The 144,179-nt window shown below is 36.1% G+C and overlaps 1 protein-coding gene across 1 annotated transcript; it reads right to left on the minus strand.

Moving 5' to 3' along the window:
* Positions 1-53,342: 53,342 nt before the first annotated feature.
* On the minus strand, positions 53,343-55,456 carry odd (odd skipped). The gene is made up of 2 exons (XM_073971234.1): positions 55,095-55,456; positions 53,343-54,959 (listed from the first exon to the last, which is right to left on the minus strand). The coding sequence occupies exons 1-2, from the start codon at positions 55,159-55,161 to the stop codon at positions 53,752-53,754; spliced, it is 1,275 nt and encodes a 424-aa protein (XP_073827335.1). The 5' UTR covers positions 55,162-55,456; the 3' UTR covers positions 53,343-53,751.
* Positions 55,457-144,179: the final 88,723 nt, after the last annotated feature.

A 144,179-nucleotide genomic window follows, 5' to 3' on the forward strand; every position in this document is an offset into this window, starting at 1 on the left:
TTGTAGTGTAATCATAAACCCGATAGAGGTCGCAATTATAGCTCAATAGTCACGAAATTTTGCACGAGGTAAGAGTATAGGTTGAAGAAAATGCCTATAATTTTGCATGATGATCTGATATTATTTAGCGGTTGACATACACCATTACTTTTGTATGAAAAATATAGATATTTTATTTTTGGTCCATATTTTCATTCCTGGAGGGCATATACCGGCAAAGTAGCCTACATATGGAATAATAACTACTGACCTTTCCCCTGATGCAAATTGCAATAATGTGTCTGCTAGATAACGCACCTACTGCCTGATATATAATGTGTTTTGTGTGGAGAACCACAATTTCCTCCCATGCTACATATTGTCTCTATCATGACAGAGAAGTTTTCAGTTCAGTTGTCAAATTGGATTTTTATACAAATATTGCAACATGGGGTCGCCTCGCCACCTATTTTATACCTCAGGATTTAGGGTAAAGGGGATACAAACAAAATACGACCAAAGATGTGTCTCATCAAAATATTGGTTTTAGACGAAATTCGTTTCAGACAATTTGGAGTCTACTTAGCGCTGTCCGTTCATCTGTCTCTCTTAATGTCTAACTGGCTGGTGCGCACAATAACTCTCGAACGGATCTACCGATTAGAACCAAATTTAATACAACGTAATATTTTGGTCAAACTTTGTTTAAGTTCGAATGTAGGCTATGTCGGTTCACACCTCCCCCAAAAAAGTTCAAAATTGTTTTCGAAAAATTGTGTGAACGATAAATGGCGAAGTGAGCAATCGATTTGCTCCAAACTTTCCCTATATTATTCCTTCCAGATATAGATCGGATAAGACTATATCGGTCCACACCTTAGGGTACCTCCCACGCAAAATGCGGAAAAGGGAAATTTAAGAGTCTTCTCGAATCGTTTTGAATTTTTTTCAGCAGATTGTACTTGCGCCGCAAATCCGCAAGTTAACTCTTAAGGGGATTTTCTGATTGGTCGTAACTTTACACATCGTATTATTTCATCCAGTCATGTATCAGGTTGGAATATTGACTATATCGGTCCGCTCTTCGAGTATCCCCTCACAAATTTTGGAAAAAGTGCAGTTTGAGGACCCGTAACGGATCTATTTGATTATTTTTTTTTTTTTAAGAAGGTTCTTTTCACGGTCCCTATTCTGGTCCCTTTCCGGTGTAAGTCATACTTCCTGAGATAATAGTCCAGAAGTTCCAAAAACCCCAAATCTGAAAAAAAATAATTGTCAAACTTTTCCAAAACAAAGAAGTTACCTTACTAAAATTGATTTGGTATAGCCCCATATTACGATACCTACAGATTCCACGTATTTTGAAGCAAACTCGTGTTACAAAATAAATATATTTTATACGGCAGAGGCTGAGCGTATATCACCGTTGGTGTGTAATTGAATATGAATAATTTTGGGATTTATAAATTTGTTTGCATGCAATATTTTTGAATTTCTATTCATTATTAGTTATTTCTACCGGTATAAAATATATTTTTGATATCACAATATATGCCTACAATGAACTATTTTCAAAGCGTAGGCGAGGTACAAGTGCACAATTTTTGGACGATAGATCTTCAATAAACTCGCAATTTTCCCAATTATCAAATATACCAGATTGCATGGTATATATATTTATTTATTTTAGGTGCATTCCAAAAAGACAAAGAAGAAGACAATTTGAAGATGTAGCAGGAGGGGCTAATCAATGTGAATTGTCCAATTTTCGAATATTTTTTAGAAACGTCTGATTTATATATTTTTCCACAAACATCCCAGTAAAGACAAGGGAGGCTTCTCTTATATCAATGGATTCATATTAAGTTATTGATATGTGACCCAGTTTTTAAGCCGAGTCCGAACGGCGTGTCCTAAGTTGCCACTTGTAGAGAGGTTTTTCATGTCTGAAATACTCAGGAAATATTGCCAACATTACTAAGGGATATTTTGCCACCGTTGACAATTTGATGGGAATCGAACCCGGACATTCAGCGTACAAGGCGGTTGCACATAGCTAATTCCTACAGGTTGTGGTGTAGGGTATCACATGGTCGGCCCCGTCCGACTATAGCCTTTGCTTACTTGTTTATTTTATTCTTCATCGTAGAAAAATGGTAATTCTAGTTCATCAACGGACTTGTTACACTTGGAACTTTAAATTAACAGCCAAATCTATCGATCACAAAATATTCCTCAAAATATTCAATCCATTGGATATTTACAACAAATCTACCATAGTCATTTCATACGCTCCCCAAACACCCCACCCTGATCCGAAGGACCTTCACAGTGATTCAGGATCGTCGATCAGATTGATCCCTAACAAACATCAAGCACAAAGTCTTTCCTAGCCAAATGTCCTTCATACAACCACATCCTCCTCAAGACAAAGATCCTTCAAAAACATCCGTGAACATGATTGTTGCTCCTTAGATCGTCTTTGTAAGATAGGGATAAAATATTTTTAAAAATCCACGATCATTGTAAGATAGGGATAAAATATTTTTAAAAATCCACGATCATTGTAAGATAGGGATAAAATATTTTTAAAAATCCACGATCATTGTAAGATAGGGATAAAATATTTTTAAAAATCCACGATCATTGTAAGATAGGGATAAAATATTTTTAAAAATCCACGATCATTGTAAGATAGGGATAAAATATTTTTAAAAATCCACGATCATTGTAAGATAGGGATAAAATATTTTTAAAAATCCACGATCATTGTAAGATACTGAAAAAATATTTTTAAAAATCCACGATCATTGTAAGATACTGAAAAAATATTTTTAAAAATCCACGATCATTGTAAGATACTGAAAAAATATTTTTAAAAATCCACGATCATTGTAAGATAGGGAAAAAATATTTTTAAAAATCCACGATCATTGTAAGATAGGGAAAAAATATTTTTAAAAATCCACGATCATTGTAAGATAGGGAAAAAATATTTTTAAAAATCCACGATCATTGTAAGATAGGGAAAAAATATTTTTAAAAATCCACGATCATTGTAAGATAGGGAAAAAATATTTTTAAAAATCCACGATCATTGTAAGACAGGGAAAAAATATTTTTAAAAATCCACGATCATTGTAAGATTGGGAAAAACTATTTTTAAAAATCCACGATCATTGTAAGATAGGGAAAAAATATTTTTAAAAATCCACGATCATTGTAAGATAGGGAAAAAATATTTTTAAAAATCCACGATCATTGTAAGATGGTCAAAAAATATTTTTAAAAATCCACGATCATTGTAAGATGGTCAAAAAATATTTTTAAAAATCCACGATCATTGTAAGATGGTCAAAAAATATTTTTAAAAATCCACGATCATTGTAAGATGGTCAAAAAATATTTTTAAAAATCCACGATCATTGTAAGATGGTCAAAAAATATTTTTAAAAATCCACGATCATTGTAAGATGGTCAAAAAATATTTTTAAAAATCCACGATCATTGTAAGATGGTCAAAAAATATTTTTAAAAATCCACGATCATTGTAAGATGGTCAAAAAATATTTTTAAAAATCCACGATCATTGTAAGATGGTCAAAAAATATTTTTAAAAATCCACGATCATTGTAAGATGGTCAAAAAATATTTTTAAAAATCCACGATCATTGTAAGATGGTCAAAAAATATTTTTAAAAATCCACGATCATTGTAAGATGGTCAAAAAATATTTTTAAAAATCCACGATCATTGTAAGATGGTCAAAAAATATTTTTAAAAATCCACGATCATTGTAAGATGGTCAAAAATATTTTTAAAAATCCACGATCATTGTAAGATGGTCAAAAAATATTTTTAAAAATCCACGATCATTGCAAGATGGTCAAAAAATATTTTTAAAAATCCACGATCATTGTAAGATGGTCAAAAAATATTTTTAAAAATCCACGATCATTGTAAGATGATCAAAAAATATTTTTAAAAATCCACGATCATTGTAAGATGGTCAAAAAATATTTTTAAAAATCCACGATCATTGTAAGATGGTCAAAAAATATTTTTAAAAATCCACGATCATTGTAAGATGGTCAAAAAATATTTTTAAAAATCCACGATCATTGTAAGATGGTCAAAAAATATTTTTAAAAATCCACGATCATTGTAAGATGGTCAAAAAATATTTTTAAAAATCCACGATCATTGTAAGATGGTCAAAAAATATTTTTAAAAATCCACGATCATTGTAAGATGGTCAAAAAATATTTTTAAAAATCCACGATCATTGTAAGATGGTCAAAAAATATTTTTAAAAATCCACGATCATTGTAAGATGGTCAAAAAATATTTTTAAAAATCCACGATCATTGTAAGATGGTCAAAAAATATTTTTAAAAATCCACGATCATTGTAAGATGGTCAAAAAATATTTTTAAAAATCCACGATCATTGTAAGATGGTCAAAAAATATTTTTAAAAATCCACGATCATTGTAAGATGGTCAAAAAATATTTTTAAAAATCCACGATCATTGTAAGATGGTCAAAAAATATTTTTAAAAATCCACGATCATTGTAAGATGGTCAAAAAATATTTTTAAAAATCCACGATCATTGTAAGATGGTCAAAAAATATTTTTAAAAATCCACGATCATTGTAAGATGGTCAAAAATATTTTTAAAAATCCACGATCATTGTAAGATGGTCAAAAAATATTTTTAAAAATCCACGATCATTGTAAGATGGTCAAAAAATATTTTTAAAAATCCACGATCATTGTAAGATGGCCAAAAATTTTTTAAAAATCCACGATCATTATAAGATGGTCAAATAATATTTTTAAAAATCCACGATCATTGTAAGATGGTCAAAAAATATTTTTAAAAATCCACGATCATTGTAAGATGGTCAAAAATATTTTTAAAAATCCACGACCAGTGTAAGATGGTCAAAAATATTTTTAAAAATCCACGATCAGTGTAAGATGGTCAAAAAATATTTTTAAAAATCCACGATCATTGTGAGATGGTCAAAAAATATTTTTAAAAATCCACGATCATTGTAAGATGGTCAAAAAATATTTTTAAAAATCCACGGTCATTGTAAGATGGTCAAAAAATATTTTTAAAAATCCACGATCATTGTAAGATGGTCAAAAAATATTTTTAAAAATCCACGATCATTGTAAGATAGGGAAAAAATGGTCAAAAAATATTTTTAAAAATCCACGATCATTGTAAGATGGTCAAAAAATATTTTTAAAAATCCACGATCATTGTAAGATGGTCAAAAAATATTTTTAAAAATCCACGATCATTGTAAGATAGGGAAAAAATGGTCAAAAAATATTTTTAAAAATCCACGATCAGTGTAAGATGGTCAAAAAATATTTTTAAAAATCCACGATCATTGTGAGATGGTCAAAAAATATTTTTAAAAATCCACGATCATTGTAAGATGGTCAAAAAATATTTTTAAAAATCCACGATCATTGTAAGATGGTCAAAAAATATTTTTAAAAATCCACGATCATTGTAAGATGGTCAAAAAATATTTTTAAAAATCCACGATCATTGTAAGATGGTCAAAAAATATTTTTAAAAATCCACGATCATTGTAAGAAAGGGAAAAGATGGTCAAAAAATATTTTTAAAAATCCACGATCATTGTAAGATGGTCAAAAAATATTTTTAAAAATCCACGATCATTGTAAGATGGTCAAAAAATATTTTTAAAAATCCACGATCATTGCAAAATAGGGAAAAAAAATATTTTTAAAAATCCACGATCATTGTAAGATAGGGGAAAAAAATATTTTTAAAAATCCACGATCATTGTAAGATAGGGAAAAAATATTTTTAAAAATCCACGATCATTGTAAGATAGGGAAAAAATATTTTTAAAAATCCACGATCATTGTAAGATAGGGAAAAAATATTTTTAAAAATCCACGATCATTGTAAGATAGAGAAAAATATTTTAAAAAATCCACGATCATTGTAAGATAGGGGAAAAAAATATTTTTAAAAATCCACGATCATTGTAAGATAGGGAAAAAATATTTTTAAAAATCCACGATCATTGTAAGATAGGGAAAAAATATTTTTAAAAATCCACGATCATTGTAAGATAGAGAAAAATATTTTAAAAAATCCACGATCATTGTAAGATGGGGAAAAAATATTTTTAAAAATCCACGATCATTGTAAGATAGGGAAAAATAATTTTAAAAAACCACGATCATTTTAAGATAGGGAAAAAATAATTTTAAAAATTTACGATCATTGTAAGATAGGGAAAAATAATTTTAAAAAACCACGATCATTTTAAGATAGGGAAAAAATAATTTTAAAAATTTACGATCAATGTAAGATAGGGAAAAAATATTTTTAAAAATTTACGATCATTGTAAGATAGGGAAAAAATATTTTTAAAAATCCACGATCATTGTAAGATAGCGAAAAAATATTTCTAAAAATCCACGATCATTGTATGATGCTCAAAAAAATATTTTTAAATATCCACGATCATAGTAAGATTTTCAAAAAATAATTTTAAAAATCCACGATAATTGTAAGATACTCAAAAAATATTTTTAAAAATCCACGATCATTGTAAGATAGGGAAAAATTATTTAAAAAATCCACGAACATTGTAAGATAGAGAAAAAATATTTTTAAAAATCCACGATCATTGTAAGATAGGGAAAAAATATTTTTAAAAATCCACGATCATTGTAAAATACGGAAAAAATATTTCTAAAAATCCACGATCATTTTCGTCAAAATATTTTTAAAAATCCACGACCATTGTAAAATGCTTTAAAAATATTTTTAAAAATCCACGATCATTGTAAAATGCTTAAAAATATTTTTAAAAATCTACGATCATTGTAAAATGCTTAAAAAATATTTTTAGAAATCCACGATCATTGTAAAATGCTTAAAAATATTTTTAAAAATCCACGACCATTGTAAAATGCTTTAAAAATATTTTTAAAAATCCACGATCATTGTAAAATGCTTAAAAATATTTTTAAAAATCCACGATCATTGTAAAATGCTTAAAAAATATTTTTAAAAATCCGCGATCATTGTAAAATGCTTAAAAATATTTTTTAAAAATCCACGATCATTGTAAAATGCTTAAAAATACTTTTAAAAATCCGCGATCATTGTAAAATGCTTAAAAAATTTTTTAAAAATCCACGATCATTGTAAAATGCTTAAAAAATATTTTTAAAAATCCACGATCATTGTAAAATACTTAAAAAATATTTTAAAAAATCCACGATCATTGCAATATGGTCAAAAAATATTTTTAAAAATCTACGATCATTGCAATATGGTCAAAAAATATTTTTAAAAATCCACGATCATTACAATATGGTCAAAAAATATTTTTAAAAATCCACGATCATTGCAATATGGTCAAAAAATATTTTTAAAAATCCACGATCATTGCAATATGGTCAAAAAATATTTTTAAAAATCCACGATCATTGCAATATGGTCAAAAAATATTTTTAAAAATCCACGATCATTGGAAGAAGCTGAAAGCTGAGCATTCGTCAAAAATATTTTTAAAAATTGCGGATCTTCAAGTAATCGTAAATGCTTAAATGTTTTAATCTTTAGAAAGATTCTCTCGCTTTGTAGTGCTATTTTCAGTCTACTTCTTCCCCAATTAGCTACTCTTACACACAACTTCTTGATTATATCTGCTTTCATTCACACTTATCATTCATTATCACAGTTATTACCAACAAATCAGTCAGCCAGCCGTCCCGCCAAGTACTTTTGCTAAGGAAATTCATGATTTGCACCAATGAATTGTTAAGTGGTAATGGTTTGTGGGAAATAACACATCCAAAGAGGAAGGAAGCGTAATGAAATGGGGAGTGAAAACTATTCTTAATGTAGATTATATACACTCTTTGAGGAAGTACACAATTGACGCACATCCACAGAATTGGGGGGAAATCTTTTAAATGCTGCTGATTAAGTGCAAAGCTTTTAAGTGTTAAAAAGATAAAATAACTATTTGTACAATTTTAACCCTTCCTGCTCACTTGCCACTTTATTTTGAAAGAGAATGAAGTGTTTTTCACCAATTTAAGGGGATTTTTTATTCCCAGACATGTAAATGTAGTTTATTTCGTAATTTAATGACAAAAATTTTAAGTGCTAATAAATGCAAATTAAATTTAAGCAAATAAGTGGCATGGGAATTACCTACCAGCTTATCGGGCATTTGGTTGTTACATTTTTCATAGAATTGTAATAGACAATGTAAATAATAATGAAATGGCAAAAATGTAAAGAAAGACATACCTCCAGATATTCCTCTGTGATCCACATACTTCGACCTGGAAATAAATGTAAAAAATGTAATTAAGCGTTAGAAACCAAAGAAGATAGTGAACTATGAAAAGTACTTTAGCAGACTAATTTCGCACTGACCTCAAATGTACAAGGGTGATATTACTTCCATGCAGGAAGAGCGATGGAGAGAGAAAAATGTAGGACGGTATAATATTTGATTTTTTAATGAAGTAGTGTTAGGCCTATTGGGTGTTTTCATTAACTACTTAACAAAATATGGCAAAAGAAACGCCAGAATATCAGCATTCTATGCCGTGTGTGCTCCAAATACACATAAAATATTTTTTTTTTAATCCACGAGCATCGTAAGCATTGTAAGATGTTAAAAAATTATTTTTAAAAATTCACGATCGTCGAGGATCCTTCAAAAGAGTTTGCTCTAAATACACATAAATAGTACCAAGCGTAGTGTATGACCAACTATGGTCCATTAAATAATTGGATGAATGAAACAAATTACTCAAGATAAGTAGATCACACACAACTACAAGACTGTTTTTCACAACTAAATTAACTAAGCAATGTTTTAGGTCGGTATCCCCGCTAAGCTCAGAGGAAATGCTAGATAACTTTACCTGAAGCACAATCATCATTTAAAATAGAAAAGAACATCTACGAGCAGCTCAATACCATAAATGGCTTAAGACAGTAGAAATTGAAGAAGTGTAAGGCCCTCAATGATTTTATCTACCTCAAAGTCGCAATTTACAAAACTTAATCAGTTTCAAGATATAGGGAAGAAGATTTTACCAACATGTTGAAACGGTAATTCACCCACCTCGTTGGCACTAAATGTTGTTACTCCATTATCCATGGAAATCGATTCTCCGTAATGTCTCCAATCCCGACAATCATCATTTGATCAAAGATCCACAGGCCCATCGCAAAACAATTTTAGAAATCCACGATCAACCCAGCAAAATGTTTGCCTCCAAAGATGCAGTTAAATGATATGTACAAGTGATCTGGATGTGCACCAAATTATGCATTTTCACTGATGATTTTTACAAGAGCGTGACTACTGAAAGATGCACTCCAAAGCACTGCATTTTAACTAACCCTTTGGCACTGCATTTTAACTGACCCTTTGGCATTGCATTTTAACTAACCCTTTTGCACTGCATTTTAACTGACCCTCTGGCACTGCATTTTAACTGACCCTTAGGCATTGCATTTTAACTAACCCTTTGGGGTAAAATAGGAGGCAGTCCAAAGCACGTGTTTGGTACAGGAATTCTGCGGAAATTGTGCAAGCCATTACAAAATATGCCAGAACAAATAAAATGCATTTATTATTTGTGCAAAACAAAAATATTAACAACTTTATTACATTAACACAAATTATGAAAATTCTCCATTGAATTCAATCGCAAACATGCGTGTTTCCTCCGCTTGCATTTGTTCCAAGCTGAACTGTTTTTGCTTCATTTGCTAAATGGGTTGTCTTCCCATCACCAGTTAAGATTTCGACACGTACTCCAACAGCACTCCATTCGGAAATTTTCTTCTGGTGAGTTGCCGGAAAAATGTTCACAAATTAAATATTATTTAAATATTAAATATTATTTAGTTTGTATTAACAAATGTTTGGACATGTTAACACGCCTATCTCTTTTTGGAAAATGAAAGCCGCTGCCTGTAGAGATGTACAATCTGATTTATGTACATATAGGGATCTCTAACAACTGCTAATAAAATGTAGCGAACGGAGTGCCTTTTTCACGACTCCAGTTGAACTGCATCAAAACATGCCGTGACAGAACTAGTCCACATTGCACTACTTCTAATTTATTTTGCTGGGCAATAATCGACTGGTCCGTCGAAAAATATTTTCAAAAATCCCGATTAATGATCCACAGATCCATTGAACACAAATTTAAAAAATCCACGACAAATAATCCACAGTTTCATAGATTTTTTTTACAAATCCACGATCCACAGGTCCATCGAATTTTTTTACAAATCCACGATACACAGGTCCATCGACATTTTTTTAAAAAAATCCACGATCAATGATCCACAAGTCCATCGAACAATTTGTTTTTTAAAATCCACGATCAATGGACGACAGGTCCGTCGAAAACTAATTATAAAAATCCACAATCAATGATCGACAGGACCGTCGGCAAATATTTTGTAAAAATACACGATCAATGATCCACAGTTCCATAGAAAAATATTTTGAAAAATCCACGATCATTGATCCACAGATCGATCAAAAAATATTTGTAAAAATCCATGATCATTGATCCAAAAGTCTTTAAAAAACATTTTAACAAATACACGATCATTGATCCAAAAGTCCTTAAAAGGTTTTTTTTAATCCACCAACATTGATCCAAAAAGCCATAACAACTATTTTCAACAATCTGCGATCATTGATCCACAGGTCCTTTCAGAAATATTTTTAAAAATCCACGATCATTGATCCACTGGTCCATCGAAAAATATTTGTAAAAATCCATGATCATTGATCCAAAAGACTTTAAAAACCATTTTAACAAATACACGATCATTGATCCAAAAGTCCTTAAAACGTTTTTTTTTTAATCCACCAACATTGATCCAAAAAGCCTTAAAAACTATTTTCAACAATCTGCGATCAATGATCCACAGGTCCTTTCAAAAATATTTTGAAAAATCCACGATCATTGATCCACAGGTCCTTTCAAAAATATTTTTAAAAATCCACTATCATTGATCCGCAGGCCCATCAAAAATTACTTTTAAAAATTCACGATCATTGATCCGCAGGTCCATCAAAAATTATTTTTAAATATTCACTATCATTGTTCCGCAAGTCCATCAAAAAATATTTTTTTAAAAATCCACGATTATTGATCCACAAAAAAATATTTTTAAAAATCCACGATCCAGTCCATCGAACAATATTTTAAAAATCCACGATCATTTATCCAAATATCCATCGAAAAATAATTCTAAAAATTCACGACCATTGATCCGCAGGTCCATCGAAAAATATTTCTAAAAATCCACGACCATTGATCCGCAGGCCCATCAAAAATGTTTTTAATAATCCAAAGGCCTTAAAAAGTATTTTCAAAAATTCACGTTTATTGATCCACAAGTCCATCAAAAAATATTTTAAAAATCCACGATTATTGATCCGCAAGTCCATCAAAAAATATTTGTTAAAAGTCCATGTTTATTGATCCACGAGTCTATCAAAAATATTTTCTAAAAATCCACGATCATTGATCCAAATATCTATCGAAAAATATTTCTAAAAATCCACGACCATTGATCCGCAGGTCCATCAAGAAATGTTTTTAATAATCCAAAGACATTAAAAAGTATTTTTAAGAATCCACGATTATTGATCCATAAGCCCTTCAACAGACCAAAGGCCTTAAAAATATTTTTTAAAAATCCAAAAATATTATTAAAAATCCACGATCATTGATCCACATGTCCATCGAAAAATATTTTTAAGAATCCAAGATCATTGATTCCAAGATCCTTACTTACTTACTTAGCTGGCCCATTACAGAACATTTGTTCCATAGACCGAACTAAGAAAAGATCTCCAATCCTCTCTGTTTTCGCTTCGCTTTTTGGAATACCGCGCCTTATAATTTCTTCATCCGCCATGTGGCAGCGGGTTCATCATCGCTCATTCTTATGATATGTCCTAGCCAACGCAATCGTTGCATCTCGATACGTTTAACTATATTCATGTGTTTATATAGCTGATATAGCTCGTGGTCCATACGACGTCGATATTCACCGTCAACGCAAATCGGCCCGTAGATCTTTCAAAGAATTTTCCTCTCAAACACACCAAGCATGCCTTATCTGCTTGCGCAAGTACCCATGCTTCGGAGCCATACATTAGCACGGGCAGTATCAGCGTTTTGTATAGTGTTATTTTTGTTTGACGAGATGTGGCTTTGTTTTAAAATTGCTTACTTAAACCATAGTAGCATCTGTTGGCCAATACAATTCTTCTTCTTATTTCACAACTGATGTTGTTTGTTGTGTTTATGGCAGTGCCAAGGTAAACGAAGTCTTTAACTACCTCAAAATTATAGGTACCAACATTCATAGTTGGTCCGAGCTTTATGAACGCTTTGCGCGTCAACACCATTAATTTGGTCTTTTCGCCGTTTACCGCCAGACCCACTTTCACAGATTCTGCTTCGACTTTCCTAAGCAAACTGTTGAATAGGTCACACGAAAGGCTGTCTCCTTGTCTGAAACCTCTTTTGGTACCGAACCAATTTTAACTGTGGACCTAGTATCAGTTAAAGTCATCTTACAAAGCCGGATGAGCTTTGCGGGGATACCAAATTCAGACATTGCATGGAATACCTTTGAACGTAGGGGGCTGTCGAAGGTTGCTTTATAATCGAAAAAAGGTGGTAGATGTCGATGTGCATCTGTTGGGTCTTCTCCAGGATTTGCCGCATTGTAAATATCTGGGATTGGATCTGCGATATCTTCGCCGTCTTCGCTACTATCGGATACCAACAGTTTGGAAAAATTTTCTTTTCATATCCTGAGCACACTATCTGTATCAGTTACCAAATTACCTTGCTGGTCTCTGCAGGTGGATGTGCCTGTACCAAAGCCATCAGTTTGATGTTCCACTCTTTGGTAGAATTTTCGGACTTCATTCTGGCTCCTGTACATCTCGATTTTTTCACATTCCCGCTTTTCCATCTCTCTCTCTCTCTTTTCCTGCGGAGAAGATGTTTCTCTTCTCTCCTTTTCTCCCGATATCTCTCTCGTGCGCTACGCGTTGCTACTGATTGTAAAGTAGCTCTATATGCCGCATTTTTCTCTTCGGTAGCAGCACGACACTCCTGGTCATACCATGAATTCCTTTGTGGAGGTCTCTGGAATCCAAGTATGGATTTTGCGGCCGTTTGCATGGAGTGGAGAATTGTTTGCCATTGTGTTGTTATGTTATCGGGACAAGGAGTGCTCGCGTTAAGCCTCGGAACGATCGTACATCCAACACGCTGGATGAATGTCTTCCATCTATTACAACATGATCAATTTGATTACTTGTTCATTGATCTGGAGACAGCCAGGTGCCCTTATGAATATCGAGATGATTAAATCTGGTACTGCTAACTACCATGTTTTTTGCAGCTGCAAAGTCTATCCGCCTCATACCATTGTCAGATGTTTCACTGTGGAGACTGAATTTTCCAACTGTTGGGCCAAAGGTATTCTCATTTCCAATTTTGGCATTAAAATCGCCTAGAATGATTTTAATGTCATGGACAGGGCAACGGTCATATGTTTCTTCTAAGCGCTCGTAAAATATATCTTTGGTCTGTTCGTCCTTTTCTTCAGTGGGAACATGAGCGCAAATAAAGCTGATGTTGAATAATTTAACTTTTATTCGAATTGCAGCAAGTCTTTCATTCACTGGGGTGAAGCTTGATACCAGGTGTTTTAGCCTCCGACTAACTACGAATCCGCAACCAAACTCATGCTTTACGTCATGGCAGCTATAATACAGTGCGTCACCTTTAGGTGTTGTTGTGACGCCTTTCCCAATCCATCGTATTTCCTGTATGGCAGTAATATCGGTCTTGTACTTTTCAAGTACGTCTGCCAATGCGAAGAATGCACCTTCTCTATAAAGAGTGCGAACATTCCAGGTGCAGATTCGCAGATCATGGTCCTTAAAACGTTTGCGGGGTTCGTCAACTTTAGAGGGGTTTGTTTTTTCATAGTATGCTGTTTTTTCTAGGGGAGGGTTACTAACCCGACGCCCAAACCCAAGTTATTAACGTTCTTATGGGTGAACGCGCGGCACATGTTAGCTCACTACCTTTAACGGGTGTTAAAGGCAGTTCCCCAGGTGACACCACGGGGAGGTCAGTGTCCACTTGAGATGAAAGAGGGACCAAGATAAATCCTGGGCTTTGCCATGTTAAAACCGGTCAGGACCGTTGCTTGGTATCTTCCATCCCCTACGTCACCCAATCGACTAGTCCGTCGAAAAATCTTTTAAAAAATCCCGATTAATGATCCACAGATCGATTGAAAAATCCACGACAAATAATCCACAGTTTCATCGAATTTTTTTTTTTACAAATCCACGATCCACAGGTCCGTCGAAATTTTTTTAAATAATCCAAGTTCAAGGATCCACATATCCATCGAACAATTTGTTTTTTTAAAATCCACGATCAATGGACGACAGGTCCGTCGAAAAATATTTATAAAAATCCACAATCAACGATCGACTGGACCGTAGGCAAATATTTTTAAAAATCCACGATTAAAAACAGATCCTTGAACAAAAATCAAAAATCCACAGGTCCATCGAAAAATATTAAAAAAAAAACACGATCAATGATCCACAGGTCCATAGAAAAATATTTTGAAACATCCACGATCATTGATCCACAGGTCCATCAACAAATATTTTTAAAAATACATGATAATTGATCCAAAAGTCCTTGAAAAACATTTTAAAAAATACACGATCATTGATCCAAAAGTCCTTAAAAAGTTTTTTTTTTAAATCCACCAACATTGTTCAAAAGCCTTAAAAACTATTTTCAACAATCTGCGATCAATGATCCACAGGTCCTTTCAAAAATATTTTTAAAAATCCACGATCACTGATCCACAAGTCCATCGAAAAATACTTTTAAAAATCCACGATCATTGATCCACAGGTCCATCGAAAAATATTTCTAAAAATCCACGATCCTTGATACACAGGTTCATCGAAAAATATTTCTAAAAATCCACGATCCTTGATCCACCGGTTCATCGAAAAATATTTTTAAAAATCCACGATCATTGATCCGCAGGTCTATAAAAAAATATTTTTAATAATCCAAATTCACGATTATTGATCCAAGAGTCCTTAAAAAATATTTTTTTAAAATCCAGTATCATTAATCTACAAGTCCTTAAAATATATTATTTAAAATCCACGATCATTGATCCGCAGGTCCATCAAAAATAGTTTTAATAACACTGTGCAACAAAATGGAGGTGAAAGTCTGGGGCACGGAAAATTCCTCTTGGGGAAGAATGGCCTTGGTGAGTATATTAAGAACCCCGAAGGACAGATCAGCCGTGAATCGAACTTCCGCGTTATGGCGTGATGAAGTTTTTGCTAGAGACCCTGTAAGCCATCAGGAAGTAGCCTTATATCTTTGTTCACTGTTGCTTTAGCTTATTTTTGAGATGACATGTCTTCAGTCAAATCGAATGAGGATATATGAGGATTACACGATCATTGATCAAGAATAATCTTTGAAATATATGATCGATCATTAATCCCGAAATCCTACCAAAATTATTTTCTTTAAATCGACGAAGATTACTGAATGTTACTTTGACCTGAATGAGAAGTTCAGTGACAAAAAAACTTTCAAAAGATGTTGACTAAAAAGCTTAAGTAATTGCAAAAGCACTTGATGCAGTTATGATTGAGATACAGTGAAAATTGATGAATGTGATCCATTTAACCACTTTGATACTATTGAGCATGGATCTATGTGAAGAAATGTTTTTAGACTCTAAGTATGTTTGGACCAAATCCGTCTTAGATAATTAAAAGTCTTTGCCGGCCGGACGGACGTCTGTCCGGCTGGCTGGTGGGCACAATAAAGATGGAAAGGATCAAGGAATTTGGACCATACGTTACACATCGTACTATATTGCAGAAACTTAGATCAAGATATATTCGTCCAGTCCAGGTGTCATGACAAGAATTTGAGAGTAAAAGTACAAAAAAATACTTGTCAAAATCTTTAATGCTGTTGACATTCCTTTGCAATACATAGTTCTATTTTTATGTCTTATTTTGCTGCTCTAAACATTTTAGCCTAGTCTACTCTTTAGGGAACACAATTGAAGAACAAGTGATTCCCTCTGTCTCGCCAAGCAATTGTATGGCCGCTTGTTTGGTATACCAGTCATTTGTATGTTTCTATTCCTATTCATTGTCCTCTGCTCAGCAAGAACCTATAATATTTTTGCTTGCATTGTTAAACTAACCCGCCGAACTACATAAACGATTTTGGCCAACAATGTTTGGCCAATATTTTTCATATTTGTTGGGCATATCCTGTGGTGGACACATTGTGAGAGTATTGATCATAGAATTGAAAGATCTACAATTTTGTTTTGAAACACAAAATTAAGACATTTCGAAATTTTGTGCAAAATATTTAAAGAAAACATTTACCGGATTTTCTCCAACAAACAATAACCATTATTGTGCGTGCCCTTAGGTGTCATTTACGCCAATCTAAGTTACATTATACGGCTTGTTCTTGGGTTTTTTTTAAAACAAATGTTCAACACAAATGTTAAACAAAGGTCAATTGTTGGGCAGTATTTAACAGATTTAGATACCTTTGGGATCACCATGCCACACACACGGTTGCTCCATAAGTGTCCAGCTTCTTTCACAATTAAAAACTAGTACAGGACCCACATCCATCACTGTAAGGATAATACATCACTACATACAATTATTTGGCAATTTGAGAAAATGACTTTACAAAGAGAACTGTGTACAGAGATGTGTTGATATTGTTCGGTAAAGATCTATGCATAATTCACTAAATAAGTGAAAAAGTATCAGTCGGCTTTACCAACAGAGATATAGGTTAGGTTAGGTTGATAAGAGGGGTGATCCTAGATCACCACATGCCCATGTGGACATACACTTAAGCCATAAGTCGGCCTGTTGTGCGCTCTAATTTTTTTTTTTTTTGGGTTATGGAGGATTATCTTTTTTTGACTTAGTCTAGGATCTCTGTCCTATTTACATAGTCTCTGATCTTTTTGAACTCGATTGTCCTAATATGGTCGAGTCCTGGTATAATGTCATTCCCTAGTAACTGGGTTCTCAGATTTGTGAAGGCTTGACAATGGCAGAGGTAATGTTCCAACGTTTCGTCGTCCTCTCCGCATGCTCTGCATTCACTGTTTTCTGCACAACCTATTTTGTGCAGATGCGCTTTTAGACCTAGGTGACCTGTAAGGATTCCTGTCAGTCTACTAATATCTTTTTTACTTAGTAAAAGTAATTCTTTTGTTTTGTCCTCGTCTGGGTTTCCCCATAGGATTTTTGTGTTTTTTCCCTTCTCTTCACTACTCCAGAGGGATACACCTTACCGTGTTGGGAGTAATTATTTATAGATTTAATACATTCCAAGACAGTTCTAGATTTCAATGTCTTGGTTGATATAGCTCTAATGGTTGTTTTGCTATCCGTAAGGATATTTACAGTGGTAGGCCTTGTGTGAGTATCAAACCAAAGCAGACACTCTGTTATCGCCCGGAGTTCCGCCTGCAGGATCGTGTTATGATCCGGCAGACGGAGGGAGATTTCCGTTTCCGGTTCCATTATATAAAGACCCAGTACGGTTCTCCCCCCTAGCACAGCCCCATCCGTAAACCCACAGTGCTAGAGCTCCCCCGATCCACATGTCTCTGTCAGGTATTGACACTTCACACAAGGCTACTTCACTAGTTTCATGTATACGGTCCGATACTGCCTGATTTATAGATTCACCCATTGTGACCTTTAATATGTTTTGGTGGTATGTTTGGTGGCTCTTTTCGATCCACTCGCTCATCGACTTAGCCTTACAGCTGCGATGGCTGCCTCATACCTTACCTGAATATCTATTGGGTGTACAAACAAAATTGTTTCTAGAGCCCTAGTCGGTGTGGTCCTCATTGCTCCGCTAATGCTTAGGCAGCATGTTCTTTGGACCTTTTGCAATATTTCCACATTGCATTTTTTGTCCATGGCTGTCCACCATACCACAGACGCGTACGTTAGAATTGGTCTAATTACGCTTCTGTATAGCCAGTGTATCATCCTAGGATTGAACCCCCATTTTGAGCCTATCGCCCTTCTGCAGGTTGACCAACATATTTGGGCCTTGTTAGCCCTTTCTTGTATATGGTCTTTCCATTTAAGTTTCCTATCCAGAATTACTCCTAGATATTTAACTGTACAGGAGATATTTATTGTCTTATCTAGAAAAACTGGTTCCTCGTAGTGTCCCATTTTCGTTTTTCTAGTGAATAGACATAATTCTGTTTTTTTCCGGGTTGACGTTCAGACCTCTCGGCCTGGCCCAGTTAAAAGCAATTTTTAGAGCCGTTTCTGCTCTTCGACAAAGTTGATTTGGATTCTTTCCCCTCAGAAGTATTATTACGTCGTCTGCGTAGCAGACTGGGTCAAATCCTTCGGTTAGGGTCCTCAAGAGACTGTTTATGGTGGTAACCCACAACAGAGGTGAAAGTATCCCTCCCTGTGGCGTTCCTTGTCCAACTTTGTCTCTTATTTTCACGTCGTATAGCCCGCAGCTTATCCATCTATTCCTTAGCATGTGGTTTATCCAGTTCCTTAAGGCCCTGTCTACCTGAAACTCGTCTAAGGAGTGGATAAGTGTCTCGGTGCTTACGTTATTAAAAGCGCCTTCGTTCTTTCTATGTGGTGTACTACCTCATGCAATGCGGTTTTCACTGATCTGCCTTTAACGTATGTATGTTATTTGAATTTAAGCATATCGTTGGGGATCTTACTCTTTATCATGGTGTTGACTGTCCGTTCCATTGTTTTGAGTAAGAATGAAGTTAAACTTATCGGTCGATAAGATTTTGGTGTTGCATAACTTGCCTTGCCAGGTTTGGGTATAAAGACTACCCTTGCCTCCTGCCAGGCTATAGGAGTGTATGCAAATTTTAAGCATGCATTGAAGATCCCGACCAGTTTGGACGCAATCCACTTCCCTCTGTAGTAAAGCCGGGAAGATCTGATCTGGTCCAGCTGCTTTATATGGTGAAAAGCTTAAAATGGCTTGTTGGACCATTAAGCTGTCGATCTTTGGTGCCTCTTCCGATGAGTTAATACATTCCGTCGATGCCTCAGTGTTAACCATGGTATTCTGCGGGAAGTGCGTTTTCATCAGAAGGCCTAGAGTTTCTTCTGTTGTTTCAATCCTTTTTCCATTTCCATTGACCAATTGCTCGGTCTGTGTATGGGTTTTAGATAGAAACTTTTTAATCTTTGAAACGTCATTTACACTACCCACCTGTTCGCAGAAAAGCTTCCAGGAGTTTCGTTTGGCGTTTCTTGTTATTTTGTTGTATTCCTTTAATTTTGTCTGATAGTTGTCCCAGAATACAGTTGCTTTTTTACGTTTGGCCCTATTATAAAGTCTGCGGACCTCCTTGCCCTTATTTCGAATTTCCCCTGTCATCCAGGGTTTTTCGTAGGCGGATTTCCTCTCTCGAAGGGGACAACTTTCCTCGAAAGACTTTACTAGTGCCTCATTTAACTTTAGGACATATCTCTCTATGTCCTCCTTACTTAGGCATTCCTCATCAGGTTGCCCAAGTCTTTCTTTTACTCGTTTTCCGAACTTTGTCCAATTTGTTTTGGATTTGTTTCGGAAGGTTATCGGGTTAGGCGATGGCCTAGCTATTTTAAATCTAATATACTTATGATCTGAGAAGGAGTGTTCCTCCAGGACCCTCCACTCGTGTACCTCGTTTATTAAATTTTCTGAACATATCGTTATATCTAGTACTTCCTCCCTAATTATATTAACAAAGGTTGGCGTATTCCCGGTGTTAAGTGTAATCAGGTCGTTAGTATTTAAGTAATCTATAAGGGCTTGACCCCTTTTGTTAATGTTAGTACTACCCCACGAGATGTGGTGAGAGTTAGCATCGCTACCTACTAGTACTTCGTTACCTGTTTGCTTTATCCTTCTCACCAGTTGCTGCAATTCCGACGAAGGTGGTAATGTCGGGGAGTCGAACGGCAGGTATAATGATGCTAGGTATATGTTACCATTCCCCTGCTTCAATACTGTGACGTCCGACGATGACAACTCTGGAGAAAAAAGAAAGCATAAGTTTTTGTGGCATATAATGCAGGTCCTCGGTCGGGATCCCGTATTTGCGTAAAAAAGTTGATAATTTATATGGTTAAGTCCAGAAACCTTGTTTTTTATGGTCCAAGGTTCTTGGATTAAACCAATATGTATATTACCTTTAGTTATTTTGTCCATCAGGGCTAGTGTTGCCGTTTCGCTCCGATGGAGGTTGATCTGGATGACCTCAATCATTGGTCCTCCAGTAGGTTGGCTTCTTGGGAGTCGTTAATTTCGTCTGCTCCTCCCTCCTGTAAGCCTTTTGGTAAGTTGACCTCTTGGTTGTTTGGTTTGGCAATCTCCTCCTCACCAACTCTTGCCTTTCCAATTTTGAAGAAGACCGAGTTCGAGACGAAGAGTGCCTTGCCCTTGGTTTTGACGAGCCCGGCTAGCGAGAGATCGTCGATCCCCATCACAAGGAGAGTGCCGTCTTCCTTCTCCTCCCTGTGGAAGACCTCCCATCTTTCCACCTTTAGGGCCTCGTTTTGTACGCCAAAGACCTCGAGCATGCGCTCCGTCTCGAGCTTGCAGCCATACCCCTTGACGTACACCGATGCTTTGGTTAGATGAGGAATTTCGTCTTTCCTCACCAGTTTTAGTCTGACACCTTCCCATGGAGTTGCTATACTGCTGACTACCTCCCCGAGAGCTGCAGAGTTTGCGTGTGAGTCCAGGTGGTACAGTCGTCGTCCTTTCGTCCTTTCAGGATTTGTTCCAATAATTTATCGTTGATCGATTTTTCGATCTCCGATAAGTACTCTTTGTGTAGCCTTCCAGATCCTTTACTAGTATCGATTACTGCGTAGCACAGCTCGTCCTTGTAGTATCTCTTGGTTCCGGTTTCAGCGTCCATCTTCCTCTTCTGGGTGGAGGTAGGCTTCTTTACTGAGTCCTTGGCCACCGCAGAAGATTCCGATGTCGCGCTCACCTTCTTTTTGTCAGAACTCGCGACTTTGAAGGATACTTTTGGCAGTCTCCTTTGCTTTTGTCCTGACGAGGTTTGTCCTGGACAATTGAAGGTGGGAAGCTCTTTTTCTTCTTACTGGGTTTTGGCACGTTCTGCTCCTCAGGAGACCTTGTCCTCTTCGCCGCTTCGGAAGAAGTGGAGGGACTGTCTGTGGTAACCTTTGAAGCAGCCAGCTGTTGTTCCTTCTTTTGTTTAGCCTGGTTCCTCTTATATTTCTTCCTTTGGGCCCCAGACCACTGCACTCTTTTCGTCGTGAGCTTACCGATGCTCTCGCTCACTTCCTCTACCATCTTGTGGACTTCCTCTTTCATGGGATTTTCCACAACGGTGGTGTTCGTTTTGCCGCAGCTATCGGATTCGGAATCAGGGTCGCTACCATCATCAGATAGTTGGGTCAAGTTAATCCTCCCCCTGTGCTCCCCTTTATCCTCCTCGCAGCCTTTGACATAAAGAAGAGAAGCAAATTAAGGCTTTTTTCTGTCAATTCCATGATTTTTATAGATATCTTTCGAGAATGGATATCTAGGAGTTATGTACCAATGGTGTCGTAGTACACGCTGTTCCGACTCAGCTTATTGATATGACAGAAGTCTCCCTTGTCCCTTTGATGGCATTTTGTTGTAACATAAATATGTATGTATATATGTCCTTACACTGCACTTTTGTGAAAAAATGAGAATTTTGTGGGGACAGTTCCATATTCAAAGCTGATCTCTGTCTAAATAAAATGTTACGATGTGCAAAGAATTTAGAATTTATACAAAAACATATGAAACCTATAACCGGGTAATAACATACTTCTGTCACATTTATTACAGGGTGTACTCCCAAAAGTACAACCTCCATATAATAAATACTAAACAAGTAAGAAAGGCGTTAAGTTCGGCCGGGCCGAACTTGTTATACCCTCCACCACGAGTGGTATTGAAGTAAAATGGAAATTTTAGCAATTACTGTAAAAAGATTTCGGTAAAACAATTTGGCTATCCTTTAAAATACACAAATTCTATGGGGGCTGTATCGAAACATTGATATATCAGACAAATTCCTGGCGGGAAGTTTTTAGACTCAAAGAAGACTAAATACCAAATTTCCGATATTTCGGTAAGATAATGTGGCTAAAACCTAAAAAATACCGAAATTCAAACGGTACACCTCTATGGAGGGTATAGGAACGTACACGCGGACTATACTGATAATTCTTTTCTGGAACGTTTTATAATCCAATGAAAGACTTAATAACATACTTCAGTCATTTCGATGGGATATTCACGTCACAACCTTCAGAATTACGAAAATCGGGGGTACCGTTCTATAGGGCTATATCGAAAAGTGGACCTATACCGATGAATTTCAGTAGGAAAGGGCTTCACATCCAACGTAGACTAAATACTAAATTTTAGCCAGATCGATGGTTGTTGTAGCCACAACCTTCAAAATACCGAAAATCGGGAGGTACCGTTCTATGGGGGCTATAGAAGACGTGAACCTGTACGGACAAATTTCTGGGGGGAAAGTTTTATACCCCAACGAAGACTAAATGCCAAATTACAGCCATTTCGGTGGAATATTGAAGTCACTAACTTCAAAATACCGAAAATATGAAGGCGTAAACCTATACCGACAAATTTAGAGGGGAAAATAGAATATACCCAACAAAGACTAAGTACCAAATTTCAGCCATTAAAATGGATTATTGTGGCCTTCAAAATACCGAAAATCGGGAGGTACCGTTCTATGGGAGCTACATTAAGGCGATGACCTGTACCGAGAAATTTCTGGGGGAAAGTTGTATACCCCACCAAAAAGACTAAATACCAAATTTAGCCATTTCGGAGGAATATGGAGACCACAAACTTAAAAATACCGAAAATCTACAGGTACCGTTCTATGGGGGCTATACGAAGGCGTGGACCTATACCGACAAAATTCTAGGGGAAAATTGTATACCACTAACGATGACGAAGTACCAAATTTCAGCCATTTCGATGTGATAATGAAGCTTAAACCGTCAAAATACCGAAAATCGGGTGGTACCGTAAGTAACTACAACAAAAATCAAGGCGATTTGAGAACAGCTCTTAAACTGTAATTTTCCCAAAATTTGCGTGCGAGGTAATCGAAGGAGTTTACCGATATAGTCCATATTCGAACTCGTAGAAATATTGCAATGTGAAAAGTATGGACCAAAACTGTTACTGCATTCGAGAGTTATCGTGAGCACCATATAAGCGAAAGGTTTTCAAGGTGTGGATCGATATTGCCCATCATCCAACTTAAACTAAGTTAGGACAAAATATTACAAAGGCCAAATTTTGACAGAATCGTCTGATCCGTCCGAAATTTATCGTTCGCTCCAGCCACAACACATGATGCCATAGGGGTTTTTACAGCTTTTATGTCATTTTTAGGGAGTGTGGAAGAAACTTGTACCGTCGTAATGGCGATTACAAGTTGATACAACTAGCGAATAGTTTTGAACTTTTGCGGTGTACGTACCCAAAGGAGTGGGCCGATATGACCCATCTTCGAACTTAAACTTAGTTTGGACAAAATATTACGAAGATCAATTTTTGGATCCAATCGAGAGTTATCATGCGCTTCATCCAGAAAAACAGACATACGGACGGACGGACATTTCTAATTCGACACCAAATTGTCTGAAACGGATTTCGTCCAAACACTATTTCGATTGGGTACGTTTTGGCCGTATGAAAATGTATATAACCTCATTAGTCTAAAGCCTGAGGATATAAATATATGAATTCCATATATGTATATGTCTCATTATATAGTCCATTATGGAAGTGAATCTTATTTAGGGACTCATATCTTATCGATAGATATCGCCCCCACTTGTAATATCAGTGGATCATCGTATAAATTTTGGACCAGTATGCCAGGAAGCATGGATTTGTCGACGGAAAACATAATATCGTTCTAAACAGGACCACAACGAACACCATCGGTATACATTTCTAAAGGATCTTCCAACATAGCCTAAACTGTACTTAGGTACAAACGTTGAATTTTTGTGGAAGAGGTACCCTTACAAGAGGACCTACATATATGGGCCATTTTAGACGTTAAATTAATTTGGACGAAATATTAGGAGATCCAAAGTTTGGACCAAATTGGTTGATCGGTTCGGAAGTTATCGCGCTCTCCAGCCACTACATATGGTGCCATAGGGGATTTTTAATCCTTTCGGGCTGTTTTTTTAAAGAAGTACGGACTTGCCTCTTGCGCTCCAACTACTAAACACGGTAACATAGGGGTTTTTTGGCAACTTTCAGGCTATTTGCTCAGGAAGTATGGACTTGCCCTAGAAGAAACTTGTACCGTCGTATGGGGAACGGTGAATACAAGTTGTTACAACAAAATTCAAAGCTATTCGAGAGTAGGTCCTAAACTGAACTTGTCCGAACTTTTGTGGAAGAAAGTTGAGTGGAGCCGCTCAGCTAAATTTTTTTTCTTTAAATTGTACATTTTTCTAAATAGCCGGCCTTTGGCCGGGGGTTTAAGACTTTCTCCTATGGACAGGAGAAAATCTAGGGCACGGGAACAAAATTTTTTGTAATTTAAATTTTTTTTCTTATTAGGTGGGCTTTAACCAAGCGATCATATCTCGGGAAGTATGGATTTCCCAAAAAGAAATTATATATTGTCGAGATCAGGAAGGTGAGATATATCTATAAAAAATTTCATTACGATCGTAGCTGAGCGGCTCAACTCATCTTATGCCCTTTTGTGTGGGAGGTACCCGAAGTAGTGGACCGATTGAGTACATATTGGAACCTCATCTAAGTCTGGTAGAAATATCACAATGAGCAAAGTATGGGCCAAATCGGTTACTCTCTTCAAGAGTTATCGTGCACACAAATTTTCCGAACATTTTTGAACTTTTGTGGGGGGAGGTACCGGAATAAGTGGTCCGATATAACCCATCTTCGAACTTAAACTAAGTTTGGACAAAATATTACGTAAGTCAAATTATGAACAGAATCGGTTGATCCGTTCGAGAGTTATCGTGCGCTCCAGCCAGACAGACGGACGGAAATTGCTAAATCAACTCCAAAATGTCTGAAACGGATTCCGTCCAAACATACTTGGGGTCTAAAACCATTATTTCGATGAGGCACATTTTGCCCGTATGATAGTGTATATACCCTCGTTAGCATAAATGCTGAGGGTATAAAGAATTGTCAAGTTTTTTGCAGATCAAACCATATAATTTGGCGAAGATTGGCATAAATAACACCTAAGGTAGAGTACACTAAAGGCTGTTGTTTAAACATTTTTGACAAAATGTCTCAATTCAAACAGAAAATAATTTCCAATAAATAGTAAAAGAGAACTAATTTTACACAAAATATATTGAAGTCAACATTATATGCTTATTAAAATCAAAGGACGAACTATCCTCAACACAAACTGCACTATTGCTGTGCAATTGACCCTTGCTGTTCTAGCAAGAGAATTCTATGGCCACCAGCTTGGTATACCGAACATTGTTTACACTCTGTGCTAGCCTTAGTTTTTGTCTTCAGCACAGCAAGAATTGCAAGGTTTTGTCTTTCATTAAACACACAGCATCATCAACGTTTTTGGCCAACAATATTTGGCCAATCTTTTTCGTTTTTCGTTGAGCAGATCCTGTTGCAACACATTGTGAGGGAATTGCTAGTATTTTGAGCATGTAATGAGTCTCTGCTTTAATTGAGACATTCAGGACGTTTGTGCGAAATATTTACTCAAAATATTTACCGGATTTTCTTTGCTAACAATAGATTTTATTCTACGAGCCTTTGGTGTATTTTACATCAAGCGAAGCCACATTATACGGTTTGTTAGTCGGTTTTATGTTCAAAGGATCGTAGCAGAACAATTGTCAATTGTTTAATAGGGGTCATGAAAGGAAAATATTCTATAGGGTTTACACACGCTGGCCCCTTAGCAGCTGATTTTCCATTTAACTGTGAAGTCTTATGTCCGACGTATGACACCCGTGAGAGGCACGGGGTTCATATTGTAGCTAGTCTTGTAAACCTTCTAAGAAATATTTCAACAAAACATCCACAGAATGTGCTTCACTGGATATACTTCACGATACCCTAAAACTTAAAATGTTGTGCGGTGTACATTTATTCAATTATGTCCATATAAATAGAAATAAATGTTAAGAAAGTGTAAACTTGTCTCGATTAAAAATAATACCATTGGTATGTTTGGGAGTCTCCACGGTGCACAAAAGTTTTCGGCGGGCAAATCCCCTCAGCGTAATGTTGGCTTACATTTCCTGAGTATTTCAGCAAAGCTTGCAAAACTTCTTCGGACTCGGCGATAAAAAGTAGGTCCAAAACGTTGAGTCAATATGAATCGGGGTGCACTCATTGATATGAGAGAAGTCTCCCTAGTCCCTTTAAGGACGTTATGGGGCATATGTATGTATGTTCATTGATCTGTTGGGTATGGAACTTCCCAAGAATATATAAATATTTCAAAGATCGAAATATGTAGCTGAACTATTGTTTAAAAGTTATTTATTGCCTTTCACGAAAATCCACATTAAGAATATTGAAAGCAATTTTGGTCCCGTGCCGATCAGTAGTGGCATACGTCTAACAGAACGTTTTACAGTTAAGGGAAAATTCAGCTGCCAAGAAACCAGCATGCGTAAGCCCTATGGGATATTTTCCTTTTGTGAGCCCTATCAAACAATTGACAATTGTTCTGGTGGCGATCCCTTTAAAATAAAACCAACTAACAAACCATATAATGTGGCTTAGATTGGCGGAAAATTCGCCAAAGGGTCTGACACTAAAGTCTATTGTTTGCTTAGAAAATCCGGTAAATATTTTGTGTAAATATTTACAACAAAAATTCTCAAATGTCTCAATTAAAAAAAGAGACCCATTGCATGCTTGGATATTCTAAAGATAGTTCAAAAGACAAGCAACACCCTCACACTGTGTCTCAACAGGATGTGCTCAACAAAAATGACAAATATTGGCCAAATATTGTTGGCCAAAAACGTTGATGATGCTATGCGTTGAATGAAAGGCAAAATCTTGCAATCCTTGCTGTGCCAAAGACAATAACAAATGCTAGCACACAACATAAAATTCTCTGCTAGAACAACAAGGGTCATTTGAACAGCAATTGTGCCGTTTGTGTTGAGCATAGTTTGTCCTTTGATTTTAACAAGCATATAATGTTAACTTCAAACATTTTGGGCAACATATTTTATGTTTTACTAATATTTCTGAAATTATTTTCTATTTCAATTGAAACATTTTGTTCCAAATATTTACAAATTAGCCGTGTTTGTTTTGCTACAAACAATAACATTTAGTGTACCCGACCTTAGGTGTCATTTTTGCCAATCTTAGCCACATTACATGGTCTGTTAGTTGATTTTACCTTTCTCTAGCAGCATAAGATCTGCAGAACCATTGGCAATTGTTTGTTGTATAAATTTTTAGGCTATTTGCGCTTATTTAAAGTAAATATTTTCTTGTCCTTAAGGTACACCTTTCTGACTCAATAGTCTCTTTTACATAGATGGAATAATATCATATTTCAATCTCAAGTTTTATTACAGCTTCAACAAATTATAGAAAAAACAAGTAGAAAAAAATGAGTCGGCTTTGCCGACAGAGATATACCCACAGTCTATGTTAATTGAAACTTTCATCTGTGGACAAATCGAATGTCTTTACAGAATTTTGTAGCCCTTTCAGGACATTTGAACTTGCCGACAAAAATGTGAATTAGGATTAAAGTTCAAAAGTGTTGCGGAGAAGGTACTTGAAGAAATGGACCGACATATAGTTCATTAAGAAATTGGATCTTATTCTGGAAGTCATTTTTTTCGATAGATATCGCACCCACTAGTCATTTCAGTGGGTCATCGTAAAACATTTGGACCAGTATGCCAGGAAGCATGAACTTGTCCACGGAAAACATAATATCGCTGTAAACAGGACTATAACGAATAGCATCGGTATACATTTCCAAAGGATCTTCGAACAGTCCCCAAACTACACTTAAATAAAAATATTGAACATTTGCAGGAAAGGTAACTTAAGGAGAGGACCAATATGGATAATTTTAGAAGATAAATTTGAACAAAATATTAGAAGATCCAAAGTATGGACCAAATCGGTTGCCCCGTTCAAGCATTGTAGGGAAGTACTGGAAATTGTGGACCGGTATTGCCCATCTTCGAACTGAAACTAAGTTTGGACAAAATATGGCGAAGGCCAAATTTCGGACAAAATCGGTTGAGCATTTCGAGTTCTATAGTGTGCTCCAGCCACTACCACCGGGCTATTATCTCAGGAAGTATTTAGTTGCCCCTGAAAAAACTTGTACCATCGTAAAGGGGGTCTGTGAATGCAAGTTTCTTCAACAAAAATCAAAGTGATTCAAGAGCAGGTTCTAAAGTGAACTTATCCGAAATTTTGTGTGGGAGGTACCCGAAGGAGTGGACAAATATAGTCCATATTCGAACCTGATATATACCTGGTAGATATATTAGGATGTGTAAAGTATGGACCAAATCGGTCACTCCCTTCAAGAGTTATCATGCGCATAATTTTTCCGAATATTTTTGAATTTTTGTGGGGAGGTATCTGATGGAGTTGACCGATATGGCTTATCTTCGAACTTAAACTAAGTTTGGACAAAATATTACTAAGGCCAGATCCGTTCGAGAGTTATCTTGCGCTCCAACAACTACACACGGTGTCATAGAGGTTTTTTGAAATTTTCAGTCTATTTTGTCAGAAAGTATCTACTTGCCGCTGATCAAACTTATACTGTCGTAAGGGGGGCAGTGAATAAAAGTTGCTACAACAAAAATCAAAGCGATTCGATAGCTGGTACTAAACTGAACTTTTCCGAAATTTTGTCTGGGAGGTACCCGAAGGAGTGGACCGATTGAGTCCATATTGGAACCTCATCTATATCGCTCCAGACAGACAGACAGAAGGACGGACAGTGCTAAATCAACTTCAAATTGTCTGAAACGGATTTCGTCCAAACATACTTGGGGTCTAAAACCACTATTTCGATTAGGCACATTTTACCCGTATGATATATATATAAGGTTATATATATATGTAATTGTTCCACAAACATCCCATAAGGGACAAGGGAGACTTCTCTCAATAAAGGTTATTGTTTAAAAATTTTGGACAAAATGTCTCAATTCAAACAAAAAATTATTTCCAAAAAAATGTAAAAGAGAACTAATTTTACACAACATATCGACACCTCCAAATAATAGTATGCTAAGTCTAAAAAGTGAGTTTTGGAGGAGAAGCTCTCAAAGTTTGGACATTTCTTTGACGTTCAGTACTATGCTAAGGAAATATTTGTTTATAACTTCTGTTCGGATTGTCCGATCATTACCAAAATATGACAGAATTTATGTTAAAGGACGTTAAATATAAACATGTAAAGAACTTGAAAACATGCTAAGTCGACTTAGCATACTATTGTTTGGAGGCGTCGATATATTGAAGTTAACATTATATGCTTATAAAAATCAAAGGACGAACTATGCTCGACACAAACGGCACTATTGCTGTACAATTGACCCTTGCTGTTCTAGCAAGAGAATTCTATGCCACCAGCTTGGTATACGAAACGTTGTTTCCATGTTGTGCTGTTTTTGCAAGGTTTTGTCTTTCATTAAACACACAGCATCATCAACGTTTTTGGCCAACAATATTTGGCCAATCTTTTTCGTTTTTTATTGAGCAGATCCTGTTGTGAGGGGGAATTGCTAGTACTTTGAGCATGTAATGAGTCTTTGCTTTAATTGAGACATTCAGGACTTTTGTGCGAAATATTTACCGGACTTTCTTTGCTAACAATAGGCTTTATTCTACGAGCCTTTGGTGTATTTTACACCAATTGAAGCCACCTCACGGTGCTCTTTAAACAATTTTAAATGGAATGTGCGTACACCTTGGAAGTTTTTGCGGATTCTGAAACTACAATGTTCATAGATTAGAAAAATCAAGAAACAAAAAAAATCGCCGGAGCGCTTTTTAAATAAATCACGATTTAAGTAGACATTTTTAGCGGTTGTATAGGTTTTCACGATTTTGCTTAGAAACCGCACGTCCTATTAAAATAGGACTAAAGAAAATGTTGTAGCTTTGAAAATTCTCTACAAGATCGACCTTTATTGTATTTTCGTTGTTTTTACCATTTTTGAGATATAGAAGTTCAAATTGGGACAATGCACTGACTGTATCGCCCCTTATAAAACAATGTCATGAAGTGTGCGCCTTAACTAACTTTTGAAGAAAACCGCTTACACAGGGGAAGTTTTTGTGAATTCTGAAACAGCAATGTTCATAGATGAGAAAAATCCAAAAACAAGAAAAAATCGTTGTAGGGATTTTTAAATAAATCGCGGTCAAAATTCACATTTTTAGGTGTATTTTAGGTTTTCACGATTTTGCTTGGAAACCGCAAGTCCAATCGAAATGGAGCTAAAGAAAATGTTGTAGCTGTGAAAATTCTCTAGAGGATTGACGCTTATCATTTGTTCCCAGCCTGTACCATTTTTGAGAAAAAGAAGCTCAGTTTACATTTTTAGGTTTTTTTGTTAGGGTTTCGCGATTTTGCTTGAATACGGTAAGTTTTACCGATATGGGACCTGAGAAAATCTTAAAGCTATCAAAATTCTCTACAAGACTGGCTTAAGTTACTAATCCTAAGTTGTACCATTTTGTTAGATATATAAGTTTAAGTTGGGAATTTGCAGTCATGACATTATTTTATAAGGGGGCGATACAGATTTGAATTGAGTTTGAATTGTCCCAATTTGAACTTCTATATCTCAAAAATGGTAAAACCGACGAGAATACCATAAAGATCAATCTTATAGAGAATTTTCATAGCTACAATATTTTCTTTAGTATTATTTTGATAGGACTTGCGGTTTCTAAGCAAAATCGTGAAAACCTAAACAACCCCTAAAAATCTCAACTTAAATCGCGATTTATTTAAAAAGCGCTCCGGCGATTTTTTTGTTTCTTGATTTTTCTAATCTATGAACATTGTAGTTTCAGAATCCGCAAAAACTTCCAAGGTGTACGCACCTTCCATTTAAAATTGTTTCAAGAGCACCGTGACCTTATATGGCTTGTTAGTTGGTTTTATTTTCAAAGGATCGTAGCAGAATAATTGTATATTGTTTGATATGGGTCATAAAAGGAAAATATTCTATAGGGTTTACACACGCTGGCCCCATAGCAGATGAATTTCCATTTAAGTCTTATGCCAGACGCATGTCCCTACTGAGAGGTACAGGGTTCATATTATGGCTAGCCTTGTAAACCTTCTCAGAAATATTTCAGCAAAATATTGAAATATATGTTTAGGTAAATTCCTAACAACAGGGGTAACAAATATGAGTTATGTTGTCCCAAACAGTACTACGCGAAGGATTCGGAGTCTATGAGTCGTAGTCTCCGCCGCTATGTCTGCTACCTTACAGTTCGCCACTTGAACGGCTGAAATGAGGCTCCCACTGGAGATAGTGGTGGTTGGTGTACTGATTCCGTCCACCAACTACCCCAAAATTTTGGATATAGCGTTCGATAGCACAGCTGTTTGTAATTAGATCAAAAGTAGGAACAAGGTCCTCAAGTCGCTGGCCGTCAGCACTTGGGGTGCTGACAAAGTTGTTGTCCACTTACAAAGTAATAGCCCGGTCTGTAGTAAGCTATGCGGCGTCAGCGTGGTATGTAAATGTTAGCGGTACGCAGTAGAATAATATTCAAACCTGCAGAATGCCGCACTGAGGTTTGCAACAGGGTAACTCCTCATTACACGGGCGGACCATCTTCATGAGGAGACGAAGTTTCAGCTTGGATGTTATCGCAGTGAGCATCCCTGTCACGATAAAATGGTCAGGCTTCCTTCGGATGATGCAGCCGCCTCAATTCGTATTGGGTCCGAATTGATGCCACGATTCCCAACAGATGCCCGGCATGCGGATTGGGACCACACGACACACGGCATTTGTTTAGCTATCCCGCTAACCTCACTCACCTGTCCTCTGATTCCTTAAGGACCAATCAGGGACAAGGAACCAGAACCAGATAACTGAAACAATACACGAACGAACATTTATGCATTGCTACAACAACAACAAATCCGCAATCAAACTCTGCTTTGTGTCATGGTAGCTATAATAAAATGCGTCACCATTAGGTAATGTTGTGACACCTTTTTCAATGTATCGTATTTTCTGAATGGCTGTAATGTCGGCCTGGTGCTTTTCAAGTATATCTGCAAATGCGTAAACTGCACTTTCTCTATGAAGAGTGCGAACGTTGCAGATTCGCAGATCACGGTCCTTAAAACGTTTGCAGGCGTCGTCAACTTTAGAGGGGTTTTTGGGGGTAACTTACATGCCCAACTCCCAAACCAAGTTTTTAGCGTTATTATGGTTGAACGCGCGGGACATGTTGGCTCATTACCTTCAACGGTTGTTAAAGGCTGCTGCCCGGGTGACACCATAGGGAGGACAGTGCCCACTTGAGATGAAAGAGGGACTAAGATAAGTCCTTGGCTTTGCCATGTTAAAGTCGGCCAGGGTATTTTTGGAATTTAATATATTAAGTTGTCTATGCTCAGGAAATATCCCTATCAAATTTATTGGCAAAGTTCCAAATTTATCTCTCTGTCAACAAACCTAACATATAGTTGTTTGCTGCTTTTATTATATATGTACCTTCTGAAAACTGTAATAAAACTTGAGTTTGAAATATGATATTATTCCATCTATGTAAAAGAGACTATTGAGTCAGAAAGGTGTACCTTAAGGGCAAGAAAATATTTAGTCTGAAAATGTATACAACAAACAATTGTCAATGGTTCTGCAGATCTTATGCTGCTAGAGAAAGGTAAAATCAACTAACAGACCATGTAATGTGGCAAAGATTGGCAAAAATGACACCTAAGGTCGCGTACACTAAAGGTTATTGTTTGTCGGAAAACAAACACGGCTAATTTGTAAATATTTGGAACAAAATTTTAGAAAATTTAGAAAATAATTTCAGAAATAGTAGTAAAACATAACATATTTGGCCCGAAATGTATGAAGTTAACATTATATGCTTGTTAAAATCAAAGGACGAACTATGCTCAACACAAGCGGCACAATTGCTGTTCAAACGACCCTTGTTGTTCTTGCGGAGAATTTTATGTTGTATGCTAGCCTTTGTTATTGTCTTTGGCACAGCAAGGATTGCAAGGTTTTGCCTTTCATTAAACGCTTAGCATCATCAACGTTTTTGGCCAACAATATTTGGCCAATATTTGTCATTTTTGTTGAGCACATCCTGTTGAGGCACAGTGTGAAGAGGCAATTTGAACTATCTTTAGAATATCCAAGCATGCGATTGAGACATTTGAGAATTTTTGTTGTAAATATTTACACAAAATATTTACCGGATTTTCTAAGTAAACAATAGACTTTAGTGTTAGATCCTTTGGCGAATTTTCCGCCAATCTAAGCCACATTATTTGGTTTGTTAGTTGGTTTTATTTTAAACGGATCGCCAGCAGAACAATTGTCAATTGTTTGATAGGCCTCACGAAAGGAAAATATCCCATAGGGCTTACACACGCTGGTTTCTTGGCAGCTGAATTTTCCCTTAAGTGTAAAACGTTCTGTTAGACGTATGCCACTACTGATCGGCACGGGGCCGAAATTGTTTTCAATATTCTTAATGTAGATTTTCGTGAAAACCAAGAAATAACTTTTAAACAATAGTTCACCAATATATTTCAACCTATGAAATATATGTTCTTGCAAATTCCATACCCAACAGATCAATTAACATACATACATATGTTCCCACAACGTCTTTAAAGGGACTAGGGAGACTTCTCTCATATCAATTAGTGCACCCATATTGACTCAATGTTTTGGACCTACTTTTTATCGCCGAGTCCGAAGAAGTTTTGCAAGTTTTGCTGAAATACTCAGAAAATGTAAAAAAATGTAAATGTAACAAGTAAAAAAGTATCAGTCGGCTTTGCCGACAGAGATATACCCTCAGCATGTGTATATTGAAACAATTTTTCCAAAAATACGTATGTATTTAGGGGGTTTTAAAAATTCTGGGCGTTTGAACCGATGAAAATGTTGATTAGGATTAAAGATCAAAAGTTTTGCGGAGGAGATACTAAAAGGAATGGATCGGCATTGACCGTTATGGAAGTGGATCTCCAGCCGCAACTTATGGTGCCACAGGGGGTTTTTACACGCTTCGGGCTGTTTGCTCAAGAAGTGTGGACTTGCCCCTAAAAAAACTTTTAACATCGTAAATGAGGCAGCGAATGCAAGTTGCTTCAAAAAAAAAATCAAAGTGATTCGATATCAGGTCTTAAAGTGAACTTATCCGAAATTTTGTATGGGAGGTACTGGATAGAGTCGACAAATATAGTCCATATTTAAACCTGATCTATATCTGGTAGATATATTAGGATGTGTAAAGTATAGACCAATTCGGCCACTTCCTTCAAGAGTTACCGTACGGACAATTTTTCCGAACATTTTTGAACTTTTGTGGGGGAGGTACCTGAAGGAGTGGACCGGTATGGCTTATCTTCAGACTTAAACTATGTTTGGACAAAATATTACTAAGACCATATTTTGGACCGAATCGGCAGATCCGTTCGAGAGTTATCGTGCGCTCCAACCACCTTACACGGTGTCATAGGGGTTTTTTGCAACTTCCATGCTATTTTCTTAGGAAGTATGGACTTGCCCCTAATGAAACTTGTACCGTTGTGTGGAGGGCAGTGAATACAAGTTGCTAAAACAAAAATCAAAGCGATTCGAGAGATGGCCCTAAACTGAATTTTTCCGAAATTTTGTGTGGGTGGTTCCCGAAGGAGTGGACCTATTGAGACCATATTGGAACCTCATATTACTCTGGTAGAATGTTTAGACTATACAAAGTATGGACCAAATCGGTCACTCCCTTCAAGAGTTATCGTGCGCACATACTTTCCGAACATTTTCGAACTTTTGTGGAGGAGGTACCGGAAGGGGTGGACCGATGTAGCTCACCTTCGAACTTAAACTAAGTTTGGGCAAAATATTACGAAAGCCAACATTTGAACCGAATCGGTTCATCCGTTCGAGAGTTATCGTGCGCTCCAGCCAGCAGGACAGACAGACAGACAGACGGACGGACATGGCTAGATCGACTCCAAATTGTCTGAAACACATTTCGTCCAAACATACTTGGGGTCTAAACCCATTATTTCGATGAGGCACATTTTCATCGTATCAAAGTGTATATACCCTCCTTAGCCTAAAGGCTGAGGGTATAAAAAAGTATGTAAATTCAGTAGAGAGAACTCACAATATTTACAATAAATTTTAAATTTTTACAGAGTATAAAATGTAAGTCCTCGAATATTAAGAATTGAAAATAAACCATATCGAAGTTTTTAATCATGTAGGTCCACGTTATAGTATATTCCAGAATTGTGAATACAAGTTGCTACAACAAAAATCAAAGCGATTCGAGAGCAGGTCCTAAACTGAACTTTCCGAAATTTTGTGTGGGAGGTACCCGAAGGAGTGGGCCGGTTGAGTCCATATTGGCACCTCATCTAAGTCTGGTAAAAATTTCACGATGTGCAAAGTATGGACCAAATCGGTTACTCCCTTCAAGAGTTAAAATGCGCCCAAATTTTCCGAACATTTTCGAACTTTTGTGGGGTAGGTACCCGAAGGAGTGGACCGATATGGTCCATCTTCGAACTTAAACTAAGTTTGAACTAAATATTACGAATTCTTACGGTTGCTTCGTTTAAGAGATATCGTGCGCACCAGCCAGCCAGACATACAGACGGACAGACATTGATAAATCGACTCCAAATAGTATGATACGGATTTCGTCCAAACATACTTGGTTCTAAAACCATTATTTCGATGAGGCACATTTTGCCCGTATGAAAATGTATATACCCTCATTAGCATAAATGCTGAGGGAATAAAAAAAATTAGGTCGCTGTAATCATTAAGAGCTTAAACAGCACTTAAACAACAATTTTGAACTTTTGGTGGGGACGACACCCAAAGGTGTTGTTCGAAATGACGATATGCAAAGGTTAGCATATTGTGAGTCACTCTTTTTTAGTTGGCCACCATAGGATTTTTAGAGCATTAGGGCCGTTATGTCAGTGCTTGCCACGAACAAGTTTTAGCATTGTACTTAGTATCACAAGGATAGTCCTTGGTAAAATTTCAAATCGATATTTGAACAGCTCTTAAACTGCATTTAAACAAACATTAGTATACACCCTCGTAATATTTTGTACAAACTAAGATCAATGTCGAAAATTTGCATTATCGGTCCTCTCTCTCGGACACCTCGCCCTCGCTAAAATGCTGAGCAAGATAATTCTATAATATTTCTACCAGACATAAATCAGATTCGAATATGGACTATATCTGTGCACTCCACCTGGTACCAGGTACCTCCCACACAAAAGTTAAATTTAAGACCTCCTTTCTAAACGAATTGATTGTTTATACCCTACACCACTATGTGGTGAGGCTATTATAAGTTGGTATTGGCCAAAAAGTTTGTAACGCATCGAAATAATGGTCGTAGGCCTATACTTATATATACCAAAATGAATGTCTCGGCGTGCTGAGTCGATCTGGCTATGTATGTCCCACGAAATTTTTGGGGTTGTTTCTGGAGGGGAAGAAGCCTATTGATTTTGCTGATGGTCGGATCATATTCAGTGGTTGGAATGGGCAAAAAAAACCTATGAGGGGAAAACACACAAGGTTTTCTTCTAATACGAATATCTCCGCTTCTATTACACAGAAAAAAAATCGGCGATAAAAAATAATTATCATATTGACGAAATTTGATAAAATCATTTGATACCTACAATAAAATTTTAATATTGACTAAAATATTTATCGATTTTTTATATTGAACTGATAAAATTTTTCACATATTGACATATCAAGCAAAAAGTTGAATATTTTGACATATATTTTTGTCAATAGGTGAAATATTTTATCATTTGTATTTTTACTTTGTGATCAAATAATTTTATTGAATTTTGTCAATATGACAACTTTTTTATCGCCGGAAAATCGATAAATTTTTTATTGAATCTTTGATTTTTATTGTCAAATGTTTTAAATTTTTTTCTGTGTACGAGTATTCCAAAACAAAGCCTGATAATAAAGGTGGAAAACTGCACCTTTACAAGAATGCAAAGTAGATATCGCAAAATTAGCTAATCCAACCCAAGTTTTCATTTTTGGGATTTGAATTGTAAGGTCGAGTATCACAGCTTCCAAAAGCAACGCCTGACTATGAAAACAGAATATCCAACCTTTTCAATGATGCAAAGTAGGTTGACATAGGTGGTCAAACAACGGAGATATCGCAATAGCCGTTATTGCACGAAATTTTGGTAGTTACATAATATTCAGGAGCCGGAATGGGCAAACAAATAATGTGGAGCAAAATTCAACTTTTTATTCTTCCAAAAGCAAATCCTGTCAATAGAAGAAGAAACGTTCACCTTTAAAAAGATGCAATGTTTTTGTAGTTACGCTACAGGTCGGAATTTTGATCGGATCGTAACAAAATTTTGAAGGCTGATGGGGGTCCCAAAAACGAGGGAGTCTTTTGATTTTGGTGATGGTCACATAAAATTCAGGCGGCGGAATATTCACCCAGCAAAAAAGTCTTCCCAAAATAATGGGTTTTATCAGGGATTTCAACACACTTCATATTTATACCTCAGCATTTATGCTAACGAGGGAAAAATGTGCCTCATCGAAATAATGGTTTTACATCCCAAGTATGTTTGGACAAAATCCGTTTCACACAATGTGGAGTTGATTTAGCCATGTCCGTTCGTTTGTCTGTCTGGCTGGATCGGAGGATAACTCTCGAACGAATCAATATTTTGTCCAAATTTAGTATAAGTTCGAAGATGGATTATATCGGTCCACTCCTTCCCGAAAATGGGCCATATCGGTCCATAAAAATTCAAAAAGTGTGTGGTCCTTGTACCAGCTCTATGGTCAAAAAGCTCTAAATTATACGGGGACCAACTGAAATAACTGGTGGGCGCTATATCTATCGAAAGAAATGACTCCCAAAATAAGGTCCACTTCCAAAATTGACTATATCGGTCCATTCCTTCCGGTACCTTCTTCGCAAATAATTTTTTGTTGTGTAGCCGGCATTCGAACTTTCCATAGATGAAATTTTCAATTCACACAGGGTATATGTCTGTCGTCAAAGTCGACCTCCTGAATTCTTAATTTTTATTGAAATCTTTACTCTGTATAATGAAACTAATACTGTCGAATATTACTATAGAAAAAGTAAAGAATGGTTTCAATATATTTTCAATTATATGGGCATATGGTCACTAATTTTTGGGCACACTTTGTCGATGTTACCCAAAGAATTTAAAAAGATACTGAACAGAATTTTAACAACCCGCAGAATTTGGGTAACAAATGCATTTTGCAATCACCTGCTCCTCAGTTTTGGCAAACGGCCAAGAAAATTGCCTGAAAATTACCAGAGACTATGGGTCCCGTGCCGCCTTGTTGTGGCATACTTTTGTCATAGGGTCTGGCAGAAGTAAAAGAACGACTCATATTTGGGCTCCCATACTGAGCAAGCGTGTGTGTGGCATTGTGATCCCACAAGGGAATAGCAAACAGAACAATTGCCAATTGTCTCTGGCACATATTCATAAAGCCTTTGGAAAATTAAAACCCAAAAACAAACCATATAATGTGGCTTAGATATGCGTAAATAACACCTAAGGTTTTGGACAAAAGCGAACATTGTTCGTGTCACAAATCCGGCAAATGTTTTGAGTAAATATTTTGCAAAAAAAAAAATAGAAACAGAAATGACTTCATTTGTCCAGGAGAGAGAGAGGGGAGTTTACAAAACAACAAGAGGGAAGGTGTGTTTTGGGTCACGATTGTTGGCCAGAACATTTTTGTGTTCTAACATTATACGCCTGTCAATGTTCCATACCGGCATACTGTGTCGCCTCAACAGGATATGCCAAAGAAATTTGTGAAAAATGTTGGCCAAAAACCCTTGGCCAAATGTCTTAATGTGGCGGTGATGCAGTTTTTGTTGTTGTTGGTCTTGTTTTGGAAATTTGATGTGTTATTTAGCAGGATAACAAGCTGAACTGATAACCCAAGTGAGCATTTAATAGACAAACTCAATGTTGACGAGTAGGTTTCTTGCTGTTCCCCCGTGGGCTTTATGGCCGCCATGGCATGGTAGACCAATCGTTTGCACGACCATCCTTCTATCTTCCCTTCTCCGGCAGGGTTTGTTTTAATATCTGCCTGTTAATGTTGTTGTCCTGGTCATTACATGCTCAGCAGCAAATCTAGTAGGAGAGCTCAACATGATATCCATCCACCTATCTATCTGCTGGCCCATCCATGAACGACAACAGCAAAAGGATCAACACGCCTTGTACGAGGACGACGACTACGATCAATGCCCCCAATTGATTTTGCTGGCCGACTACAACCGGGCACTGTTTGTATGCCAGGCATTAGTTACACCCCATACACCACCATTGTTGTCCGGGCACAAATCCTCATTGCAACTGGCCAAAATATTTTGTGAAAGTCACAGCGGGATAATATTCAGCAGAGTGTACACAATGTGCGATTGCGTGCTGCTGACACTAATAAACCTCAGCTTACATGACAACAATGAGAGAGTGAGTGAAAGAGAGGGAGCGAGTGAGAGAGCTAGCAAACATATTATCCTTTATCGTCCTTTGGCTGATTGTTTTCGTTGGTCAACAATTAAACGAATCTGTTCCGCAACTTGGGTGGCTTATGCCCAGCAAGAGTCCTCCCTGTATCTATTGGGCATCACGAAGATGGATTGTCGTCTCTAAATTGGATAGATGGATGGATATTGAGATGGATAGCTGTCAGGGATTTTGTATATTACTATTCTAAATATGACACATTCAACAGCTCTCACAGAGAAGAGAAGAAGGAAAAAAGTGAGCCATAGGAATGTCCTGGTCAAAACAACAACAACGAGAATTTTTAATTATACCCATATCGAATGTTTGGAGTTGTTAACAACAGGAATCCACAAAAACAAGGACAACAAGTACTACGAACTTGGGCCAATCTTTCCTGGCTTGTTCTTGCAGAACGTGTTTCACTCACGTTTATGTTCACCTTAATTTTTTCTTAGGAAGTGGTTACTCAGGAAAAGGAAAACCAACAAAGATAAGGAATTGCATATTCCTGTTTTCTGTCCGTCCGTCAGTCTCCTTGGAGGGTGGCCTTCACTTTTAATACTTCTTCTTTTGGCACGAGTATTTTTGAATGAGTTTTGGATATCTTTTGTGTGTTGTCCTGTCCTGTCACCATTGTCTCCTGTGCGTTCCTGTTCCTGTGCACACTTTTGTCATTTTGCCAAAATTTTTCGGGTAATTTGTAACACAAATTTTCTCCTACTTCATTGGAAATTAGGCCAAAAATGACCTTGCCAAACGTGCTGCTTGTGCCCCCTTGCCAATCGAACGAAGAAAGAAAGTCGGAGATAACATAATTAAGCAGAAAATCAGCATGATCGTGCTAATTATGTTCGTTTGCAGTGTGGAGGACCGACCACCCATTTGATGAATGGAATTGTGTTGGTGGGCTGACATTGTCAAATCGTCCTTGTTGTTCTGACCTTGCAATTTCTGTTACGTGGGGGAGTTTCTGATAAATACCTTGGAATACCAAGAAAAAATTAAGACATTAGTGTGGTGGGCCAAATTTGTTTGGTGACTATTTCAAATTAATTGGGAGAATACTTAATTTGTCCTTGGAATTAAATTTTGAATATTTTTATAAATTAATTGTCGGCGGCTAGGACATGAGAATCTTCTCTTTTACAGTTTAATCAACTGAATTAAGGTATTTATCATGACCTAAGGAGTTGTATTGAAATCTTATATTAAGCTAAGTCACACACATCCAACCAATATCTACAACCGTTTCGCAGAGGGTAACTCCCAATACACATTGGGCCCAATGGCAGGTTTCTGAGGCAAAAAGTCTAGTTTTGAAGTCATATATTTGTATAAATTAGTAACGGGATTAGATTCTTAACACTTTGAGCCACTTAGAAACAAAATCATTTCAACCTGGCAACGCTTCGTGGTCACATACCGAGCTGTCAAAGATATTGCATGTTACTTTGTAAAATTTTATAAAAATTTATCCAACGAAGAACAAATTTGTTTCGCTCGGCAATTAAAAACCTCTGATTTAATAAACAGTTTTTTATTGGATAAAACGTGTAAAGGTATATAAATTAATATTCTGATTAAGAAATAAAAGAAGTTAGATTTGGTAAGGAATATTTGAAGTAGACTTGTGGTGTATTTTTTGTGTAGTTCGTATTGTAGTTTAAATAGTTTTTGGAGTAAAACTCGCGGTATTGCGACGTATTGTCGAAACTATATATATCTGATAGAAGGTAATAGTGAGTACTATATGTGTAAAAAAATTTCATGTCCGTATGGATCCGAATACTTATAGAAAATTACTTACAGATAGCGTGACACTTAAAAATGTGGATATTTTAATTTATTAGATTGGGTTGGGACTGGACGATGCTCAATATGACACAAGTCGCCAAATTTTATAGTAATCTTATCCGAGTTACACCAAGCATTGAAATCTTCAATATTCTAGATCTTTAAATTTAATAACTGGTACTACAAACACCTACTAAATTTCAAGATCTTAACCTGTAATTATAAAGTTTTCAAATAACGGACGCGATCGCGGTTTTCTACTTCCAAAACATAAATTAATGATAGAGGTCACAATTACTATTGTTTTGTATACCAATGCGTCTAATAATCTCTGAGATTTCGCGTTTGGCTAAAACTTGTTGTGGGGGAGGTCCCCCACCCCCTCCATTTTTCGGTATAAAAAGTACCTTACGATCTATTCTCAGACCTTATGAATCTACAAACAATATTTTATCAAATTCGGTCCAGCCATTTCAGAAGATTTATATTTCGAACATCATTGTATACCTGAAAAGGTTTCTATATATATATGTAGATATATATCTGAACCGATCAGAGCCAAATTTTCAGGACCTGATTCTAACCTGAACAGGATTTACCATATCAAATTTTAAGGCGATCGGATGCAAATTGTGACCTTTGTGGGGCTTAAATATAAAATCGGATTAAATCGGATGAAACATATATATGAAAACTATATCTATATCTGAACCGATTCTTACCAAATTTTGCTGAAGTACTTTTATGTCCATTATAAACATTGGAACGAAATTTGGTAGCTCTAGCTCCTTCAAGTGGCTTGTTGCCTCAAAACCCTGTCATTGGGCCCAATGTGCAATATTATAAAACTGTACTAGAGATATACATCAAATTACTTAAAATCAAGAGTTCTACGATGCTAAAGTCGCCCTAACCTGACTTTATATATTATATATCTTCAAATCTCGGACTAAAATATTTCATTTTATAGAAATAAAATCACTTTATTTAGAACATATGATACAGACCACTGCCCCCACAGGAGTGGCAACAATCAACCTGTATTAATTACCATCCCAAATGTCACTCTAAATATTGCCACGAATTCACACTAATTAATCTTTGAGCTAAGCTCTAAAAATATTTCTTAGAAATATTCACGCAAGAATATATCGAAAATACAATGGAAACCTTTCGTTTCTACTTTAAAGAAGGTATTGGAAACTGGGAAGGCCTTTCTTCCATGTAGAACTTGAATAAAACATTTGGAAACACCCAAATATATGTATGTATTCAATGTGTACCCAGCTTTAAATATACTGAAGACTCAAATTTAATGGCAAATAGTATACCATAATACACTCGCTACTTGCAGTGGAAAATATGTTTTAAATATTAATATTCGGAAAACAATATTGATCATAATAAGGAAAAACAAGTGAGATAAGGCTATAGACGGGACGGGACCGACTAGGTGACTAACTGCATCAAAATAATTGATAATTTTATATTTGACTACTGTCGACAATGCATTTGGTGCTGATTGAAGGGAAAAAGAATAGAAGCAGGTGTATTTGTCATTAAAATAAGACATACTTAAAAATATTAAATTGTATTTCATTTTGCAATAACTATGATATTTTACCATCAATGTCAACATATTGGGTATTAATTTAAAGTTCAGGGTACCTATTCTGTAACTTTTTAACAACTTTACTCATTGTTTATTTTACAACAATTTTATTTGTTTGTTTTGTAGTGGTTACAAAAACAAAAGACATATTAACAACTTTTCAATTGATAAAAGTTACAGAATAGGCCTACTGATGGTGTAGTTCCAACATCTCCCATTGAAATATGTTCAAAAAAAGCAGAGATATTTGGGCATATTTATCCATATTTCTAGTATTTTACCACTTTTCGTAACACAATTGGGATCAATTTAAAGCTCAGAATGTCTTGATTAATATAGGCCACTTATGTTGAAATGCAACCAACCAAATCTGGAATATTCGTCAATACAATTCAAATAAAACAAGTAAAAAAGTATCAGTCGGCTTTGCCGACAGAGATATACCTTCAGCCTAAGTGAATTGAAAATGTCATCTACGGTTAAATCGAATGTATTTAGGGTCTTTTCAGAATTTTGAGCACTTTTTGAACATTTGAACTTACTGACAAAAATGTGTATTAGGATTAAAGTTCAAAAGTGTTGCAGAGGAGGTACTTAAAGGAATGGACCGACACAGTCCATTATAGAAGTGGATATTATTTTGGGAGTCATATCTTTTCGATAGATTTCGCGCCCACTAGTCATTACAGTGGGTCATCGTACGAGTATTACTTTTGGATCAGTATCACAGGAAGCATGGACTTGTCCACCGAAAATATAATATCGCTGTACACAGGACCACAACAATCTTAGAACAGACCTTAAACTGCATACACATATGTTGAACTTTTGTGGGGGAGGCTCCGTAAGTTACTTCGGGGAAATTTCAGGAACTAAGACTATGACAGAATATCACGAAGGGCAAATTTTGGACCAAATCAGTTGATCAGTTCGAGAGTTATCAGCACGATATAAGCACGGAGAGCACCTCCAGCCACTAGATATGGTGCCATAGAGGCTTTTTACATCTTTCGGTCTGTTTTCTCAAGAAGTATTGGCTTGAAAACACTTTTAACGTCGTAATTGAGGCAGCGAATGCAAGTTTCTTCAACAAAAATCAAAGTAATTTTTTGTGATAGGTACCCGGAATAGTGGACAAATATAGCCCATATTCGAACCTGATCTACATATATTGGTAGATATATTAGGATGTGTAAAGTATGGACCAAATCGGTCACTCCCTTCAAGAGTTCTCTTGCGAACAAATTATCCGAAAAAATTTTGAACTTTTGTGGGGGAGGAACCTAAAGGAATGGACCGATATGCCTTATCTTCGAACTTAAACTTAGTTTGGACAAAATATTACGAATTCCACATTTTGGACCGATTCGGCAGATCCGTTCGAGAGGTATCAAGCGCTCTAACCATTACACACGGTGTCACGGTTTTTTTTTTTGCAACTTTCAGTCTATTTGCTCAGGAAGTACGTACTTGCTCCTGATGAAACTTGTACCGTCATATAGGGGAGAGTGTTTTTACAACAAAAATCAAAGCGATTCGAGAGCAGCTTCTAAACTGAACTTTTCCGGAATTTTGTGTAAGTCTGGTAGAAATATCACGATGTGTAAAGTGTGGACCAAATCGGTTACACCCTTTTAAGAGTTATCGTGCGCATACATTTTCCGAACATTTTCGAACTTTTATGGGCGAGGTACCGAAAGGGGTGGACCGATATAACCCATCTTCGAACTTAAACTAAGTTTGTACAAAATATTCCGAAAGCCAAATTTGGACCGAAACGGTTGATCCGTTCGAGAGTTATTGTGCGATTCAGCCAGCCAGACAGACAGGCGGGCGGACGGACAGTGATAAATCAACTTCAAATTGTCTGGAACGAATTTCGTCAAAAAAAACTTGGGGTCTAAAAACATTATTTCGATTAGGCAAATTTTGACCGTATGAAAGTGTATATGGGAAATGTTGCCAATTATTTCATATTCCATTTCCAAAAAATTGAATTTTTTCTTTTCGCGCTACATTAACAATTTTTGGTACATAGGTTAAGAAAAAATTTCCCAGTACAAATCCGCTCGCGAGCAAATTTTTGGTTGTTGCGGACAAATGTTATCGCGGTTTTACTCTGCTTTTAAGAAAAAAATATTATAAAAACGCTAATTATTTTATTGAGCTCAATTGTCACTAAAAAGTTATCACGAAGTGACGTCATTAAGTAGATTGCATAATATTTGTAAAATGTTTCACAGCATTCGCGGAATTTACAAAAAATTGACAAAATTTTAAATGTAATCCGAATTTTTTGAAAATATAGGTCCATTTACCCGTCAAAAATTACAAAAAAGTAACAGTTTTAAATAAAGACTTCACGATGAATCAAATGAGACAAGACTTATAATCATCGGGATAGTAGTTAGAATATTATAGCCAAAATAAGCACATATCTGTGTTACAAAAAACAAATTTTGCTTTGGAATAATAGTTTTCACATGCATTCTAGAGTTGAAAATATTGGAAAAATTCTATAGGAGTACTTCTTTTATTTTTCTTGAAACTCCCAAGAAAATGGGCGGATTTTGCTTTATCTACATTCACATAGAAGGTTTCCCATTGAGGAAAGTAATCGGGTTGTTGAAATAAATCATTAGACTTCTTAAACGGAATAGAGTTCAAATAAACCGATTTAACTTATATGCATTATTAAAATATGTGTAAATCGCGTAATTATCAAAATCGTTTTGTCCGCATGTGATTTTCATTTTTCGAAATATAATTTGGACGCTAAGATGTAGCATCGGCTGCATCTTAGCATTAAAAACCTATAAAACATCGCTAATTTGCGCAAAGTTCATATAATTTCGTTTCGCATCCGGTTTTAGTGTCACCATGAAAATCTGCATCGATATATATCTATTTCAAGGGGATTAATCAGGAACCGTGGATGTAGCATCACACACTATTTTTTGGGATAAAATGAATATAGCTCCCTTATAAGTGAAGCTTTTAAATCAATGTTTCCCCAAAAGCGAAGATGCTGCACCAGTTTTTCGTAACAGTGGAAACGACCCGCAGAAAGCGCGATAAAATGCGCGATATTTTCAAAAACAATTTTAGGTGATTTTCTTGCCTTGGAACTTCTCGTATCTCGCGTTTCGTTTTGATGTCCAGTGATTATATCAGACTATATTAGAAGGCAATTCAAGGCCTTCTGTATGTAATTTGCGCAAAGAATTCTGCGGAATCTATTACCTTCCAGCGAAATCTGAGGAAAAACGTGCATTATCGACGTCCAGGAAGGTACCCAGCAAAAAATCCTCGTTACAAACCTCCTTTCCCACCCATTATTTTAACAAGGGTTATTTTGTAACCACTGGAAAAGGAAGATGGTAACCACTGAAATAAGTAGATACTGAGTAGATTCAGATTACTTATTTCAGTGGTTACAAAATAACCCAATATATCGCGCGACATGCCCTTGTTAAAATAATGGGTGGGAAAGGAGGTTTGTAATGAGGATTTTACTTTGGGGTGTACGTAAACTTTTGTCCCCATCATTTTTTGGTTTTTGTAAAATTTACCGTTATTTGTATAATGAGAAGAATTAAAACTGCATACTTGGAATTTCATAAAAAAAACATTACTTATCCTACAACCCGAGATTTCTAGGGTGTATGTCAACTTTTGTCCCTGACTGTATATCAAATAACTCAGAATCGCGTGTTCTACAATCCTACATACCTATGATGTTTTGAAAAACCTGTTTGCGGAACGAAATTAGTAGAAATTTTAAAAAAAAACACTTAAAATCTGGCTTCAAAATGTCGGCATCATTTAATGGTAGACGCAGATAAAATTTGGAAAAGTTATATATTGCTGAAATGATCCTTGTTTAGTTAGCTTCTACTTTTACTTTGACACGAAAATCGGGAAAAGTGTGGTTTAATCAGAAATCGAGAGAAAACAAAAAACGACACGTTGCACAGTGTCCGATTTTCCAAAACACCTGGCCAAAAATCGAAAAAAAAAATTATCAATTTACACTAAAAAGGGTCAGATATTGTTTATAGGATCCCAGTGCGTGTAGTTATGAAAAAATATATACATTTCTTGTTTAATAAGTGGGTATAAAAGCAGGTCGAAGTGACCCTATTTGGATTTTTTTCAATATTTAAGTTGTTTATAAATCTATGATAATATGCAAAATAAACAACGATTATTAAATATTTTCTTTTTGTAATTGTAATGAAAGGTATGTGAAACGTATTTAAGATGTTCAGTGTCGCCAATGAATTGTGCGTTCTTTAATAATTGATGTCCGTACTTGTTAATTTTTTTTTCAAAATCAATTTTCACAATAAATTATGAAAATAGTTGTGAGTAAGATCGAGTTGGGCCGTGTAATTTATCATTTCATAAAAAAGGAAGGGTTTTTTTTTACCAATTTCCATCGATTTTCTTTCATTCAGAATGTCAGAATATAGTATAGGGTCACTTTCTGGCGTTTGGGTATAATTTGGAGTTTTGGTATATTCTAAGACCTATAGTAAACTTTTATGGCGAACAAATTTCTAGAATATTTTGGTCTGATCCGATCACATTTTATAGGAGATTTTAAATATTTGTGGGAAAAGGGACCAAAAGGACCCCTTTTATGACCCGCACGAGGGTTAATTTTTTTAAGACAAATATTCCTTGCATTCTTGTTAGTAAATTTGCCAAAGACATTATACACCTAAAGTGCAAGGTTTCCAAGTGATCTTAACTCAAATATTTCCAAAACTGTAGAAATGGTGGAAGCTTGCAACCCTATTTTAGTTTCTTGGTTTTTTGGCAAAATTGATACCGATATTTTCTTGGTATGTAATGCAAATAGAGATTTCTTTTCTTTGGTAACATATAGTGAAATTTAGCAGAGAACATTTTTGTCTTTGACGGCATTCTTCTAAAATGATGCTTTGTATGACAATTTTGCCAAAACTCACATGAAGTACGCCCTTAACCCTAAAATGTGTTTATAATTTTGCATATTTCTGGAGTTTAGGTAAGGTATAGAGTTTTGGTGTATTCTAGGACCCATAGTAAAAATTGATGGCGAACAACTTTGTAGAATATTTTGATCCGATAAGATCACATTTTATAGGAGGAGGGACCAAAAAGACCCCTTAAATGACCGCCTGAGGGTTAAATAATATCAAAAATGTAATCAGCGGCCGGAAAAGCATAAGAACCAAAGGTTAGGTGAAAAAATATTCTTTTTTAGAGTTTTGGCCAGGTTTTTCGTAAAATCGGACACTGCGCGTTGGCTTCAACCCATTTTTATACCCTCAGCCTTTAGGCTAAAGAGGGTATTTACACTTTGATACGACCAAAAATGTGCGTCATCGAAATAATGGTTTTAGACCCCAAGAATGTTTGTACGATATCCGTTTCAGACAATTTTGAGTAGATCTAGCAATGTCCGTCCGTCTGTCTGTCTGGCTGGTGCGCACGATCAATCGATTCGGTTCAAATTTTGGGTATCGAAATATTTTGTCCAGATTTGATTTAAGTTCGAAGACGGGCCATATAGGTCCACTCCTTCAGGTACCTCCCCCACAAATGTTCAAAAGCTGTCGCAAAACTTGTGCGCACGATAACTCTTGAAGGGAGTAACCGATTTGGTCCATACTTTACACATCCTAATATATATACTAGATGTAGATCAGGTTCGATTATGGACTATATTTGTCTACTCCTTCCGATAACTCCCACACAAAATTTTTTTAAATTAACTTTAAGACCTGCTCTCGAATCACTTTAGTTTTTGTTGAAGCAACTTGCATTCGCTGCCTCAATTACGACAGTAAAAGCTTTTGCAAGTCCATATTTCTTGGGAAAACAACCCGAATGGTGTAAAAAAACCCCTATGGCACCATATGTAGTAGTTGGAGAGCACAATAACCCTCGAACTGATACACAGAAAAAAAATTCATTCAATATATGAATAGTGTTCAAAAAAATTTTCCAATGTTCAGATTTTTGTATTTTATGAACCTAGTTCATAAAGCAATAAATACCGGTTTCTTTTTTGAATGAATCATAAACATGTAATATATGTATTCTATTTTGCAAAATATGAACAAATTCATTTATTTCAAAATAATTTTCTTTAAAGAAAAAAAATTTGCTTATATTCCAAAACTCTTTTTATATTTTTCAAAAAATTATTTTTTCTATGCAATTTTTTGTTTTTTTATTTTATTTTGAAACTATTTTTTTATTTTATTTTCAAATTAGTTGTTTCTTATTTAATTTTGTAATTCCTGTTTTTTTAAAGGGTTCTCTTCTTCCAATTGATTTTCCTAATTAATTATGTATCTTGTAAATCAGAACAATGTGAACCATACGTACATACATACTGAGTCCATCAGCACTAGTTTGAATTTATAGATGTTGCATTTATATTAAAGTAATTCAAAAATTGTATTTGCGAATTAATGCTATTTATATGGAGAGTGTTTTCCGAAAACAAACGAAATCTATGATGGTTAGTTAGTGTGGTAGCGGTGAGTAGTGGTGGTTGTTTAGGCTGTTGTGCTTTGTTGACACGCAGTCAATGTGCGTGTAGATATGATGGAGGGGAGGAAAGACAAAAACAATAGAAGCAAATCCACCATATCTTTGTAGGCAAAGCACAAAAACCGGTTTTGCCAGAAAATAGTGGTTAACGTAGGAGAAACTATGAAATTTATTTTTGTATTTTAGAAAAGCATTCATACTTTTGCAAAAATAGTATTGTGTGCATGAGTAAAAAAAAATGTCCATTCACTTTAAAAGAGGTACGTTCAAATTATGAACTACAAAAATTATGAACGGAATTAGTAAAAAATTCATACTTTTGTTTTTTCTGTGTAGACCGATTTGGTCCAAAATTTGGCCTTCGTCATATTTTGTTCTAACTTACTTTAACTTCGAAAATGGCCCATATCGGTCCTTTCCTTAGGATATCTGCCCCACAAAAGTTCAATATTTGTGTCCAAGTGCAGTTTAGGGTCTGTTCGGAGATCCTTTGGAAATTTATACCGATGATGTACAGCCATATTAAGTTTTCCGTGGACAAGTCCATGCTTCCTGGACCCACTGAAATGACTAGTGGGCGCGGTATCTATCGAACTTTAATCCTAATCCACATTTTTGTCGGCAAGTTCAAATGCCCAAAAAGTGCCACAAAATTCTGAAAAGACCCTAAATACATTCGGTCTGTCCGTAGATGAAAGTTCACATAGTCTGAGGGTATATCTCTGTCGGCAAAGCCGACTGATACTTTTTTACTTGTCAAAATGTAATTCAAAGGACAAATAAAATATTCAATCAATTAATTTTAAATAGTCACCACACAAATTTGACCCACCAACACTAATGTCTTAATTTTTTCTTGGTAATCCAAGGTATTTATCAGATACTCCCCCACAAACAGAAATTGCAAGGTCAGAACAGCAAGGACTATTTTACAATGTCAGCCTACCAACACGATTCCATTCATCAAATGGGTGGTCCTCCACACTGCAAACGAACATGATTAGCACGATCATGCTGATTTTCTGCTTAATTATGTTATCTTCGACTTTCGTGATTCATTCGATTGGCAAGGGGGCACAAGCAGCACGTTTGGCAAGGTCATATTTGGCCTAATTTTCAGCAAAATTTGAAGGAAGGGGTTCCATGCGATGACGTGATTTCATGGTATCTTTTGCATTGGTTCAAACGAAGTCGTGAAAGATCCGATCTTTTCATTAGCATTTAAACCAATGCAAAGGAATTCGTAAAAGATCCGATCTTTTCATCAGCATTTGAACCCATGCAAAGGAAGTCGTGAACGATCTGATCTTTTCATCAACATTTGAACCCATTCCATCGATCCAATAGATATGAATTATTTGTTTTTATTTATTTACATTTTTCGAAATATATAAGATTAAATATTTGCAATAGGCTTGATGTTGTCGGATACTCGAAATCACAACCAACGTTGTTAAAACTCTCGTCATTGCAAAGGGTTGGTGAAAATGACATGCCAAAGCATTGGTGAAAATGGCCTGTCAAAGCATTGGTGTAAATGACATGCTTTGGATCCAAAAATGAATAACATCTTTTGGGGTCCACGCATATATAAAATTCACCCATGATTGAATGGCATCTTTGGCATCGAACATTTTGCTGGGAGTGTAAACGATGTGTACGAGTATGTTGAAGCTATCAACACTAGCTTGAAATACTATATGTTGCATTTATAAAAATGGTATATGCGAATTTTATAACCCAAACAAAAATCCCTTAGAAAATCAATTAGAAATCGGATAAAATTCGAAACAAAGATTCTTATGATTCTTCCGAAATTGTTGAGAGGCTTCGGACATTCGACATTTGGTTTGCTGGGTAATGACAGTTTACCGATTTTTATGATGCTTGGAAATCAATGTTTTTTCTAGCCACTTGTATTAAATACTTTCTCTGAAACACTTAGCCCAACGTCATTTCCGATTGGAAGAGTCAATTTAACTTTTACTAAACTCTCGAACTGAATAAAATAAAATGTTGTACAATGTACAGCCTAATATTTATTAGCGGTAACTGCCGATTTCCCATATTTTTTACCACGTCTTTAATCAAATTGGTTGTAAATTGGCTATTCAAAATCTCCTCTCAAAATATTGTTGATATCTGTAAATTTGTATTTGAATTTATTTGTATCACCGCCTATATAAACGCGATTTTAGTTATTAGAAAATTTAGGACCATTTTTTGACAAGTTTTCCACTCCAGGAAGTGCTATATATTTTTCGGCAAGTTCAAACTCATCGAAGAAAGGCCACAAAATTCTGGTATTCGGTATAATGTCCATAGGCCACTCATCTAAATCCATAACGTTTTTAATTCCCAACTCAACGCGAGTATCTCCCCTGCACACTTCAAACAATTTCAGATCATTTAAATTAAAACATATTTTTATATTTAATTTTTTCATAAACATTTATTTTAACATTTATATTTTTTTTAAACATTTGAGATCAAGTTATAACAACAACCAAAATTATTACATCAGTTTACTATATTTACAATTACAAAAAAAGTTTAAATACATATAACTTTACACCATTTATTATACTATTACATGTTTACATTTATTACAGTCTTTATATTAGGGGTGTTCACCATTAATCTACAGAGAAAAATTTGTGCTAAACTACAAACTATCAAGGTACACATTGGTAAATAAAAGATAAATAAAAATTAACAAAAAAATGCGAGTAAACCCCATTCAAACCCAAAATATGTAGTGTGAAGAAGTGATAATAAATTACAAGTCATGATTTTGTTTTTGGTTTTCACGTGTTTGGAGGTGTGTTTTGAGATTTCTTTTATTTTTAAATATTTCTCTTTTTGTGTGTGTGTTTTTTCTTAAAGTTATAATTAATACTATTTTTGTTGGATATATTTCATTAACTATTATTTATATTGATCTATAAAAAATAACAAAAAATAAAGGGTTTGGTGCTTTGGTATACAAACAAAAATATTGATTGGTAGGTAGAGGTTATAACAAAAAAATATGTGTATTTTTTATATCAAAAAAAAATATTATATTTATTATTATTTTTTTTTCTTCTTCTCTTAATATACATATATAGTGTGTTGTTGGTATCATTCACAGGCATTGTTGTTGCTGCTGTTGTTGTTGTATGATTATTATTACTGTTTTGGGTTAGCAATAAATAATGATAACGATGACTGAATGACTGACTGTGGTGGCAGGCATGAACACGCCATAAAAGCTTAACACAGTTGTTTTGTTTTAATAAATTATTTTGTTGTAGTCGTTTTGGCGTCTGGTTTTCCATACATTCATTCCTCACTCTTAGGGTTTTGGTTCCTCTTTGGTTTTTTTAAGTGTTAAGGGCAAAGGGGGCCAATAGCTGCTGATGACCCCTGGTTTGGCCTTTGTTTTATTTAATAAAATGTTGTTGTGCGTGCTTGTACACGTTTTTTCTTCCTTTTTTGGTATTCGAAAAAAGACCCTTCTCCGTGTGGCTTCGATGGAGCCATTCCGTTGACTTCATTTCTCCTGAAGTCTAGATCCCATTTCCATGTGAGCCCACCCACTCTTTCGGTTGGAAGGGTAGAACAAGAACAAAGCTAAGCCAATAGCAATTCGCAGGCTAGGTGTTCCAATCCACAAAATTGTTTTAAAGGGAAATCCACGATTTGCTTCCCAGGCGCTTGTACCGCTTAGCGGCTCATAATTTCATCAATGGTAAAGCCCAAGCTGCGTTTGGGTTTGACAATGGAGGAGGGGGTTGAGGAGGCCGACAAATCCAAAATGGGTTGCTGGGGATGTAATAATTCGTCGCTGGAGTTGTTCAACGATTCAGGTTGACTGGTGTTCAATTCCTGGGTTGAAGTTTCACTTTTCAGATCACCGCTGCTGTTCAGGCTGCTGTTGGCCAGCTGGCCTTCACTGTGGCTTTGCAAATGGGCCTTGAGATTGGCCCGTTGATTGAAGGAACGATGGCAGATGGGACACTTGTGGGGACCCTCTTCCAAGTGGGTGATTTTGTGCACCGCCAAGGTGCGGGATTGACAAAAGCCCTTGCCGCAGTCACCGCACTTGAATGGCTTCTCCTTGGAGTGGATGTAACGGTGATCACGCAAATGATCCTGGCGACGGAAAGCCTTGCCGCAAATGTCACAGGAGTAGGGACGTTCATCGGTGTGGGTACGTTCATGGATCAAGAGGTTGTAGGATTTGGTGAAGTGGCGATTGCAGTACTTGCAAATGAATTGTTTCTTGGGCCGGGTACCGGCAGCCCCGGGGGCACCTGGAGCTCCCAATTTCATGGGTGGTAGGCCGGCACAGGCTCCCAAACGGGCAGCGGCAGCTGGATGCAAACCATGTAGAGCACCGGCGGGATAGGGACGCATGCCATGCATGGCTGGATGGCCGGCATGGACATGGGGGTGGGCATGGCCATGAGCATGGGCATGGTGATGATGTTGTTGATACAAGGCAGCATTGCGTATCCATTGATTCATGAGCATGGCTTGGTGTTGGGCGGCCAAGGGATCGGTAGCAACGGCGGCGGCATGCAAGAATTGATTGGCAGCAGCTGGAGCATAGGGCATGGCAGCGGCGGCGGCAGCATGGGCAGCCTGTTGTTGCTGGTGATGATGCTGTTGTTGCATTTGCAACCACAGACGATGTTGATGCTGCTGCTGTTGTTGTTGCTGTTGATCCATCATGGAAACATAGCTGCGGTTATTCGAAGAAGCTCTCAACTGTTCCATTTCATAGAGGGCACCTTCTTTGGGTCCAGCAGCCAAACCGGTACTGTTTCTACGCAAAGTAGAAATGTCCGTCGGCGTGTGGGGTGGTGTGAGAATGGGTGATAGACTGCTTTCGCGTTCTTCTTTTATGTTCAAATAATCCGCAGAGAAATCTAAAAATTTAATTGAAAAACAACAAATTAGTTGATGTCACTTTAATCCACAAGAAGAAAGGGAGAGGAAATAAAAATATTTCCAAATTATTCTTTTTTTTTTTTTTTTGCCGTCGGCATTTCGAAACCACCTACCTTCACGAATGTTCAATTCATCATCGACGGTAATGTTGCTGATGGGTGAGGCTGATGTTGAAGACATGTTTGTTTGTATTGTTGTTGTGGTTTTTGTTAAAATTTTATTTGGTATTCCAATAGTTGTTGTTGTTGCTTGCGATTTTATTAAACACTTTGATTTTTCTTAAATTTTCACTTTCAATTTTCTTTGCGTTTTGAAAATTTACGTAAAATGTGTTTTCTTTTTAAAATTTCTTGAATTTCTTTTATTTTTGCTTTGGTTTGATTTTTCCGAGTTTTAGTTTCGTTTCTTTAACTCAACTTCTTTCTCTTTGGGATTTGCTGTGTGTTGTGTACACTTCAAGGTGTTGTAGTGAACTGAATTCAAGTTGGTTCCCTGCTCAAGACTCAATCTCTTGAAAATGTAAAAACTCTCTCTAGTAAAAATAACAACAAACACACACGCGGGGCAAACTCTCAGGCAAAGTAACATCACCCTCAATACTCACAGACAAAAAACAGAGAGCCACACACGCACAGGGAGTGTTTTTCCCCGAGACAAAGAGCAAGCAGCATTACTACTCCCAAGGGAGCAGGGTGGTGTGAGTGAGTGTGTGTGTGTGTGTACGAGAGGCTACCGATAATGAACGACGGAGGACGCTGAGAATAGTGGAAGTCGTGTGTTGGTAGTCGAGGTAGTGGCTGACTCTTTTTTTGTTGAGTTAAATTACTACTGCTGAGTGCCTCTTATTTGTTGTTGTGCTCACTGATAGTGGTAGTTGTTGTTGTTGCTACATGGCTTGCTTGTACAACTGGTTAATTTTGTGTATCCTTCATTGTTGTTGTTGCTGCTATTTCTCTTGCTGTGCGCACAACGTGTAACAGTGGCCAACAGTGTGTGTTCGGTATGCAGCCATTGTTGTTGTTCGTGTTTTATACGGCAGCCAAAAAATACCCTATCAACATGGATGGTCGTGATGGTGGTGTTTGTGTGTTGATGTTACTGTTGTTGTTTTATTCCCAGGAAATGATGATGGCCATAGAAACACGCCCACCTTGAATATTTTCTGTTAAAGCACACACGATTGGCTGTTAGGTCCCCCCACAAAATTTATCACAACAAATAAAGGCAGCTATGGTTGGATGTTCATCATGTGGGGAGAGAATGTGATAACAGTAAGCAAAAAAATTGTTGAGACGAAAAAAAATGGTGCTGATGTTGGACGACGATGATGATGGTTCATCCCCAAAAAAACTCAAGCAGCAGCTGCTGCCGCAACCGTTTAACCAGCCCCAGATGCAGCTGTAGAAGCAAAGAAGCAGCAGCAGCAAAGCGGAAACTGGTAAAAAGCTGCCGGTTGACGGCATGCTGCCACTTTGGACGACTGATGTTTGTCATCATGCAAAGCCATCAAAAGGGAAGAAGGAAATACACAAAAAAACTTACAGGGCGATAGAGATTGTAGCAAGGACATTATGTTCTGGCAGGATAAACTTAACACTTTAAACAAAAAAAGAAATGTTTATGGGGGAGAAAGAATATCCACCCCATCATTTTTGTTTCCCTATAATGAAAATCATCTGAACAAAGAAGAAAAAAGGGCAAATATAATTTAATTTTATATGTTAATTGTTTATTTAAGTCGCCTTGAAGGCAATGAGGCATTTAAGCGCAAAACAATTTCATTTAAAGATCCTTTCCATCATCAAAGAAGAAGGGCAACATCACATCAAAAATATAGAGGAACATAAACTAAATTAACTGCTATAATAACATATTGCAACGGGGAGAGTTTATTACACTTTTTCTTGTTTGTTGAACTAATTTGTCAGTGCGTTTTTGTCATCATCATGGTAGGTAGATGTTGTTGAAAAGGGAAATATCAATTAGCTGGAAGTTAAATTCTGTGGAAATTGATTTAAATTTTGTAGATAAATTGTTACAGATAACAGCGATGGAAAATTTTACTAAATAGCAAATGATTAAATTGGCAATATGGAATGTCTCTAAAAATATCGAATATGTCAATGTAAAATTAGACGGATAATTTTAATATTTTGGCAAAATATTACGAAAGGCAGATGATACCTATGGGGATTTCTGAGTGAAATCGGACACTTTTTCAAAAAGTGGTTTTTGATGTCTTTTATTTATTGCTGTGGTGATGCTGCTCATCAGCAAAACATTTCAGTCCTATATTTTCAGATTTTTGACTAACGGTTCCAGAGATATCTCTTCTTGAAAAAGTCGAATTCTGCAAACAAATATATGCAGAGAAATACTTAGAAAGACATAAAACATTTTTCACAGTGGTTTTGGATGCAAATTTCTCGATTTAGTATTTAAAATCAATTTTTATTAATGACTAGCAGACCCCGGTCCGCGTTGCTGACCCGTCGTAATGAGTTTTAATTCAAAAGTAGGTATTTTCTACCTCACTTCTTCGGTCCATTGTCAAACCGAGAAGGATTTTAAATTTATCAACAGATTTTGTTTGTAACTTTACTTTTCTCTTACGGACTTTGTCGGTTTTTTCGCCAATTTGTGCCTTTTAGGATTTATTATCGTCCATGTCACTGTCTTTATCCTAAAGCGATCTAACAACAAAAGTTAAAAAAAAAAAATGATTAAATCGAATTCTCCCGCTTATTTAGATTTTCATGGCTGATGGACCGTTGAACCTCACCATTTAAGTAAATTTGTAAATATATAGTTTTTCTTGATCGGGGGACAACCACCGTTGTCTCGAAAACTAATTTGCAACCTGATGCACTCATAACTTTAACAAATAAACCGATTATAAAATAATAGGCCCCGAAATTTGTCTACAAATATATAGCATTTTGGACGACGGGACATTCCTGAATATTTTCTGAAAATTAGGTTCAGTAGTTTTGGAAAAATAATGTTTTGAAAAGAGTGGGCGTGGTCATCAGATATAACATATTAAAAAAAGTGGGCCTGGTCCGGTCCTAGGGTGCACACAACTTCATTGCCTACCAAAATGTATGCTGATACCGATATAATCATAACTTTGGCTTATACATATAGCGTTTAACAGAAGGGCATGGTACCCCACATAACAACGGCAAACATTGAGCTTAAACTTTTCTTTCCAAAAAACCTAAGTTGGGTTATGACAGCATTTGATTTTTATTCATAAAGGTAAGGCGTTTTTTTAAATATGTCCTCTTCAAAATTCAAGAAAATATGCCTGTACATTCCCTGACATTTTCACGAATATCGGTTCAGTAGTTTTGTAGATGTAACATATTTTAGAAAGTGGGTATTAGTCCGGTCAAAATAGACATTGAAATAGCAAAAATTCCCACAGAGCTGAATTTTGGTGGAGAGCTAGGGTTTGCCATTAGAAGCAACGTCCTAAAAGTCCCCATCGATCCCATGTGTGCAAAAAAAATTATTCGGGGTCAAAGGTCAAATTTTAAGGGTTTTTTAGGTTTTCGGATTTATTTTTTGAAAACGGTTGATCTAATCAAAAAGTGACTAAAGTAAATATTGTAGACAGGAAAATTATCTACAATTTTGACTTTTATAATTTTTTTCCTAGGAGGAAATATTCTTGAGATATAGCTGTTCTAAAAAACACACGATTTTTATGCACTTATAAGGGAAATATGCACATATTCAGACGAACCGGCTAAAATAAGCGAAGTAATCGGGTCTGTCCCCCCAAAAAATATATTTTTTCTTGAAGAGCGAAATTATAGCTATCTTCTAAAAAAAATCCAACAAAATCGGAGCGTGTTTAGTAGAGTTATTCAATGTTAGAGTCATTTTATGCGAAAATAGCCCATTTAACCCACATGTATAATCGAAAGCCCAACGGGAACGACCCCAACGAAAACTCTCCGATTTTTTTCAAGTTTTGTCCGAAGGTAGGGTTTGTTGCGCTGATTGCGGAAATGTATAATTTTCAACGGTTGCGGATCCGGTTCGCCGGTTATTCGACCCGAAAGGCCAAATTTAAAAACCGGGTTAGACCCGGTTCTACTGAACCGATTACTGCAAAGTGGATATCGTTTGAAAGCTTACGGAAGTATCTAAAACATAGTGTCGTTACTTTAACCGGTTCGCCTCATAATATACTTACGCGGCTAATTCTTTATTTGACCTATAGATCGCGATATCTCGAAAAGGGTAAGTCTTTTTTAAGAATCATAAAGACCATTCTTGTAGACAATTATTAAATCTACAACTTTTACTTTAGCCGGCTTTTGCTAAGCCTTACCGTTTTTGAGAAAAATTAAAAAAAAACTGAATAATGGCTTCAAAAATGACCTTTGACCCCGAATATCTTGCTTTGCACACATGGGATCGATGGGGACTTTTAGGACATTGCTTCTAATGGCTAACCCTAGCTCTCCACCAAAATTCAGCTTTGTGGGAATTTTTGCTATTTCCGCCTTATACGCATGTCTATTTTGACCGGACTATATGGTCAAGTCTGTGGTTCCTAAAAAAGTAGGTAAGGTCGGAGACACAACCACAATTGTCTCGCAAATTAACTTCTAAATAGATACATTCGTAATTATTGTAAATATAACATTTTAAAAAGGTTGGGTATAGGGGAAGTTCCCCGCCCTTTCCGAAATTCAACTGAATTTGTAGCCTATTTTAAGCGGGGACCATCTCTGTACATTCCCTGGCAATTTCAGGAAAATCGGTTCAGTAGTTTTTGTAGAAATGATAAAAATAGAAAATTGAAAAAAGTGGGCGTAAAAGTGGGCATGGTCAAATTTTCTTGGCATAAAAACCCAAGTCGAAAATCGGTCCAACTGTTCTCTACTGATGCCATTACCAACGAACGATATTTGATTTTTATTTATAAAGATTCAAAAGTTTAGACAAATCGCTATTTTCTTGAAAATTCCTGTAGATATAACCTAATTAGAAAGTGAGCGTGGTCGGATCTTGAGTCACAAAATAAGTACGTAAGGTTGAAGACACAATCGCCATTGACTCGCAAATAAATTCCCAAACCGATACATTCGTATTTGTAGCAAATATTGTATTTTTACAAAAATAGGACATAGGGGAGGTACCCGCCCGATCCGAAAGTCAAAAAATATGTAGCCTATTTTTATCGGGGACCAACCCTGTACATTCGCTGAAAGTTTCAGGAAAATCGATTTAGTAGTTTCGTAGATATAACATATTTAAAAAGTGGGCGTTGTCCAGTCTTAATGCCCCAAATAAGCACGTAAGGTCGGAGACACAATCGCCATTGACTCGGAAATTAATTTTCAAGGCGATACATTTGTAATTGTTGCAAATATTGCATTTTTACAAAAATAGGGCATGGGAGAGGTACCCCGCCCTATCCGTAATTCATTCAAATATGTAGCCTATTTCAACCGAGGGCCATCACTCTACGTTCCCTGCAAATTTCAGGAAAATCTATTGAGTAGTTCCGTAGATATAACATATTTATAAAAGTGGGCGGAAAAGTGGGCGTGGCCAATTTTTCTTTGCATAAAAACCTAAACTGCCCTATGACTAACATTTCCACAAAAAATTATCCAAATCGCTCTAGCCGTTTTCAACTGATTCAATTACCAACAAACGACAATTGAGTTTTATATATAAAGATTGTAATTGTACTCATCGATTTTCTTAATTTTTTTTTCTATTAAAATAAAAAAAATATAAAATAAAAAATTAAATTTTTTAACATTTGTTTAGTTGTTTTATTTAGGAATTTAACTCAAACATTTTAAAAAAAACTTTTTCATTTTGCGTTTAAGAATGGAGAAAAAACACATTAATATTTGGTAGATTATTCGGCTGGGATTGGGTGCCACCGTGGTGCAATGGTATGCACACCCGCCTTGCACGTTAAAGGTCGTGGGTTCGACTCCCAGGCCAGGCAACATCAAATTTTCTACGGTGGCAAAATACCCCTCAGTGATGTTGGCGACATTTCCTGATTTCAGCCTTGTAAAACTTCTCTATAAGTGGTGTCTTTGGACACGCCGTTCGGACTCGGCAATAAACAGTAGTATCATTGAGCTGATATGAATCGGGGTGCACTCATTGATATGAGAGAAGTCTCCCTTGTCCAATCTGGGATGTTTGTGGAACAATTCGGCTGGGATTCCCATTTACGTACTTCCAAAGGCATAGTCATTTGATAATAAATTCAGTTAGATTATTGTCCACCTTGTACAATAATTGCTAATAAATTTTCAAAATCGAACAATGACGCAGTTTATTCCTAGGATTTTAAGATAAATTCCTAAAAAAAAACCACAAAACAAATGTTAAAGAATGTTATTTTTTGTTTGGTAAAATAAGTCCCGATTTAAATTAGGCTCTAAGAGAGCAATCGATTTGGTCCAAAGTTTTCACATCGTATTATTCCTTTGAGATACATATCGGGTTCGAGTATAGACTATATCTGTCCACTTCTTCGCACACTGTGACTTTCTTAATATTTAGATTACCAACATTGGAAAAATTTATGTATGATTTAATAAATGGAAATATTGGGCAAAATCCCTTTTTATATACGTTGTAGAATATATCTTCGGCATAGAAACTTATACTGAAATACATCAACGAAATTATACTCTTAATGATCCCTTAATTAGGGTAATAAATTATTTAAATGCTATACCTAATAGCAATTTAAAAATGTTTCTCATTATTGTAAATTATTACAATACGACTTCTATTTTGCTTTTCAAAATAGTCAGGCTTAATCCCATAGTGGTCGTTTCAATATTTTATTAAAACAACTTTATTTTATTAGTGGGAAAAATTGGCCATGTTTACCAAGGGGTAAGGCAGGTAAGACTATAGTTTCGGAACTTGCCACAGATCCAGGTTTCTTGCTTTTCAACAAAAAATTTTTTAATACCGAAGTGCTCGCTCAAAAATGTATGTATATGTCAAAAGAAACAATTTCTTTTTCTTGTTGAAAAGCAAAAAACAAGGGAAATGATGAGGATCTGTGGCAAAAATTGTTGACATACAGTGTTGGTCACACAATTAGCACACCTCACTACCAACATTTATTTTGCCTAAAAAGACCTTCAAAAGTAGTTGTATTTAATAAAGTATTTGTACTAATATATTCTCAGTAGTATGCTTAAAGAATACAACGCAATGCAGAAACTGAAACATAATTGTCAATTTGAATAACCTCCAAAATGTTAAAAATGTCCTAAATTCACGGGACACGTAATTAGCACACCTTAAAAGAATCACTAATATTGTGAATAGTTTCAATATTTTCGTCCATATTCAGTTTTAAATCCCTTTCGTTTGGGAATAAGTTCCAGTCTGCTAGTTATACTCTCCTGCAGTCTCCGAAATTTTAGGGAATTATATGGGGTACACCTTGGGTCCCAAGGACTGATGGAAATGTCAGTTTTTTTAGTGTTTTTTATCGATTTGTTCACATGTAACAAACGCATTGAGGCAAGTAGTTAATAGAAACATCAAATAAAACATCATATTCTTGTTCATCTTTGTAAATTTGCGAATAGTGGGATGTACCCACCAGCAGTGTGCATCTGTAAAGTCCGCTTGACATAAAAATTTTCATTAAAAAACTGTAATATGAGGCGTTGAGCTATTGATTTTATAAATACTTATCCATCTGGACTGAATTTTACCGATATGTCATGATGTATGTCACGATAAACCTATGTTCATCTCTATGGGACCTACACAAATTTCAATAATTTTCTAAACATAAGGCAAATGGGAGATAGTCTAGTGAGAACGCAAGGTAATATGTTTCCCGGAGCTTAAAACGATTAAATTTGAAATCAATAATCCAGAAAACATTTATCTTCAATAGTATATGCCTACTTTTATGGATTTTAACCAATTTCAGAAAAACCTCAAAATTCCTTATGGTCAGAAAGGGGTTATACCTTTAAACATACCCACTTGCCACGTGTTCATCTAGTGCTTAATTGACAGTTTTATAATGATAGGTCCTTGGTGTTATTCAGACGTGTAATTTTGAATTACAAATGGTGTTATAAGTTGATTTTTCTTCACATGAGGGTGCATTTTATTGATCTTCTTTCTATAAACCCCTTCCAAATCGAAAATTTTCTTGAATGAATCATCGACCTTAAACACTTTTGGAAAAGTCTTTGCACGTTATATTTAAATTTCGGTAATCGGTTAACAATTCCAATAATTTCCTATCCAATTGTACATTTGTTTTTAAAGTTTTGGCGACTTTCTGACGTTTAAGTGTACATTACAAAAAATGGTCCGCTATTGTGATATATTTTGAGATTCCGGGGTGATAAATTATTTTTTCTTTCAAAAAATGATTTTTTCAATACGTTTTGAATATGAATTAACATCAATATAAATTAATTTTTGTATATTAACTGAATTAAATTAAAAAATCTTATGGTGTGCTAATTAAATGTCCCCTTGATAATTTGGGCGTCTTCACAAAACTTTTATTTACAAAAAACCACTGATAATACTATTCACTTATATCATTAAATCTGTTAAATACATTATAGAAAAGGATTTTGTTTACGAAAATATTTCAATTTGTCCTATCAAAACTCTTAGCTGACTGAAATCATTTTGCACCAAAGGGGTGTGCTAATTCTGTGACCAACACTGTATGTATGTAGGTTAATGTTTTGGTATAGCCCCCATATTATGGTACCTGTCTTTTTGACGTATTCAAACCGAAATAGCTGTAAATTGACTTTTCGAGTCTCTGTGTACTCTATGCAGATGTTTCCTCCAGGGTTTCGGAGTCGAGGTATTTTTGGCTCGACTCCGACTCCGACTCCAGACGAGTTTTTTTCACGACTCCGGCTCCGACTCCGACTCCGCGTCGACTCCGAGAGTGAATTCCTATACCACTAAAATTGAATATGAGGTATTTTTGGCTCGACTCCGACTCCGACTCCAGACGAGTTTTTTTCACGACTCCGGCTCCGACTCCGACTCCGCGTCGACTCCGAGAGTGAATTCCTATACCACTAAAATTGAATAAAATGTGCACACATTTTTAACTTTTTCCCATATTTTGGATAATATAGGCTAATGTGTTAGTTTTTCCTTGCATATTCATTAGTAAGGGCATTCGTTCGAATACATTCAAACATATCAATATTGTTTCTGCCGAATCTTACATTGAAAATAGCAAAGGTTGGCGAAGATAATTTTTATTATAAATTTTAAATTAATTTCTCGTTGGAAATCGAGCTTAATGATCAATAATGCATCTGTAAAAGGAAAGCCGACGACTCGAAAGTTTTTGTCGGTTTTCCTTTTTTGCACGAGTATATTCTGGACGGAGTTCATCCGCGTGAGAAAATCTTTAAGCTTTCAAAGCATGTGAAAATGAAGGGGCAATACAAATCATAAGGACTACATGCAATAAAATAAGATAATAATAAAAAATAAGCAATTCAAACTGGATGTAACCCAACATTTTAGTGCGCTTAGCCTTAAAAGGAGATCCCCAGTTGCAAAGCTCAATAAATGCCATTTTCATGATTTTTCGGAGAAAACTACCTAACTTTTTGCGTGATTTTTTTCTTCATCTGAAAGCGAAAAATATTCCGTAGTTTTGAGGCCGTCTACGAAACCCTGTTTTTATTAAAGCATTTTGCGGTACCAACCAACCCTACCTCGAAAACTAATAAGCCAATTGTCATATATTTTGGTGGCCGATTTCGAGAAAAACACAATTTATTTGATGCATACAAAATAAAATAAATTGTTCCCATCCAACGCTTATACTATGGCAATATTGTTCTGATCGACTTAAAAATTTGATCACATATTCTATGCTATGCTATTTATACGAAAATTTAGCGCTGACATTTTGAACTTTGGTGTGGAGTGGATAATTTTATTGAAATATTTGAGATATATTGTGTAAACAACCCAGCACGTAGGCAGACAGATGTTTTCTGGAACTGAAAAATTAGCACACGAAAAAAATAGCATGAAAATATTCTACAAAAATGTTGCTAGAAAATTTTATGTAGGGTCGGGTCCACTATGCTATTGATTGTGTAGAAAACTCGGATACACATGAACTATGTCTGTTCCTGGCTGACAGATCCGGTTATTTGAATGTCTACATCTAATGCCCTCATTGGGTACATAAAGAATCCTAGAAGAAAGATTCGCCGTTTGTCAGAATTCTGAGTTATGGCGGGATGAATCTGTCGTTGATAAACAACAAATTTAATCTGAATTTCATATATATGTAGTTAGTAGATTATTCGACATTTACCGAAATACATAGAGACCACAATATCTTTAATAGAGGACAAGGATGATTTCTCATAAAAAACAGGATGAGAATACCAATAGACCTTTGTGAGAAGACCAGGCGAAAGAGGTTAAAGGTCCAATCTTAATTCGATTGTCATAGAACTTTACTTTTGTTTGCCAAAATGTAAAGAATCATTTGGATCAACAAAATAGGGATGACACTTCAGAGGATAGTAAATATCCTGTGAATTGTCCTTTAAATTAGTATAAATTTTTATTATGATTTTCTTTTAAAATAAATAATGATTTAAACAAATGTTCTTGTTCCAAATTTAATCTTATGTTTCTATAATGTGGAAAAAATTTTGCCCGGAGTCGGAGTCGAGTTATTTTTTCCGACTCAGACTCCGACTCCGACTCCAGCAAAATTGCTCGACTCCGACTCGTAGACTCCGACTCCGACTCCGACTCCGAAACCCTGGTTTCCTCTACACCAAAAGTTGTTGACATAGACATTAATTTTGGTGTAGTTCCAATATAACATTACCTTTTCATTTCACGTTTTGTGAGGGTTTGTAATTCAGCCTTCATTCAAAATACTATTGTTAATAGTCCAAGTTTTCATATAACGCTTATATAATCTAATTGAAAGATTTTAGGCAAATTTTCCATTTTTTGTAGGTTTCAATCACAGTTTCTCCATAGAAATTAACCTTTTTTTATATCCTTAACAAGGAACACACAGATCTTCAATATTCGTTTTCGGAAATAATTAGTGGTATATTACTAGCATTATTGCCGCCGCCATAATTTACTTGTTGCAAATTTGATTTTTGCTCTCATCTTGAACTACTAGCAGTAATATTTCAATTTTAAATTTAATTTGCCTAATAATCCAACACTCACCTGCACAATAAAATACTATTTTATAGAGTTTACATCATGAAAAAAAATTAAACTTGGGTGAATTTTATGTAGAATGAACTCATAAAACAGAACCGTGAGATTGGGGATCATATCAGGTGAAACAAAAACCAAAAACTACTTGGTGACAACATATTGGAGAGGAATGATTAAATCGTGCAGTTTAATCATAAACCATGCAAAAACCAATTGATTGTCCTAAATTACACTTACGATGATACATTTATAACTTTTTTAGGTATTCTAATTTTATTGTCGATCAAACAATGGTCCATGAGTTGGTGTACAGGCATGTCACAGAAATGATTTCCGATCGAAAGTGGAATTGATTCCGTATTTAGCTTCTTCAGAAAACGAAAAAAATTTCGGAATGAAACCACTTTTGTTTTTATACCCTCGGCATTTATGCTAACGAGGGTATATACACTTTCATACGGGCAAAATGTGCCTGATCGATATAATGGTTTTAGACCCCAAGTATGGACGAAATGTGTTTCAGACAATTTGAAGAAGATTTAGCAATGTCCGTCTGCCTGGCTGGTGCGCACGATAACTCTCGAACGGATGAACCGATTTGGTCCAAAATTTGGCTTTCGTAATATTTTGTCCAAACTTAGTTTAAGTTCGAAGATGGGTTATATCATTCCACTCTTTCCGGTACCTCCCCCGCAAAAGTTCGGAAATGTTAAACAAATTTGTCCGCACTATAAATCTTGAAGGGAGTAACCGACTTTGCAATTTTTACCAGACTTAGATGAGGTCCACTCCTTCGGGCACCTCCCACACAAAATTTCGGAAAAGTTTAGTTTAGGACCTCCTCTCGAATCGCTTTGATTTTTGTTGTAGCAACATATATTCCCCGCCCCTCATACGACGATATAAGATTGATCAGTGACAAGTCCATACTTCCTTAGAAGATAGCCTGCAAGGTACAAAAAATCCCTATGACACCGTGTGTAGTGGTTGGAGCGCAAGATAACTCTCGAACGGATCTGCCGATTTGGTCTAAAATGTGGCCTTCGTAGTATTTTGTGCAAACTTAGTTTAAGTTCCAAGATAATCCATATCGGTCCACTCCTTCAGGTACCTCCCTCACAAAAGTTCAAAAATGTTCGGAAAAATTGTGCGCACCATAACTCTTGATGGGAGTGACGGTCCATACTTTACACATCCTAATATATCTACCAGATATAGATCAGGTTAGTATATGGACTATATTTGTCCACTCCTTAGGGTACATCCCACACAAAATTTTGGATGAATTCACTTTAAGATCTGCTCTCGAATCACTTTGATTTTTGTTGAAGCAACTTGCGTTCGCTGTCTCAATTACGGCAGTAAAAGTTTTTTCAGGGGCAAGTCCACACTTCTTGATGAAACAGCCCGAAAGGTGGCTGGAGAGCACGATAACTCTCGAATTAACCCATTTGGTCCAAAATTTGCCATCCTGATATTTTGTCATACTTTCAGTAATTCCCCCGAATATTTAAAAAATGTCACTTAAATAGTATGCACGATATCTCTTGAACAAATATGGTCCAAACTTTGGTCTCCTAAAATTTTGTCCAAATTTAGTTTAACTTCTAAAATGGAGGTACCTTAGGGTACCTCGTCCACAAAAGTTCAACATTTGTGGTTGGTCTGTTCGAAGATCCTTTGGAAATGTATGCCGATGCTGTTCGTTGTTGTCCTGCTTACAACGGCATTATGTTTTCCGTGGACAATTTCATGCTTCCTGCCATACTGGTCCATAAGTTATACGATGACCTACTGAATTGGCTAGTGGGCGCGATATCTATCGAAAAGATATGACTCCCAAAATAAGATCCATTTCCATAAAGGACTATGTCGATCCATTCCTTTAAGTACCTCCTCTGCAACACTTTTGAACTTTAATCCTAATGCATATTTTCGTCGGCAAGTTCAAATGTCCAAAAAAGGCCACAAATTAATGAAAAGATCATAAATACATTCGATCTGACCGTAGATGAAAGTTTCTATTTACATGTGCTGAGGGTATAACTCTGTCGGCAAAGCCGACTGATACATTTTTACTTGTTTCTTAACCTTTATACCAAAAATCTTTGCTTTAGCGCGAAAAAAATGTATCCCTTTTTTTGAATTGGAATATGAAATAATTTACAATATTTGTGATATACCCTTTCTAGCCTAAAGGCTGAGGGTATAAAAAATTAAATAATACATTTCCCTCCATCGAAAGATTTTCAATATTCTAAATTTGAAATGTGCTGCCCTCTATAACCCGCAGTCACTCAGTATGAGACAAACCATTGTTTTTGCAGTATTTGTTTCTTTGTTCAACATTGTGTTCTGATTTTTTTGCAAACTATTTACTCAAAACATTTGCCGGATTTGACTACAAAACAATGCATTATATTGTGTGAATCCTTAGGTGTCATTTACGAATATCTAAACCACATTATATGGTTGATTTTCGCAAATATTATTTTCCATTTCAATTTCTTTGGCTAAATTTGGAACATTGTTGCATTGAATAGATGCGTATTCTTTCTCCACAGGAGCCGAGGAGCATATGCCAAAAGTATGCCACAACACGAAGGAGGCACGAGGCCAACAAATTTGTTTCAATTTAAAGAATGTTTTCAAATATTTTTATTGAAAATTTCTAAGAGGAGCAGGTGATGGATAGAATGTTTATTACAACACCTATTATGCGGGTTATATCCTTGATGAATTTACAATCATTTGGCTTGTTGGTCCATGTGTAAAAATGAAGATTTTTTTGATGGGAAATGGACTGATAAACATGTACCTAAAGATAGTTACCAAAGTAACTCCTCGTAAGCCTGAATATGTTGATAAAATATGGTCATTCTTAAAGAAAAATACTTACAATATGAAAAGTACGTCATTCTGGAGACTCATTGATATGAGAGAAGTCTTCCCTTGTCATTTCTAGATAGTTTTAAGAGTATCTGTTACGTCCAAAAACACGGTTCCCCTTAACTATTTTTAAATGGAAGGTGCTTACACATGTAAAGTTTTTGGGGATTCTGAAACTACAGTATTCATAGATGAGAAAAATAAAAAAACAAAAAACAATCGCCGGAGGGTTTCAAAAAAATCGCGGTCAAAGTTCACATTTTTAGGACTTTTTTACGTTTTCACGATTTTGCTTGGAAACCGCAAGTCCTATCGAAATGACACTAAAGAAATATTGTAGCAGTAAAAATTCTCTACAAGATTGACCTTAATGGTATTTTCGTAGGTTTTACCATTTTTGAGATATAGAAGTTCAAATTGGGACAATGTATTGACTGTATCGCCTCCAATGTCAGGCAGGGTGCACCTAAACTAACTTTCAATGAAAACCGCTTAAACCTGGGAAGTTTTTGCGGATTCTGAAACAGCAATATTCATAGATGAGAAAAAATCCAAAAACAAGAAAAACTCACTGGAGGGATTTTAAAAAAATCGCGGTCAAAGTTCACATTTTTAGGTTTATTTTAGGTTTTCTCGATTTTACTTGGAAACGGCAAGTCCTATCGAAATAGGACTAAAGAAAATGTTGTAGAGGATATTCACTGTTACAACATTTTCTTTAGTCCCATTTCGATACGACAAGAAAAAATCATTTCGATAGGACTTGCGGTTTCCAAGCAAAATCGTGAAAACCTAGAAAACCCTAAAAATGCAAATTTTGACCGCGATTTATTTGATTTTTGTTTTTTTTTTCACATCCATGAACATTGTAGGTTCAGAATCCGCAAAACCGTCCCAGGTGTAAGCACCTTTCATTTAAAGTTAGTTAAGTTGTACCGTGAAAACATAGTGCTCAAATCGAATTTATGCATTAGTTCAATTTTATCAAGTAAAATTCTATTTTTGGCTAATTTTCCATTTTTTTATTATGCAGATTATTTTCTTTCAAGAAATTGCGTAATATAATATATACATTAATTGCGGTTTGCAGATTTATTTGCCATATAAAAGTGGTGTTATTGCCAGGTTATCTCACATAGAGATTGTTTTTAATCTTATCAAATGGCGTTGGGGCACACCTTTCAGACACACCTTGAGAGAAAGAGAAAAGAAATAATCTCTTTCTCTCCAAAAAATCCTTGAAATTTATAAATAACCAAAATTTATATTCAAAAATTTGTATCATTTCGACTTAAAAGTCACCTAAATAATTTTGGAAAAAAATCTGTTTCCTCTGCTGAGGAAGTCAGTAGGCGTGAGGTCATAAACCCATAAATATGAAAATACCAATCTTCCAGGTCATCATATTAAACTAATTTCTCCGTAAAAATAAGTCACTTACCTTAAAACATAGTTTGTTTTATTTTTCTTTCCTTTTTTCAAGGATGTCCTCCTATCTTTTTTATGATCTTCTTCCCAAAAAAAAGCAGGGCAAAAAATATGGAAGTAGAGCATAAAAAATAGAACATTCAGAGCATTGACTGCTGTTTTTGCAAAACAGGCAGTTTTTTCCTGCAGTTGTTGTTAGTGGGTGTGTGTGTCTATAACCTAAAAACAGGCCAGGAGGTCACAAAGACACACAGCTACCCTAATAACTACAAAATGACCACCAATAAAAAAATTAGTCCTTAAAACAATTTATTTTTTTATTTTACTACCCAAAGAAGAAAAAATAAAGATCATGTCCTAAATAGTTTTATGACCTCTACAGCCAGCGACTAGCTTGACTCGCCTCGCTGCTAGTTGACCTTTTTGTCATACAAAAACCAGAGCAATTCGCAGAACTTGACTTAGATTTTTAATAAAATGTGGAACATTTTTTTAAAACCAACCATAAAACATGACCTATGACGAGCAATTAGTGTTGTTGGTGTTTTTGTTGTTGTTTGTGTGTGCGTTCGAATATCCGTGTGCTGAACTATATTTATTGCTCTTATTGTTATCCTGTTGTAAAGGACAGACAGGAACCAGAAAAAAACCATTCCACCTCTAAGTGTAATTTTTTATGCTCTACTATTCTGCTTTAGTTTCACATTTCTTTGTGTGTTTATTCTAGTTTTTTTCTTCGCGCTGCCACTAATTTCCTTAAAACAGTTCACGAAAAAACATTTTGTCACATCGTTTTCTTGGGAAATTTAGAGCGTGAAAAAATATACAAATTTTTAGCGTTTTGAGTTTCTTGTAAATTTGCTTTTTTTGGTCCAGGGCAAGGTTTTTTCTTTCGCTACGCGTAGCAAGGAAAAAATTGATTTGAATTCGTGAAAAATTATTAGCGTTTAGGTAAAAACCTAAGTCCCGTTAAATTTCGTTTGAAAACAGAAACGACTTTTCGACTTTGAAAGTCAAAACTACTGTAGTAGGAAGGAAGTTCCAACGAAAAATGAACATAATTGTAATAATATTCGTGACTTTAAATTATATGGAACATTTTGTTTTATAATTGGTGAAAATTAGTAAAGGATTTATCTTCGAATTCAAGGTAATATGAATTCCTAGTAGGTTTTTTTGGGAAAGAAGCACAAGTCGAGTTTTGCCAAATTTGTCTTAGAATTACTTTTGAAAGCCTTCCTTAGCAATTAAGTTTGCAAGAAAAATTGGACACTCGTGATATAATTTTGAATAAAAAGAATTATTAGCTACCAAAAAAGTTCAAACAATTTTAATTAATTGTAGTTTAAAAGGTATGAAGATTGCAGTTAAGCTTGATCATTTTTCAGATTTTATTTTGACGACCTAGTAAAAGAGGGAGGAGAAGCGTTTTATCGAACTAGCGAACGGAGGCATTTGGTGATTTTTAGTTTTCTTCAATCGATGAATTTGCTCGGCTAATGGAAAATTCCAAATCAATGTTCATGTTCAACTCAATAACCACATAATTACAAAAATACATCAAGGATACATATAACCCGCATAATAGCTATTGTAACAAACATCCTATCCATCACCTGCTCCTCTTAGAAATTTCAATAAATGTCTTGGTAAACATTCTTTAAATTGAAACAAATTTGGCCTCGTGCCTCCTTCGTGTTGTGGCATACTTTTGGCATATGCCGAACTCCTATAGAGAAAGAGTTCCAATGTTCAAAACAATTGTCAATGGTTTGAATAGTACAATAAACATTGTAAAGAATATACGTACATATATATTTTTGCCATATAATGTGGTTTAGATATTCGTAAATGACACCTAAGGATTCTATTAATAAGGTATATATTGTTCGACGAACAAAAATGTAAATATTTTGCAAACAAAATCAACAACAAAAGTGAAATATTTTGGAACAGTTGGTCAGAATTGATGTCAATAAAGACAAACAATAATATTTAATTCAATACACATAGTCATAGTGCGTCCCAGCAGGTTATGTCGGACACATTTTGCAACAATTATTGCTGTGTTGGTACAAAATTTAAAGATGAAGGGCGAGTGATGTCCTTTTCTGTATTCATACTCAATTTGTAAGAGAGAAATAGCGAAGTAAGAAGTGAAACTTAGACTGTTTCCCCGTTTATTTCATTTTTTAAATCATTTTTTATTGCACTTAATAATAATTAAATTTAAATAATTTCTCTCTGTAGTTTTCTAAGGATCTTGTATATTTTAAAGAATATTTTTGAGCAAGAATAATTTTAGGGGACCCTGGATTTTTAAGGAATATTTTTAAAGACCTTGTATTCTTAAATATATGATATTTATATCCTCAGCATTTATGCTAACGAGGGTATATACACTTTGATACGATGAAAATGTGCCTCATCGAAATAATGGTTTTAGACCCCAAGTATATTTGGACGAAATGTGTTTCAGACAATTTGGAGTCGATCTAGCCATGTCCGTCCGTCTGTCTGTCTGTCCTGCTGGTTGGAGCGCACGATAACTCTCGAACGGATGAACCGATTAGGTTCAAATTTTGGCTTTCGTAATATTTTGCCCAAACTTAGTTTAAGTTCGAAGATGAGCTACATCGGTCCACTCCGTCCGACACCTCCCCCATAAGAGTTCGAAAATGTTCGGAAAGTTTGTGCCCACGATAACTCTTGAAGGGAGAGACCGATTTGGTCCATACGTTGTATAGCGTAAACTTTCTACCATATTAATATAAGTTTCCAATATGGTCTCAATAGGTCCACTCCTTCGGGTACCTCCCACACAAAATTTCGGAAAAGTTCGGTTTAGGGCCTGGTCTCGAATCGTTGTATAGCGTAAACTTTCTACCATATTAATATAAGTTTCCAATATGGTCTCAATAGGTCCACTCCTTCGGGTACCTCCCACACAAAATTTCGGAAAAGTTCGGTTTAGGGCCTGGTCTCGAATCGCCTTGATTTTGGTTGTAGCAACTTATATTCTGTGACCTCTATACGACGGTGCAAGTTTCATCTGGAGGAAGTCCATATTTCCTGAGAAAATAGCCTGAAAGGCAAATAACTCTCGAACGGAACTGCCGATTCAGTCCAAAATTTGGCTTTCGTAATATTTTGTCCAAACATAGTTTATATTCGAAGATAATCCAAATCGGTCCATTCCTTTAGGTACCTCCCCCACAAAAGTTGAAAAATGTTCGGAAAAATTGTGCGCACGATAACTCTTGAAGGGAGTGAACGATCCATACCAGATATAGATCAGGTTTAAATATGGACTATATTTGTCCACACCCTCGGGTACCTCCCACACAAAATTTCGGATAGGTTCACTTTAAGACCTGCTCTCGAGACACTTTGATTTCTGTTGAAGCAACTTGCATTCGCTACCTCAATTACGACGATAAATGTTTTTCAGGGGCAAGTCCGTAGTTCTTGAGGAAACTGCCCGAAAGTTGTAAAAACCCCTATATGTAGTCGCTGGAGAGCACGAAAACTTCTTCTTCCCCTTAGGGTACCACCTCCACAAAAGTTCAACATCGAAATGCAGTTTAGGGTCTCTTCGAAGATGCTTTGGTAATGAATGCCGATGCTGTTCATTGTGGTCCTGCTGTTAATAGTCATATTATGTTTTCCGTGGACAAGTCCATGCTTCCTGGCATACTGGTCCAAAAGTTATAAGATTACCCACTGAAATAACTAGTGTGACCAATATATATATAAAAGATATGACTCTCAAAATCAGATCCACTTCCTATGTCGTCTATTCATTTAAGTAGCCTCTCCGCAAAACTTTAATCCTAATCCACATTATCGTCGGTAAGTTCAAAGGTACAAAATGGCCACAAAATTTTAAAAAGACCCGAAAACATTCGATCTGTCCGTAGATTAATATTTCAATTCACATAGGCTGAGGGTATATCTCTGTCGGCAAAGCCGACCGATTCTTTTTTACTTGTTTTTTGGGACCCTGGATTTTTAAGGAATATTTTTAAAGACGTTGTATTTCTTAAATGTATGATATTTTTTTAAGAATTTTTGTTTACTAAGAATATATTTGAGGATCGCAGATTTTTTTAAATAACACTTTGTGAAGGTCGCACAATGGTGCCCCAGTGGACAAAAATCTAAAAATGTGTTTTTGACTTTTTTACAATTTTATGATTGCATTTTATTGAGAACACTTCAAATAGACAATTCTTAAAGAATTTTGTCGATATATGGTGGTACTGTAAAGTTATAGCCCCTCAAACATAAAACATTTTTTGTTGGTAATTTATATTGAAATTTATATAAAAACGGACTAAATGTTCAAGGAACTGTATTCAAAGAAGTTAATGGAATTATTACATCTTTTGAGATGGGAATTAACGAGTGGTCAATGGACTTCCCCTTTGTGAAAAAAATGTTTACATAAAATGTTTATATATAAAGTACCGTTGTTGATTGAAGGAATAACATTTTATACAAAACTAATGCATTTCGTTCCTTTCATGGAGCGTATCTAAAAATTGCAGCAAATCGCAGCTTCGGTTATTTGGTACATGAAACAGACATCCCTTTCGAATAAAATTATGTAAAAAGTACATCCGACAAAATCCGATTCTTTGAGACACAACCAGATTATGACAGACAGTTTGAACGAAAAATCCATGTTTTCTTATTTTGCCTCAGTTTACCAATTAACTTTATTTGACTAATTCGTTTTATATTTGTTAATACATTTTTGCGTTGTCAAAAACACATCAAAAAGCACCATAATGTTAAGAATGGGATATTGTTGTTATATGTATGATAAATTCATACTGCAAATGTGTTAATTATTATTTATTTATTATTTATTTATTTTTATTTATTTTTAAGTTACTATGTAATACCGAATTTGAATTTGAAATACATTAACATAATAATATGAATGATATTCAATCAAAATTGACGGAGATATAGCAAAATCCGGGAAAGATACATAAGGGGGCTATATCCAAATTTGAACCGATTTTTCTCAAAATAGGTAAAACTAATTATGGGCTTATGAAAATATCACATATTTAATTTGAAGGCTATTCGATCAAAATTGACTGAGATATAGCAAAATCGGGGAAAGAAATATATGGGGGATATACCCAAATCTAAACCGATTTGGACCAAAGTTTGAATTTTTCATTCCTATGCGCTCATAAGTAGTTGTACACAAATTCATTGACCTAGGTCAACTCCTTCTATTTTTTTCCACGTTCACAAAGGAGCGGCACCACTGTGGGTCGTGGGCATTTTAAGATTTGTTTGAAGGTTGTAGATTTCCTAAATATTTTTTTAAGGATGGTGGATTTTTAAAAGATATTTTTGAGGGTTAAAAATATTGGATGGTTGTGGATTTTTTGAAAAATATTTTTGAGATCCGTAGATTTTTTAAAGAAAAATATTTTCCAAGCGACGTCACGGTGCTCTTGAAGCAAACTTAAATGGAAGGTGCTGGGAAGTTTTTGGAGATTCTGAAAATACAATGTTCATAGATGAGAAAAATAAAAAAACAAAAAAAAAATCGCTGGAGCGCTTTTTAAATAAATCACAACTCAAGTTGACATTTTTAGGTGTTGTTTAGGTTTTCACGATTTTGCTTAGAAACCGCAAGTCCTATCAAAATGGGACTATAAAAAATGTTGTAGCTATGAAAATTACCACAAGGATGACCTTCATGGTATTTTGTAGGTTTTACCATTTATGAGATATAGAAGTTCAAATTGTGACAATGCACTGACTGCATCGCCCCCTTATAAAACAATGTCATGAAGGGTGCGCATTAACTAACTTTTAATGAAAACCGCTTACACAGGGAAAGTTTTTGTGAATTCTTAAACAGCAAACAGAAAAATCCAAAAACAAGAAAAAATCGCTGTTGGGATTTTTAAATAAATCGCGGTCAAAATTCACATTTTTAGGTGTTTTTTAGGTATTCACGATTTTGCTTGGAAACCGCAAGTTCAATAGAAATGGAGCTAAAGGAAATGTTGTAGATGTGAAAATTCTCTAGAGGATTCATGTTTATGATTTGTTCCCGGGCTGTACCATTTTTGAGATAAAGAAGCTCAGTTTACATTTTTAGGTTTTTTTTATTAGGGTTTCGCGATTTTGCTTGAATACGACGGCAAGTCTTATCGATATGGGACCTGAGAAAATCTTAAAGCTGTGAAAATTCGCTACAAGACTGGCTTAAGTAACTTATCCTAGGTTGAACCATTTTTAGATATATATGTTAAAGTTGGGAATTTGCAGTCATGACATTGTTTTATAAGGGGGCGATACAGAATTGAATTGAATTTGAATTGTCCCAATTTGAACTGCTATATCTCAAAAACAGTAAAACCGACGAGAATATCATAAAGGTCAATCTTGTAGAGAATTTTCATAGCTACAACATTTTATTTAGTCCCAGTTTCATAGCAATTGCGGTTTCTAAGCAAAATGGTGAAAACCTAAAAAACCCTTAAAACTGCCAACTCAAATCGCGATTTATTTAAAAAGCGCTCCAGCGATTTTTTTTTTGTTTTTTGATTTCTCTCATCTATGAACATTGTAGTTTCAGAATCCGAAAAAACTTCCCAGGTGCAAGCACCTTCCATTTAAATTTGCTTCAAAAGCACCGTGACGTAGTTTTGTTTAGGAATATTTTGATGGTCGTGGATTTTTTAATGATTATTTTTAGAGCCGCTGATTTTTATAGAATTTTTTTGGAGTGGATTTTTCTTTAAGAATATTTTCCGGTGTGGTTTTGTTTAGGAATATTTTTCATGGGTCGCATATTTTAAAGAATTTTTATGAGCGTCGTGTTTTTTTTTAATTTTATGGGAGTCGTAGATTTTTTAAGGGTCGTGGATTCCTAAATATTTTTTTGAGGATGTTGGATTTGTAAAAATATTTTTGAGTTGGGAATATTCTCAAGGATCGGGAATTTTTAAAAGAAAATTTATTTTGTAGTGTGTTTTTTTTTAATTTTAGGGAGTCGAATATTTTTTAAGAACTTTTTGAGGTGGATTTTTTAAAAGTTTTACTAGGGTTTTTTATTTTCTTTTTTAAATTTTTGAGTGTCGTTCTTAAATATTTTTTTGGGGATGATGAATTTTTAAAGAATATTTTTGAGGGTCGCGTTTTTTTCTAATTTTGGACGGGCATGGATTTTTTAATGAATGAGAGCCGTTAATTTTATGAAGAATATTTTATAAGGAACGAGGATTCTTAACAAATATTTTTAGGGCGTAGATTTTTTTGGAGATTGTTTTTCAAGCGCCGTGGATTTGTTTAGGAATATTTTTCAAGGGTCATTGTTTTTTAAGGACATTTTATGAAGATTTTGTATTTTTTTAATAATTTTTAAGAGGGTTGTGTTTCTTTATTTTATAAAGTCATAGATTTTTTTAAAAAATGGATCGTAGATTTTTTGAAGAATATTTTTGATGGTCGTGGATTTTTTGAAGAATATTCTTGATGGTCGTGGATTTTTTGAAGAATATTCTTGATGGTTGTGGATGGTCGTGGATTTTTTTAAGAATATTTTTGATGGTCTTGGATTATTTGAAGAATATTTTTGATGGTCGTGGATTTTTTGAAGAATATTCTTGATGGTCGTGGATGGTCGTGGATTTTTTTAAGAATATTTTTGATGGTCTTGGATTATTTGAAGAATATTTTTGATGGTCGTGGATTTTTTGAAGAATATTCTTGATGGTCGTGGATGGTCGTGGATTTTTTGAAGAAATGTGAATATGGTGAATTTTGATTGAGAGCCGGTAATGTTTTAGAGAAAATTTTTTGAGGATCGGGGATTTTAAACAAATATTTTTGAAGGTAGTAGATTTTTTGAGGAATATTTTTTTAAGCGAAGCAGATTTCCTTAGGAATACTATTAAAGGGTCATTGTTTTTTTTAAGAAATTATATGAGGGATCGTGACTTTTTTAAGGATCGTGGATTTTTAAACCATATTTTTAAAGGTCGTGCTTTTTTAAAGCTTTTATTTTTGGATAGTTGTGGATTTCTTGAAAAATGGTTTTGAAGGTATTAGATTTTTTAATGATTATTTTGAGAGCCGTTGATTTTTTAAAGAAAATTTATTTAGGACGAAGATTTCTAAAAAAATTGGTGGGGGCGTCAAAGTTTAAGAATATTTTCCAAGGGTAGTGGGTTTGTTTAGGAATATTTTTTAAGATTTTTATGAGGGTTGTGTTATTGGTTTCAAAGAAGATTTTTGAGGGTCGCTTATTTTTTAAAGAATTTGTTGGATGGCAGTGGATTTTTTAAGAATATTTTCGAAATTTTAAGAGGTTTTTCTTTTAGAATTCAGGATTGGTTTTTTTTTAATTTTGGGAGGCTTAGATTTTTTTAAGAATTTTTCGGTGTCGCGGATTTCTTAAATAATTTTGTGGATTTTTATCTATTTTTGAGGGTCGCAATTTTTTAGATTTTTTGAAGAATGTTTTTGAATGATCATCTCGAGAAAGTTGATTTTTTATAGAATATTAATGGAGGGTCGAGGATTTTTAACAAATATTTAGAGGCGTGAAATGATTAAGAATATTTTTTAATGTAAAAATATAATCTGTTGGTTCAACATTATATTATGATGCCTGAAACAAAACATACCGTTGAAGCAACAATTCACAATTTCATATTTTTAAAATGTCCCGTTTTGTTCTTTGAATATTATATTCCCTACAATATCTCTTCGCTGCATGTAGCAAAAATGGGAAAAATGGAAAAACTGGACTGCAAAAAAAAAACAGAATTGTAGGAGTTATACTATGTTTACATTTACGAAATCCACTCGATTTCAACTGTCAATTCCTTTGCGTATACGTCAAATGAAAGCTCATCTGAAATCGATTGGAATTCATTTGACGTTTGAGCAATGGAATTGACAGTTAAAATCGAGTGGATATTGTAAATGTAAACATAGTATTATAATGAAAAATAAATTGTATAAATTTAATACCTACACATTTGTGTAAAAATCGATAAAATTTGGATGATATCAAAAATTTATCTTTATATATAAAACTCAATTGTCGTTTGTTGGTAATTGAATCAGTTGAAAACGGCTAGAGCGATTTGGATAATTTTTTGTGGAAATGTTAGTCATAGGGCAGTTTAGGTTTTTATGCAAAGAAAAATTGGCCACGCCCACTTTTCCGCCCACTTTTATAAATATGTTATATCTACGGAACTACTCAATAGATTTTCCTGAAATTTGCAGGGAACGTAGAGTGATGGCCCTCGGTTGAAATAGGCTACATATTTGAATGAATTACGGATAGGGCGGGGTACCTCTCCCATGCCCTATTTTTGTAAAAATGCAATATTTGCAACAATTACAAATGTATCGCCTTGAAAATTAATTTCCGAGTCAATGGCGATTGTGTCTCCGACCTTACGTGCTTATTTGGGGCATTAAGACTGGACAACGCCCACTTTTTAAATATGTTATATCTACGAAACTACTAAATCGATTTTCCTGAAACTTTCAGCGAATGTACAGGGTTGGTCCCCGATAAAAATAGGCTACATATTTTTTGACTTTCGGATCGGGCGGGTACCTCCCCTATGTCCTATTTTTGTAAAAATACAATATTTGCTACAAATACGAATGTATCGGTTTGGGAATTTATTTGCGAGTCAATGGCGATTGTGTCTTCAACCTTACGTACTTATTTTGTGACTCAAGATCCGACCACGCTCACTTTCTAATTAGGTTATATCTACAGGAATTTTCAAGAAAATAGCGATTTGTCTAAACTTTTGAATCTTTATAAATAAAAATCAAATATCGTTCGTTGGTAATGGCATCAGTAGAGAACAGTTGGACCGATTTTCGACTTGGGTTTTTATGCCAAGAAAATTTGACCATGCCCACTTTTACGCCCACTTTTTTCAATTTTCTATTTTTATCATTTCTACAAAAACTACTGAACCGATTTTCCTGAAATTGCCAGGGAATGTACAGAGATGGTCCCCGCTTAAAATAGGCTACAAATTCAGTTGAATTTCGGAAAGGGCGGGGAACTTCCCCTATACCCAACCTTTTTAAAATGTTATATTTACAATAATTACGAATGTATCTATTTAGAAGTTAATTTGCGAGACAATTGTGGTTGTGTCTCCGACCTTACCTACTTTTTTAGGAACCACAGACTTGACCATATAGTCCGGTCAAAATAGACATGCGTATAAGGCGGAAATAGCAAAAATTCCCACAAAGCTGAATTTTGGTGGAGAGCTAGGGTTAGCCATTAGAAGCAATGTCCTAAAAGTCCCCATCGATCCCATGTGTGCAAAGCAAGATATTCGGGGTCAAAGGTCATTTTTGAAGCCATTATTCAGTTTTTTTTTAATTTTTCTCAAAAACGGTAAGGCTTAGCAAAAGCCGGCTAAAGTAAAAGTTGTAGATTTAATAATTGTCTACAAGAATGGTCTTTATGATTCTTAAAAAAGACTTACCCTTTTCGAGATATCGCGATCTATAGGTCAAATAAAGAATTAGCCGCGTAAGTATATTATGAGGCGAACCGGTTAAAGTAACGACACTATGTTTTAGATACTTCCGTAAGCTTTCAAACGATATCCACTTTGCAGTAATCGGTTCAGTAGAACCGGGTCTAACCCGGTTTTTAAATTTGGCCTTTCGGGTCGAATAACCGGCGAACCGGATCCGCAACCGTTGAAAATTATACATTTCCGCAATCAGCGCAACAAACCCTACCTTCGGACAAAACTTGAAAAAAATCGGAGAGTTTTCGTTGGGGTCGTTCCCGTTGGGCTTTCGATTATACATGTGGGTTAAATGGGCTATTTTCGCATAAAATGACTCTAACATTGAATAACTCTACTAAACACGCTCCGATTTTGTTGGATTTTTTTTAGAAGATAGCTATAATTTCGCTCTTCAAGAAAAAATATATTTTTTGGGGGGACAGACCCGATTACTTCGCTTATTTTAGCCGGTTCGTCTGAATATGTGCATATTTCCCTTATAAGTGCATAAAAATCGTGTGTTTTTTAGAACAGCTATATCTCAAGAATATTTCCTCCTAGGAAAAAAATTATAAAAGTCAAAATTGTAGATAATTTTCCTGTCTACAATATTTACTTTAGTCACTTTTTGATTAGATCAACCGTTTTCAAAAAATAAATCCGAAAACCTAAAAAACCCTTAAAATTTGACCTTTGACCCCGAATAATTTTTTTTGCACACATGGGATCGATGGGGACTTTTAGGACGTTGCTTCTAATGGCAAACCCTAGCTCTCCACCAAAATTCAGCTCTGTGGGAATTTTTGCTATTTCAATGTCTATTTTGACCGGACTAATACCCACTTTCTAAAATATGTTACATCTACAAAACTACTGAACCGATATTCGTGAAAATGTCAGGGAATGTACAGGCATATTTTCTTGAATTTTGAAGAGGACATATTTAAAAAAACGCCTTACCTTTATGAATAAAAATCAAATGCTGTCATAACCCAACTTAGGTTTTTTGGAAAGAAAAGTTTAAGCTCAATGTTTGCCGTTGTTATGTGGGGTACCATGCCCTTCTGTTAAACGCTATATGTATAAGCCAAAGTTATGATTATATCGGTATCAGCATACATTTTGGTAGGCAATGAAGTTGTGTGCACCCTAGGACCGGACCAGGCCCACTTTTTTTAATATGTTATATCTGATGACCACGCCCACTCTTTTCAAAACATTATTTTTCCAAAACTACTGAACCTAATTTTCAGAAAATATTCAGGAATGTCCCGTCGTCCAAAATGCTATATATTTGTAGACAAATTTCGGGGCCTATTATTTTATAATCGGTTTATTTGTTAAAGTTATGAGTGCATCAGGTTGCAAATTAGTTTTCGAGACAACGGTGGTTGTCCCCCGATCAAGAAAAACTATATATTTACAAATTTACTTAAATGGTGAGGTTCAACGGTCCATCAGCCATGAAAATCTAAATAAGCGGGAGAATTCGATTTAATCATTTTTTTTTTTAACTTTTGTTGTTAGATCGCTTTAGGATAAAGACAGTGACATGGACGATAATAAATCCTAAAAGGCACAAATTGGCGAAAAAACCGACAAAGTCCGTAAGAGAAAAGTAAAGTTACAAACAAAATCTGTTGATAAATTTAAAATCCTTCTCGGTTTGACAATGGACCGAAGAAGTGAGGTAGAAAATACCTACTTTTGAATTAAAACTCATTACGACGGGTCAGCAACGCGGACCGGGGTCTGCTAGTATTTTAATATATTCCCATTAATTTTACCAGACTTTCCCTCCATTTCTCTCCCGTTCTGGTTGAGGAAACAAAGATCCATTCCTGCAAGTGTTGTGACACCACATCTCATCTAACTCTTCTCTTTCTCTCGGTGTATACGTGACATGTGTGTTTGTTTGAGCCTGTTTCAGGCGGCATGGAATAAACGTTGGAAATGTGTAATCCTTTTGACATGTGTAGCCAGTCAATAACTTCAAAGACGAATGAATATCAACGACAACAAGAGCCTGAACCTGAACAAATTATGCGGCAAACAAACTCACAAAAATAACAAACATTCACAGACATATGTTTTCCCCAAAGAGAGAGAAAAAAGAAATTCCTTAGATTGTCCTCCAAATTCCTTTGCTAATAGCTAGGCACACATAGTACTTCTTTGCTTCCTTGGGTCGGTGAAGTTTGTTTTCTTTTTTATTTAAACTTGCTGTTTGTTGTTTTTAAGTCATGTGACATGTAATTGTTACTACTCTTTCATTTGTACAACAACAGCAACAATAATACCAACATCGGACAATGAGTGGAAATGTATGAATGAAGAATGATGACTGAATGTACAGGGGATAAAAGAAATTGAGCCGGCTTGGCGTGGCTTGGCCTAATCGGGCATAGCACATGTATGAGCGCTTCACATCTGGACAATGGCTAAATGCCGGCTGGTCATTCAAATAGTCATTAATCGGTTATGTTTGTTGTGTCAATAGCGCATAATCAGTGTCAACATGGTTAATATCAATATTAACAATAACAACAACACCAGCAATGGGACGGACTGACAAATTACCAACGACAATTTGTGTTTTGTAATTCCCAGGATGCGGCACACTTTTTTCTTCTTTCCCAATCTCAATGTTAATCAACTTTTCCATTGGATGCTGCTGCTCGCTCTCCTGCCAAATAATGACATATTTTTGCCATTTGACTTCGTCGGTGCGTTTGCGTGTGTGTTGTTTTTTTGTCCAAAATCTATTTGAACATCATTTGTTGGCTTAGAACCATAACTTTGACGTAAAAACCCAAAACATAGACTTTCAGCATTGATGCTGCCCGCGCACACTCTCGCTGGAAAACAGCGGCAGCGCTTAATCCATGGACCAAAGGCTAACCGAAGTTATTTTAACAAATTTATGAAAATTGTTTGCGCAAACAAATCTGGTAGTCAGTCAAAAAGTTAATTAATAAATCCTGGAAATCCTGAAGATTTGTCTTAAAAGTCAACGTAAACAGTTGAGCGGAGAGAGGAAGCATGTACACAGGTTTTACAATCCGTGGGAATTTGTATGTTTCTATTTAAAAATGCATTAACTATTTCCGGCATTAAGTAGAAATTAATGAACATTAAATATTGGCATTGTTCGATGGCTGATTAACAGGGATTTGTGGATAATCAATTGACAGAGCAAGGATTGTTGAAATTTCCATATGGGAATTTTAACCAACTGTGCTGCAATTTAATACAATTATAAACTACGTATGCTATGACAGATCCATGGAACATCATGTAATTCGTTTGTCATTAGCGTGGATTGAAAACTGTAGATAGTTAGAAAATATAATCGGGAATGATATGCATAAAGCTGTGTTAAATTTTGAATGACAGTTCTGCTCAGATGTTGCTTGCTTGATAGGAGCTTTCACGTTTTTCGAAATCTACAAATAAAAATAAATTTCTGAAATACGAGAACAAATTATGAAAAATTTGATGTTTTGGCGAAACTGTTGTTAGCGATCTTGTCTTAAACAGATCGTCCTTAAAAGTACATATAAAGTAAAACCTTGAAGGGGAGAGAGGAGTGTTCTTCGCCGTTTAAACTCCTTCTCATCCGAGTAGGTATCAACACAAGTATTTGGAAATTTAAATTCACCTAACCTAAATATTTAAATATAAAATTTATTTATTTACTCCACTGAAGTTATTTGCCGATTCCGACCCCTAAATATGATCCGACCCTCCGGTTGTAGGGTTTTTAAAAAATATCGTGGCCCATTTTTCGAGAAGTATGACCGTATGGCCTTCCCAAATTAAAAAAAAAGACAAGTAAATAAGTAAGAAAAGCGTTAAGTTAATTTCAGGTGGAAAGTTGTATACCTTTAACGAAGACTAACTACCAAATTTCAATCATTTCGGTGGGATATTGAGGTCACAACCTTCAAAATACCGAAAATCAGGAGGTACTGTACCGACAAGTTTCTGGGAGAAAGTTTTATACTCCCAACGAATATTGAGGCCACAACCTTCAAAACACCGAAAATCGGGAGGTAAGTTCTATGGGGGCAATATGTGGAGCGTTTAATACCTCAAATGAAGACCAATTACTAAATTTCAGCCATTTCCGTGGATTAATGTGGAAAATCTGGAGGAACCGTTCTATTTGGGCTATATGAGGGCGTCAACCTATACCTACAAATGTCTAGGGGAAAGTTTTGTACCACCAACGAAGACTAAATACCAAATGTCGGCCCTTTCGGTGTGATAATGAGGCTAAAGCCAAGGGGACTATATCAAAACGTGGACCTATGTAGACATTTTATGGTAGAAATGTTTCTTAGCCTCTGGAAACACAAAATACAAAGTTACAACCGATTCTGTGGTCAAATGCGACTAATACATCCAAAATATCGTAAAGTGACGCGTACTATATACGGGGTGTTATATGAGGGCTATACCAAAAGGTAGACTATAATACCAAATTACAACCGATTCGTTGGTCAAATGGGACAAATATCTTAAAAATTTCTTAAAACGACGACGAGTCACGCGCCACTTTGTATGGGGGCTATACGAAAACGTGGACATACATAGCCCGCTTTCAATACCAAAAGTCCTACGTACATATAAAAGATTTTACCAAAATGTAATCCACCTACTTCAATCCGTTCGGACGCTAGAGTGATTTCCACAGACGGACAGGCGGACAGATAGACGGACAGACGGACATGGCTATATCGATGTAGAACTGCACGCTGATCAAGAATATATAGTTTATGGGGTCTACAATGATTATTTCGAGTAGTTACAAACGGAATGACAAACTTAATATACCCCCCATCTTATGGTGGAGGGTATAAAAATATCAATCGGCTTATCTGACGGAGATATACCCTCAGCCTGTGTGAGTATATATTGTATTTAGAGGGCTTTCTGAATTTTGTCTCCTTTTTTTGGACGTACATATGAACTTGACGACAAAATATGGATTTTAATAAAAACTCAAAAGTGTTGCGGAGGAGGTACCATTTTAGAAGTCGATATTATTTTTGGGCGTCATTTCTTTTCAATAGATATCGTGCCGACTAGTCTTTTCAGTTTGTCGCCGTATAATAGCTTTTGGACCACTACGTCAGGATGCTCGAAATACATAATATGGCTGTAAACAGAACCACAATATAAATGTCAAACGGATCCTCAGACAGATCCTAAACTGCAATTAAAAAATTATCTTGAACTTTCTTGGGGGTGGAAGTTAAACTAAATTTAAAAAAAATCGAACATTTTTCTGGGTATTGGATGGTAGAATAGTGCGACTGCCTGTTAAAATCGTCACCTCCCGTCTTTAACAACTTGACTGTTAACCCATTGACTCCTCCTGCCTTATTATTCTTTAGCCGACTTATTGCTGTCTTTAACTGATTCTGACTGGGCGGTATACATTCAATGTCGTCGTTTGCAATAGGTTTTTCAAAATCCTCATCATCATCTTGCTGCGCCAAAGCCATTAATATGATTTTGCACCCTTTGGTAGATTTTTTGGACTTCATTCTAACTTCTGTATCCTATTTTACTATTTCTCTTTTTTTCTGTGGAAAACATATCTGCTCTCGTTTTCTTCCGATAACTCTCTCATGTCATATGTATTGCTACTGATTGAAGAGTAGCGGCGCAAAGTAGTTCAGAAATCGATTTTCCTGGCTAAAACCCCCATTTATGTTGTCACCGATTGTTAATTTCTATATGGAATTCGATAGTAAACATATTGACACTAAGGAAAGCAAAAAATTAGATCAAAATATTGGAGGACGAAAAATATTTCGCACTTTTGGAAAATACGTAATTTTTGCAAATTTCTGGAGAAAGAAACAGTTATTTCTCAGAACAATAACAGATATTGTGTTCATTGTTTGCTTTGTTAGGTATGTAGGATTTTTGCTCTTAAAAGTCGTTTTAATAAATTACCGTGGCGTTTACACGAAGTGAGCTATTTTATTTTTCCTCAAGTACTAAATTTTAGTGAAACTCTAAGTTTAGTGGACTAGAACTTTTAGGGAACAGCATGGAACAAAGTTCCGTTTTCGCAGAATGATGTCCGAGAGTGTTCTCTTTTAGCCCATATATAATTTTGTACCCGTTCCGTCCGTTTAACACTTCTTTAAACTTTTTGAAATTACATGGGTAAAAATTTGAGTTTTTATACCCTCAGCATTTATGCTAACGAGGGTACACTTTCATAGGGGCAAAATGTGCCTCATCGAAATAATGGTTTTAGACCCCAAGTATGTTTGGACGAAATCCGTTTCAGACAATTTGGAGTTCATTTAGCCATGTCCGTCCATCTGTCTGTCTGGCTGGAGCGCACGATAACTCTCGAACGGATCAACCGATTCGGAAATGTGGCGTTCGCAATATTTTGTCCAAACTTAGTTAAAGTTCGGTCCACTCCTTCCGGTACCTCCCCCACAAAAGTTCGAAAATGTTCGGAAAATTTGTGCGCACGATGCCTCTTGAAGGGAGTAAAGAATTTGGTTCATACTTTGCACATCGTGAAATTTCTACCAGATTTAAATAAAGTTTCAATATGGGCTCAATCGGTCCATTCCTTCGGGTAGCTTCCACACAAAATTTTGGACAATTTCAGTTTAGGAGCTGCTCTGGAATCGCTTTGATTTTTGCTGTAACAACTTGTATTCACTGTCCCCCATACGACGGTACAAGTTTCATCAGGGGCAAGTCCATACTTTCTGAGAAAATAGCCTGAAAGATGGAAAAAGCCCCTGTGACACCGTGTAAAGTGTTTGGAGCGCAAGATAACTCTCAAACGGATTTGCCGATTCGGTCCAAAATTTGGCCGTCATAATATTTTGTTCAAACTAAGCTTAAGTTCGAAGATGAGCCTTATCGGTCCACTCCTTCAGGTGCCTTCCCCACAAAAGTTGAAAAATGTTCGGAAAAATTGTGGCCACGATAACTCTTGAAGGGAGTGACCGATTTGGTCCATACTGTACACATCCTAAAATATCTACCAGATATAGATCAGGTTTGAATATGGACTCCTTCGGATACCTCCCACACAAAATTTCGGATTAGTTCAAGCAAGAATGCCATGCTTCTTATGTGTCGAGGCCTTAAGTGCTGTTTAAAGATCGTGTTCGATATGGTCCTGTTTAGAACGATATTATGTTTTCCGTGGATAAGTCTATGCTTCCTGGCATACTGGTCCAAAAATTATACGATGACCGACAGAAATGACTAGTGGGCGCGATAACTATCGAAAATATATGACTCCCTAAATAAAATCTACTTCCATAATGGACTATATCGGTCCATTCCTTCAAGTACCTCCTCCGCAACACTTTTTTATCTTTAGTCCTAATCACCATTTTTGTCGGCAGGTTCAAATGTCCAAAAAGTACCACAAAATTCTGAAAAGACCCCAGACATAGGCTTAGGGTATATCTCCGTTAGCAAAGCTGACTGATACTTTCTTACTTGTTTCCATACCGTTTCCCATATAAATTATAGCTTTTTCACACAAATGGGCATTTTTTTAATATATGAGTTTTTATAAGAGTTATAAGAGTTTTATGAAAACCCAAGTAGAATTTTTTCAATTTCACTGTGCAACATTTTTGAGCCAATCGCGTGCAAACAACTTTTGTCCAAAATTTTATGAAAGTAGACAACAACCATATTTGGGTTTTGTTTTCTTAGATCGGGTTCGGATTTTATGGCCTCATCTAAACATGGCACTATGGTTTCAAGCAGGAATTTTTTGGCCAAAAATTTTTTTTGAAGTTTCAAAATTTTAATTTGTTTTTGTACAGAATAATAAAAAAACAATTCAAGTCAACCGAAAATAATTAGTTTTTGTAAATGCCGTTAGTTTCCTTTGATTGGCGCAGTACCAAAGTTGACACTTTTTTATGTAAAAATAAAACAGACTTTGTTGTAAAATATACAATTTTTGTTGTATTGCGTCGCTGCATAAATATACAGAAGTGAGACCAAAGTTATTATGAATCGGGAAGCTGTAAGTGAGTACTTCCATAATATTTACAAAAATAACAAAGAAATTTGTAAAATTAGCGTAATAAAATCAATGTTTTTATACATATTGAAAATTATTTTTTACAAATATTTTTTAAATATATTTTAACTTTAAAAAAATGTCAAAATACGTCCACCTCCGAATCGAATTTGGAAGCTAGCAGGGGGTCTGTACTAATAAATTTAGAAGTCAAATCTTGCTCAAATTTGCCACAGTTAAAATAAAGTGGATTTTTCTATTTTAAGATGGTAGATTTTTTTTGTAAATACCTGTTGTGATTGTACGTAGTAGAGAGAAGTCTCCCTTGTCCTGTATGGGATGTTGTGGAACAATGTTTTTGTTTGTTGATTGTACGTAGTATCCAATTGAAATAGAACTGTAATACCCACATCTATCAGCCGATTTTCATTAAAATTCATATTTAAGGGTTTCAGAGTGTAGAAAACCAGTGTGTATACTTTTTTTGAAAATAGGTCCATTTTTGTCATAGCCCCCACATAAAAGTACCGTCCGATTTTAGATATTTTTTGGATTTTAGCGACACTCTATGACCGATTGGGCTGAAATTTGGTGTTTCGACTTCTTGGAAAATGTGAATCCTTCGTACCAAAAATTATTAACGTATTTTGGTTTAGACACCACACAACGGGGCCACCCTGTTCAACAAATTTTGGCAGTTTTTGGTCATTTTGGTTGATAAAACGTAAGAATTGCTGTTTGTACAAATTTATTATATATAATAATTAATTTCAAAACAAAATGGATGTTGAAATAGTTTTGGCCAGAAAATTCGGATTTGAGACCGAGATGTGCATGGTTAAATACCGAATTTTTAAGAGCAAGAAGAGAATATTTGGAGGAATAGTGAACTCGAAAAGCTGCACTTATTGCCTCAAATTTTATAATGTATTTGTGTATATTTCGCAGCGTATCTCCCAAACTATTAAATTTTTCTTAATGTTACCTTTTGGGAAAATATTCCATGGAATGTTACACACAATTCTTGAGAACATTATATTGTTGTAAAAAATAAATCTATCGCCTTGTTTCTAGCAAAATTTTCAACAACTTGGTAAATATTTCAACAATTCATTGGAATCCACAACATGAGAATAAACAGCCTGTGTGAACATTGTTTTGAAATAAGTTTTGTAGAAGGAATGTTATAAAATACCCCTTAAAAAACGTGAAATAACCATTTTAGAGTTCCAGAATGTTCTGAAGAATTGATGGTCACATTATTTGGAAAATTTTTAGAATGTTTAATTGGTTCCACTCCCAATAGTTCAGTTGCTACTGCCCGGAATTCCAGAAATTATGAAAACTTTTCTATATTTTAACGAGTTTGATGCGCTAGATGCAGCTTTTCCTTGTTCAACTGTTTGACACAAAAGTTCTACTACTTTGGGGCTATAATATTGCTGAAGACTGCAAAGCAAAAATTATTGTTGGTTTCGGAGATAAAGGTCCGATCATGGAAAAAATGCTAATTTTAGGTCGGTTTAGATGAGGCCATAAAATCTAAGCCCGATCTAACAATACAAAACCCAAATAAGGTTTTTATAGTCTCAATATGTACTTTCAGAAAATGTCCATTAGAAGTTGTTTGCATTTCTAGTGTTGCACAGTGTTTTGGAAAAAAATTAAATATTTTGAAAAAAAAAAAATTGAATTTTTTTTTTATTTTTTTGTATTTTTATAGTTTGTTTATTGGGGTTTGGGGTTTTATTTACAGTGTTTTTTAAATAGTTAGAACATATGAAAAACTCAGAAACACTCATATTCTGATGGAAAATACGAAAATGAAAATTTTTTAATTTTGAACTTGAATTCCTCGGCAACCGCCAGACCGAATTTGGTGGCTTTTAATGTGTCGGAAAGAGGAAAGTGTTATCTGTCGAACAAAAAAGAATTATGAAAATTTCTCTATCCGTTCAAAGGTTACCGAGTACAGGTACTACATGTCGGTATTGCCTCGAAATAATGGTTTTGAGGAACTGATAGATCAGGCTAAATGTGTCGTCCGTCTGTTTATCTGAATCTTGTAATCACAATTTCGACTAGATTGTCACTTCAGGTTTGTGAAGGGGGGAAGAATCCGGAATCAGATAAAACAAATTCTGAGAAGTATTCCACTTCTATTAGGGTCATTCCACAACAATATCAATAAAATTAGAAAAACTCAATTTCACATTAATGCAAAGTAGGCCAATCATTGGAGATAATGGAATAGGCCCTAACCCATCGCATTTATTACTTACTTACTTAATTGTGGGACCAAACTATTGCAGCTATGATTGGGGGCATTTCCATCACAGTTATTGCAAAAGACTCTAAGCTATCCCAATTTTAATATTGTGATATGACAAATATTATTTCTCAATATTCTATTAGGGTTTTCAAAAAAAAATCTGCGGAGCATGGTAGCTATAATACAGTCAGTCGTTGTGGCACATTTCTCTTTTCACCGTAGTTCTTTCTGGAACGACCACAACATTAAATTATTCTTCGGTACAACCGCTATGTTTGATCTATAATTGGTGAGATAGAAGGAGGCCACATATGCTTGAATACAGCAATCTTTGATATGAGAGAAGTCTCCTCAGTCCCTTTTGGGAAGTTCGTGGGAAATACATGACTTGACAACGTAAGGTTGCAAGTTCAGGAATAAATCTGGCAGGCTGTTTCTACTCATATTTTAATGCCGATCATACGAATGAAGGAATATCAATAATTGGAAATGAGAACTACCTCAAGGACAAACATGTGAAGAGAAACGAAAGATTTAACCTTATTTATTATGAGTAAAAATCTGCATAAAAAAAATAATACGACAATGTAAGTATGTGGGAGAAATAAATCTAATAAAACTCTTCTCAAATAACGATACAATGCATAAAAGTCCCCTTAATTACACTTCCCGTGCATTGCAGCTAATTCGTTAAATGTTTGTCATTATCATTAGTAAAATAGACAACAAAATACGTCAAACACGCATAAAAGTAGGAGGAGTTTAATGGCTTTTAAATGAGACCAGAGGAAATGAAAACGATTCACGACCAGAAATCTAAGTAAAGGCTTAAATATCGATCAAGTGACAAAGTAAAGGATTAAATTAATGATTTTCGAAAATGTTGAAACCCTTTTTCAAAACACATCTCCCATTCCAAAACACAACTCCAATACCTTGCGAAAAGTATTTCAATGTTTCTGCCACAATTAGTTTTGGCTTGAAATTAGGCCAAAAGATTTGGAATAACCAAAAATGTGCAAAATCTACAAATGCAACGCCCACTCTCAAAACACATTGTCATCACTTCAACGTTACTGCTCCTGCTAATCCTTTGACTTAACTGAAGATCAATACTAAGAAAAGGCTTAGCTAGGTGACTAGCCGCCACCCCTTTTTTCGTTTTCTTCTTCTTCTTATGTGTTGTGTGTTTGCAAAATATTTTTGGCAATAAAAACGGGTAAAACTGACGCGACCGGCAAAGAGTTTTATTGTCTGCAATTTGGATAAGTCATTTTCCGGCATGACTTCTAGATTCCTTTGTTTCCTGGTTGGTAGCACATAAAACAGAACAGGTAGGCCAAAATCGTCTAACTGGTTAAATGCAACAACAACAATAAGAACGAAAGGAGGAAAAAGGGATAAATGGGTGAGCGGACGGATGGACGTACTCAGGCACAGGCTTAATCGCGAAATCTGTTTGTGTGCAAATCTCCTTTTAACACTTTTACAACCCGTGCACAATCCTTTAATGTCCAAGGTAAAGGGTACACCTCTTTTCCTTTGAGCTGGGCTGAACTCTGAACTGTAACTACTCGTTCAGTCGCTCGGCCTAGTCACTCCTTTCGTTCGGTAGGCCGACCAGCTAGATGGGTGACCGACGAACACCAGAGAAATGGTTGTTCGCGTTCATGTCACTCAGCCAGGCCATCGTCGATCCATCCATGTGTCTGTTGTAAATTTGGGAAATGCAAAAAACCGTTCATTTGTTGTGCCATCATAAAACTTAAAGTCGCGGATTAACTAGCCGGCTTAGATGATAGGCAGTTTTAGTGGCAGGGCATTGTCATCGAGCCTTACCGAATTTTATTGTTTTGTATTTTTGGCAATTGAATTGTTGTGGACAATGTTTTGGTGGGTGCGTCTATCCTTATTTTGTTTGTATATTTTGAGCTCTGCAACTCTCTCACTCGCACCCCTGAGAACTTATTGCCGGAATTGACTGATTATAAAGATGACGTTTTCAGAGGTCATCATTGCCATTTTTGCTGAAGTGATTAAATACATTTTGCACACTTTTTCTCTATAAATTTTGATGACCTTGACTTTTTGTTTTGTCACATAACCTTGCTGGGCTGGCTGGATGGATGGTTTGTTGTAATTTTAGTCATGATTTTAGATTAGCAGAGTTATAATAAATTTCCCCAGAAAACTATGTTTGCCAATAACACTACTACTCTTTTTCTGTTTTGTTTCTTTCAAAATAGATATTGGCCTTTCAATGAAACGGCTTTGGAATACTTGAAAAGAATTAAATTTTCCCCTTAACTAATCTCAATGGCAATGACAATCAATGAGTCACAACATCCCAGAAGAGGAAGGAAGAGTTAAAATGAGCCTCAGTAATAAAATTTTAAAAATTCTACTTTATTCGACGAAAAGTATCAAGTATGGAATCAAATTGATCTGCAAATCGACTACCATCCGCGAAAATATTTCGATAAATTATGGAAAAAATAATATCGTTATAATCACAAGTGTCTGCGGTAAAAGTTTCAAAATGAACCAAGAAAATAACTTAAACCACATTTAAAAATTGTTGAACCTTCCAAATTGAACTAAGGTGAGTAGAAATATTGCAGTTACTCCTAGCTATTGTACGGCGATTTGGCTAAATCGACTCAAATTATTGGAAACGGATGATAGGGCTGCGGAATCGACATATTTTCAACCTAATGCATTATTTTAAGTTATGGAGTTGATGTGTAGAAGCGTGTAATAAAATGTGTCTACGGCAGGTTGGGTGCCACCGTGGTGCAATGGTACGCGCGCTGAAGGTTGTGGGTTCGGTTCCCGCCAGGCAACATCAACATCAATTCTTCAACGGTGGCAAAATACCCCTCACTAATGTTGGCGACATCTCTTGAGTATTTCAGCCATGTAAAGCTTCTTTACAATTGGTGTCTTAGACACGCCATTCGTACTCGCTTTACAGTTTCTAGTATGGACTCCTGTAGATCCTTTCATAGGAGATAACAGATTTTATAATAGAAGAGTTGTAGAACAAAGCATATGTAGGATCTAAGACTATTATTACAACAAGTAAAAAAGTATCAGTCAGCTTTGCCGACAGAGATATACCCTCAGCCCGAGTGGATTGAAATACTTTTTTTCCAAAAAAAAACATGGATTTAGGGGGGTTTCAAAATTTTAGGCGTATGAACCGACAAAAGTATAGATAGGACTAAAGCTCAAAAATTTGTTTTCTCAAGAAGTATGGACTTGCCTTTTACTGCCGTAATTGAGGCAGCCGTCCGTCTGTTTATATGAATGCAAGTTGCCCCAACAAAAATCAAAGTGATTCGAGAGCAGGTCTTACAGTGAATTTTTCCGAACTTTTCTGAACTTTTCCGAAATTGTTGTGGGAGGTACCCGAAGGAATGGACCGATTGAGTCCATCTAAGTCTGGTAGAATTTTCACGATGTTCAAAATATGGACCAAATCGGATACTTCCTTCAAGAGTTATCGTGCGCACAAATTTTCTGAACATTTCCGAAATTTTGTGGGGGAGGTACCGGAAGGAGTGGACCGATATAACCCATCTTCGAAATTAAACTAAGTCTGGACAAAATATTACGAAAGCAAATTTGGACCGAATCGGTTGATCCGTGCGAGAGTTATCGTGCTCTCCAGCCAGCCAGACAGACAGACAGACGGACGGACATGGCTAAATCAACTCCAAATAGTCTGAAACATATAGTCGCACATTTTGCCCGTATGAAAGTGTATATACTCTCGTTAGCATAAATGTTGAGGGTATATAGAAATCGATATATTGTAAAACTGTCTATCACAGAGAAGAAGCCTGCATTAAAACGCAAAATTTTTTTAACTTTTATGGAGCTGGTACCTCAAGCAATTGACCGACAACTGTTTCTTCGATAGTTATTGTGCCAACTAACCATTTTAGTTTAGTCAGTCAAGAAGGCTGTACTTGGAAATCATAAAAATTATATAAAATAAATAGGACCCCTTCCGTCAAAATATCAAATTGATCCTTGCTTAGCCCTCAAGCGGCACTTAATCGAACATTTTGATTTTTCTGGGAGAAATACTTGAAGGAGTGGTCCGAACTCATCTTCGAACTTTACTTAACTTGCAAACCATATCATTCAATCCTTTCCATAGATGTTGTGTCCACCACATATTTGAATTGTCAGGAAGCATGGACCATGAAAAAAATTTTATTGTATTGTGTGTGTGCATACCATTGCACCCCGGTGGTACCCGTGAAATGTTTCGAAACGAATATTAAATTTGTAAGTTATCGGCCCTTAGTTAGTGTTTGCAAGGTCTTAGAGCATTTGGGTCATAAACTCAGAAAGTGTGGACTTGCCATCAGAAACAAATGTACTGTCGTAATAGTGGCCGCGAGTACACCCGGCTACAATTCAAAACTATCCGAGACACCCTCCCGACAGAAATTCACTCAGGGGAGGGGGACCCACTGATTAAATATGATTTTTATACCCTCAGCCTTTAGGCTAAAGAGGGTGTTTACACTCTGATACGACCAAAAATGTGCCTCATCGAAATAATGGTTTTAGACCCCAAGTATGTTTGTACGATATCCGTTTCAGACAATTTTGAGTAGATCTAGCAATGTCCGTCCGTCTGTCTGTCTGGCTGGTGCGCACGATAACTCTCGGACGGATCAATCGATTCGGTTCAAATTTTGGGTATCGAAATATTTTGTCCAGATTCGATTTAACTTGGAAGATGGGCCATATAGGTCCACTCCTTCAGGTACCTCCCCCACAAATGTTCAAAAATTGTCGCAAAACTTGTGCGCACGATAACTCTTGTAGGGAATAATCGATTTGGTCCATACTTTGCACATCGTGTAATTTCTACCAAACTTAGATGAGGTTCCAATATGAACTCAATCGGTCCACTACTTCGGGTACCTCCCACACAAAATTTCGGAAAAGTTCAGTTTAGGACCTGGTCTCGAATCGCTTTGATTTTTGTTTACGCAAGTTGTATTCGCTGTCCTCTATACGACGCTGTAAGTTTCATTAGGGGCAAGTCCATACTTCCTGAGAAAATAGCCTGAAAGTTACAAAAAACCCTATAAGACCGTGTGTAGAGGTTGGAGCGCAAGATAACTCTCGAACGGATCTGCCGTTTCGGTCCAAAATTTGGCAAAGCCGACTGACACTTTTTTACTTGTTTGGTAGCAAACCGTTCAAAAAGTGTATGATCATTTTTTATATAAGGAGACACTCGGGCCCTGTATTGGAATTCAGTAACAAATTTTTCGAGTTAGCGAAAAAATCGTTAAAATTAAAACGCAAAATTATAAATGAAAAGTACCCAGCAAAATGTTTGATGACAAATCATGAGTTGAATCACGGGTGCAAGTGATCTGGCAAGTCATCTTTTTGTCATTTTCACTAATGAATTTTATATGAGCGTGACCCTAAAAGATAACGTTCTTTTTTGGATCCTAAGTCATTTTCACAAATGTTTTGACATGTCATTTTCACCAATGCTTTGGCATGAAATTTTCATGTTTTGTTTGGAAAATGAAAAATTCTGTATTCAAATATGATTTTCATGACAAACAAAACTTCTTATTAATTCAAACGAAAACATACATGAAATAATTACAACCAATTTATAAGCAAACAAGTAAAAAAGTATCAGTCGACTTTGCCGACAGAGATATACTCTCAGCCTATGTGAATTGTGACTTTCATCTACGGACAGATCGAATGCATTTAGAGTATTTTCAGAATTTTGTGGCACTATTTTGACATTTGAACTTGCTGACAAAAATGTGGATTAGGATTAAAGTTCACAAGTTTTGCGGAGGAGGGAATGGACAAACATAGTGCATTGCGGAAGTGGATGTTATTTTGAGAGTCATATCTTTTTGATAGTCATTTCAGTGGGTTATCGTACACCTTTTGAACCAGTATGCCATGAAGCATGGACTTGTCCACGAAAAACATAATATGGCTGAAAACAGGACCACAAAGAACATCATCGGTATAAATTTCCTAAGGATCTCCGAACAGACCCTAAACTGCACTTGGATACAAATTTTGAACTTTTGTGGGGGAGGTATCCTAAGGAAGGACCGATATGGGTCATTTTAGAAGTTAAACTAAGTTTGGACAAAATATGACGAAGGCCAAATTTTGGACCAAATAGGTTTATCAATTCGAGAGTTATTGTGATCTCCAGCTACTACATATGGTGCCATAGGGGTTTTTACAACTTTCGGGCTGTTTTCACAAGAAGTATGGACTTGCCAACTGCTTCTGCTGTTGCCCAGAAGACTAACAGGAATTCTGGATGCACCGAGACCATGTGGCTCGTTGTCAAGTACCTTGTTTCGGACTTGCCACTGAAAAAACTTTTACAGTCGTAATTGAGACAGCGATTGCAAGTTGCTTCAACAGAAATCAAAGTTAGTCAAGAGCAGGTCTTAAAGTGAACTTATCCGAAATTTTGTGTGGGAGGTACCCGAAGGAGTGGACAAATATTGTCCATATTCGAACCTGATCTATATCTGGTAGATATATTAGGATGTGTAAAGTATAGACCAAATCGGTCACTCCCATCAAGAGTTATCGTGCGCACAATTTTTCCGAACATTTTTGAATTTTTTGGGGGAGGTACCTGAAGGAGTGGACCGATATGGCTTATCTTCGAACTTAAACCAAGTTTGCACAAAATATTACGAAGGCCACATTTTGGACAAAATCGACAGATCCGTTCGAGAGTTATCTTGCGCTCCAACCACTACACACGGTGACATAAGGTATTTTCTTAGGAAGTATGGTCTTGCCCCTGATGAAACTTGTACCTCGTACGAAGGGCAGTGAATACAAGTTGCTACAACAAAATTCAAAGCGATTCGAGAGCAGGTCCTAAACTAAACTTTTCCGAAATGTTGTGTCGGAGGTACCCGAAGAAGTGGACCGATTGAGTCCATATGGGAACCTCATCTAAGTCTGGTAAAAATTCCACGATGTGCAAAGTATGGACTAAATCGGTTCCTTTTTTTAAGAGTTATAGTGCGCACAATTTTTCCGAAAGGTACCGGAAGGAGTGGACCGATATAACCCATCTACGAACTTAAACTAAGTTTGGACAAAATATTACATATAGTGGTGTAGGGTATAAAAAATCCGATAGTGTTTCCGTATGTTTCTCATAAGTTGCACTTTATTCGAAAAGCTCTAAGTAGAAAAAATATCATATAAATGTTCAACGATTTTTTTCAGACTATTTACAACATCAAATAATGCTTCAATAATTTGTTTAATAAACACTACTTTCAAACTATCTGAAAAAATTAAATTGTGGTCATCTTTATTTTCATTTGTCCATATTACTTGTCAACATACAAGTTTCAAAAAACGTCAATTTTATCACTTGCAAAAAACCCCTAGTAAATGTACCGTTGTAACGGCCAATAACCATTTAATGTAATACTGATTGTTATTTTTAGGTCTACCAGTATGTTTGAAAAAATACTACATTTATGATTTTTACCTACCTCTTGGTTTTGCCCGCTAGATTTGAATTTTACCCATAGTGCGGCGTGCCCAAGACACCACTTATAGAGAAGTGTTACATGGCTGCAATACTCGGGAAATGTCGCCAACATTGCTAAGGAGTCTTTTGCCCGGTTGAAAAATTTGTAATGTTGTCTGGCCGGGGAATATATCTCCCGACCATCTGGTGTGCATACCATTGCACCATGGTGGCAACCGTAAAAAGTTTCGAAGCGAATATTAAATTTTTATGTTATCGGCCCTTAGTTAGTGCTTGCAAGGTCTTAGAGCATTTGTGTCATAAACTCAGAAGGTGTGGACTTGCCACCAGAAACAAATGTACTGTCGTAATAGTAGCCGCGAATACACCCGGTTACAACTCAAAACGATCCGAGACACCCTCCCGACAGAAATTCACTCAGGGGAGGGGGACCCAGTGATTTGCTTGACTTAGCGACCACATTATTTTGATTGTTTAATAACCGAAAAAAATCGTTAATTACCGAAATTAGAAGCATTTTAATTTTAACGATTTTTCTCGGTAATTCAATTAGTTACAGAATTCCACTACTAATCGGAAACATGACTTTAAACAGCATTATTGGGAAACGTTTTGAAGTAATGTGTTGGTGGTATACGAACGACCGATTAGTTCATATTCGAACTTAATGGAATCCACAGGACAATAGAAAATGGGGCGGCCGATGTGGAATGCATAAAAAAAAAACAAATCAAAAAAATTTTGTTGGTGCTTCGCAGTGCTGAATTAAGTAGTAAGGTAGGTTTATTGAAGCATATTGCCTCCACATGATATATATTAATATATCAGTAGAATATTAAATCATGTTTACCCTTATTTAAAATGCTGTTATCCTGGCTAGAGAAGATGCCTACAGATGCCGATTTAGGACCACATAATTTCCATAAAATGGAAAACAATTTCGAAAAGATTCTTCTTACATCGATAATTTTATCTAAACACACATTTGTTTACGATTTCTCACATACACAATTAGGTAAGTAAAAAATTTAACAAAAAAAACGAAAAAAAGAAGTGTTACTTTACCTAAAACGTAATACGATCTGAAAATCTTATCTTCAACTTATCAGGAAAATAATAACAAATTAAACCCAAAAAGAAAAATGTTTATACTTAATTTTTTGTTTATTGAATTTCACTAAGGATCCCCATTTATTACGAACATGAAGGAGAGAGTCAATCATTATTTTACACTTTCAAACAATTTTGTTTAGAAGAAACTCATAAAAAAGGAAAGTGGCATTGAATTGCCCAACATTCTTCCATGGAATATCAAATTTATTTATTACCAATTAACAAGAAGTTCGGTTGGAAATATTTTCGAAATCGATGCAATAACAAGTGCAAGCAACTCTCACCACGGATAGGGGTGGGGGAGAGAAATATGAATAACAAATAAAATGCCTATTTGTCTGTCAACTGCTTCTGCTGTTGCCCAGAAGACTAACAGGAATTCTGGATGCAGCGAGACCATGTGGCTCGTTGTCAAGTGCCTTGTTTTGGGTATGCGCCTGCGCCTACATGTCTCGTGTATTACACCATAACCTCAAAATGGAATTTTCATTGGAATTCTAAACCGAAACAAGTGCAACTTCAATGATCCTCCTTGTTGGGTTAATTGGTGAAAGGCCAAACATTGCATTTGGGTAATGTAAACAAATGAAAAAAGTAAAAACTCCACATTTCCCAAGAAATCACAAATGGCATCAGCTTACATAATTTCTCTTGAGCAGAGCAAGAGAGTGCGAGGGGGTGGGTAATGTTGGTCACTATTACGTAATTTATGGTTCTTAAGTACTGTAAACAATGTGTCCCGAAACTGCTAACACTTTAACCAATTGTGGTGATGCTCCTAGTAATTGGATACCTCGATACTTTCACGCGCACACACACCCACACAGCAACACTGCTGGCAAGGCACTACAGGCAAGGAAGAAGGGCACTTGAGTGTACTGTAATATGCAACTCATAAATGTGGCATAATGTTGTTGTATGTTGTTGTCATACAAATCCACTTTTGTTACACAAGAACAATGGTCCAAGTGTCAAGTGTTTCTCTGTTTATGTGATTTCTTCCAAGGATACCAAAGATGTTCAAGTGTTTACATGGTTGGGTGTTTTCTTATCACCCAAAACCCCAAAACTGGCAGCGACGAGATTTTCCTAGACTGAATGCCTTTTTTTGCCTTTGTTTCTTTTGGTGGGCAGCACATGTTTGCTGTGATAAATTATCCATGATAGGCATACAGGCACACCCGTATCTTTTTTCTCTCTCTCTTGAGGACAGGGGCGGTAATGGTCATGAGACGTCATGTCTTCTCGGGCATATTTTCACACTTCTCGTTTTTTATTCAATTTTCAAAAAACGATGAAATTTGAATACCTCCTCCCTTGGTTTCAATTTCGGTGTGATTCTACGAATCACACACTGGGCGCGCTTCATTCAATTTTCAATTGAATGGCAGGGAAAAATTCCACAAATATTTGGGGTAATTAATCACCAGCATGTTAAGAGTCATTAGGAGGCGATATGGACGGACTATCATGAGTATTGATGATATGACAGCCAGCCTTATACCAACAACAACAGCATTCATGTATTACAAAGCCCATACAAATCTCGGCAAAATCTTGTTAAATGTTATAATTAATAGAAATTCAATTAGGAGTCAGAATTAATAGTTTCACCGCGATGTAATGTAATGAAAAAATCAATGCCAATATAAACGCCACAGGTGGGGTTTAACACTTAAGACCCAACTTTGCCCTTCTTAGACAATTTACGCAAACTAGACACACATACGCCTTAATGGCAAACAACAAACCATCGAAGAGACCAGACCATTCGTCACCTGTTGCGTGGCCTACACTGGAAAAATAAACTACGAAGGATTTTTCGAGAAACTATTGGTTTTATTATGCTATGTTGTAGCTTCAAATAGATCATCGGAGCAAATTATGGTAGCGAAAGATATATCCCGGAATGCCTACATCGAGCTCTTTTGATCCGTGCCGGGAGAGAGAAGAACTTTGGGCCATGGATCTAATCCGTTTGGCAGACCCGCGTCCACCATATGTCAACATCGATGAGATGAAATGGATTGTCTTAGCCGTCTCCCGGGCTATTGCGATAGGTAGGAGTTATGTTGCTTCCTGCTGCACCAGAACATCTCCCAGCGTGTCCCCAACTTCGTCGTCCGATTCATCGTTGTCCTCAGAACACAAGACACCCCAAACAACAATCGCAACATCTTACGCCCAATGTTGCTGTTCAGCTCCCCGGAAATGCATCATTCCTGCAAAGGTCTCCGCAACAATCTAGACTCAGCGAAATTCTAGACTTTATGAGTCGGATTAAAACCATGGTCGCCGCCATTCAGAACAGAAAACGCACTGTCATCTGTAACTTGCAACGTTCCTATTTCGCTTGGAGTGGGATGTGTTGGGGTAGCATTACAGTGTTGGACTGTTGAGGTTGTTGTTGCAGTAGGGGTTTTATTATAAGTTAGTTAGTTCGTTTCCTGCTTAATCTGGCTCTGGGTCTATCTCCAGTTCTAGGTATGTGGCTGTTTTGATAGGATGTAACCACAGATCGTCTGTAGTTAGTTGAGTGCGTTTGACAGGGCAGTTGAAAAAGTGCAGTATGTTTTGCGGGGCTGTGTCGCATGTTTTGCACGGTGTCATCGCTCCTTGCCCTATAGGAATTAAGATGGCTGCACCATACCGAGCGTAGTTGAGCCAAAACTACTCTGTTTCGTCGTGGCAGCTTACGCTCCTCAGCTGCGATAGATGGGGGATGTTTTCGAGGACCGTAGCCATAGTTGTTTATGGAATCTTCGACTGCATTCATATGAATGATATTATACCTGCTTGATGGGCTTGTTGATCTAGGGGTTATCTCTTATAACGCTGGACCTCTCTTTCTAGATCATGAAGATCCCTCCTATCCACTCTCACGTTGGAAGGAAGTAGTGCAAAGAAAGCATGGCATTGTGTTGCGGTACTGGAAGGATGTTTGTCTCCTCATGTAGATGGTCCATTGAAGACATGAGGAGGCACCCTGTTGCAGTTCTCAGGTCGGCATTGTGAAAAGTTTGAAAATTTGTTCATCGCTTTGCACTTATATTCGTGGACCAAACTGACCTATATATATATGTTCAACGAGGTTTCTTTATCTGCACCCCATGTACTCCACTTCAGTCCACAACGTCGGTATTCCAGTGGAGGGGCTACAACTGGCGGATTAAATTTTTATTGAAACCATTAGAAATTAAATAATAATTGACCCAAGTGCTGCCGGCAAGGGACTTGAGGACATGCTGATGATCAGCAACTGGATAGCCATTTCTGACGCTGCGCATGATTAAAGCTTCAAGGGTCTTTGCTACGGACGAAAAAAGCGAAATTGGCCTGTACCATTCACAGGTTGAAAACCTCAGTGAGATATTCGACTCCCTGGACACCCGGTTGTTTCAACATTACCATGGAGATTTAATCAGGGACCAACGCTTTGGGTGATTAAGCGTTCTAGATGACTTTCATAACATCATCCACTGTAAATTGTGGTAATTCATTCTCGGCAGAAATATATCTAATGCGACGTACATGCTCGACAAACTGTCGATTGAAATTACTTTCGCACCTCTTCGGGTCAGTCAACGTAACGTCGCCAAACATGACTGAGGTCCTATCTTCCTTCGAAAAACGTGACTAAGGTCCTATCTTCCTTCTTTCCAGTGTTCGAGAGTTACTTAACTGTTGCTCACAATTCATTTATACCGGCTCTAATGTTGCAACTCTTCAGATGATTTCACCACTTCTCCGCTTATGCTCGCCAACCAACCGTTAACTTATAGTGTCCGCTTATGGACTCTGGAGTCACTTGGGTTGATTTGCTAATCCCGTCGCCTGTGCTGGGAAGTATGGTCTCATTCGACCAGCAGGTATATGGCTGAACGGCTACATCAGAAGTGTTGTGCAAATCTCTGAAGTGGTGATTAGTGAGCTCTCTGAAACACGGTCAATTAGCTTTCGCATAATTGACGAAAGTTCGGCGTTAAAAGCTGATGAAATATGATGGTCTGATCCAAGAGAAACGACGGGTTGCCAGGTGACGTTATTAGTTAGTAGGAACCGCTAATTCTAGTAGGGGTGTCCTCATTGACTGTGCAAAACGTAGAGCTATCAATTTGATCAGCCGCTATATCACCTGATCGTTTCCGAGGACCGAATGCCACAACTCATGATGAGCATTAAAATCAGGTGCTACGGGACTTCAATGCTAACTATGAGCTGAGGTATTCCGTCCTAGGCAATCATCAGAAGGTGCAGTGCTGGCCGAGCAAATTAGTAGCTTTGCACTGTGAAAGAAGACGCTTCTACGAGGATAACATGAAATTGCCACGGCTCCGCAACCGTCTCGTGGCGTCCCTCGAAGCACCTTTCCTCCCTCAACAGGTCACCGACTTCATAACTTGCAAAAGCTGATTGTCAAGGTTCTGAGAACTTACTAATCGCCGCTTTAGAGCTACCCATTCCTTTAGGCCCTCTGAAAGCAGCGTAAATTTTTCGGACCAGCATACCCGAAATTATACCAATTTTCCCAGCAAAGGAGGAGAGCGGAAAAAGTGGCTAAACTACCTTGAGAGTGATAGGGCGAAAAGGCGTGTGTTAGGTCGTACAAGAGCCGCCTCACCCGAAGAGGTACCATCACAAAGCGTTGGACCCACACGGAATGGTAATGAACCCGAAGTTGTTTGAGTCCTCATTTTATCGTTAGCCATATTGTGTCAGAAGACTGAAAAGTTGACAAGGTGGTCCCGCCACTGAAGTCAGAATAGAATGTCAGCAGAATGCAGAATGCAGAATGTCGAATTGTATATGCCGATTTTTCTTCTGTAGCCAGTAGCGAAGATTCTAGAGGCACTACTCCTCCCACGATAAGAAGCTTTTTCACAACTGCACAGCATCAGCATTGATTGCGGAAAAAGTATAGTACCATAATATCATTAAACGCCATATCCACACATATTAGTCTACGACTGTATTACAACAGACCGTACGACCGCACAGTCATAGTGGCACAGTCATGACCTATCGAAGAACATGATATCGTTAAACATGCCAATCTGTTAGAGGGGATAGAAAAAACTTCCCTCAAACCGCGTTCGAAACATTAGATGTGTGAACGCCAATATGTATGTGCTCACCATCTGGAATTGAGCTTTTCCTTGAAACTATTGGTCGATGGTACCGTCATTCCGACCACTAGCTACCCCAAGATATTTAGTGTTGAAGTCATCAGCGTAATCCACAGCAATTTGTGACAAGATCAGAAGAAGAAACAAGGTCCTCAAGTCGCTGGACGCCAGTACTTGTCCTAGTGGCGCCACCTTCTTGAGGAGGCCAATATTTTACTGGTGTACTCAACAACGGGTGCCACCGTGGTGCAATGGTATGTACGCCCGCCTTGCACGCAGAAGGTCGGTGGTTCGATTCGGACTCGGCGATAAACAGTAGGTCCCATATTATTGAAGATACACGGTGCTCTTGAAACAAGTTTAAATGTAAGGTGCTTACACCTGCAATGTTTTTGCGGATCCTAAAACAGCAATGTTTATAGATGAGAAAAATCCAAAAACAAGTAAAAATCGCTGGATGGATTTTTTACTAAATCGCGATCACAGTTGACATTTTTAGACTTTTTTCGGCTTTCACGATTTTGCATGGAAACCGCAAGTCCTATCGAAATGGGACTAAAGAAATTGTTGTAGCAGGGAAAATTCTGTACAAGATTGGCTAATTGATATTTTCCTAGATTTTACCAATTTTGAGATATAGAGGTTCAGATCCAACTCTCAGCCTTTTTTCTTAAGTTTTCAGGATTTAGCTTGAAAACTGCAAATCCTTTTCGAAAATGGACTATAGAATATATTGTAGCTGTGAAAATTCTCTACAATATTGGCTTTCGTAATTTCTTTCCTAGGTTGTACCATTTTTGAGATATATATAGTTTAAGTTGGGAAACTGCAGTCAAGCTCTTGTTTTATAAGGAGGCGATACTGTCAATCCATTGTCCTAATTTGAACTTGTATATCTCAATAACAGTAAAAACTACGAAGATATTATAAAAGTCAAACTTGTAGAGAATTTTCATAGCTGCAACATTTTCTTTAGTCCAATTCCGATAGGACATGCTGCCTCCAAGCAAAATCGTGAAAATCTAAAAAACCCTTAAAAATGTCAACTTGAATCGCGATTTATTAAAAAAATCGCTCCGGAGATTCATGGTTTTTTGATTTTTCTCATCTATGACCATTGTACTTTCAGAATCCGCCAAAACTTTACAGGTGTAAGCTCCTTCCATTTAAATTTGGTTCGAGAGCATCGTGGCTATCGATGCAGTACCTGCTTGAGTGTTATTGCTTGCAACAATCTTGGAGACAGGATTTCCCCACCCATGCACGTCAGGAGAGATATTCATTATCTAGAGAGAGAAGTACAAAAGATACCTCGATCACTGATGATAGCAGATAGGCTGGGATAGCATATACCCTGATGTAGTTGCCGAGGTAGTTCAAACGTATAATGTAAATGCCGTACTCGGAGACCATCCCCCACCCATCCCATCAGAAGAACGTCAGCTGTGGTAAGGAGTGGTTTTAGCCTAATTAAGATCCGGATGATATAGCCGCCTCAATGACCCCGAATTTACAGCATGACATGAGAGACGCTGCATTTGTTAAAGGGTTGTTTACACCATCTATCAATGTCGTATGAGATGTCAAATTTTCTACCTGGGAATGTTGTACACATAGTGTGACCACTATGAAAATTTTCATCTATCAAAATGATTTGGCAACTCATATGTACATTTTTCATTTAGGGAGCGCTCTATTTGATACGGCATTCTCGTATGTAAACATAAATTTATCAGCTGTTTTCTAGCATTCTCAAAAAAAAATGAAAAACAAAATCTTTTAAAAAAGAAAATGGAAAGTTATGTATATTTAAATATTTAGAAAAGTAAATAAAGGGTGTTTATAATGTTATTTTCAGATCGATTGGTCGAAAGAAGCAGTCTTGGAAATGATTGCTTTGTGGCAAAAACATGAATGCCTCTATAACCCCAAAAACCTATTCTACCACAACAAATATGCAAGATATTAATTTTCCTTCAACCAAAATTAAAATTTGCAACTCAACAATAAATGTAAACAATGACAAAAACAGCTGTTTTTATATTTATAGGTTATGTCATACGAAAATAACACTTGTAGGTATGAACGCACAAATTGAAAGTTGTATGGATGACGTCAATTTTGACAAACATAGAGAATGTCGAATGGGTGAAAGAAATGACAGCTCATATGACATTGATATATGGTGTAAACAGCCCTTAAACTACATACTCACCTGTCTACTGATACTTTATGGACGTGACCAGCCTAGGTTGAAAAATTTTTAAATCTGGACACAGAGGAAACAGAGATATACAAACGAACATATTTTCGTAGCTACAACAGCAAATATTTATGTAAAAGTTGTTTTTTTTTCGGGAGGGGGACAGTGTGCTGCCACCTGACAACCCTCTGACTGGGTTGCTATATTCGACCAGCAGGTAAATAATGAGCGGCTTCAATAGGGCTGATTTTCAGGAAAGCATATTCTGCCTACCGAACTTTAGAATATTTGACCAATTTTCTGAGGCGTTGATTGATAAGCTCTCCGAAACTTGACTAGTTAGTTATCCATCATGTTTGATGATACTGCTTCGTTCTGAGGTCGGATGGCCTGCTGATGGAGACGATGTTAGGGAAACGGACTGGGGTATGGTATGGTGCAGGTGAAGTAATTTATTACCAGATCAAGTGTCTCGATGGTTATGCCTGACATTTTCCACTAATACTAATGTGAGACGTCCCCCATTCATCGTGCGAAATCGGAGCTATCAAATTGTTCGTCGACCGTTGTACAAGTACTAACTTACCAAATCTGTGATTTCAGAAAACTCCGGGACAATGGATTTATGAGAAGCCATAGACTTTGTACCATGACCCTTCAACGGTGGTTAGTTCACCTTCGTAGGACTAATGGAAAAATAACTTATATAATGCCCTTCTTTATTTCTCTCACTGTAAATATAACGCCGCTTCACTTTGATTTGAGATTGCAAATAGAAAAGCGGGGTGTAGCAGCTTGCTCCTATCACTACTAATTGATAAACAACCAAATAAAAATCCAAAAATTCAATTAGAAACGAAATGACTTCGATTATTGGTTCGATTACTTCTTATTATGATTTGCCTTAATGACATCTCTCAGCATTACTCCTCTGGCGAATTGGAAATCACAGTAAGTGGCACAATACATATATTGAACTAATGAATTGATCGGTGAATGTGTGTGGCTTGTTTTTTGTCTTTGTTTCGGCACTTTCTTAATAAGATTTCTTGTTTTGTTTTACCCAACATTTCATCATTTACACGCTACATGAAAATCCATCAGCAGGCGAAACATTTCACCTCAGGAAAAAACAAAAAAACTTAGCAAAGGAAAACAATGGTGTTACTAATAAACGCCAACTTCATTTATCACCCACAAAAAATCTTTATCACCTAACTACGCTGAGAGGCAGGATGGCTGCTTGGCGAGGCGTAAGGTGTCAGTCAACCAGTCAGTGTGATGACAATGGTCCAGGGAATGATATGTTCCCCCTACGATTTTGAACATTCATGAAGTGGGGTTGATTGACCATTGATGGTGATGATGATGATGCTGGTGGTTGGTTGGTTGGCTCATTTGTTGGCACTGTGTGACTGACACTGACTTTGTGTGGGCTCTTCAATTTGTTCAACAACAAATTTTCTGTTTGTTGGCTGGTGTTTTCTTATTGTTTTCAATTAAAACAATGGCACACTGTTATCGCCGTGGAGGAGAATTGGAGGGAGTAAAATCTCACAGGAAAAAAATCTATTTAATTTATATTTTGTCTTTGTGGATGAGATAACCATCTCTGCTCTTATGAGGGGAGTATACAAGTGCAACGACACACACGCACACCACACACAGCCCTTCATACCATTGATCGATCCATCCACCACTGACTTTCTATGGAATTTTAGCGGTTTGATCTGTAAGCGGTATCTTTTTAAGCCAAAACACTAACGGTTAGCTGATTTAATTGATTTTTATTTTGTTTTTACCATGAAAAATCACAATTATTGATGATCGCAGGGAGATCATTTGGTTTATTGCTACAAATGAAACCTGCATTCATTTCGTTCATCATTGTGGATCACACAGTAGACATTCCGACACGTACATTCCTTTACACAAGGATTTTAAAGGACTTGCCGCTGAAATAAAAATGTCCACTATCACTGAATTTAATTGTCAATACACATTTTAAGTTTATCTGATTTTGATTCTGTTTTTTTTTTTCGTAGAATATTGTTGTTTGGCTTAAGGGCGGTAGCTAATCGAATGCGTGTGTGCTGTGAATGTCAAATTAGTTTGTAACACTTCAGAGGAATTTTGGGTAGATGCTAACTCTTCAATTAGAGATTTAGACTAATGCTAGGATGAGATAAGAAATAATTAGAAAAGAGGCTACTATTGCCCTTTTTATCAGGATAATGTCAAACTGATCGGTAATTCCGTTATTAAATTGTATTTCAAGAATTGTGATACACCAATTCTTTTGTTTGGCGATATATTTGAATTAATTTTCAGTGTAGAAATAGTCCTTAATGCAGCAGCCGGTAATTACGATAATTTGTAATGTGGACCAAATTTTGGATTTCGTAATAGCATGTCCAAACTTGGTCTAAGTCATGTCGGTTCACTCCTTCAGTATCAAAATTTAGTTTCAAATATAGGTTATATAGGCCCATTGCTTTAAGTACCTCACCCACAAAATTTCAACATCTTCGGGTACTGCGCTCACAAGAGTTCAACATAACTCCAGTTTAGGGCTGTTGGAGGATCTTTTGGGCATTTTCACCAAAGGTACTCCTTGCGATACAGAGATATTATATTTTCATAGTCAACTCCATGCTTCCTGACATAATGATAAAAAAAACTATTCTGTGACCAACTAAAAGACTAAAAAGACTATCGATAGAAAGGCTCTCAAAATAAGATCCACTTCCAAAATGGATACGTCGGTCCACTCCTTCAGGTAATTTCTCAGCAAAAGTGCCACACTTTTGACCAAAGAAGTTCACTAAATGCATAACTTTTGTGGAAATGATTTTGGTTTCGTAGCCTGTATTCGATCTGTCATAGATAAAATACGAAATTCATACACAGGCTGAGGGTATATCTTTGTCGGCAAAGTCGAATAATACTTCTTTACTTGTTTTCCAGAAAATAAAAATCATGCATTTAAATGAATTTTCTTCCAACCATTTACAAGTTATGACAAATTAGTGAGCATAATACTTGAGAATACCTGAAATCGTTAATATAAATATGGATTAGGATTAGGAATGGGCCCATATAATCCATTATTAATGTGGATCTTATTTTGTTAGTCATATATAGAGATGGTATTTACCGGGTATTTACTCGGTAAATACCCACACGGTGGGTAAATACCCATTTGAGGGTATTTATTTGGGTATTTACTATATTGAATAGCAAATACAACATTTTACACCCTATTCCTGGGTTTAGGTTGTAAATTCGTTTCAAAATGGATAGTTTTACAATACCTTAAACTAGTGGGTAAATACTTGGGTAATTACCCGAGTATTTACCCAAGTGTTGGGTAAAAACTCATTAACTGCCGAACCACTTGACGTAGGCTGACAAAACTTGGCATACATCTTTCTTATGTCAAAAGAATTTCTGGTACTGAACATGGGGTGCCTGGGTCCATGTTTTGATATAGCCCCCATATAGCCGTACCTCCAGATTTAAGGTTTTTTCATCTATTAGCCACATTTTACAACCAAATTAGCTGTAATTTGGCACAGTGAGTCCTCAAGGAGTATAATATATCCTTGCACATATTTGTCAACGTAGGTCCACGTTTTCCTGTAGCCCCCATATAAGGGTACCCCGATTTCGTGTATTTACCCGAAAGTGGGTAAAAACTCATTAACTGCCGATCCACTTGACGTAGGCTGACAAAATTTGGCTCAAAACATTCTTATATCAATAGTATTAAAGGTATTGAAAATGGAGTCCCTGGGTCCATGTTTAGATATAGCCCCCATATAGCCGTACCTCCCGATTTAAGGTTTTTTTCATCTATTAGCCACATTTTACAACAAAATTGGCTGTAATTTGGCACAGTGAGTCCTCAAGGAGTATAATATATCCTTGCACATATTTGTCAACGTAGGTCCACGTTTTTCGGTAGCCCCCATATAAGGGTACCCCGATTTCGAGTATTTACCCAAAAGTTGGTAAAAACTCATTAACTGTCGAACCCCTTGACGTTGGCTGACAAAATTTTGCTCAAAACATTATTATATCAATAGTAATAAAGGTATTGAAAATGGAGTCCCTGTGTCCATGTCTTGATATAGCCCCCATATAGCCGTACCTCCAGATTTAAGGTTTTTTCATCTATTAGCCACATTTTACAACCAAATTAGCTGTAATTTGGCACAGTGAGTCCTCAAGGAGTATAATATATCCTTGCACATATTTGTCAACGTAGGTCCACGTTTTCCTGTAGCCCCCATATAAGGGTACCCCGATTTCGTGTATTTACCCAAAAGTGGGTAAAAACTCATTAACTGCCGATCCACTTGACGTAGGCTGACAAAATTTGGCTCAAAACATTCTTATATCAATAGTATTAAAGGTATTGAAAATGGAGTCCCTGGGTCCATGTTTTGATATAGCCCCCATATAGCCGTACCTCCCGATTTAAGGTTTTTTTCATCTATTAGCCACATTTTACAACCAAATTGGCTGTAATTTGGCACAGTGAATCCTCAAGGAGTATAATATATCCTTGCACATATTTGTCAACGTAGGGTACCCCGATTTCGAGTATTTACCCAAAAGTGGGTAAAAACTCATTAACTGTCGAACCACTTGACGTTGGCTGACAAAATTTGGCTCTAAACTTTCTTATATCAATAGTAATAAAGGTATTGAAAATGGGGTCCCTGGGTCCATGTTTTGATATAGTCCCCATATTATTCTATTAGCCACATTTTACAACCAAATTAGCTGTAATTTGGCACAGTGAGTCCTCATTTCATAAATGGATTTAACATAAAAATCCACCACATCTAGTCAATACAATAGTAAGGTTTATTTTTTTTTTCCTTACATAAACATCATAAATATGCTAAATCATATATCTTAATGTTACAAATAAATATCATAACTAAGTAGAAAAGGAAATGTGTTCCTAAACTCTTTATATTTAAGTATTCACCACTGTTAAAGGACTCGAAATGTTATTGATTGAATAAATAAATAAATAAATAAATATGGGGGCTACAGGAAAACGTGGACCTACGTTGACAAATATGTGCAAGGATATATTATACTCCTTGAGGACTCACTGTGCCAAATTACAGCTAATTTGGTTGTAAAATGTGGCTAATAGATGAAAAAAACTTAAATCTGGAGGTACGGCTATATGGGGGCTATATCAAAACATGGACCCAGGGACTCCATTTTCAATACCTTTATTACTCTTGATATAAGAAAGTTTTGAGCCAAATTTTGTAAGCCAACGTCAAGGGGTTCGACAGTTAAAGAGTTTTTACCCACTTTTGGGTAAATACTCGAAATCGGGGTACCCTTGTATGGCGGCTGCAAGAAAGCGTGGACAAATATGTGCAAGGATATATTATACTCCTTGAGGACTCACTGTGCTAAATTACAGCCAAGTTGGTTGTAAAATTTGGCTAATAGATGAAAAATACCTTAAATCGGGAGGTACGGCTATATGGGGGTTATACCAAACATGGACCCAGGGACTCCATTTTCAATAGAAAGTGTTTAGCCAAATTTTGTGAGCCTACGCCAATGGTTCGGCAGATAAAGAGTTTTTACCCAAAATTTGGGTAAATACTTGAAATCGGGGTACCCATATATGGGGGCTATAATAAAGCGTGGACCTACGTTGGCAAATGTTTGCAAGGATATTTTATACTCATTGAGAACTCACTGTGCCAAATTACACCAATTTGGTTGTAAAATGTGGCTAATAGATGAAAAATACCTTAAATCGGGAGGTACGGTTATATGGGGGCTGTATCATAACATGGACCCAGAGACCCCATGTTCAGTACCAGAAGTTCTGTTGACATAAAAAAGATGTAAGCCAAATTGTCAGCCTACGTCAAGTGGTTCGGCAGTTAATGAGTTTTTACCCAACACAAGTATTTACCCACTTGTTTAAAGTATTGTAAAACTATCCATTTTGAATCGATTTCATAACCTAAAACCAGAAATAGGGTCTAAGATGTTGTATTAGCGATTTAATAATAAATACCCAGAAATGGGTATTTACCCGGTATTTACCCAATTTATCCAATTTACCGGGTATTTACCCATTGGGTATTTACCCACTGTCCATCTCTAAACATATGTATGTAGATAAGACCTTCATTCAGTGGTTTGAAACGTTGTATAACCATAGGAGAGCGGGCGCGGGCCGTTTGTGGGCCATAGAAATAAGGAGAGTGAAATAGGAAGTTCCCCAAGGCGAGGTTATATCTCCGGAGCTGTTTAACCTCTACCAATCTTTCCTGATGGTATAGATATCGTAATATATGTGGATGATTTTACGATCCTCATACATACATAAATTTAGTTCGAAATGTGTGTAGATTAAGGTAGAGGTGGTATTATAGCCATGTTAATCTATTCGCAAACAACAAAATGTACACATCGATTGTACCGATTAATACGAACATTCACTATGGCTCATGTATGGGCATTCTAACCATTACCTTCTGCTAGCCGCTCAAAAATAATTGTTAAAAAATTAGTTTGTTTTTGAATATCGTTGAAAGTCTAATTTTAAAGAATACATTTTTCTAAAAAAAAAAAAAACAAAAAAATGTGAACACTAATAGTCCTTCCACGAAATTTCACTCTAATAACTCTCATAGTCACTAAAAAAATTGTTAAAAACTTACATTTTGTAGCCGAAACCTAAAAACTTTCAAGGCCTTCAAAAATATCCCTAAAAATAACAAGTAGGAAAAGCGTTAAGTTCGGTCGGGCCGAACTTTTTATACCCTCCACCACAAATTTTAGTCATTTCGGTGGATTAATGTGGCCACAACCTTCAAAATACCGAAAATCGGAAAGTACTGTTCTATGGAGGCTATATGATGGCGTGGACCTATACCTACGAAATTCTGGGGGAAAGTTTTGTACACCAAACGAAAACTAAATACCAAATTTCAGCCGTCTCGGTGTGACAATGAGGCTTAAACCTTCAAAATACCGAAAATAGGCAGATATCGTCCTATGGGGGCTATATCAAAATGTGGACCTATATAAACATTTTATGGTAGAAATGTTTCTTACCCTCTGGAAATGCAAAATACAAAGTTACAACCGATTCTGTTGTCAAGTGGGACTAATACATTCAAAATATATTAAAATGACGCGTACTTTATATGGGGCTTTATATGGGGGTAACACCAAAACGTGGACCTATATAAACCAACTTTGGTAGGAATGTTTTTTGGCCTCTGGAGACACAATATACCAAACCAAAACCAATTCGGCGGTAAAATGGGACAAATATCTTAAAAATTCCTTAAAACGACGACGCGTCACGCGTCATTTTGTATGGGAGCTATACGAAAGCGTGGACCTACATAGCCCGCTTTCAATACCAAAAGTCCTACGCACATATAATAGATTTTCCTAAAATTTCATCCACCTACGTCAATCCGTTCGGACGCTAGAGTGATTTCCACAGACGGACAGACGGACGGACGGACATGACTATATCGATGTAGAATTGCACGCTGATCAAGAATATATATAGTTTGTGGGGTCTACAATGATTATTTCGAGTAGTTACAAACGTAGTGACAAACTTAATATACCCCCATCCTATGGTGGAGGGTATAAAAATCTAGCTTTTACTATCTTATATAAACTAATATTTTTTCAATAATGGCTCAATATATTCTTAAAAATTTAGGGCTACAAAACAAAAGTATTTAAAAATAATCTTAAATTTTACTTGTTATAACATTTTGTATAGTACGCATAACAAAGATATATCCTCCCACCACCCTTCGAAAGGATTTTATTTTCACAAATAACTTTCACACACACACTCATTTCTCGTATACACAGCACCCATTTTTGTTGAGGGTGTAGATATTTTTACTGTGCTATCTGTCACACATAATAACTCCGCCTATATTTGCCATTGACGTTATTTTTATTCTTCTGTTGCGTTCTCTATTAACGACTCTATAGTCAGTCAGTCACACATAATATAACCCCCCATTAGTAAGTTATAATCATGCCACCCCAGTCTGCCTGCCAGCTAGCCACTGTTGTAAAGCGTCGTCGTTGTATTACTTTTGGTTTTTATGATAGACACAAACAATATTCTTTCTGATAATGTCGCCGTCATTCAAAAAAAAAAGGAAAATAAAATATGGCGCAAATTGTATGGGGACCAGTGTTTATTTTTCTTGCCGTTAGGCAGCCATAAAAGAAAGAACTTAATGCCGCAACAAACAGTTATGAGGACTTTAACGTTTGATGTCTGCCGATCTCAATGACAATTTAGTCTTCCAATATCACACCTCTAACAGTGATATTAGCCGCCAATCAACCACCCAACCAGTCAGTCAGCTATTATTATCCATCCACCAACAACCACCATCATCAAGTTGTTGAGAAAATTGATTTGTTTTCTGTTCGGCGGCTTTGGCCTCTAAAAGGCTTTCATCGTCATTGCTGAATAATGACGCAAATCAAGTTTATTAGTAGAAGAAGAAATAAAAGTAGTAAAACGATAATCGTTTTTCGGTACATGTTCTTGATTTTATTTTTGATAGCAAGTGGATAAATTTGATATCTTGGATAGTTTGTAGTTATTTAGTTTTATCATATCATTGATAATATTTGTTAATTTGAAAATATATTTATTGACAAGTTGTGGGGAGTTTAATGAGGGACAAACACAAATTTACAGGTTTATGTGTACTTAAAGGGACAACGGAGTGGAGATGGGCTCCAAAGTAATGGTGACTAAATTTTTTAATAGAAAAAATCTGCCAAAATTTGATATCTATCGAGCCAAATATATTTTCTACAGTGGATAAAAAAAGATTCGTTATTATGATAATTCAAAAAAATCAGGATTATAGCTTTCATATAATTCGAAATAATGTTTAAACCTTGTTTACAATTTTTACCCTGAATTTCCCTCGCTTTAGCTAACCCAAATGTCTTTCTTTAAACTCTTGACCCTCAATATCCCTCCCCTCTGACAAACCCAAATGTCCTTACATATTTGGCCAAAAATAAATTTGCAATTTATTTTAAATTGGCAAAAGGATCTATCCGCGCAAAACTGGCCAAATCTTGGCCAAGACGATAATATTTTCTACCAAGGTCGGGACCCAAACTGTTACCAAGGTCAAATGAGAACCCAACTTTCCAATGTCATACAATGCTTAATTCAAGGGAATTGACCATGAAATGATACGACGACAAATGTCATACAGTTTGACATCTTTATTCTCGCTTACAATAACAAAATCTTAAGGAAATTTTAGCTTCCTTCCTTCATAAACAAGCGTGTAATTATGTTTCGCATAAACGTTGTGCACACACTTTGTCCATGCGAAATATGTAATTATCGAAACCTGTAGGTGGTCCGTTTATGTATTTAAGGGAAAAATTAAAAATCCAATGTTTTTGAACGGTTTTCGAACATTAAACACACTTCAAGGGCTAGAATTTTTTGGATCAGATGAATCGCTGATCGCTGAAACAAGAATATTTTGGCTATTTGATGATGCTATGATGAAAAACTCCTTATCTTGTTAGGGCCTGAGTTTGAACTGCGCTATTATGATATCAAGCTTGCAAAATAGGCCTTCTCACCCTACCTCAACAGTTTTTTTAAAACTTAAATTTTTTAAAAAACCAGTTGGCATATTTTGTCCGCGTTTGTAGCTTTGTAAATATCTCGGAAAAGTAATTCAAAGAAATTCCTGAAAATCCACTCTTATAGTTATAATAGTCACTCAAAAGTTGTCTTTAGCCAGGTTAGCAATAATACTTTTAAAAATTAAAATCTATCTCAAACTATTCTACATGTATTCATTCTGATATTGCATAAAAATATTCTTAGAAGCTCGAGGAATCTTGACATATCAAACTTGGCCCGGAAAATATTGGGCTCCACAAAGTTTATACCAAATCGGCTACTCCCTTCGTAGTTTTCGTTCCGTAATTCAATCGACTACAAATTGTCCGAACCGATTTTAGTTTTAGCACGCTTTTGGTCTATCAAATTGTATTTACACTCTTCAGTCATATGGCTGAGGGTATGATGAACTTTATCCCAAATCTGTGACAATACTGTAATTATGGAGTCCGCAAATGTTCGCATTATGATCTTTTTCTATGTCAACATTTGTATACCCTCAGCATTTATGCTAACGAGGGTATATACACTTTCATACGGACAAAATGTGCCTCATCAAATAATGTTTTAGACTCAAAGTACTCGTATGTTTGGACGAAATCCGTTTCACACAATTTGGAATTGATTTAGCCATGTCCGTCTGTCTGTCTGTCTGTCTGGCTGGAGAGCACGATAACTCTCGAACGGATAAATCGATTTGGTGCAAAATTGGCCTTTCGTGATATTTTGTCCAAAATTTAGATTAAGTTCGAAGATGGGTTGTATCGGTCCACTCCTACCGGTACCTCCACCACAAAAGTTCGAAAATGTTCGGAAAATTTGTGCGCACGATAACTCTTGCAGGGATTAACCGATTTGGTCCATAATTTGCACATCGTGAAATTTCTAGCAGACTTAGATGAGGTTCCAATATCGATTGAGTCCATATTGGAACCTCATCTAAGTCCACTCCTTCGGGTAACTCCCACACAAAATTTCGGAAAAGTTCAGTTTAGGACCTGCTCTCAAATCGCTTCGATTTTTGTTGTAACAACTTGTATTCACTGTCCCCCATACGATGGTACAAGTTTCAGTAAGGGCAAGTCCATACTTCCTGAGAAAATAGATAAGTTATATTTTCCAAACAAAAAACAAAACAATTAGGCTTGCTATTCACGGTGCTTTTGAAGCAACTTTAAATGGAAGGTGCTTACACCTGAGAAGTTTTTGCGGATTCTGAAGCTACAATGTTCATAGATGAGAAAAATAAAAAAAAAAACAAAAAAATCGTCAAAGCGCTTTTTAAATAAAACGCGATTCAAGTTGACATTTTTAGGGATTTTTAGGTTTTTACGATTTCGCTTAGAAACCGCAACACAGTGGAAAAAAGTACCGATTTAGCGCGCCAAAAGTAAAAGTCTATGTTTTATTGTATGTTTGTTCATAAATTCGATATGAACAGCTATAGATTGACAATTTTACTTCATTTATTAATATATTTGGTAAATTTGTATTTTTACCGTAGAATGGTACCTATCGATTTTCGGTATTTTAAAGATTTCTACCACATTATCCAACCGAAACGGCTAGGATTTGGTATTTTGTCTCCGTGGGGGTTATGCATATACTCCTATAAACATTTTCGGTATTGGACCATGTTTTCATATAGCCCCTATAGACCGGTACCACCTATTTCGGTAATTTTGGAGGTTTTAGCCATATTATCCAACCGATATAGCTGAAAGTTGACATTTAGTCTTCGTTGGTGGTATAAAATATTCCGACGGAAAATTTTCGGCACAAGTACACGCATTGATATGGCCCCCATAGAAAGGTACCGCTCTAATTGCAGCATTTTTACATAAAAAATTATATTAATAAAAATAGTAATAAAATAAAATGTTGCAGTTTGTTGCAGCTAAAATTTTAAAAATTAGTTAAGAACTATGTGTACTAAAAATAAAATAAAAAATCTACGCGCCATCCCGCGACACTTCTTAGTAGTAGCTTTAACAAAGTGTTCAATTTGGAAAAAAATCGGATGTCACATGTTTTAAGTGTAAAATCCGAGTTGCAATAAATAACAGCTAATATTCAACATTTTTTAAATCACCTGCTTTACGAAATGTTAAATACAATAAAGCTTTAAAATTACTTTGTAGGAAGAGTGCATGCGACGATCACAAATTTACTACTAAACTATATTATGAAAACTAGTTCAAAAAATGTCAACCAAAAACGGACCGTTATTCCGCTTAGACTGATGCAAAACAAATTATTTTAAATGCCGTTGCATTCTGTGGACACCCTAGATTAATACTGCAACAATCATTTTTAAATTGGCGTATGTGATTTTTTTGACTTTTGGCGCACTAGATCGGTATTTTTTTCCACTGTGCGCAAGTCCTATAGAAAAGGGACTAAAGAAAATGTTGTAGCTATTCTCTACAAGGTTGACTTTTTTGATAATTTCGGAGGTTGGGTGCCACCGTGCACACCCGCCTTGCACGCAGAAGGTCGTGGGTTCGATTCCCCGGCCAAGCAACATCAAACAATTTTCAACGGTGGCAAAATACCCATCAGTTATGTTGGCGACATTTCCTTAGTATTTCAGTCATGTAAAACTTCTCTACAAGTGGTGTCTTAAGACACGCCGTTCGGACTCGGCAATAAACTGTAGGTCCCATATCATTGAGCTAATATGAATCGGGGTGCACTCATTGATATGAGAGAAGTCTCCCTTGTCCCATATGGGATGTTTGTGGAACAATTATTATTATAATTATTATACACAGTGCACCTTAACTAACTTTAAATGAGATGAGAAAAATCCAAAAACAAGAAAAAATCGCTGAATTGATTTTTTTAATAAATCGCGATCAAAGTTCACATTTTTAGGTTTTTTAGGTTTTCACGATTTTGCTTGGAGACCGCAAGTCCTACTGAAATGGGACTAAAGAAAATGTTTTAGCAGCGAAATTTCTGTACAAGATTGGCTGATTGATATTTTCCTAGGTTTTACCATTTTTGAGATGTAGAGGTTCAGATCAAAGTTTCAGATTTTATTCATAGGTCTTCAGGATTAAGCAAATCCTTTCGAAATGGGACTAAAGAATATGTTGGTGCTGTAGAAATTCTCTACAAATTTGTCTTTCGTATATTTTTCCTATGTTGTACCATTTTTGAGATATTGGGAAATTGTAGTCATGACACTGTTTTATAAGGAGACGATACAGTCAGTGCATTGTCCCAATTTGAACTTCTATATCTAAAAAACGGTAAAACCTACGAAATTACCGAAAAAGTCGATCTTGTAGAGAATTTTCACAGCTACAACATTTTTTTAGTCTCATTCCGATAGGACTTGCGGTTTCCAGCAAAATCGTGAAAGCCTAAACAACCCATAAAAATGCCGACTTGAATCGCGATTTATTTAAAACGCGCTCCGGCGTTTTTATACCCTCCATATTTGTCATTCCGTTTGTAACACATCGAAACACATTCGTCGGAGACCCTATAAAGTATATATATTATTGATCAGCATAAAATTCTATGTCGATTTAACCATGTTCGTCTGTCGTACGTCCGTCTGTCTGTTGAAATCAAGATACGGCTCGCAATTTTAAAGATAGAGAGTCAATATTTGGTACAGAAGTTTTTATTACTTGCAGGATGGTTGGTATTGAAAATAGGATATATCGGTCAACGTTTTGATATAGCCCCCATAGAACGGTACCTCCCGATTTTCGGTATTTATAAGGTTTTAGCTTCATTATCCTACCAAAATGACCGAAATTTGGTATTTAGTTATCGTTGGGTGTATAAAACTTTCCACCTGAAATTTGTTGATATAAGTCCACGCATTCATATAGCTCCTATAGAACGGTACCTCCCGATATTCGGTATTTTGAAGGTTTTAGCTTCATTATCCCACCAAAATGGCTGAAATTTGGAATTTAGTTATCGTTGGGTGTATAGAACTTTCCACCTGAAATTTGTTGGTATAGGTTCACGCCTTCATATAGCCCCCATAGAACGGTACCTCCCGATATTCGGTATTTTGAAGGTTTTAGCTTCATTATCCCATTAAAATGGTTGAGATTTGGTAATTAATCTTCGTTGAAGATATAAAACGTTCCATCTAAAATTTGTTGGTATAGGTCCACGCCTTAATATAGTCTCCATAGAACGGTACCTCCTGATATTCGGTATTTTAAAGGTTTTAGCTTCATTATCCCACCATGGTTGAAATTTGGTAATTAGGCGGAGCTAAGACTTTCGTAGATGAATGGAAACTAATTATTCCATTCTTTTTCAGTTTAATTTTGGTGTAGGTATAAAAAGTTCGGTCCGGCCGAACTTAACGTTTTCTCACTTGTTTTTTTTTATTTTTCTCATCTGTGAACATTGAAGTTTCAGAATCCGCAAAAACTTCCCAGGTATAAGCACCTTCCGTTTAAAATTTCCACAAAAAAATTGTTTTTAATTTTCACAAACCTAACTCACCAAATAATTAATAACAGATGATTGACTGTTTTCAGGATAAAGAAGAGTTGCAAGTGCTTTCTAGAAGAAATTTGTCCAGCAAGAATTTGCAAACTCTCAGTAAAAGAACTGTCAAAATGACTCTCTCGAATCGCTCTCTATTGCTGGTTTTTTGTGTTAGCAGGCGATTTCCAACAACAATTTGTACATATTGTTGCAAATTTTAGGGTAACCAGACAAACCTATTGACTGCATAGCAGCCCTATATGCCGTATTCTTCGTTACAGAACATAACAAAATAAATGACTATGAAAACGCGACAAAATCGATTAGTTGTCAATGAGAGCCGTGGCTAAAATTTTCTGACGACATTTTGCAGAACATTTCGAAGCTGAAAAAAGTCATATTGCGGTACTTTTATACCAGCTCTTAAAACAAAGGACGAAAAGGGCATTGAAGGAAGCGAGTTAGAAGGTCGAAGTGCTCTACGAAAATAATCCTCATTCGATTTGACTGAAGACATGGAGCTTTGGCAACCCTGGCCATGAACAGCTGAATTGTTTCACGCGCTCTTCAAGAAATTATTATAAAATTAAAAATTATAAGTAGTTTACAAACAATTCATAGCAAAAAACTTGTAATTCAGCTCGTTCAGTGAAATTTCACTATTAATTAATGAATAATTAAATGTCAACATTCAAATAATATTGGTGCTGATCTTGCTGTTGTGATATTCGTCCGCATCTGCCGCTCTTACACATACACACATACATCCGCTATAGGTTTGTTTACATTTTTATTGCTGAAATGGCTCCTAACAAAGTTGCGAAGACTAAAAATTTTGTGTGTCCTACTTGTGGCAAAATTATCAACACCAAGACCATGTATAGCGTTGGATGCATTGTGTGCGGTGACTACTTCCATCCGAAATGTATTAACTTTGCAATTTCGGATTTAAAATCGACTGCAGCCATGAGGTACACCTGCAACTGTTGTAAACGGAAAACTAAGATACCAACTAAAGATAATGCAAGCGGCCTAGCTAAAAGCGATGGGGTGGGTAATAACTTGAATCCTAGTGTGAGGAGTTCTCTTCCAGTTCCTAGACAATCAATGTTTGAGGAGTTGACGGAATCCATGAAACGGAATTTTGACGCTCGAATGCAACAGTTGATGTCGGAGTTTACTGTGTCAATGAAACAACAAATTGATGAACAAATGCAGCAATGTGTGTCTAATTTTGAATCCATGATGAACGAAGTTGTTCAAAGTTTTCGTTCAGAATTTTTGCAGTCGTTACATAAAATTAGATCGGATGTTGTTGATTGCCAGCGTACTTTGGCTAAAGCTGACTCCGACTGTAATGACAAGTTTTTGCGCATTCAACGGAATAACTATATCTATGAAAGACGTATGAATCGATCTAACATCTTAATAAAAGGGTTGCCCAGAGCTATTGTTAATCTTCGGGAACCGGTTATTAAGATTGCTAACTTATGTGGACTTGATATCCAGCCAAATGAGATAAATCACTGTTGTTATGTGTTCGGCGGGAAAGCAGTACTTGTGAAATTTATCTCAGTTCACACAAGAGATACTGTCATGGCGAATTATCATCGCATAAAATCAATTTTCCTTAAGGACGTAGTTATTGATGGTGGTATGTCGAGGGTATTTTTAAATGACCATCTTACCCCGCCTGCTGCTACATTGGTCTTTAAGTGTCGGATGCTTCGCCGGTCTAAGCAGATTCACAAGTATGTTCTTATTAATGGAGACTTGCCAAGGGTGCGGGTACATGTGCATGATTCCTCGAAGCCAGAAGAATTTGATGTCATTCAACTAGAACGCCGTTTTGGAACTACTACGGATGGCTTCGAGTCTACGTCTGGTGTTGGTGATGGAGTAGATTAATGGATCATTGCCGTATGCTCTAATTTCATTCTTATAATTTTTTCAATAGTTTCTTGAAGTCTTTTTGTGATATGAATTCTACCAATTTAGGCCATGTTGTCCATGACAACACTTTCTTGCATTCATCATTAGGTGCTTTCAGTGAAAATTTCAATTTGGGACATTTTAATTGTCGAAGTTTTAATCTTACAAGTAGATCTACTAAGTTAACTGAAATAAGACGTGTAGTGGAAGACAGTTTTTTGAGTGTTATTGGAGTAAGTGAAACCTGGCTTAAGCCACATATTCCTTCTAGCAAAGTTGCACTACCGGGCTACTCGTGTATCAGAAACGATCGTCTTTCTCAGCGTGGTGGAGGGGTAGCCCTATTTATAAAGAAGCCATTAAAATTCAATGTAGTATTTAAAAGCAATGGAACTGGGAGTGGCGAGTATTTGTTTGTTGAAGTGTCTGTTGGTGGGCGTAGAGTTTTAGTGGGAGTGGCTTACCTCCCGCTTGGCAATTTTCTGGAATTTGAGAATGAAATTTCTGACTTATTGGTGAGGTACCCAGAGTTTGTTATAATGGGTGACTTTAACAATAATCTTTTTAATCTTGATGCGTCTGTGTTGGTACGAAATTCTTGTATGAGAATGAATGCTTGTATTAATCACAATTGTCTTCCTACGCACTATAGCGTTGCTCACGACTCATCTTCCCTTTTAGATTTTTTTCTACTTGGAAACCCTGACACTGTTGTTATGTCTGATCAATTTATTATCCCTGGCATATCAGATCACTGTTTTATTTTCTTGTCCCTGAATTTGTCGATCTCTTCCCAGGCGGAAGACTTTGAATATGTTGATTATGGGGCTATAAGTCAAGAATTTCTTTTTGAATCAATTTTATCTGTTGATTTTTCAAGTATTTACGACACTAATGATATTGATTTTATGTGGAGTAGTTTTGAGAATTGTCTTAGCCTAATACATACGATATTTCCAATTAAGAAAAGGCGTAAGATTCGTCAGAATGAGGAGTGGTACAAATCCAGAGATATTGAATATTATAACTCTTTGCGTGACATTGCATTTAGAGAATATATGAGAGATAAAAGTAATGAAAAATGGAAATTTTTTTGCAGAGCTCGTAATAAAGCTAAAACTGTTGTTCGCAAAGCGAAAAGGACCGCTCATTCTGAGCTATTTGATTCGGCTAGGAGTAGTAAAGATTTTTGGGGTGTTCTGAAAGCAAATGGACTAGCTGCTGATAAATCTTATAAATCTTATAATTGTGATATGCATCCTGACGAGCTTAACGCTGTTTTTGTTGGGAATCAGTTAGATTCAATTTCTACTTTTTATAACTACCCTCATACTGAGCATGGTAGCTTTTCTTTTCGTTGCACAGACTTCTTGGAAATGGATAAAGCGGTTTCTGCCATCAAGTCTAATGCAGCCGGACTTGATGGTTTTAGCTTGAAGTTTTGGAAACTCATTTATCCTATGATTTCCGGTCATTTGCTTCACTTAGTCAATTCAATAATCACTATGTCTACTTTTCCTTCAGCTTGGAAGGTAGCTAAGATCGTCCCAGTAAAGAAAAAAGGGTCTGGCAATGACAATTTTCGTCCAATTTCAATCTTGCCGGTGTGCTCTAAAATTGTGGAGTACATTCTAAAGTTTCAGATGTCTGTCTATTTGGAGAACAATTGTATGCTCCATGATGCGCAATGTGGTTTCCGAAAACACAGAAGCACAACTTCCCTTTTGTTAGGTTTAACAGACCGTATCCGTGCCAACTTTGGTGGTAGCAGACTTTCTGTTCTTGTGGCACTTGACCTTGAAAAAGCGTTTGATCGCGTTGATCATTGTTTATTATTGTCGAAATTAAGGGACTTATATGGTTTCTCAAGCTGTGCATGTAAACTTATGTCGTCTTACCTGTCACAGAGGAAACAGATGGTTTGTGTTGGTGGTGCTTCTAGTAATGTTCTTCCTGTTAAAAGTGGTGTTCCACAGGGGTCTGTACTTGGGCCACTTTTGTTTATACTCTTTGTGAATGACTTGTTTTCAGATATCCATAATTGGTGTGTACCATTTGCATTTGCAGATGATATACATTTGCTTTTCATCGGTGATGTTAGGTTTTCTACTGTGCTTCAGTCGAAAATTGACCTAGTTATGGGAATTTTGAATTTGTGGATGACAAGCAACCGTTTGAATGTTAATCCATCTAAAACTAAGGCACTTTGTTTCTCTGCAACTCCTGTTAACAGTGTGCTTTTAACATATGATAACACAAATATTGAATTTGTTAGTGAGTTGTGCTGCTTGGGTGTTATATTGGATGACAAATTAAGCTTTAACCAACACATCAATACAGTCGTCTCTAAGATAAATTTTTCTTTAAGATGCCTATCCTTGCCTGTCTATGTTAGGCAGCGTTTGGCTCATGGGCTGATTTTGCCCATGGTACTTTATTGTTTGGAGGTATATTCTGCCACTTCTCAAGGCAATGTGGATTTAGTAGTGCTTGCAATTAACAGAGTAGTGCGATTTGTTTTTGGTCTTAATCGACGAATACATATCTCTTCTTACGTAAACAAGTTTCTTGGTATGACATTTCAAAATTTTGTTAAAATGCGTCTACTTTTATTTTTTTATAAATTAGTGAGGAACCAATGCCCCACTTTTTTAGTTTCATCTCTGACTTTTTCCAACTTTACAAGGCTAAATCAACTGATTATTCCAACGGCAGTTCGTCACATGGATAAATCGTTTCTTGTACGAGTAGCGCGACTGTTTAATGCTTTGCCTAACGACGTAAAAAATTTCAGTATTTCTCCAACATTGTTCTCAAAACGTCTTCTACCTCACCTTGCTCATATTTGAACTGTTTTGGCTCCCAATTATCTAAATTTAATTGCACCTTTAATGAATGTATTTCTTATTTTTGATTTTATGATTACGTTGAGATCTCGTTGTTTACTACTTAAAAATCGATTTCTTATCTTCATTGTTATTTACATTTTTATATTTAGGTAATTTTAATAATATTGTGTACATTTTCATATAGCTTTAAGCTTTTTTATTGTGCTAGAGTAGTGTAAACATAAATCTATATAATATAATTTAATTCAATTTTTTTTTGGCCAGATGGCTTTGAATTAATGTAAAGTTGTTTCTAAATAAATAAAAAAATAAACATGTCATCACAAAAATAAGCTAAAGCAACAGTGAAGAAAGATATAACGCTAATTCCTGATGGCTTACAGGGTCTCTAGCAAAAACTTCATCACGCCATAACGAGGAAGTTCGACTCACGGCGGATCTGTCCATCGGGGTTCTTAATATACTCACCAAGGGCTTTCCTCCCCAAAAGGAATTATCTCTGCCCCAAAATTTGTTTTCACAGTGTAATGTGCTGAAATCCGAAATGCGAGAAAAAAACTGTTGGTGTGAACTGTGTTTGAAATACGTGTTGTAAAAGATATGATGGAAAATACCGCTGAAACAACATGAGTTAAGCATTTTAGAGTTTCAGAATGTTCTGAAGAATTGCTGAGAACTTTATTTGGAAGAGTTTTGCAAAAGGTTACTTGGTTCAACTCCCAATAGTTTAGCTGATACTGACCAGAATTTCAGTAATTATGTAAAATTTTCTATATTTTATTGATTTTGATGCCCTAGATGGAGCTTTTCTTATGTGGTCTGTTCAGAGATAAGTTCTACTAGTTTACTGCTACAATATTACCAAAGACAGCAAGGCCAAGTTCCTAATCGCTTTTGAGATAAAGGCCCGATAAATGCAAAAAACTGTAGTTTAAGCCTGGTTACTGGATCTGACACGACAAAACCCTACTAGGGTTTTGGTAGTCTCAATATGTGCTTTCAAAAAATGCATACTAGAAGTTGTTTGAATCTTCAGTGTTGCATAGTGTACTTGTAATGCCATGAACAGGATGCCGTTATATGTTTTTTCTTCTAAGCGCTCATAAAATATACGGTCTGATCATTTCTGTCTTCGGTCGAGGCATGGGCGGAAATTAGACTGATGTTGAAGAATATAGATTTTATTTGATTTTGTAGTTTTTCTCTCAACATAGTGCATGTTTTGGGCCAAATGTTTACCATTCCGTTGGTTGGTACAAGTCTCACTGCTCTACTCAATCAAGGACCTTCAGCTGAATATATAGCAACAATATCTCGACACAAATGTAGAGATAGTTTTATCACAAAATTTTATCTTTCCCAAAACTGTTTTCTGTTCTGTTAGTCCGCCATAATAATTAAAATTATGATTGATCCGTCGTTCATTGTCACTGTGCCGCCGAACAGCGAGATGGCAATGCCAAATTATTTGACAATGATCTGAGAAATATGCCGCTGTGAACACATTTCGCTAACAATGATGCTGCAATTATTGAACCTTCTGTATTTTCAAATTTCCATCATTAATAACACAGGCGGAGGTAAACTGAAAGAAAGAGAGTGCGCAAGCATATTAAAACGATTGAAGGTAAATGTTTGCCATGGCAGGACATGCTTGCCAGTGCTTATGATCAAGGTGACGGATTCAGCGTCAACATATTGACATAGTCGACACAAGCCATGCCAAGGCAGCAGCGACTAAAAAGCAAGCGACAGTCACCAGCAGCAGCAGCAGGAATAACGAACAGACAACAACAACATGCTGGAAAAGTGTCAGTGCTCGTTATTGCCGCTATTAGCGCATTTCAACGGAATACGCGTGAATTCGTTTGTCAAACAATGGCCGTTTAATGGTCGTGTATGCGATGAGTATTTAGAAAATTTTCGGAATGCACTGCAGGTATCCTTTGTAAGCGGCTATGTTGCATGGCCAATGCTTAGTGGAATGTGCGGGCATTAACGATCCCAGTAGGATACGAGCAAACATAAAGATGGTTCATAATTATTCATCCTGGGTGGGAGAATAGACCAGCCAGAAAAAGGAAGGTGAAGGAATTCAAATGGAAATGTGTGTGTGCTATGAGAATATTTATGTGTGTGTTTGAGTGTTTGCAAATATTATTTGTAGCACACCAAAAAAGTCAGCTAGAAAAATAGAGATGATCTTGGCCAATATTTCGCTGATCTTCATGTTGTTGGTGCTGTAATTGGCAAAAATGCCTGCCCAAGCATCAACCAAGCAATATCGCCAACTTGTATCCTGTAGAAGTTGAAGTGTACAACACCAACTCCCGCTGAGTTTGTCAACGCAGATGCTGGGCACGATACATGCGGCGTTGCTTTGCCAACAAAAGTTGGGCATTAGCACTACATGCATTCCGCTCAATCTCCCTCAGAAGAACATTGATTATCTCCATGGTGATGGGCAAGCCAGCAAGCAAAGGACATTGATGTTGACAATGTGGCCTTATCCATTGACCGAACGTTTGAGTTCTGGGCCAGGTTTGCCAAATTGGCCAATACAAGCTGTTCGACAGCGAAGGCGGCGGTATTGGTACATGCTGTCTTTCTTCCTGGCTACAAATGTGCGTAACTTAACATTTCAACAAACCTTGTCTAATCAACGACAATTTTTCGCACACAATCTGCAGGACAACAACAAAGAATAATCGCATGTTCAGCCTCAAATCAGAGGTCAAACACAAAACGCTCAAAGCCTCGTGGCCTCCTACAGCTTTCGATAATTAGGGGAATTAGTTTGGACAAACTATTTAAACAATATTTATGCGAAACATAATTATACGCTTATTTATGCAGCTACGAAGACGGGGAAATTAGCATAGGATAGAGATGTCAAAATGTTGGACATTTGTCGTCGCATCATTTCACGGGCAATTACCTTGAATTAAAAAGTGTTATGGATTTTTGAAAGTTGAGTGATGTGTATGGCCTTGTTTGGTAGGTGTTGTTAGTATAGACCCTCCTGACCTTGGTCCCGAAATATATTATCGTCTTGGCCAAGATTTTGGCCAGTTTTGGGCGGAGGGATCATTTTGCCATTTGAAACAAATTGCAAATCTTTTTGGCCAAAATATAGGTGTTATTGATTTTAGGGACCTTCAAACTTATAACAGCAGAGTTAAATTAGACAAGGTTGAGGTCAATAGACTTCGGGCCGGCAAAAACATGATAATAAGCTGCACTGGACTTAATCGCCGAACGTTTTAGCAGATTAAGGACAAAAAAAACAAATCGGTCATGGTGTAATAGATGGTAGGCATTCAACTAGTGTGTAGGACGTAATCTTACTGGATGTCCCGGAATCTGGATTTTGAAGTTCCTAACTCTACGATTTCGGTATCCAAAAATTTGTTCGAATAAAACTACTAAAACCTGGTGGGTTTGAAGTTTATAGTTACCACGTAAAAAAGACGTTTTCAGTTCTTACAGGGCCTTTAAAATAAATCAGATGCTCACAATAATTCGGAATTTGATTGCCTGGCGAAAACTCCAATTTTTATAGAATTCAAATTCTAGTAAACATATTGAACATAAGAAAATGAAAAAAAGTTAAAATATTGGAGGGTGTTAGGGGCACGATCATTTGTCCGTACTTTCGAAAATATTTACTTTTTGCTATATTCTGGAGAAAATTCAATTTCTCGAAATTTATTATTGAATTTAAACAAGTAAAAAAGTGTCAGTCGGCTTTGCCGACAGATATATACCCTCAGCCAATGTGAAGTGAAACTTTCACCTACGGACAGATCGAATGTATTTAAGGTCTCTTTACAATTTTGTGGCCCTTTTTGGACATTTGAACTTGCCGACAAAAATGTGGATTAGGAATTAACTGACCTAAGACATAAACGTTGAACTTTTGTGGGGGAGGTACCCTTAGGGAAGACCGATATGGGCCATTTTAGAAGTTAAACTAAATTTTAGGAGATCCAAAATTTGGACCAAATTTGTTGCCCCATTCAACTGATATCGTCCTAGCATTTTAGTGACATTTTTTAAATATTGGGGAGAAGTACCGGAAGTTGTGGACCGGTATTGCCCCGTGAAGCAAAGTTTGGATATAATATGACGAAGACTAAATGTTGGACCAAATCGGCTGAACAGTTCGAGAGTTATCGTGCTCTCCTACCGCCACATATGTTGATATACGGATTTTTTTACACCTTTCGGGCTGTTTTCCTAAGAAATATGGACTTGCCCCTGAAAAAACTTTTACCGTCGTAATGGAGGTAGCGAACGTAAATCGCTTTAACAAAAATCAGCGTGATTCGAGAGCAGGTCTTAAAGTGAACTCATCAGAAATTGTGTGTGAGAGGTACCAGAAGGAGTAGACAAATATAGTCCATATTCGAATCTGATCTATATCTGGTAGATATATTAGAATGTGCAAGGTATGGATTACATCGGTCACTCCCTTCAAGATTTATGCGCACAATTTTTCCGAACATTTTTGAATTTTTGTAGAGGAGGTACCTGAAGGAGTGGACCGATATGACTTCCTTCAAGAGTTATCGTGCGCACAAATTTTCCGAACATTTTCGAACTTTTGTGGGGGCGGTGCCGCAAGGAGTGGACCGATATAGCCCATCTTCGAACTTAAACTAAGTTTGGACAAAATATTACGAATGCCAAATTTTGGATCGAATCGGTTGACCCGTTCGAGAGTTATCGTGCGCTCCAGCCAGACAGACAGACGGACGGACGGACATTGCTCAATCGACTCCAAATTGTCTGAAACACATTTCGTCCAAACATACTTGGGGTCTAAAACCATTATTTCGATGAGGCACATTTTGGTCGTACGAAAGTGGATATACCCTCGTTAGCATGAATGCTGAGGGTATAAAAAAGGCAAAACCTAGGAACAAATCAAACAAATTTTCAAATTTTCCAAGCAAAATCGCGAAAACCTAAAATCAAACTAACTTTGACCGCGATTTATTTAAAAATCCCAGCGGCGATTTTTTGGTTTTTTTTTTTTTTTTGATTTTTCTCATCCATGAATATTGCTGTTTCAGAATCCGCAAAAACTTCCCAGCTGTAAGCTCCTTTCATTTAACGTTGGTTGGATTTTTCGAGACATAGATGGATTATATCGATTCACTCCTTCAGGTACCTCTAACATAAAATTTGAATTATCCGATTTGACCGACAATTTGAACATCCAAGTACCAAGAGGGTCTATTTGGTACAACAACTTCGATTGTATCCCTCACAAAAGTTCAATATAAGTGTAGTTTTAGGGATGTTCGAGGAGCCATTACACATTTTGACCAATGATACTTCTTGCGTTTTTGTATTTTTTGTGGGTAAGTCCATGGTTATGTCAAGATTGGTTCAAAAGCTCTAAATCTTACGACGACCAACTAAATTGACAGCTTGATACCATAACTATCAAACGGAATGACTTCCAAATTTAGGTCCACTTCCAAACTGGTATATATCAGTCGATACCTTCGGTACAAAAGTGCAAAACTTTTGCGCTTTCATCGACGTCAAATTTTTTGAGCACAACATACGCATGTATTGGCAACACCAACAGTCCAGGGGGCCAATTCAGTAACTTTTTAACAACTTTACTCATTGTTTATTTTACAGCAATTTTATTTGTTTGTTTTGTAGTTGTTACAAAAACAAAAGAAATTTTAACAACTTTTCAATCGATAAAAGTTACAGAATAGGACTACTGAAGTTGTATACCCCAAATGTTTCGATATTATTGTCGGAAAGTTTATACCTCCAAAAAAGGACACGAAATTCTGAAACTTTCTGGCTATACAATTTATAGAAAAAATTTGGCTATCTAGCCCGTATTCGATATGTCTATATATAAAAGTCTCAATTCACACAGGCTGAGGGTACATTTCTTTCGGCAAACCCGACTGTTACTTTTTTACTTGTTTTCCAGAAAACAAAGGCTATGAGTTTTCATAAGTTTGCCTCCGCTGTACCGACAGAATTGATTGGTCTTTGGAAAGTTTTTAAGGTCACCAAGTCCATAAACATCTAGTCGTAAAATTAAGAAATTTTGAATGGAATGGAATTTTTCGACTTAACCTATTTTAACTAATGTTGCCGAGCTTTTTAGATACATTTTGTAGACCTTTTTTTTGCGTAGTCTCAAAACAGTAATGTGAGTTGGATTCGGAGTATATGAGTCGTAGATTGCATCACCCGGCTCCTGATAAAAATGTTTTCTTTATAATGTAATTTTCTGAATTTTTAGTTGGATTTCTTCTGGTAAAATTGTAACGTTATGAACTATTTGTGGCATTGAAGAATATTATTTTCTTACAATAATACAAAATGGGACTGAAGTTAGTGTGTGATATCCGGATATGTACTTTAGGAAGCAAAGGCGCTATATTCTCCAAACACTGTATATCTCTATTCGACATATTCGCGAATGCAATCCCTGTATTCGAACGTGGATTTATTTTCACCACTTGCATGGAGGTTCTCCCACCTAAAGGATTTCGAAAATCCGTATAAATGACGATATTTTTAAAAAAAATATGCTAATAGCCTCGAATTATAGAAAATCTTTCGAAAGCTATTCTCTGCGGGATTTAGAACCCTAAATGCCAAATAAGAACTAATGTGGTTGAAAATTCTGGGATACACCAAATCGTAAATCTATATGGGTAATATTCATTTGAAAGATTTTGAGTTATTGCTTCAATTCTGTTGGAGCGAGCATTTGCTCTGTAATAGTTAGATGGCGTTAGTAGTATTTTTTTTAACATTTACCAACTACACGACATATTTGAGTGAAGACCATAGCATATCGAGAACATATTGAGTGGAAGGGCAACATATATAAAAAATAAACACATTAAAATTCTCTATCTATAGATTATTTTGTCTATGGAGCTACTACACGACATATTTGAGTGACAACCTCAGGATATCGAGAACATATTGAATGGATGGGCGCCATCTACAACAAACAAGCACACTACAATTTTCTCTGTCTATACGATTAATTAGTCTATGATGGGAACTATACCGAACGTGGTTTGATATGATTCATTTTTAATTCTTAACATACACGGACTAATATATTATACTCTATTCCAAATTTTAATCTTGTATCTAAAATATTGTGATCTCTCTCTATTGAAGTAATATACTTTGTGGCGATATTACATAAAATCAACTACAAAACCATTAAAAAAAGCTTTAAGTAACAATACACAACATTTTTAGTTTTCATGATTTTTGGTCACGGGTCTCAAGGCGAGAAGACCATGGAATAAACAAGTGGTCAAACATTTCGAATAGCGAAATATTTTATATGGGATCATCAAAGTAAGTAGGCTCAGCTCAATTACTTAAAGCATAGAAACAATTATAGTTGTCAATGACAGATTGCGAATTTTATTCAAATAGTCGACTCCAAGCATATAATTACACTGTGACACAAAATGGAGGTGAAAATCTGTGGCAGAGATAATTCCTTTTGGGGATGAAAGCCCTTGGTGAGTATATTAAGAATTCCGAAGGACAGATCCGCCGTGAGTCGAACCTCCGAGTTATGGCGTGGTGAAGTTTCTGCTGAAGACCCTGTAAGGCATTTGAAATTATCGTTATATCTTTGTTAACTGTTGTTTTAACTTATTTATGAGATGACATGTCTGCAGTAACATCGAATGAGGATTATTTTCGTAGAGCAGTTTGACCTTCTAACTCGCATCCTTCAATGTCCTTTTCATCCTCTATTTTAAGAACCGCTATAAACGTACAACAGGATGACGTTTTTCAGCTTCGAAATGTTCTGCAAAAATGTCGCTCCGAAAATTTTATGTTCGATTCTCATTGACAAGTAATCGATGTTTTCATGGTCATTTTGGCTCAGAAAAAACTATGTTTTGTGTTTTTGTATATCGAACAACCAATAAATAACGAATATACAAAAAAAAAACTAAATTTAGAACAAAAACCGGGTAAATGCACAAAAGAACTACGAAAACGCGACGATATCGATAAGTTGTCACTGAAAACCGTACCTAAAACATTTTTGCCGGTAACTCAAAAAATGAGTTAGAAAATCGCACTACAGAATAAAAAGAAATGTCAATAATTTTTAATTAATTTAATTATTCGAGCTATATGACCTAAGGAGATTTTATTAGAAAAATAATATCTAGCGAAGTCCAACACTTAACTGGTTAGGCCAAAAAGATTGTAACGCATCGAAATAATGGTCGTAGACCCATGCTTACATATATACAGTATAGTCTCGATAATCCGGACACTCGTTAATCCGGACAACACGGTATTCCGGACACTAGAATTTTTACATTATAGACTCGGTAATCCGGACATCACATATTTTTCTTATCTCGATAATCCGGACATCAATATTTTTCCCTATCTTGAGCATTCGATTCTTATTTATTTCATTAACGTTTTCGTCCTTAACAATAGCAATAGGTGTATAAATAAGAAAAATTAAGATTTTCAAATTTTTCAGTCCAAATCTCGACGTACTACATAGGTATCCACACTCTAAACTTTTTGCAACAAGATGCGACACAAATGTGCGCAATTTTAAACATTTTTGTTGAAATACGATTTTTACGCATAAAATGTTTCAAATTTAGGCATTTATTGTTGCATATTCATTTGTTTTAGACACAATTTGTGCGTAAAAATCATATTTAAACAAAATGTTTAAAATTGCGCACATTTGTGTCGCATCTTGTTGCAAAAAGTTTAGAGTGCACAGTTATACAGTCAATATGAAATTAACTATCTGAATCTGTCAACTACTTTTCCTACCGTTCATCCATTGATGACTGGCTATGATAAGCAACAGTATTTATTTATTGTATTCTCATAATTATGCAACCAATATATTTAAATTACATTTTGTCGTATTCGTAAGCAATAACCTTTATATAAAACAATGTTTCTTTTCGAATTCGTCCACGAGATCAATTCATTTGGTGATGTTCATAGAAATCGCTAAATATTCCCTATAATGAGAAAACGTGCATTTGAACTCTGAAGTTCTATCGCGAGTCTTGAGAGGCTCATGTCTTATAGACAAGGGAAATCAATATATGTACATTGTACATATGTATTTGTGTTCATGGGCTACGAAGTTTATATCCTTAAAAGTAATCAGCAAAAGTTACCTAATTACGTTTTGTAGCCAGGGAAGCTGCTTCTGGTCTTAAAATGGTCGCAACTCATAACATGTGCTTAATATTAATTTGTTCACCTTATATGTCTGCTTATTATATAGTAAAAGTACATTATTAATGATTTAAACTAACAAAATTAAAGTTTTTTGTTATTACTCGGTAATGCGGACAATTCGATAATCCGGACACCGACGAAACATGTGGTGTCCGGATTATCGAGACTATACTGTATACCAAAATGAATATCTCGACGAGCTGAGTCGATCTGGCTATGTGTGTACGTCCGTCCGTCCGTCTGTCTGTCTGTCGATCTAAACCTTGTAATCACGCTACAGGTAATCACGCTACAATTTTGATCGGATCGTCACCAAATTTTGGGTGTTGATGAGGGTCCCATCAGAGGGGGAAGAAGCCTATTGATGTTGGTGATGGTCGGGAAATATGCAGGGGTCGGAATGGGCAAAAAACTTTTTTGGAGAAAAAGTCAACGTTTTATTTCAAAGCGAATATCTCCGCATCTATAAAGGGTATATCAGGGTATAGTCGCTAATACAACCCAACTTTTCATGTTTGCGGTTTGCAAAGATGCAAAGTAGATTGGCGTAGGTGGCCAAATGACGGAGATATAGCAATATACGGTAGTACATCCCATTTTTCAATTTTTTATGAAACCGCGCTACTGGTCGCAATTTTTATCGGATCGTCACGAAATTTTGGGAGTTAATGAGGGTACCACAGAGGAAGAAGTATATTGATTTTGATGATGGACGGATAATATTCAGGGGTCGGAATGGGCAAAAACTGATTTGGAGAAAAGGTCAACGTTTTATTTCAAAGCCAATAGGTCTGTTTCTTTAAGAGGTATATCAAAAGCAAAACCTGGCAAGGAAAGTAGAAAAGATCACCTTTACAACGATGTGAAGTAGGCTGTCGTAGGTGGTCAAACAACAGAGATATCACAATAGTAGCTAATGCATCCCATTTTCCGATTTTTTGTAATCACGCTACAGTTCGCAAGTTTGATCGGATCGTCACGAATTTTGTGGGGGTTGATGCGGGTCCCACAGAGGAAGAAGCCTATTAATTTTTGGTGATGGTCGGATAATATTCAGGAGCCGGAATAAGCAAAAAGTCAACTTGACCAAAAATCATGAAACTTAAAAATGTTGTGTATCGTTACGTAAAGCTATTTAATTTTTTTTATGTATATTTTATGTATATTCAATATTGTCACAAAGTTAGAATTGAAAGTGAACCATATCAGACCACATTCGTTATAGTCCCCATACAAACGTTTTTAACCAAATTCTCCAATGAGAATTTCAAATGCATATTGCCTAGAATTCAACCACGTTAGCTCTTATTTGGCACAGCGAAAACTTTCGAAAGATTTTCTATAATTCGAGGCTATTAGCATAATTTTTAAAAATATCGTCAGTAATATGGATTTTGAAAATCCTTTTGGTGGAAGAACTTCCATACAAAAAGTGCGAATATGTCGAATAGATATATACTGTGTTTGGAGGATATAAACAGTTCGACTCGAACATAACGCCGTTTCTTTTTTAAAGTACATATATTGCACACTAACTTCAGTGCCATTAAAAAAGTTTTGTATTATTGTAAGAAAATGATATTCTTTAAGTACATAAAAACACCAAAACTTTACTATTTTACCAGAAGTGATAGAGTCAGTGAAAGCCAACTCTTACTCTGTAAATTGTAGCGAGGAAGTTTCAGAATTTCATCTCCTTTTTTGGACGTATAAACTTTCCGACAATAATTTCGAAAAATTTGGGGTGTACAACTTATCGATTGTTGGCGTTATGCTACAAAATGTGACTTCGATAAATGCGCAAAAGTTTTGCACTTTTGTACAGACTATACCTGAAAGAATCGACTGATAAAGTCCATTTTGGAAGTGGACCTAATTTTGGAAGTCAATTTAGTTTGTCGGCATAAGATTTAGAGCTTTTGGACCAATCCCGACAATACCGTGGACTCACCTACGAAAAATATAATATCGCTGTAAACGTGACCTCAAGAAGTATCATTGATCAAAATGTGAAATGGCTCCTCGAACAGCCCTTATACTACTACACTGAGGTTGGACTTTTGTGAGGGATGTATCCGAAGATGTTGTCCCAAATAGACCCTCTTGGTACTTGAAATATGAACGTTTGGAAGTAATTTGAGGATGTTTAAAGTTTCGGTCAAATTGGATAATTGGAATTTCGTGTTGGAGGTACCTGAAGGAGTGAATCGATCCATATTCGAACCTACTTTAGGTCTCGAAAAAATCGATTGGGACTTTGCTCAAGATTTTAGGGAAACATTTTGAAGTCTAGCTGGGAAAGTGTCCAAAGGAAGTTTGAGCAAAATATTGCGAGATCTAAAATTTGGACAAAATCTGTTGATCTGTTCGAAAGTTATAATAGGCTCGAGCCAGACAGACGGACGGACCAACTGGGATAAATCGACTCCAAATTGTTTGACGCGGGTTACATTTTAATCATTAGCCGAACGCCTGAGGGTACAATATCACGGTGCTCTTGAACCAACTGGGCAGATCTTGCGGATTCTGAGACAGCAATCTTCATAGATGAGAAAAATCCAAAAACAAGAAAAAATCGCTGTAGGGATTTTTAAATAAATCGTCAAAGTTCAAATTTTTTAGGTTTTCGCGATTTTGCTTGGAAACTAAAGAAAATGTTGTAGCTTTGAAAATTTGTTCCTAGGATTTACCGTTTTTGAGATATAGGTCGAGGTCACATTTTTAGGTTTTCACGATTTGCTTCAAAACACCAAGTCTTTTCGAAATGGGACTACAGAAAATTCTCTACAATATTGTGATTCGTAATTTTTTCCTCGGTTGTACCATTTTTGAGATATATAAATTTAGGTTGAGAAATTGCAGCCATGACATTGTTTTATAAAGAGGCGATACACTCTGCGAATTGTCCAAATTTGAATTTCTATATCTCAAAAATGGTAAAACCTACGAAAATATCATAAGAGAACAAGAATTTTCCCTGCCACAACATTTTCTTTAGCAAAACCTAAAAAAACCCTACAAATGCGATTTTTTATTTTTTTTTTTTTTATCTAGGGTGTAAGCTTCTTTCATTTACAAATAACATCGGATTTTAGTACAATACCAAATAACCAAAGTTTGAGCATTAATTTTGTTATAAGAAAAAATTCAGATGGGCATGCTATTTATAGCAGATATTATGACTTTATGATGCACATCAATAAATTTTCTCCATTATTTTCTCCCACTATTTAGCAACAAGTTGATGTAAAATAGGAATACAAATTGTTGATTAAGGCAGTAAATCAATTTTTCTAATTGGTTTTCGAGATATACTCCACGGATAGATAATAGTAATAACTCGAATCCCACTACTAAATAGGGCTTACAATTTTTGTAATTAATCGTAGTATAATACAAAAAAACTGAAAATCGATTTTAAATATTAAATCGCAAAAATTGCGTCCAAAAACTCATCAAAATATGATACAAGGATATGTCAATATGTTTGTAAAAAAGTCATTGCCCTAATATACAGATCTATCAAAAATATGCCTCATCGAAGTACAATTATCGATAAAATTGCTATTAAATATTAAATCGCGAAAATTGCATCCAAAAACTCACCAAAACATGATACAAGGATATGTCAATATGTTTGTAAAAAAGCCATTGCCCTAATATACAGATCGATCAAAAATATGCCTCATCGAAATAATTATGTTGATTCTAAAAATGTTTGGACGAAATTAGTTTCAGGCATTTGGAGTCGAATTAGTCCGTCAGTATGGCTGGCTAGTGCCCACGATATATTTGGAACGGGACAACTGATTTGGTCCAAACTTTGCACATACATTCTCCGCAAAAGTTCAACACATCTGCGATTTTATCCAGTTTAAGGCCACTTCTCGAAACTTTTGGTTTGTAAAAAGTATTCAGAATTGTTTACGACAGCAGTGTTTGAAAAAATCTAATATTTTACATCAGATAGATGTCAAGTATAAATATTTCAGATTTCTCGAGAAATGTTTCCAAAGCGGAAGCATTTCAGATGTAACAAAATTGAAAATCGATACCGACAAAGGCGTCTTATTTGTCTTTTCTTCATGGCCAATTGCCCTTTGAAGTTTTTTTGTCTGTCCATTTGGTCAAAACGGATATTTATATTTGCAGATGTTGTTGTTGACTGTGTTTTTGTCGCTCCATTTGCTGTTAAAAACACTTCTTCGTTTTATTAATTTGTTTGTCTGTTTGTTTTTGTTTTGTTCGGCATGACGTTTGTTGGACCAAACGAACAAAGGCTAATTGCCGCGAAGTGACACTAAACACAAATATTTGCCCCCACTTGAGGAATCAGAGTTGACTTAACCCGATACCTTTCCTCTCATGGATGGATGACACTGTGAAACTCTTTTTGACTTTTTCCGTTTCCCCGGTTGCGGATGTAAGTGTTGTGGATCGATCGATCGTTTATTTAACGCCGCCGCTTGTTGTTGTTTTGTTTGATTTTGCGCTTAATGCTTTCCTTTGAAATCTGGCCAAAATGGATGCTGCTGCCTACTCAAGAGATGAGTTGTTGGTTGGTTGGCTGGCATTGTTACGGAAATATTCACAAGGCAATGTGATAATTAAACAATGCCAATGGAAAGTAGTTTTTCGAGAATAAATTCGCGGAAGTAGCGAAGTAATATTACGAGATCAACAACGAAGAAAGAAAAAAGAGGAAAAAAAGTGTAAGGTCATGGAAGTAGTAAGCGTGCTGTAATGGCTGTCCGTCCGACCTTGCATCATACATTGGTATATCCTTCCGAAGGTTTATCCTTCCGCTTACACAACAAAAGGATCATGATTTTTGGGAAAGTTGTTTGCTTTTTATTTGGGCGTGTGCGTTCGTTTTCCCTTTTTTTGCTTGAGTAAATATGCAAAGGCAAAAAGGCGAAAGGCTCGGCTTAACGGCTAAAAGGACAGACGGACAAACAGGCAGGCGGAAGAGTAAGCGAATACTTTCGCTCTTACAGCATAATCGTTGTATCATAAAAAGGAATCGCGTCGCCTTGCTAAATCTCGCGCCTACCGTTTTTATAACTCGCCCAATAGCAACAACAACAACTATAATGTGTGTTGCAGTTATTTTGACATTGGCCAGAAAGTATAGAGCAGGGTCATAAAAAGATTGCTCGCTCGCACAAGCAAGTAAAGCATTTTTTGCTGCCACTGGCAATGATGACGAGATGATGTCCTTCCACGCGACCAGTAAAACTTGCCTCTACCTAAACAAACTACCAGAGCACAATAAACGAAAGTAACGACGATATCCCTTCGTTTCAACGTTTGCTCATTCGTTCATTGTAACAAGCGTATGTTTGTACTTAAGTGACGTGCGTGACAATGACAATTTACTTGGAATTTTATTATTTCAATTGATTTGGAAGCTATTGCTGCTTACTTTAATTTTTCTTCTTTTTACTCTTCCAGCCTTGGCCAATGGCCATGCTGTTGTTGTTGCTGTTGAAAAAATGGGAAAAACTTCTACTTCATTTTATGCAAAGAAATGCATCATTGCCTTGCCGCCGTGTATTTTTCTGGTCCTATTTACTAAATGGCATCATAAATGTATAATAAACGTGGTCATAAACCGAACTAAAATCATCCTAACGACGACTGATTGCCATGCGTTATAGAGGGGTGCGAGTACACAGTGTCATTTCGAAAAGTAAATAAACAAAAATGTATTGTAAAATTGTTTTGAATTTTCGAAAATTCTCAATCTATAACTATCATCATATATGATGACCCTCAATTTTATCGCTAACTATTTCTCGCTTACATTCATATAAAAATATCCTGTCGTGTTGCGGGCCAATGCAAATGCTCAGGGTCATGCGATTAAGTGTGGCGAAATTGTGAAGAAAGAATCAATTGAAATGTGTACTAAGTATGCGTGTACTAGCGCTCAGTAGGAGCACCCAAGAACTATGATTAGTAGGGATACCGTAACAAATGGACAGTGATGGACAGTGGCTCAAAGAGAAATTATGAAGGAACGCATGTTTATATTTTTTCAGGAATGGCCATGCAAAATGGATTTTTAATAAATATTTGCTAAGGTGCAGCGTGAATTTTTTTATAACCAATAATAAGGTTCTGCGTAGATTTGTTAAAAAATATTCTCAAGGTTCAGCGTGGATTTCGTAAATAATATTTTCAAAGCTCAGCTTGGATTTTTCAAAATAAAATTTTCAGCGTGGGTTTTTTAACAAATATTTTCTAAGGATCAGCTTGGATTTAACAAAAATATTTTTCAAGGTTCGGCGTGGATTTAAAAAAAAACATTTTTCAAGGTTCGACGAGAAATTTTTTTTTAAATATTTTTTATGGTTTAACGTGAATTTAAAAAAATATTTTTCAAGGTTCAGCGTGGATTTGATACGAGCAAAATTGTGCTTCATCGAAATAGTGATTTTAGACCCATGTTTGGTTGAAATCCATTTCAGACAACTTGGAGTCCGTCTGGCTGGCTGATGCGCACGATAACTCTTGAGCGGATTTGGTGCAAATGTTGGGTATAGTCATTAGGGTTATGACCTTTTTACAACCTCGTATCCTGCACGATATTTTGATGAGTTTTTTACCTAGGATGATTCTGCTTCTCCTGAACAGTAATCGTTTTACATCTGCAACCGCTGCACAGTGGTTCAGAATCGTTTTTTCCTGGTAAAAATTCTGTAACTTTTGAACGGATAGAGATATATTAATAATTCTTTTTTGTTAGACAGATAACACAATCAGCTTTCAGACGAATTATAAGCGGACAAGTTCGGTCCGGTAGTTGCAGAGAAATTCAAGGTCAACGTTAAACTTTTGAGTTTTTTAACTATTTTTCATCAAAATATGAGTGCTTTTGTGGTTTTTATATCTTCCTATGTATTAAAGATGGTCAAACACCAACAAATAAGCAAAATAATTACCGAAATACTAAAAAAAAATAGAAAAAATGTCGAAAACATTTTTTTTTTCAAAAATTGTTAAAATAATTTACAGCAAAATTTTAATTTTTTCAAAAATTAAAAAAATTCTCCTTGGGTTTTAATAAAACTTATATAACTCGTATAAAAACTCATATACTCAAAAAAGTTGTGTCAAAAAAACTGTAATTCATATGGAAACAGAATAGAAAAACACACATTTTTACCCATATAATTTCAATAAATTGAAAAAAGTGTTAAACGGTCGGAACGGGACGGGTACAAAATTATATATGGGCTAAAAGAGGAGACTTTCCGGCATCTTTCTGTGAAAATAGAACTTTGTTCCATGTTGTTCCACAAAAGTTCTAGTCCACTAAATTTGGAATTTCATAAAATTTAGTACCCGAGGAAAAATAAAATAGATCATGTGGTGTAAACGCTACCGTAATTTACTAAAACGATTTTGAAAGACCACAATCCTACCTACCTTACAAAAAAACAATGAACACAATAACTGTTATAGCTTCAGAGAAATAGCTTCGTATTTCTCCAGAAATTTGCAAAAATTACGTATTTCCCAAAAATGGGGAAAATGCTCGTCTTTAGGGGCACGCCACGCCCACACCTTCCAATATTTGAGCCTAATTTGTTGGTTTCCTTAGTTTCAATATGTTTACTATCGAATCCTATATAGAAATTAAATATCTTTGACAAAACAAAATTTTGATTTTTGGCGAGGAAAATCGATTCCTGAACCATTGTGCGCTGGTGATTGGAGTTAAGGAACCGATTTGATTCATATTCGTATGTCTGGGCATGAACTGAAGCTTGTTCACATCATCACATCACTGAACCTGACTGAAGCTGAAGCTAACGATGACATAACTTGTCGAGGCTGTATAACTTGATGTCATTGCAGATGTTTAGAGGGGATAGATTCTGAACATGGTGGTTGGGATTCGTAAGCAGATGGCATGGCTGGAACTGTCGAGTGAGCAACGCATTATATTGCTGCATCCTTATCCTCCTCATCTGGACACATCCAGATCGGCTTACCGCTTTATAGGTGGCCAGTAATGTCTCCTTATCTTTATCTCAAGTGGTGCCTGATATGGTTTTGATCACTTTATTTAGTCTTCAGGATTGATGCGTGTCTGGAGAATGTCAACAAGTTGTCGAAGGTAATTCCCAGTATGTTTGGGTTTCGGACAGTTGGAATTGTCCTGTCACCGATTTGATTCTTGAGATAGCGGCCTAAACATTTTAAACTCCCTTTCGGTACCAATAGCACAGTACTGATGAGCACGATAACCTACGAACTGAGTATCCGATTTGGTCAAATATTTGGGAATCGTAATAATCCTGCCAAACGTACATCAAGTTCCAAGAAGGTCTACATCGGACTCCTTCGGGTACCTCCCTCACAAAAGTTCAAAATATTCGCCTATGTTCAGTTTAAGGGCTATTTGAGGATCTCTTTCAAATCTTTTTTAAAGATAGCCCTTGTGATCCTGATTACAGCGAAATATATTTTTTCAGGTGAGGTCTATGGTTTCTGACACAATGGACCGAAAGTCTAAAAAACTATCAACAAAAATGGCTG

Source organism: Musca autumnalis, unplaced genomic scaffold (genome assembly GCF_047663935.1).
Source record: "Musca autumnalis isolate F117 unplaced genomic scaffold, ASM4766393v1 scaffold_2, whole genome shotgun sequence".
NCBI lineage: Eukaryota > Metazoa > Arthropoda > Insecta > Diptera > Muscidae > Musca > Musca autumnalis.

Bases quoted from the DNA above. Each gene is read 5' to 3' on its own strand.
- odd (XM_073971234.1), bottom strand. From the start codon at position 55,161: ATGTCTTCAACATCAGCCTCACCCATCAGCAACATTACCGTCGATGAT. The intron at 54,960-55,094 runs GTAGGTGGTTTC...TTAAATTTTTAG, and splicing joins TGAATTGAACATTCGTGAAG to ATTTCTCTGCGGATTATTTG.